Raw genomic sequence first — 144,179 nt, 5'->3', positions numbered from 1 at the left:
TCCAGTCGGCAACTGCCTTCATTCCCTGGTGGAGGTTGGATTTGTCAGTGAGAGGGTCCTTGGTGAGGGAGAGGATCAGCTGCGTGTCGTCAGGGTAGGAGATTATGTTGAGGTCCTGCTGTCAGGCGATGCGTGCTAGTGGTGCCATGTAGACGTTGAACAGTGTCAGGCTGAGGGAAGATCCTTGTGGGACGCCGCAGATGATCTCGGAGTCCTCGGACCGGAACGGGGGAGGCGGACTCTCTTAGTTCTGCCGGAGAGGACGGAGGAGGTCCAGTCCAAGGCCTTCTCCCGGATGCCTGCGTCTTGGAGTCGTGTGCTTAGTGTGCGGTGGCAGAGGGTGTCGAAGGCGGCAGAGAGATCCAGGAGGATGAGGGCCACCGTCTCTCCGTTGTCTAGAAGGATCCTGATGTCGTCTGTGGCGGCAATGAGGGCGGTCTCGGTGCTGTGGTTGCTGTGGAATCTTGATTGGGAGGGGCCCAGGATGTTGTTGTCTTCGAGGCGACGAGTGAGCTGGGTGTTAACTATCTTCTCGATGACCTTTGCTGGGAACGGAAACAGGGAGATGGGTCAGAAGTTCATGAGGTCGCTCAGATCCGCCTTGGGTTTCTTCAGTAGGGCGTTGATCTCTGCGTGCTTCCAGTTCTCAGGGAAGGTGGCGGTCTCGAAGGAGAGGTTGATGATTTTGTGCAGGTGGAGTGCGATGGAATTGCTGGCTTTGTTGAAGATGTGGTGTGGGAGAGGGTCGGACGGGGATCTGGAGTGGATTGTGCCCATGGTCTTGGATGGTCTCGGACTGTGGATGCCATCATTGGGAATATACAAGATTTCCCCCAGTTAATCTGGCACCCCGATAATTTCCCAAATACTATAAACTCCAGAAGGATCGGATTTAGATTGTTATATATACAGCGTGATATCATCTGCGTACAGTCATTTGAGGATTTGTCGCATATTACATCTCAAGGCCTTATCATTGTGGTGTTGCCGTAGCCTCGCCGCCAGAGGCTCCACAGCTATAGCGAAGAGCAAGGGAGAGAGCGGGCATCCCTGTCGGGTACCCATGGTGATAGAGAATGTCTGGGACGTGTTTCCATTAACAAGTACCTTGGCCACTGGCTTATGATATAGCAACCTGATCCATGAAAGAAAGAGAGGGGGGGAAACCCTTTCTCAGCATCACTCCAAATATTTAATCCCATTCAATGGAATCGAAAGCCTTGGTGGCATCTAGAAAAATAGCCGCCATAGGCAGTTTAGGTGAGACATTATTGAGAACAGTAAATAACATCCTTAGATTGTGGGATTTGGCTCTGCCAGGCACAAAGCCCGATTGGTCTGGGAGGATCAAATTTTCCATTTACAGGCTCAGCCTGGTGGCAACTAGTTTAGCCAATATTTTTGCATCGCAGTTTAGGAGGGAAAGTGGTCTGTAGGAGTCACAATGTTGAGGTGACTTCCCAGGTTTCAATGAGGAAATAATCAAAGGCTCCCTCATAGATGCGGGCAAGCTGCCAACATCTAGGGATTCCTCATACACCTCATGTAAGATGGGGGCCATGAGGTCAATATATGTTTTATAAAATTCTATTCGGATACCATCTGTCCCCGTGGCTTTCCCTGACTGCATGCTCATAATGGCTTCCCTGACCTCATCAAGTTCAAATGGGGCACACAAAAAGGTTTGCTGCATGTCACTTAGCCAACCCAGGGCCACGTCTCCCAGGTAACCTGGCAAGTCCATCTTTCCTATTCGTTGTGTAAAGGCGTGGGTAGTGGTGTGTGAAGGCGTTAAGGATATTGGTCTTGTCACGTTATACCGTTCCTTGCCTGGTCTCTCCCCCCGCACCATAACACCTGGCCACCCAATGTTTACCCCGAAATCTCGTATACTCTGTGAGTGTCTCCCTAAGTTTAACTTGGGTAGAGCTGGTCGGTGCCACAGCTATTGCCTCTTCCAGTGATTTTAGTTCTGTATCTAGTTTTTGAATTTGGTTAATTATGTCTTTAAGGACTCCCGACCCTTTTGCTATACAGAATCCACACAGTGTGACCTTGAATGCCTTCCAGATGACTTCTACGCTCTTCACCAATCCTCTATTGCGGGTAAAGAAATCCTGTATTTCCTCCCGCAACTCTTCCTGAAATGCCATATCAAGCAAGCTTGGGCCATAAAGCCTCCACGAGCTTCGTGGTACACCAAAGTCTGATGAGAGTAGAGTAAGCTTAACTGGGGCATGGTCCGAGTACGTCCTGGCTAAGTGTTGCACGTGTTCTATTACAGGGCCCAGTCCACGGGACAATATCCAATAGTCTAACCTCACCCATGATGCCGCCTGCGCCGTGTAATGTGTTCCCTCCCGTGTGATTGGATGGGTGTGCCGCCAGGCATCGAGTAGGTGATAAGCGCTAAGTGTGTCACAAAGGGTTGTGCGCGCTTTGGTGTGGTGATGCGGGCCGGGTTCGATCTATCCAGGCCAGGATTCAGGGTAACGTTGAAATCTCCACCCCAAATAGCATGTTCTGAACCTACTTCAAATATCCTGGCCCACAATGTGGTGAAGAAGTGTGGGTCATCTGTGTTGGCCCCATAACAGCAGGCCAATGTGACAGACGTGGAGCCCAGCCTTCCACATGCTATGCAGTATCGGCCCTGTGAATCCTATGATGCCCCCGCTAGGTGAAACGGTACCTGTTTTTTAATAAGCATCACCGTGCCCCTCGCATAGGAGGAATAAGAGGAGAAGATTCTGTGCGTAGCCCATTTAATCGCGAAAGTATTGGTTCTGTGCGGGGAGAAATGTGTTTCCTGTAGCATAGCTATGTGTGTCCTATGTCTCTCCAGATATGCCAATATATGTATTTTCTTCCGTGCGTCACCCAACCCCCGGACATTCCATGTAATGATATTCAATTTCTCAAGATTCCAATCAGCCATACTCTTGGGCACCCGCCATCCACGTCTTCAGTACCCAACAATGGCAGTTTACTCTACACACCCCTTTGTAGGTTGCGATGGTGATGCTCCTTGGGTGTCCACCCCTCAACTCATAGGCTAACTGTCCTATTCCAAAGGAGAGAGCGGGTATCTTAGTACTGTGCATACAACAAACTAAACAGACCCCTCGGCCCCCCACCCCCTCCCACTGAAGCAGCCCCAACTTGTCAGCAATGTGAACCTACCCAACCCGCCCCCTCCCCTCCCCAACAAGTACAACATTGTAGTCCTTGCAATCAATATGCAGTGGACCATCCAGGGTATTTCCCTTCGGGGGCCATCACCAGGCGGCGACACAACTACCACCCAGCCCATAGAGCTCGCCGCAACCAGAGCCACTAGGCCCAAATGGGCAGGGTGGTGCCCGGTGAGCGATTAAATAAGCATAGTATGGTTCATCAGTCACATAATATAAGCGTCCTCTTGTGGCACTGCCTGCCAGTAATTAACTCACGTGTCTCCAGACATTAGTATGATGTCCATATCTCACAAAAATTCTCTCATTGAGAGCCGTCTTCTGCCTCCTCCGCCAGGGACCGCTGGGAGTTCGCCGCATCGCCATCTGGCCTATTCATTCTTTTCATTTGTTTGAGGAATTCTTCCACTCGCTTTGGTTTGTTGAAAAACCTCTGTCTGCCCTTGTGCGTGATCCTCAAGCGTGCCGGGTATAACAGTGCGTAATCGATCTGTGCTTTCCTCAGCTTACTCTTGACGTCCATGAATTTCCGCCAGTCCTCCTGGACTACGGGCGTTAAGTCTGGATAGATGGAGAATGAGTTACCATCATACGAAAGTGCCTGTTTACTTCTCGCAGCGCCACATCACGGTCCCTATAATTCAAAAGCCTTGCTATTATTGGCCTCCGGTATGGCCGGGTTGGGGCCGTGGGCGCAGAGGTCTATGGGCTCGTTCTACATTGAATTGGTTGGAAAAGGCCTTCGGTCCGATCGCTGCTAGCAACAGTTTCTCCACGTACTCCTCCATCCGCCCAGTATTGGTCAATTCCGGTATACCTAAAATGTGGATATTATGGCGCCTACGGCACGCCTCCAAATCCTCATTCTTCGCAGCTATGACCCTCTATAGGTTATCCATGCAGGCAAGTTGCGTTGTGTGTCCGGAGGTTGTATCCTCTGTGGCAGAGATGCGTCTTTCAGTTTCTTTGATTCTTTCTTCGTGCCCATCCAATTTGTGTGCAATGGCGTCCATCTGGGACAACGTTCTATCAATCTTGTCCACTATGGTGGCCAAGCCTTGCCGAACTTCTCGAAGAATGTCCTGAACATCAGTGGATTGTCCAGCTGCCGCCCCCTGGGTCTCACTGCTCTCGGCCTTGATTGTCTTGTGCGCTTCGGTTAGGCCTCTTGGATGTTTCAAAATTCAGCTTCGGTTGTCTAGTGTCTGGTTTGCCCATTCTGATTCTAGATGCGCACCACATTGCTGTGTACCTTCCCATCTATCACTCCCCGCCTCAGGGGGGCCTCGATCTCGCACCTCCAATGTGTGGAGCTCCACTGGCAGTAGTCCGCTACAGAGAGTGCAGCAGTGCCCAGCTAGTAAGACTCGGCTGATACAGTCTACTAGGCGCCAACGTCACTCACAAGATACAGGTTACAGGCCCCTCGGTGATCTCACCATGTCCCTGCTGATCCGCCTCTTCGCAGGCCACCCAGCACGTTTTCTGCACTGCGCGTTGGTTCTAGCGATTCTATGCCTCCTCCACTCAAGCCAGGCCCTGCAGGCCAATGCAAACCCCACCCTGTGGGGGAGCCCAAAAGTCTGTCCAGCATGTCACCGGGCTATCAGGGGGTTCCTTCGTAGATCCACCTCTGCATGCGCAATCTTTTAGGTGCTGCGCACCTCGGTCTGCATTCCCTTGCCGTTTTTTTTTCGCCTACAAAATAGCGCTCCGCTGGTTCCTTACACTGGTTGGTCTTATTACCCCTTCAAGCAGCCTTAATTCAGGCGGCACCGTTCCACTTCTAGGCCCCGCCTCACAGCTGTGTAGCGACAGATCTCTCCTCCCTCGCGTCACCAGACACGGGCCGCTCACCGCCAACGTTCACCGTCACCTACCGCTCTACCCTTCCCACAACGCGGTCAGCTCCTCCTCACCTTGGGTACTCGCTACTATCATCCGTTCCGATCTCTAATCGGGGGGAACCGGAGCTGTCCCCACGCTTCCGCCTTTCCGTTTCCACCATGAGTCCAGCCGCGGGCTTGCGCATTCACTGCTGCCGACCGCAGCTCACCCAGGGCTCCGCAGTCTCCATCGGCTCCACCCTCAACACGGCAGTGCAGGAGCAAACGACGGTCGATCCCTCCGAGATTTGGCAGAAAGTAGCAGGCATGCTATCTCTCCCCTCTGGCAGTGTCAGATACCGCAAATATAACCATATAGCAGAATACATTCCCGGATTAAATCACCGGACGGCAGGAGCCTCACATGCGTGCGGCCATCTTGCAAGTGCACCACCTAGCGCCCCCCACTGTTTGAGAGCCATCCACGAGTTGAGAGAGAGCCTATGCTGCGCTCCAGCTCTGGGAATGCCGGATTATAATAAATCGTTTTTGCTCTTCTGCTGTGAGAAGGAGGGATGTGCATCAGCGGTCCTTGTACAGACACATGGAGGTGCCCGTAGACCAGTGGCTTACTTTTCAGCTACATTAGATCCAGTAGCTTCTGCGTTTGCTGGATGTCTCAAATCCGATGCTGCAACAGGTGACAGCATTGAGAGATGTGAAAGCATAGTGAATGGTCATCCACTTATTGTTTATGTGCCACATTCCGTCGAACTGTTAATGACAAGAACCAAAACACAGTATCTAACGAATAACTGACTTACAGAGTATAAGTAGGTTATATTGGCTTCTGAAAATGCTACTTTGAAACGCTGTACCATTTTAAATCCTGCCACATTGTTGCCTCTTCCACTAGAAGAAGGAGAGGAGTGTGAAGAGCATGACTGCCTGGATGTTACTGAGCTATCTACCAAACCCAGACCTGATACTGTTGATGAACCTCTACCTGAATCTGATTTGATCCTTTTTGTTGATGGTTCATGCTTAAGATACAATGAAGGGTGTTTGAGAGCAGTGTTTGCTGTGTGCACTATCTTGGGGGTGGTGGAAGCTGCCTGTTTGAAAAGAGTGTTCTCTGCTCAGGTGGCTGAAATTATTGCTCGGATATGTGCCTGTACCAGCTCGAACAGTGGCCGGGTGTCTATCTATACGCACAGCCAATATGTGTTTGGAGTGGTTCATGATTTCGGCCAGTTATGGTCACAGAGGGGATTTTTGACGTCCTCAGTATCCCCAATACGTAATGATGCCTTACAGAAACCCAAAGCGAGGGCTGTGGTAAAATGTGCAACCCATGAGAAGGGAGAAGACTTTGTTACGAAAGGAAATAATTATGCTGATGAAGTAGCACGTTTTTGTGCTAAACATGCTTGTGTTTTCAATGGAGAATATGTAGGAGAGAGCACAGAAGAGACCGAGCTCAGCATGATGTTAGCTGTTGCCGATACTTGGGATGAAGTGAAGCGGTTGCAGGATGAGGTCCCAGAAGAGTAAGCTACAACCTGGGTTAGAGCAGGCTGTGAAAAGAAAGAAGATGGCATTTGGGTGTTGACAGATGACAGAGCAGTACTACCCAACTGTTTGTGGAGCCCAATTGCAAGGCAGATTCAAGGAGCAGTTCATCTTGGGAGAGATGCCATGGTGCCAGTGTTTATGCAAACTTGGTTCAACCCACGATTTCGTATGCATGCGGAAGCAGTGTGTCACAGATGTGTTACGTGTCAACAAATGAATGTTGGAAAGAGAACTGTGGTTGTGATGAGTCACATTGGAAGATCCGGAGGTCCTTTCAGTAAGATACAATTGGACTTTATTGAGACGCCGAGGTGCAATAGGCTAAGATATGTTTTGGTGATGGTGTGTATCTTTTCACGTTGGGTTGAGGCCTATCCACATAGATGACGTGACAGTCTCACAGAGGCAAAACTGCTCTTAAGGGAACTGATACTGCGTGTTGGATTTCCGACCTCAGTGGACACAGATAGAGGAACACACTTCCACAATGAAATCATGAAATTGTTGTGTACAGCTTTGAAAATCGATCAGAGATTGCACTGTAGCCACAGGCCTGAGGCTTCTGGTCTTATAGAGCAGGTAAATGGCAAAATCAAGATGAGGGTGTCAGAGGTGTGTTCGTCAACTTTATTGAAATGGTCAGATGCGTTGCCATTGTTATTGATGAGTCTGCATAAACATCACAGATGATTTGGTTATGGATTTTTGTAGAGGACTGACTGATGTGGTTAAATCTGTGTCCCACCAGGTCGAGGCTGCGACTGCATCCACCCGAGAGACCTGCTACATGATCTTAACCCTGGTGACTAGGTGCTTGTCCGAAAGCACGTGAGGAAGAGCTGCCTTGAAGCTCGCTGGCGAGGACCCTACCAAGTGATTCTGGTCACAAGTACAGCTGTGAAGTGTGGAAGATTGCCAAACTGGATCCACTCTTCGCATACTCGCCGAGTTCCAGAGCCTGTTGAGGAAACAACTTCCTTTGTTCCGAGAAGTGCAAATTAGAATGCAACAGAAACAGAAGGAACGGGTCAGGTCGTGAGAACTCTTGATGAGGCTGAACAATCAATCGAGCAAGAGAGAAGAGATCAAGCTGCTCCAGGGTTAAGTTCAGAGTCTGAGATAGATGACATCGTAGAAGTAAATTTTGAACCAGATCCGAGTGAACACCCTGTTGCAGAAGGGTCAGATCAAGAGGAAGAGGGGAGAGCAGGTGCTGGAGCAGAAAAGTGGCCGGCAAAGAGAGAAAGTCTGAACATAAGGCTCGCATCTGAAAAGAATCTTGCTCCGATTCCTGAAACGTCTGAATCAGCTCAAAGTGAAACCGAAGAAAGACCAGACGGACTAAGACGATCCAGAAGAGAGAGGGTACCGTCTCAAAAGTACGCATCTCCTGAGTGGATGTACCTGGTTGCAGATGCCGGGAACAGGGAGATCCGGGAGGTTGGGGACCGGTACAGTGAGTTACGGAGGCAACACCCTGATGATTGACATTCAGTTGCTGGTCCCTGTAGTTGAAGCCTTTAGAACCCTAACTCTGACAGTCCCCGACGAACGAAGGCTGAGTGGTTTATGATTTTTGATCCTTAACCAGGTTGCTTTCCCTACCTTTGGTCGACAGCCCGCTACACAAGAGCTGGGAGAGATTTGTGCAGAGATTTGCCAGCTTGTTTTCACCATACTTGGATCTAATATCATTAATGATGAAGCTTGAACTGTGAAAGAAGAACTCATTAGCCTTAGAAAGAAGTTAACCTAGCCCTAAGCAGAAGAAGATTTAAATTAGGAACTTTCAATAGAAGAAGAATTGAGGGCTAGGGCTAACAACATCTCTACAATAGGACTGAATATTGCAATAATCGAATGGGAAAAGGGAAAATAAAAAGACTTTGTAAATAAGAGAATCAAGCAAAGAAAAGAATTAAAGAGACTTTGTTGATTTTGTTTGTGCATCAAAACCAAACAGTGGTTCAAAATGAAATCTGGAAATTCAGGACACAAGCAGAAGTGCATAATTGGTACCCTTATTGTTGTGGTGCTTACTGTCTTAACTGTGGTGATTATTAGGTCTTTGGTTGGGTCTCACGATGCTGAAAAGAATGGGGAACAGGCAACCCTTACCCCACCTGCTTCAGATGTAGAAGAGGGTGCAACCACAAAAGAGAGAGATATGATCAGGGAAACTAGTCGGATGTTACAAGTAGATTTGTCAAAAGGTGATTTCACGTTGAATGCATATGGTCGTTTGTTATATGAGTATATTGATACAATAGAAGCGAAAGACTGCTATGTGTGCATGCAGCTGCCAGCATCAGTAAAAGAAGGCATTCGATATCATCATTTACCTTTGAAGAATGGCATCACATGTATTGTGTTGTTTACCATGTTTTATAGGAAGACACATTTTGAGTATTACTTCTCAAATTATGATTTGGTACTCTCAGAAGTTCCAGTTCTTAAATACATGAATACATATGATTACTATAAGGAGGTAGAGAGAAAGTCTCTGTATTTTGTGCCTACTATTACTTTAGATACATCTTATGCCCATAAACACAATTTGACCTGCATGTTATCTGACATCGAAAAGAAGTTTGTGGATCAGATAGAAGATCGACATAGGGAGACTTTATATAGACCAGATCCGAAGCATAAGGTTATTCCATGGACACAGGAAGAATTAGATCAGAAGGCAAAGTGAAGTTCTGGTCCAATAGCTTTGGACTTTCAGCAAAAAGGGAAAATATGCATTAGACACCCGTTAACATATTATGACAAGATAGTTGTGGGTGAGGTGTGGCGCCGCGGCCAGGGCGACTGACGCTGGAGTCTGGGGATCAGGGTTCGATCCCCGGCTCCGGCGGCAGGTTAGCCCAGCACCATGTGACTCTGGGCAATAGCTCGCTTAATCTTCCCGACGGCCCCCAGCGCCTAGAGACCCTTACGGGTGATTGTGCGCTTTACAAATGTGGTTTATTATTATTTATTATTGTGAACACATTTTCTTAATTGAGGAGTCAATAAGAAAGGCGCTATCAGATAAATTAACCATAGTGACAAATGTGTATTTTGTGTGTGGAAAAAGTGCTTATGTGAAACTGCTTTAGAATTGGTATGGCACATGTTATTTGGCTGTGGTATTTCCCAAAACTTTTATGTCGTGGAGAAGTGTGGTTGTAGCAAGAGAGGTTGTACAAAGTTCCCCTAGATTGAAGCCTGTAATAGAGTCTCTCTCTCAGTGGGGGTAGTGGAGGGAAAGGAGGTATGGGAAGCCAACAGGTCCCTTGTCGGAACTAAGAAACCTCATACAACTACTGGACTGGATGACATGTCTCATTCAGCCCTTTGTGATATTGTTTGCATCATCGGCTTCCTGCTCCTGCGTCAAGCCGGCGCTGCAATGCTTGACGGGTAACAACGTGTGTTACTCTCTGACGGAGATCTTTTGTTCCTTGCCGTGATTTTCTGGTGTGTGAGGTACAAAAACAGGTGAAGTAGTGAGCAAAATGTGAGTTTAAAAAAAGTTGGATAGTCCACTAAGAGACCTTTATTCGTGTGGCTAGCCACTTTGTTAAAAAGTGCAAAGAGGGGTATAGAGGCCCAAGGTAACCATTAGTATGGCCTCATTTCAACCCTCAGACATGGTCAACATGTTTCATGCCCTAAAGGCAATTCTTCAGGACTAGAAAGTGCTCATAAACTTGTTAGGTGCCCTAAGGTGAGCTCAGGAGTATGGTTTATACAACCTGGTTGGTCTATGACTGGAGCTAGCCAGAAGTACTGTCACACCGTCAGACCTAAGGATTAAAAACGGAAAACATCAACATTATATGCAATAGCCGCTCATATATTATTCGTCTGGAGTATCCCAAGTTATAATGCAGCACCCAGGCATCAGTGATTCACTCGGTACTGGGACCGTTAATTATGTGTGAATTCGTGCAGGGCGAGAGAGAGAGAGAGAGAGAGACTCTCATTACAATATGGTCCCAAGAATTGTTTGGAACACATGAGAATAAAAATAAACATAAAACTAAAAAAGTCTTAATCTTGGCAAGAGGTATGTTACTTGTTGGTAATAGCGCCTCTAGTGTCAATAAATGGTAACTAACATTGAACAGCCAGTATTCGCCGTGGGGGAAGACATGGGCTTAGAGGGAAGGCTACCAGCAGAGATAACTGCCAGCAGTCGGGGCTTACCATTGCCAGTCCTGTCTCGATCTGCGCGGCTGTTTCAGGTGGGGCGTGCGCTAGAGATAGTACCCTGTGAAGGCAATCGACAGGGGAGAGAGAGACACACAGACAGTCAAGCCCAGCTCATGGACAGGGGGAGCATTAGGAAAACGGGATCGCCAGTAGGTCACATGGGGTCCCGTCACGTCAGGCTGTGCCGTTCGGTAAGGCTGGATCCCAGTCACAGTCCGCGACTCCGCCCGTCGGCGCCCGTCGGCGCCAAGCGAGTGCGCTGGTGGTCGGTAGTGCGACCAGCGGTCTGGTAAGGCCGGGGGTGTGGAAATCAAAGTAGCGGCCCCGGCCGCCAGAGCAAGCAGAGCCGCAGGACCGGGCGGGGGCAGTCACCATTAACCGCAACCCGGCGGAACAACCAGCCCCACGTGGTCTCCTGGGGGGACCGTCACAGATGCAGCGGCGGAGCAGGGATAACGGCCCTGATTGCTTACCTTAGCGACGGAGTGTCTGCGCCATTCGTAACCTACCCCCACTCACTCAGGCGTGTAGTGAAACGCGAACCAGCCGGTAGCGCACTTTCACTCAGTCGCCGTTAAATGCCGGGCTTGCGAGTGTCAGGGGGGGCGTGTCTCATGACGTATGTGCCAGGGCAGCCAATCAGGGGCCTCGCATGTTAGAGCACGGCAAGAGAGAGGTTGGCTGACTGTGAGGGATAGCGTAGGAAGTGTCTTAGCCTATCAAAGCTTTCATGTCTCGTTAGACTGTGTTCTGTGATCTCACGGCAGGACAGCCTGGTGCCGGGAATTACAGTGAACCCTGGGGGAGATCATCAAAGGTGGAGAAAGCGACGTCAGTGAGCGCCCCAACTCTGGTGAGCCCATCCAATTGGTAGGGGAGCGCCCCACAACTAGCGTTGCCATAGAGGAAGGGGGAGGGGTGGGGGAAGGGCGGGGCGCGCTGGGGCCGGGAGCCGGCAAGGGAGTCAGGCAAAATGGTCCGCAGGGCAACTACCAGTGGATGACATGAACCCCCCGTGCAGGTGATGCTATGGAGGGTTATGCGGGCCGAGGGTGATCGAGTCCAACCGGGATGCGTGAGGGCAACATGGTGTGTGTGGGGATTGGTTAAGTCTGTCTACATTGGATGTCCAAACTCAACATCGTCCCTGGCTGGACAGGATGATAGTAATGAAGAAAAGACATAAAAGTTATTTTGCTAGCTGATTCCAAGGGACGGAGTCATTCAATCCGCATGTGTCTAATTGTAATCGATGCACCCACCTCTGTTCCAGTCTATGTAGTGATTGTTGACTGATGGATGGATGGCATTCTAGGACCACCCATTGCATGTTTTCTGCTGAGTGTCCGGCTTCTTTGCAATGTTCATAAAGCCTTGTGTGGGTCTTGGTGCAGCGAATGTTGCTGTTGTGTTCAATTATACGTGTTTTCACAGTGCGCATAGTCATGCCTATATATTTGAGGCCACAGGGGCATTTGAGCATGTATATGCATCTACTGCTGTTGCAGTTGGTATGTTTGTTCATATGCCACGTGAAAGATGGTGATAGAGTAATCTCTTTGCTTTGTATGGACTGTGGACAGACGGTGCAGCTACCACATCTGAAATGGCCCACCACTGGTGGTAAATCCCAGAGTGTGTTCTGGTGGTGAGTACTAGACTTCTTCGGTCGAGTATGGGTCAGGGTATCCTTGAGGTTGGCAGTTCTCTTGAAGGCAAAGCGTGGACGTGGGATGTCCAAGCCAGCAGAGTTCAGAGTACCCCAATGGGAATTGATTATCTTCTTAATGTAGGTGGAATTCTTGGTGTAAGTGGTTACACATGTGATGGCATCATCTACTGGTTTAGTATGTGTCTCCAACAGGGCTTCTCTATTGTTGTTGAGTGCTCGTTTGGCTGATTGTTTCAGAAGTCTGGTAGGGTATCCTCTCTCCTGGAGTTTGTGTTGTAAAGTAGAGGCTTCGCGTTTGTAATCAGTCACTGATATGCAGTTTCTGCGGATCCGAAGGAATTTCCCGAAGGGTAAATTATCCCTCAGGGCCCTGGTATGGTGGCTCTGGTACAAGAGAAGACTGTTCCTGTCGGTCTCTTTCCTGTAGAGGGTGGTGGTGATCTCCGTGGGGTCCAACCTGATTGTTAGGTCAAGGAAGGGGAGTGAAACTTCAGAGATGGTGCCCGTAAATTTGAGAAACGGGTTTTGTAGATTGATCCATGAACAAAAGGCCTCACAACTCGTCCGATCCCCCTTCCAAAGGATCAGGATGTCGTTGATGTAGCGACGCCAAAGGGACAAGTGTTCGAGGAATGGGTTGGTGTCGGCTTGGTAGATGAAATGTTCCTCGAAAGTGGCCATGTAAATACAGGCCAGGCTCGGCGCGAAGGTAGAACCCATGGAAGTGCCACGGATCTGGTGGTACATTTGCGATTCATATCTGAAGAAGTGTGGCTCACTGGTTAGAGGAGGCAGACCTGGAAGCAGAGGTCAGCCCGGGACCAGGGTTCAATTCCCGGCTCGGTGGGGTCTTGAGTCCTAAAATGTCCATGGACTCGACAATTCTCGCTCCGGTGCCTACTCGACTCACGGGTTCACACTCTGCGACTCTGGGCAATAGCTTGCTTAATCTCCACAACGGCCCCTCGCGGCGGGATGCCTGGCTTTCACCTTGCGGATACCCTGCTGGGGTTATCTCACAGGGGAATACCAGGACGGGTTCCCTAAGCAAGTGCTTAGAAACCGCTCGGTGATTTCCGCTATATGAATTCCTGTACATTTACATTTACATTGATGGCCCTTGGAAGGAAAAAGTTCTCACAAAGGAAAACGTGGTGAAAGTGCTGGAGAAATCATTGGAGATATATTTGGAGCTATGATACCTAGCGTGGGTGTGATTTTGAACGATGTGAAAATTAGAAAGTTGGCAACGATAGTGGATAAGCTCTCTGTGAATCAGGCCAAAATTCTATTACTTGATGATGGTGAGATGGTTTCAATAAGGGCTATGGTTGTTCAAAATCGTCTTGCTTTAGATGTGCTATTAGCAAAAGCCAGAGAAGTCTGTAAATTATTGAAAGTTCAACAGTGCTGCATGTATATTCCTGACAATATGACATCGAGATTTAAGGAAGTACATTAGTAACATTTCAGAGATACACCAAGATTTACATGATCTGGCTGCAGATGGACTTTGGGAACGAATTGGCAAGGGATTTGGAAAAATTGGGAGCTGGTTTGGAAGTCTGGTACAATGAATAATGGGATACATTTTGAAACCCATCATAATAGCTGTCATTTGTATAATTATATTATTGGGAACCATCTAGGCTTACAAATGGCAAAAGGCAATACATGAAAATTCTCTGAAAAAGCGAGAGCATCTGTTAGAACGACTACAGGACAGTCATTATCTGCTCCATAAAGGGTTACAAAGATTTAGACAAGGACGGCAAGCTACAACTTCTGTTGAGGTCGGTCCTTTCTACAAGGAGAAAACTGTGAGAGGGTAGAATGTTGGTGTTATGACACTAGTCATAAGAGGGGGAGCTGATAGAGCTCTTACAGCACTCTAAATTGTATGGGTGCACTATACTCATGGTTTAAACGCACTCATGTATTTTTATCGCTTGCTGTGTTTCATGATTATTAAGATGCATTTATTCACATTGTATTAGCACTGAAATGTAGTGTGCACATTCAAGTAGGATTTTACATGTATTAGAGACACTTATAGTTCCTGTATGTGTAATGTGCACAATGAAATTATATTAGTACAATGTAAACTGTGTTTTGTTTAAGTTGCCTGAATTTTAGGTCCAAACTGTAAGTTCTTTTGAGTTTCGTTTCTACTTGGTTGCTCAAGAAATAATTAAATGAATCATTTTTGTACTTGTAAACAGTATGTTCTCATCCTACTGCAGGTGCAGTAATTCGACCTCGTTATTCTTAGATTTAAGGAGATACCCGGAATGTCTTTGAAGACTGGAAGGCGAGAAGGGAGGACGCCTTTCGTGCATGGCCTATCTGAGATCCAAGGCCACTGGAAGACTAAGAAAATTACTTAAAGGTCCTGTGGAAAGCTACTCAAAATGTTGCAATGGAAAAAGTTCACCATGTGACGTATTGTGGGTTGAACATTGTCTTTTTGTATGATGCGCGGGGACAGATTCGAGAGACTTCTGCTAATTTTCGGAGAAGAAGGAGCATCTTTGAGCGAGCTCTATAGCTTTAAGCTATCAGACCCATTTGACGTGAGTACTCTTAGGAAGTCAACAGGTGCTGACACCTTTGGGATATAATATAAGGGAAATAGGTAGCACCCTCTTTAGAGTAGTGTAGGTAAAGATATTTTGGTTCCTTTTTAAATGAAAAGAGAACTGGACTCAGCTTCTATTCTTTACTGCGACTCTTGACCTTCTGGTAGGTCGCTCCCCCTTCCGCTGAAGCGCCACCAACTCCTGTGCCAGCCTTGCCTTGCCACCTCTCCTCTGCTGTCTGCGGCTCCCCTCGCCGCCTCCACTGCCGCCTTCACTCCCTGAGCGCCTGTGCCCTTACCCCATGCTTCCCTGTACCCCATCTGCCTGTGACCCTTTTCTCAGTGTGCCCCATCTGCCTGCCAGCCTTGCCTGCTGCCCCCTGCCGCTGAGCGGGCCTGCCTAGTTCCCTGGTCTCGCTCTTCCTTCGCCGTTTCTTTGCCGTTTTTCCCACAGTTTTCCTTCCCGCCGCTGCCTCCGCTGCGGCCCCACCCCCCGTGCCCATTCGCTGCCCTCTTTCCCGCCTCCCAGCTGACCCTCCCTCCCCACCTCCCCCTTATATGGCGGCAGTCTGTGCCCGTCCGCGCCTGGACCGCGTCCAGCGCCAAAATCCCTGGCCCCCACGCTAGCGACGAAGCAAGATTCCACTACGACGCAAACACCCTCGCCGCACTCAACCATGGACGGCCCTCCAACTGCTACAAAGCCACCCCCAAGCGCACCCACGGCTCTTTCACCTGCCGAAACTGCACCTTCACCTGCACCGACGCCAAAGTACCAACAGCAACGGGATCCAACCAACTGCGATGCATCCTGCTCAACACCCGCTCCGCACGCAAGCACGCCGTCGAGCTCTGGGACCTACTCACCACCACATCACCAGACATCGCCTTCCTGACCGAGACCTGGCTGAACGAAACCTCCGCCCCAGACATCGCAATGGCCATCCCTGATAGATACAAGATCTCCCGCAGAGACCGCGCTAACGGAGTCGGAGGAGGAATGGCCATCATCCGCAAGATTACCATCAAGGTCTCCACTAACACCGACGACACCCTCACCACCGCCGAACACATGCACTTCAAGATCCACACGGACCCCAAGACCACCCTCAGAGGCACCCTCGCCTACAGACCACCTGGCCCACACCCCCAATTCTGCAACTCCATCGCCGACTTCATCAGCATGCACGCAGTGACCTCCGCCAACTACATCCTGCTCGCTGACCTGAACTTCCACCTGGAAAACAACAACGACAGCAACTCCTCCACCCTGGTCGACAACCTCGCCACCCTTGGACTGAAACAGATCGTCACAACCCCGACCCACACCGCCGGCTACACGCTCTATGCCATCTTCTCCTCCAGCCACACGTCGCCTTCGGCCACGCCTCCGAGCTCACCTGGGCCGACCACCACTGCATCCACTTCACCTTCCAGAAACCCGTCACTCACCACCGCATCCCACAGATCCCCCGCCGACGCTGGGGCAAAGTAACCAAGGAATTGCTGGAAGATCACCTCACAATCAATCCACCGACCAGCCCCACCGTCCCAGAGGAGGGGGCCCGCACCCTCAGACTCTGGACGGAAAACTGCGCCAACACCGTAGCACCAGTGCGACTACCCGCCAACAGAGACACCAGCCAGAGAGCCAGCTGGTTCACCCCGGAGCTCCTGGCCTCCAAGCGCACCTGCTGGAAACTCGAAAACATCTGGCTCGACGATAGAACACCCGCCAACCACGCAGCCCACAAAGACGACAGTCGCAACCATCACCGCCTTATCAGGACCACCGAAAGAGCCTCATTCAAAGACCGCCTCGGCAACAACGCACACAACAGCAAAGAGCTCTTCAACATCGTGAAGGAACTCTCCAGTCCCAACTCTTGCACCAACGACATCCCGCCGTCGAAAGCCCTGTGCGACACCCTCGCCGCCTTCTTCCACCACAAAAACACCAACATCCACAACAGCTTCAACCCCCAGATGAACCCAACAAACCCCACTACCACGAACACACCCAACCCCACCGACCACGACCTTCTGACCACATGGACCAACGTGAGCACCGAAGACATAATCAAGACCATGAGCACCATCCACTCAGTCTACCCTTCGGACCCTCTCCCCCACCACATCGCCAACAAAGCCAACAGCCTCATCGCGCCCCACCTGAGTAAACTCATCAACCTCTCCTTCAAAACCGCCACTCTGCCTGAGAGCTGGAAGCACGCCGAGATCAACCTACTAAAGAAGCCCAAGGCGGACCCGAGCGACCTCAAGAATTTCCGGCCCATCTCTCCGCTCCCGTTCCCAGCAAAAGTCAACGAAAAGACCGTCAACACCCAGCTCACCCGCTACCTAGAAGACAACAGCATCCTGGACCCCTCCCGGTCTGGCTTCCGCAGCAACCACAGCACCGGAACCGCCCTCATCGCCGCCACAGACGACATCAGAATCCTCCTCGACAACGGCGAGACAGCAGCCCTCATCCTCTTGGACCTCTCCGCCACCTTCGACACCGTCTGCCACCACACACTCCGCACATGCCTCTTCGACGCAGGGATCCGAGACAAAGCCCTGGATTGGACCACCTCCTTCCTCACCGACAGAACCCACAGAGTCCTCCTCCCCCCGTTCCAATCCGGTACCACCAAAACCATCTGCGGCGTCCTGCAGGGATTCTCCCTCAGCCCGACGCTGTTCAACGTCTACATGGCTCCCCTCGCTCGCATCGCCAGACTACATGACCTTAACATAATCTCCTATGCTGACGACATCCAGCTGATCCTCTCCCTCACCAAAGACCCCCTCATCGCCAAATCCAACCTGCACCAGGGTATGAAGGCCGTCGCCGACTGGATGGAGGCAAGCAGGCTCAAGCTGAACACGGACAAGTCGGAGATCCTCATCCTCGGGCCCAACCCCTTGGCGTGGGACGACTCCTGGTGGCCTCTATCCCTGAGAACCCCCCCAGCACCGACCAATCACGCACGCAACCTAGGAGTCATCCTCAACTCTACGCTCAGCATGACCAACCAAGTCAACGCAGTCTCCTTCTCATGCTTCCACACCTTCCGCATGCTCCGCAAGATCTACAGATGGATCCTGACAAACACACGGAAAACAGTCACCCACGCCCTCATCAGCGGCCGACTCGACTACGGAAACGCCGTCTACGCCGGAGCCCCGTCCAAACTCATCAGCAGACTCCAAAAAATCCAGAACGCCTCCGCACGCCTGGTCCTAGACGTCCCACGCAGAGACCACATCACCCCTCACCTGAGAGACCTACACTGGCTCCCCGTCAACAAAAGAATCACTTTCAAACTCATGATCCACGCACACAAAGCACTCCTCAAGACCGGCCCAGCCTATCTCAACAGCAGACTCTCCTTCTACGTACCCAACAGGATACTCCGCTTCGCCGACCTTTCCCTGACCGCCGTCCCACGCATCCACAAAACCACCTCCGGGGGCAGATCCTTCTCCCACCGCGCCGCCAAGACCTGGAACGCCCTCCCCTTCCTCCTACGACAGACCACAGACCTCCCGGCATTCAGAAGACTGCTCAAGACCTGGCTCTTCGACCACTAGCTGCAGCCCCCCCCCCCCTCCCCACCCAGCGCCTTGAGACCCTAGCGGGTAAGTAGCGCGCTTTACAAATTCCTTGATTGATTGATTGATTGATTGATTGATTACTGCTTTTTGATTTTGGAATTCATCATTTTATGCCTTTTGTGCCAAATGAATTATATTCGTAGACTCGGCTCTGTATTGATTTTTCTGTACCTATATACTCTGATATTGAGGTGTGTTTATATTCAATTATTTTTGGCCTTATAATAAATCCACAAAATCGGAATTCAGAGTCTGTGGTTCCTTACAGCATGACTAAATTGAAAGTATAAACTTAAATTGTTTTACTCCCCTCCACCACTTTTAGCAGGTAAATGAAAGCCCATCTGCCTTGAATTTAGTAGGGAAGGCAGGACGCAAAACTTAGCGTAATCACCAGCATGTGCACAATAGAAGGAACTTTTACAGACTGCGTTCGCATTCATTGAGGTAGTCAGTGCTGGTGACTGTGCTATTGCGCATAGGACTGAGGAGTGGTAAGAAGGCAGAGACCCTCTTGCCTATGGCATTCCAGCTCCGACCCTAGCTAAGGGGTAGGGCCGGCCAGCACAGCATTGGTAGCTGTGAGTTTTGTTTGGGGGAGCTTTGCATTCTGATAAACGTGCCTACAGGTTGCTGGACAACATGCAAAATAACGAGGAAATGAGTGCTTCTACTTACAGGGCATAAATAAATCCTCATTACACTGACATGTGACCTGTATATTGGTCAATGTATATAGCTCACAGCCAACCCTGTATTTAAGACTATATGACATGCCTGCTTTCACTTGCTCATTATTTGGAGCACGTATTTTCATGACATGACTGTATGATGTAAACTCTCATGGAAATATGTGCTTTATAAACTGGGCAAGTTTAAACCTGCATGGTGTGATGAATATATATGCTTTAAATATAGAGCAATATCGAAACTGTCTCTGAGTGTGCTTTACACGTTGAGTGATCTAGAAATCGACACTGTAATTTGTGCATTACGTAAAGAGCAAAGTGGAAACTGTAACTGCAGTGCATGCTTTTCTTAAAGGGGAACTGTGGCAATTCAATGAGTAATTTACATACAGGTGCATGTATGTGGAAAGTACAGGAGCATCATGAGAAATGTAAATTATGTTTGACATACGGGGACGCTCTTCCTCTAAACCAGTAACCAGAGAGTAGTAAGTACCCTACACCTGTCCTTAAGTCATCCTAGGGGCAGACGCCATAGCATCTTCAGCAGTGAGCATTGTGATGCTATTTCTTTTGACACCTTAATTGCCGTTCTTTTCAGTGAGGGAGAGAGTATTAGATAGGCACTGCTTCTCCTGTGGCTACCAATAAATATCCCTGTTGTGCATCCAGTATTTTGTAATGCCAGCACAATCTGCTTCGCATGCCTGACTTACTACTGTATAAACAAGCAATGGCAAAGCCAATCAGCTTTGTTTTATCAATGTTTGTTGGTCGCAGATACTAGCCTGAGAGTGTACGTCATGGTAAGACTGGGCATCCCAGGCACCTCTGTGATGGGCACATAGTTAATGTTTGTTCTATTGTAGCCAAAGCTTGCTTTAGGCACACAGAATAAAATAAAACACTTCTCCTTAATATTTTCTATATTAGAAATCCTGGTTCTACTTCCTACTTTCGATCTCTTCCTGCAGATCCCATTCTCAATCCACATTCCAGTGTTTTGTGTCCTAAAAGGATAGCACCTGAAGAGAGCCACTCTTACCTTAGTTACCTGCAATAAAATGATAGTGTGTCTACAAATGTAACACCGAAAAACTCCAAACTACTAGTTTTTCACTGCAATATTCTAAAAGGAGCAGTGCTCGTAATGAAAATAACAAGGGTACGCTGAAATGCCACAGTTTCGCGAATTCTAACTTCAACTTTAGCAACAAAGAATCTTCTGAAAATGTGTTGGTGCACATTAAAGGCCAGTGCTAACTGGCGCTGTCATATATTGTGCACTGCATATAACATGGTGAAATGCAATCTGGTCTCTGAGGCCCAGAAAAACCTTTCTACAGACACAGTGGGCCCGATTCACAGAACTAATCTGAGAAGAAATCCTAAATTGACTACTTTTGGTATTCACAGAAGGCACTTACTACTTTTGATATTCACAGAATGCACTTTCTACTTTTGATTAAGCTTACTACTTTTGGTATTCACAGAAGGCATTCAGAATTCAGTATTTTACCACACAATCCTATTGTGTGGTAAAATACCGAATTCAGGTGTGCATGCACATCTGTGCTTTCACACCTATGCCATGTGAAAGGGCATGTCTGTGTGCCACAGGGCACACATGCCTGTATTTGGGGTGCTAGAGGGTGTCAAAGTGACACCCCCTGCACCCTTGCTGGAATCGGCATTTACCGAATCTGTAAATACCGATTCGGTAATGCCCATAGATTCCTATGGGCTTCAATGCCCATAGTAATCAATGGGAATTACCGAATCGGTATTTACAGAATCGGTAAATACAGAATCTTAACGATTCGGTATTTACCGATTCTGTGTTACCTACATCACCCCCCCTCCATTTTACCACTTCTTAAATACCGAATCGGTAAAATTCGGTATTTAAGAAGGGGTAAAATGAAATTACCTACATCTAGCCCTAAGTGCCTTCTGTATAGTGCATTCTGTGAATACCAAAAGTAGTAAGTTTAGGATTTTGTCTCTGATTAGTTCTGTGACTCCGGCCCTATGTTTGCACTTTCAATCGGAAGCATAGAGCTGTTTTCCAGACCACAAATCACGCGAAAACTTGTCATCATTAGCGAGAAGCTCCAACGCCCTCTGGTTTATGCGGTTACATATACTAGGAATGGGCTAAAGCTGTTATCTGGAAGTTGATACATTTAGGGAACTTCTACGTAGGCAGCTTTCTTAGACATTCCTGGCCCCGCGTTGCATAACGGCCTCATTTTCAAATCACAATTTCTCTTCGTTTGGATTAAAATCTCTCAGTTTCCGGTTTTGTGCAAAAAGACGCGCGTGGCCACAGTTAACCCGATAACACAGCGAAAGAAGTCAGATTGCGTCAGTTACTGACACCAAACTGACCTCACACCACTGTTCACGAGAACGATCCACATTGCACAAGATTCTGTGTTACAGGATCAGTCAGGAACAGGAGGGTTTCCTGTATGAGCAACCGGGAATTTCTGTGACACTTGAAATGACCCCTTGTAGCAGGTTTTACTACAAGGAGAAAGGACCACCCAATCGGCAAAACGGAAGTGATAGCCAGAGCCCAGTTGAACATGAAACACTGAGCTTACATTAATTTTAGGACTTTAAGAGAGTCCTCCAGAAGGGCCAAATCGAACAGTGTTGAGAGGTGTGGCGCAGCGGCCAAAGCAGCTGACTCCAGAGCGCAGGGATCACGGTTCCATCGCCAGCGTCAGCTCAGCTCAGCCTCAGTTGACTCTGGGCAATAACTCAATTAGTCTCCCCAACGTCCCACAGCGCCTTGAACCCTGAAGGTGGGATATGTTTGCGCTTTACGCATATGGATTATTATTATTATAAATGGAATGCACTGTTTGAGAAAAGGAAACAAGCATTAACAATGCCAATAGGTTGTTTTTTGTATAGTGCATTAATAGTGACGCACATCCCCCGCAGGTGTTTTAGTACAGCTCTTCAAACTCCACTTTCTAATTGCTGTGAATATCAGTGGGTACTACTCCTCAAACCACTGATCTAAGTAGATGGGAGTGTGAGTAGGCCTTGCTATGACTCAAACTCTTGCCCTGCGGCTCATCACAGATATAAGTAGGACATTCACCTCTGTCACCCTGCCGGCATTACACATACATGCAAATATCCAGACAAAGCACACCACCAACAGCTACCCATACACAAAGACCAGCAAACAGACACCTATGTGCAAATACTCTTAGGCACCGATCAGTACTTAATTTGAGCCAGTGGTTGCCACAGAGGGACCACTGGCACTCATTTTTGGGAACCATCACTTAGTTTTGCATATTAGACATATACCGAGAGCAAGAGGGGGAAAATTACACAAATGGGAAAGATGTGAAAAGAGAAAGACAGTAAAAAACATCACAAAGGGAGTAAGCAGGAGCCTTCAAGAGTGAGACATAGGGGCAGAGAGTCTGAGAGTGGATTAAAGAAACATGAGGGGGGATTCAAGCCTACAAAATATTGGAATTAACACACAATATTTATTACCACTGGCCGAGGGCCTCTGAGGGTAGCTTTAGGCACCGACACTCGTTCATTTACAAATTAATTACTCTAGTTACCCATAAGCATCTTGAGATGCGTTCATAAAGAAGCCATGTTAGGTTACAATGGTTGCTTGTATAGCGCTTTATCCTGGTCTTTGCTGTCTCAAAGGGCTGGGTAAGGATGGAGAGCAGAAAGGAGGGAACATGAGAGTAGGAGACTCACCAAACAGTAGGAAACATGGTAGACTGTCAGATGACAAAGCAAGCCAGGGAGAGACAAGAACCTATATCCTTAAACCAACACTGTACAATAGCAGTCATTTGTTTATACTGTGGTTTTGCGCTGTTCTGGTTTTTAAATAGAAAGAGACTTACAGTTATTATTGCTTCCTTACTGTGAGCCCTCTATTCCTTTTTAACTTCACTTTGCTTACACTTTCACTCTTTGCACTGCACTTTGTTCCATTTGGTGATCCCACGCATGGTCAGACAAGCGATTGTGGGCTTGATCCCAGTCCTACCAGGCGGTTCTGGAAGTAGTCTCATTGACTTAGAGACACACCAGCCCGGTCCTGTGGATGACCAGATGAGAAAAATCAGATCACCAACAAGATTTTGATGGTAATCCATCTCTGGATCTTGGGTCTCACCTACTCTTGCTGGTGGTTACATGCGTCGGATTATTAAACTTTATATCAAGACCACTCGGTCATCTAGGTAGAAAATTTACAGACCCGATATAGTGTACGGTCCTTGGAACACATTTGTTTCCTATCAGACACCCAGGTTTTTGTGTATTTACAGATGAAAAAGCAAGCCAGGGAGAGACAAGAACCTATATCCTTAAACCAACACTGTACAATATAGTGTTGGTTTAAGGGCATATATCACTAACAACATCTAAACAAATAGCAACACAAACATACAATGTGTTATTCTTTTACTTAGTTATTTGCATCCAATTAAATGTAAGGCTATAATGCGAAGGAGGGTGTAACACACAGAGCCCTACCTTGAAACGAGTATGCTACCATCAGCAAGCGCGCATTAATATGGTTCACCTTGCTATGACAACAATTGTCTGACTCAAGTGCTCTCCGTACATCTACACTTTGTTCTCACCAGGGACAGTGGGCCATCAAGAAAACCAGAAAAAATGACACTGGTGTATGAGACAGCCAAACTTCCATCCCTGTGCAGTGACGCATGCAGACCTCCATCAAATAATCAAACTAGAATGCCAACTCCCTAGTCTCTATTTGTATATTATCTGCAGTATTTTGCTGTGGGTGGCACAAGTACTATTGTGACATTGGAAACTTGTGGAGGAAGGTACCCCCTAAATGGTTCTCCTAGAAGAAAGACCCAACGTGTGAGATTTTAAGACCATTGGGTACTTATCAGGCGAGGTGGAGACAACTGAATAGAAAGTAATAGGATGAGGAGAAACACAAAGATGTACTGCCCCACTCAAAACATTATTCCTTATATTTCTCCACTTATATTTCACCAATATGAGTACTGGTAGTGATGGTTTGACCCAAACAGGAGCTCTTTAAGACTTAAGCATCTGACAGCAAGGCTCTCCCTTCCCAAACATTGGACACCAACACTACCCCGAAGGTAGTGCAGATCTTACAGGCTCGTACCTTTCACTGTAGCGCCACCAAAAAATTAGAAATCCTTACAGGCTCAGGCTTCTGAAGCAACGCTACTGTTCAGATTATAAATATTTCACAGGCTCAGTCCTATGACAGCATAGCTATCACTCAGAGAAGAGTTCTTAGAGGCTCATATTAACATAACAAAGCTTTCCCTCTGGTTGCATGCATTTTGCTGGCCCTCTCCTATCACCATACAGCTAATTTGGAATACGACCTATACATTAGAATATTTATGCTTCAAATGGTTGTGGAATGCCATTATGATTGTGACTTGTTTTAAAATAAGTAGAAACATATGCAACCGACTAGCTCCTAAAAGACACTAAGAAAAACTGCAAGAGAAACAAAGATTAGTTTCTTGTACCTTTCAAGAGCGGTACACACATTTCGTTTAAGAATTTTTACATTGGAAATAGGGTCATGTGCCGCCTTGACTTTACATAAAAGAAGACCACGAACAGGAAAGTCCAGCATCTTAGTAACCATGTATATCTTTATTTGCTGCCTTGGGCAATGTGTTCAAGAGCAACGAGGACATTTTACTGCAATAATTCTATAGTTCACACACTCTGGACACTGTTTCCAGGCAAGGAAGTTCACAAGTAGAACGGTGCCACCCTGTTTAACATAGTTACCAAATCTGAAAAGTTCCCACTCCTAGCTACAATGTTCCCCATTTGCATGCATTTCCTCTTTAGGTGACTGCCAATATATGTGATGCATATTCCCATATTCTGTTTGAGATCAGCTGAGACTAGTTCTAACTCAAAATGTTTCTTGTTTGCTTTCTCCATCGCTTTTCTACCTCTCCCAATCCTTCTTTTCTTAGCATTTATTTTATTCCATTGAATCTTCCTTTCTGCACCTTTGATATTTGATAATGAGAAAGCCCCCACCTTATGGAACTCTCTGCCTTTATCAGGTGTATCCATGACCATTGGGCCTTCAGAAAGGTCTTGAAGACCTGGCTATTCTCTGTCTAAATTACCTTTCCCCTGCCGGTCTTGCCTTTTCTGAATCTAGCTCTTGGACACCCCGTTAATGGGGCAGCCATGCGCTCTACAAATATTCTTTGCCGTTGCTGTTGTCCCTCGCTGGAGCCCTGAATCACCGCCTGAAGCTACAGGAGTAGCTAATTGACTTTCACCTGCTGTTGCTGGAGCTGCGGGGACGCCGGAAAACACCGCGTGGCCGCAGAGGAGAGAGAGGCGCCGCCCCCGGGACTGCGAGGACCAGCATGCACCATCTCTAGCTGGTCCTCTTCCCGTGAGAGGCGCGCCCCCTCCCAGTGCCACACCCCCACAACTTCTCACTTCCTATAAAACATCTAGGGAACGCGCGCCGCGGGACGCGCGCGGGACATAGCCCGGGGCGAAGACCGGGCAAAGAGCGGGCCGTTTGAGGCCGTTCGAGTACGAGAGAGTCCGGTCCGGCCCACCCCTCTAACGTCACCTCCACGGCCATCCTCTCATAGGTATTTATTACGCTCTGATCCCCCCAAAGTCACCCATTGGAAAATGAATACGCGATCTAACAAACAGAAAAAAGCCAAAAAAAATGGGATAGGAGATAAATTGCTTGGTCCTATGGATGATTTCCTCGCCCAAGCAAACACATTCATCGATCAGAGCATAAGCTTAATTGAGGGGAGAGTTTCAACAGAACTCGCTATTGCACGCCGATCCTCATTGGGACTACTAGCTACCGCAAGAACTCCAGATGCCCAGCCAACACCAACTCCCATGACTGTGTCCGCGAACAGACTTAGTCTCCCTAACAACGTGGACCTTTCTGCCACACAACTCTCAGTAGCTTTCTCGGACAGTGACCTAGAAAAAACCCCAGACATCTTCCCTGACCCAACCCCTGAAGAAATAAGGCAAACGAGAGGGAGGAGGGAGGGAGCAATTAAAAAAAGAAATGTTAGCAAACAACCAGACCATTTCGAAAACATCGAAACGGCTGATCTTATAGTCCTGGTAGGTGACACAAATCCAGTAGCATTTCCCCTTCACTCTGCCCCCCCGCCCAGTAATATAGCAACGATACATCACCTACCACACGATCCTCAAGACTTCCCACTCCCGGAACCTAAAAGCCCACGATATCTAGGCAAAGAAAGAGAATCAGCCAAGTTAATTAAGGAGATAGCTTCTCTGCTGAACTCTTATATTCGTCCCTTAGAATCTAGACTCAGTAACATCGAGAGTCTAATTTCAAAAATTTCCTGCCCTCCCAAAACCACACCCCCACAAGTCCCTTTAAAGCCTCCTTCAGATTCCTCGACCATAACTCACCCAAACAAGAAATCGGTAACGTTGCCTCCTCCACAGACCAAAGAACAACCTACACCAAAGGTCTCAACAGTACCAAACCCTCCCACTGCTCAAAAAACCACTCCCAACTCCTTGACCATCCCTCTACCACCCGTTCCACTTTCCGCACCAATAGTAAATACCCCAAGCACAAATACCCCTTCCTTTAAGATCCCCGCTACGACGAACCCTCCCCCCCCCATAACCCCTGCTATAACCAATATAAAACAAACAATAACAAAAGGAACCCCGAGAGAGAGCACCGACCAAAGACCCCCTGTAAACCTGCCCCCCGGGGCATGCCCATACGTAGTGGTCATGACAGGGGTCCCCGAACTCACTGGGGAGGGGGCTGAACCCAACTGGTCATTGAAGAACAAAGTACAGTATTGGCTGAACACTAACCGCCCTGTTCCCCAACACTGGAAAAGCACAATAGCCTCAGTCTCCCGGACCTCGTGGGTGGGACACAGAAAAAAAACCATCCGGGGTGATTGTGTAGTAATCACGTTCGACGATCCAACCATAGCAGAATATATCTGCTCCCGGGAGTTTAACACCTTTGGGGGAATTGCCACAAGACCCCTGTCATACTTCTACCCAAAACGATATCACAATAATAACTATTCCCGTGATACCGATAGTATTTGGAGGAAACCAATATTACAACCATGGGAGCTAGACGTCGCGGGTCCAAAATTAAGGCCGCAACACAACGAGCTAGACCACCCTTGGTGGCCTTCAAACCAAAACCACCAGCAAAGAGAAGCACCATGGCAGATCATGGGCCCACATAATAGATCCAGAAATTGGGAGCAGTGGGAGAGACCACCGCAGAATCCATATGGCACCAGCTACAGAGAGCCCACTAATGGGCAAAACTGGCAAGGGATACCGTTAATGAATCGTTTTAGCGGCCTGGAAATGGTTGATTGACAAAGAAGTAATTCCCCGGAGTCAGTACTAACAACTCTGGATCTGACTAACCCCACAATAGAACTTCCTCAAATGGAAAAACCACCTCTAGACAATGCACTCTCGTCATTATCCATTACCTTCTGGAATGTGGCAGGCCTCCGAAACAAAATAGAGGATGGTACGGCCGCCGGTTTCTTGAAGGACCCACAAATCATTTGTTTACAAGAGACCTGGACAATGATCCCTTTACATCTTGCGGGCTATAGGACATTTTCATCCCCCGCTCTCCCCAGCATCGCAGGTAGACCGAAAGGGGGTCTGGTAACATACTTGGCCAACACAATTGTTGATTTGAAGATCATTAAGGTAGACTTAACTGCACACTTCCAGATTCTCACACTTACAATTGGGAAAAAACTTTGTTTTACAATAATAAACCTCTATAACAACTTAGAGGATGACATCTTTTTGAATGTTCTTTCACTAATTCAATCAAAAATAACTGATCATTGGCATGCCAAGCAGAAAAAGGAAACACCGCAGATAATCTGGGGAGGAGACTTTAACATTCATCCTTGTCCCTTGAATGACATATGTGGGTTGAAGGACGAAAACGATAACTCATTGGTACACTTTTCCCACTCAGGAGTGGGGGCTGTCATGAACAGAACATTAGCTGATCTGGATCTACAAATTCTGAACCCCATACAACAGCGTTATAGCAAACTAGAACCTACCTATAGGGGAAGGGGCCACGCGACCACCGTAGACTTTGTATTTGTAACAGAAGGCTTAAAAGACCATATTAAAAATTTTAAAATTCTGGAAAATAATCTTAGTGATCATTCTGCCTTAAACCTGACCTTCCATATCTATCAACCAAGATCACTGATGGCATCGATAGCAAACACGCGGGCCCAGAACAGATTGGAACTGGGGAAAAATAATGGTTATACCATAAAATGGGAAAAGGTGGACCCAAACACAATAACAAAGCGGCTAGTAGAATCCTCCTACAACAGCTTTCTGATCTGCCTTGACCCTTACGCAGAGCCAAAACAAATTCTGGAAAACTTCGGCATAATAATAGAGCAAGTTAAAAAACAGCTGACGAAAACCCCTAGCCAAACAAAAACAAATCCCACAGGTTGGTTTAACCAAGATTGCACAAAAGCACAAACCAAATTAAGGAAAGCTCTCGGAAAACCAATTAGAGATGCAATAGAGATCCAAGCCCTCCGACGAGCGTACATCATTTCCAGAAAAGAGAGGAAAAAAGAACTGAAACTATCCTTGTGGAATGCCCTACATAAGAGTGCACTCCTGAAAGACAGTAAGACCTTCTGGAAGATTGTTAAATCACCCGCGCTGGCTGATTCCGCCGGCCCAAAAATAGACGTGGCCATTGACGAGGAGACATGGGTGAATCGTTTCACAGAAATGTTTAAATTGTCACCAAATAGCGAAGAAAATCACTCCAATATCCCTTCAGTCGCCTATCCTATAACCATGGACCTCGATATGCAGGACCTAGCATTGGCACTATCTTCAAGCAAAAGCGGGAAAGCTCCTGGCCCTGATGGGGTTCCAGTTGACTTGTTCAAACATCAGCCGGACTTATGGGTTCCAATACTGACAAGAGTCTGTCTAGCTACAATGGAACTCGGTCTGTTAGAGTCATGGTCCTCTTCAATTATGGTTCCAATTTTTAAGAAGGGGGACCGTCAGGACACAAAGTGCTATCGACCGATCTCGCTTCTAGACTCTTTGGGAAAAGTAGTTGGAAGAGTTCTCCTTGAAAAACTTCAGCAATGGGTAGAAGATAAAACCATTCTTTCGGACTTACAGTTCGGGTTTAGGGAGGGCTTCGGGACGGTTGAGCAGGCCCTAAACCTGAGTCTGCTAACTTCAAAATATACCCATGCTAAACCTGGCTCCATCTACATGGTCTACGTGGACTTGTCCTCCGCATTCGACTGCGTATCGCATGCGAAGCTTTGGTCACTGCTGAGCGTAATGGGGGTCGACCCTCCCCTTTTAAACTTTCTGAGGGAACTATATAGTGAAGCCACGGCGAGAGTAAGATACGGAATTAACGGAGAACTGACAGCACCATTCAGGGTAGAGCGGGGAGTAAGGCAAGGGTGTGTCCTTGCTCCCTTTCTCTTTTCACTGTACACAAACGGCCTAGAAGAGTCTATGCTGCGAGGGGCGAGGGACCTCCCCAGTGTAAAAGGTCGCTTGATCCCCGCGCTCCTATATGCGGACGACGCAGTCATTCTAGCTCGTACCCCCAACGAACTGCAGAAATCACTAACTAAATATGCAGACTTCATGGGGGCTTTGGATCTGCGCATTAACATCAAAAAAACGTTCGTTATGGTGGCTGGTGGATCAAGAAAAGCAACCAAGTCAATCAAGTCGATCTATCTGAATAGTGAAAAAATTGAAAAGACCTCACAATACCCGTATCTGGGCATCATGATCGATAATACCCTAAATTGGAAAGCGGCGGTTGAGACTAGGAGGCATCTCTTCAAAAGAGCAATCATGGCGCTGATAAAATTCTCGAATAAACTGGGAAAAAGAGCACCAGTAGAACTGCTTCAAATCTACGCTGCAAAATGTCAATCTATTGCATTATATGGAGCAGGGATCTGGGGCCATGTTTCCTCCAGCCCAATACAAAAAGAAGAGAACATCTTCATCAGTTTCCTCCTTTCAATTCCTAGAGGCACCTCCACCTATGCCTCACATTTAGAGCTGGGAATCCCCCACATTGAAGACTTAATAAAAATTCAACCTCTCCTGCTCTGGAGGCGAGCCTGGCTGTCGGAAAAAAACACTCTGACTAAAAGCATCCTACAGGACACTATGGATTTGGACCACTCTCATAAAATCGCATGGCTCTCGTATGTTAGACATTTTTTTACTGATTTGGGCCAACAAAAGTACTTTTTTACCCCAGAAACCTTGAGAGAAATTTCCAAAGAAGAATTGAAACGACTTGCGCTGGGCCATTTGGAATCATTGAGGCTGACTACGCAGATCACAAAAAAATCTGTTACGCACGCAATCATGACCCAGCAGTCCTTGAGAATTCAGCCATATCTGACCATGGATCTAACAGTCTACGAGAAAATGCTCATAACAAGATTCAGAATGAATCTTTTTTTCAGGTTAGTGACTTTCCCTGATAAAAACAGCTGGAATGCACAGTTAGATCCATGTCCGTGCGACGACTTTTCCAATCAGTCCACCATACATACAGTACTGTTCTGTAAGTTTTATCATCCCCATCGGAAAATCTGGTTAATTCCTTTACTTAAAAAATGGGGCCACAGACAATGTCGACCAGCCATGCTGGCACTCCAAACCTTGGACTCTGAGTGTACTGTCTATTATGTTTTAAACTTCTTAAAGTGTATTATGAGGCATCGAAACAACTTGTAAAACAGTGGACTAATTTTTATTAATATCTGAAAATGCAACACCTTTTTAAAAAAAACGTTTATTTTAAATTCTACTTTTTAAACAATTCTAATTATTAATTCTGTATTATGTGATATCTTTTATGGTTTTGCAAATGCTAAAAAACCGAATAAAGATTATTATTATTATTATTATTACAAATATTCTACCATAACTTAAAGCCAATGGCAAGTACTGTGGGTTTTAAAAAACCCACCTCACAGGATCTCGATCACACCTGGTAGACAATATCAAGGGCAGGATAAATCAGTTCAATTATCCAGCCAAGTTTCAGCAAAACTGTCTGGTGGTCATCCTGTTGGGTGGAATAAATTTCCCAGTAGTCATAAGTGGTGGTTGTTTGCAATGTCTGGCTGATATTGGCCTGGCAAAATGTGGCTATGCTTTGGCGAGTGGAAACTATACTTACAACTGAACAGTGGAGCATAGTCATGGATTGGTGCATGGGGCGGAAAAAGGTACATATGAGGGATGGGGATGCCCATCAAAGTTTGAAAACATTGGGGGGCATGGAGAGGACACTGGGGACATTGATGATGTTGCTATGTTCTGCTGATTGTTGTTGATCTATTGTGGTGCTGGGTCATGTCTGGCAAATGCGGAAAATTGCATTGTCTCTGTGCATATTTAGGGTGATACCCCCAGGTGACCTTATTGCTATTTGTTGTAAAGATACAATGGAACTGTGTGTGCCTCAAGTCATGTTTCTGATTGTTTGGTCGTTGGCGCAGTAGTAAAATTTGAGAAATGTTTTCTGTATATCTAACAGATATCTATGAGAAAGATTTACATACAAGAATTCTAATGGGGACAATTTGTATATTAGTTGCACATTCTAAACACCTTTGACAGATTGTGCTGTACCTTGACAGTCTTAGCCCTACCAAAGTTAGACATTCTGTTGAACCTGTAATGATATATCAATGTATATGGCACCAATCTCCTTATATCTCTACCATTTTAGGGGATTCCTGCCAGTAGCCAGTAAAGACTCTAACGTCAAAGCTTCAATCTGTTATTGGAGTCTTCCAGTCTACGTAAGGGATAGCAGAATCTATGTTATTCTAGAGACTATTGGAACATCAAGAGGAGGGGGTTAATGCCCTATTGCCTGTTCTGCAAGATCAAGAATAATGTTTATTTTGCATCACAAGAGATTACAAGCTCCTCTGGGCCCTATACACAGACAAAAACCGTCAACACCTGACAGGCCCAACAGCACAAACAATCTTCCTGTGTCATCGAATGACAAAGAAACTGGGATGGCATAACAAAGTGACACAGGCTAGCCCCCTATGGGAGGCCTAGAAGCTGGGGAGACTCGGCTCCTGTGCAGGATTTCACAAATGGGACACCATCAGCATTTCAAGGGTGGGCGACTTGTGGGTCTATGGGAAAAATACTCACATTCACAGCATTGCAAAACGAATATGAAATGTCAGTAACCTAAACATTCAGATACCTGCAAATACAGAATGCGCTGACAGCAGCTATCCCAACTGACGAAGACCTTCCGGAGGCCTCTCCTCTGGAAGACAGACTACTGACGGACCACATGACTCAAACATCCACCTCCATGACATATCAAAATATAATCAATAACTTTTCAGACCCCCTTGTACGACTCTGCTCACAATGGCAAATAGATTTAGGGAACCTAGATGGGGAATGGCAGGAAGCACTTTCTTATCCAGTATTGGGGTATCTTTCATAGATTCAAATGCTTAGAATCATCTCCGCCGATGAGGTGGGAGTCTCGCGGTATAATAAAACATATATATAATATCATAACAACATTATACATTAGGCTACTTTGGACAGAACAGTCACTACATTAGCCTATCTTAGTCCTTTTGCAAAAAGAACCAAATTTGGAACACAGCCAATCAGGCTGCATCACCCACTTAGAACCACAGAGAGGCAAACCCTTAGATTTTCTACAGCACGTTGTGTGACAGGGAGTCTCCCTGAGCTCTGCTCAGTTTTATTCACCTTTGGTTGAACTTTGTGAATAGCTATGTCTAATTCTTCAAAGAAAAGCTTGTTTTTGTCTTGTTCTTCATGTGGGAAGAAGAGACTACATTTTGAGGATCCCCACAAGGAATGTGTTTATTGTCTTTATCCAGCACACAAGGTTAAGGACTGCAGGATTTGTAGAACCTTCCCTGCTAAGACTTTGAAGGAAAGAGAGGGAAGATGGCTGGTTTGGCTGGAGACGTTGAAGGCTACATTTGACGTTGTTTCAGGAGATGATGGCAGTGTTAGTCCTCAGGCGTCCACCCCTCTCGCAAAGAAGAGGGTAGATCTGATGATCCCCCTGAGAGACAGAGTAAGACCTTTAAAAAGCCTAATTCTGAGACTGGTCACTCTTCCTCTCGAAAAGAGAAGCCATCATTCTTTTCTGAGGTGAAATCTGGTGAGAGAGGAAAGATTTCTGTGAAAACTGCCTCAAAACAGCCTGTCAGAATTCCTTCAACGTCAAAAAAAGCACCATCAACGACGAAATCTCCTCAGCGGGTGAGTGCATCCTCTTTGTCCACGAAGAACATCCCGCCGTCGACGACGGCACTGTCGACAATGATATCAGTGTCTGCTTTGTTGCCGTCGACGATCCCTACGATGATTACCCAGTTTACGTCGACGCCTGCCTAATCGTCAATGGGACGCCTACGTCGATGCTTCCACCGTCGACGACCCCATCGACGGGTCCACCATCGACGACGTCGATGACGATTCACATTCCGTCGACGACAGCAGCGGCTTCGACGACGAGTACATCGTCGACGATGGTTTTTCCGTCGACGACGTCGTTGATGACAACATCGACAGTAGCTTCCGTTATGGCTATTTCAACTTGCAAGATATTATTATCAAGATGTCTCTCATATTTCACCCTTGCCTCCTAGTCACTATCTTGGGAGTCAGATGATAATGGGCTCTTTAGTCCGGCACGTAACCCGTCTCATCTCTGGATCAAATATCAGGAGGAGGACAATGAAGAGGAATACTATGAACCTTGTGAGTCTCTGCGAGGTCCTCAAGAGACTTCTTTTCAGCAAGAACCTATGGTGCAAATGCCTATAGCTCTAATGCAAGACCTTGCTGCAATGTTAAGGGCCTATAATACACGTTTTCCACCTGCAGCGCCTGTTCCAACTCAACTTCCTACTCCGCCTGTTATACAGAATGCAGGTCCTTCTGCTCCTATCATTGAACCTCAGGAGTTTTTACCTACCCAACAATTAGTCCAGGATGATGATGATGATACTCTTGCAGAGGATGGGGAATTACCAAATTTGCCTACTACTCTGGATGAATGGGATGAATACCTGATTCCTACGCCGTCTTCACCAGTTCCTCGAGCAGTGGATTACCCTCCTGAAGATATTGGAAGTTTCCACACAATAATGGAGAGAGCAGCAACCCGTTTTCATCTTCCGGTGACTGTAAAGCAAACAGATTGTTTTCTTTATGATTTTAAGGAACAGAGTAGGAGGTCCGTCCGTTCTACCCCCATAATTGATCACATCTGGGAAGAAGGAATAAAATAATGAAGAATCCATTTTCAGTGCCTGCAATTATTCCCGGAATCAATAAGAAATATAAAGCACCAGATAAGGCTCCAGCTTGCCTGGCCGGACATCCAAGACCAGATTCCGTGATTTCTCAGGCTGCTCAACGTAAGTCTATGAACCCTTCTATTCCTGTGACAGCGCCTCCGGATAAGGATGGGAGGCCCCTTGATAACATTGGTAAGCGCTTCACCACCATGGCAGGTGCTTCAGTTCGCGCTACAAACTCTCTGGCGATTCTAGGGAGATATGACCACCAGCTATGGTCGGACATTGCCCCATATCTTAAATACTTACCTGATGACAAAAAGCAAGAGGCAAGAAAGATTCTCCTGGAGGGAGAAAGGGCTGCATCCGAAATAATTGATATTTCTATGGATCTAGCCTCCTTGGGTTTTCGTCAATTGGCTGGAGCCGCAGTCCTCAGATGCCAGGGATGGTTAAAATCTACCACCTTTCGCCCCGAAGTCAGACAAAGATCTTGGACATGCCATTCGATGGGGATATGTTATACGGGAAACATATAGATGAGGCTCTGCAAGACATCAAAAAAGATACTGACGGGGGGCGTGGCTACGAGCCGACAGCGATGGCTGCGTAGCGAGAGAGCTCTCACACCGAGGCAGCTCCTTTGCCATTGATCCGACACAAAATCCGCCTCCAGTGTGCCACAGGCGAAAGATTCGGCGTGAGGCACTGTAGCGACGCCGGCCGGCGCTTCCCCGGTTAAAATTGGACTTAGATTACCGGTGGGACGAGAGTGCTTCGGTGACGGCCCTGCCGGGTGAGAGAGCACCGGCCTGCCGTAGCGCTGCCCCCCGCCCGGAAGTAGCCGCGAGACGGGAGGCTATACCGGAAGGAGGTGCTGGAAGTGCCGATCCTTTACAGAAGTGTCTGCAGCTCCCACATCAGTGCTGTGCCATTGCAAACGAGGGTTCCACGTCGGAGTAGCCCTCCTGCACGTCCGGACTGCCCTGGGGCGTGGAGGCTCCACATGTGCGCTGTGACCGGCTCGGCGGCAGGTACGAGGCCAGGACGGGAGAGCGGGAGCGAAGTGCGCCATTGCCTGTGTGAGCGGTGGGGCTGATAATCAGCGATAATTGAGCGCTTGACCGCCCATACATAACAGACTGCCGGGCGGCGGACAGTGCGTCCTGTGACGGAGGGTGCGATAACCTGGCAGTGCGGGGGAGAGTGAGGTGCCCCTGACCCCCAGGGCTGAGAGTGGCGGTAATTCCTGGCACTGAGCCGGAGTCCCGGACTTTTGGGCGCGAAAGCTGCACCCCCCTGGCCCGCGACGCAAGACTTGGTGAATCTTTGAGGCCTCCGCGCCTGCAGTTGCCTGGCTCTGATTCTGGCCACGAAAGGAAGGAGGCTGTGGGGACGTCAGCCGCCTGGAGCGACACAGGAGCCTGAGTTTCGAGGTCCTTCAAGGGCCCTCGCGCGCCGGAGGAATCCACTCTGACCGCTGCCCCCTGCCCAACAGCACTATCGCGCAGCATACCCGGAGGAGTGGAGCGCTTTCACGTTCAGCGCCATTTTCAGTCACGAGGATCCTCTACAACGGCCCCCCTCGTGCTCACGACCTGTAGTCATGGCTAACAGGGGTCACAGGAGCGCAGCTGCACAGGCGAAGCTGGAAAAATATGCCTTTGAAAAAAGTGCCGCACCTCTCTCCCAGAGTCGTCCCTCGGGGGGCAAGAGTCCGGTAGGTGAGGGGACCAAGAAAGTGACTTTAGAGGACCTGATGAGGATGCTTACGAGCGTGCAGGCGACAGTGGGAGCAATCTCGACTGATGTTGGGCTGCTGAGGGCGGATCTCCACAAAATGACGGAGCGGGTGGCCCAGGTGGAGGTGGTCACTAAATCGCTGGTGGAGGACACCTCTGAACTACAGTTGGCCACTGAACGGTTGGAGGCGATTGCCAAAAAGCTACAAGACCGCCTGGACGATCAGGAAGGGAGGTCGTGACGGAACAACGTCCGCATCCTGGGCATTCCGGAATCCGAAGGCAAACGCTCGATGGATTTATATGTGGAGGAGCTCATCACGACAAAGCTGCAGCCGAAGGGTCTCTCCCGATTCTTCTCAGTCGAAAGGGCGCATAGAGTCCCGGGGGGGACGCCGAAGCCTGGGGCGGCGCCGCGGCCGGTGCTGGCTAGACTCTTTAACTTCAGGGATCGGGACGCCATACTCCAGTCGGCCAGGAATTCCGCCCCAATCAAAGTGCTGAACTCCACTATAGCGTTCTTCCCTGATTACACGGCTGAGGTGGCCCGAAGACGTAAGACTTTTATCGACGTCAAGAAAAGCCTGCGGGACAAGGACATACTATACTCTATGTTATTTCCGGCACGACTGAGGGTCGTGGACAATCACAGGGCATGGTTCTTCGACACACCAGAAGCGGCGAGGGAATGGCTGGACGGATGGAGGCGAGTGGAGGCACCCAGGCGAGATGGTAGATCTCAACGCGACAGAGGCCCCCTGCAACAATCGGGCCAGGAACCATCTCAGGGCCATAGCCAAGACCTGTTTGCAGAGCCGGGTCTGGAGGAGAGAGAGTATTCCGAGGAGTGAGGACCGACGATCGTTTGTCACGCATTGCCTGTGGACACTTGGGCCCTGTGCAGGGCCGGGAGGCTGAGGTAGCTTGGAGCTGCCGTCGGGTTGGAGAGCTTCACACCCCCGACAAGCAAGTACTATGGGTTGTGATGGGACAAAGCGCTCTGCTAAGTTGGGGGAGGCGGGCGGTTTCAGACCCGTACAGCAGGGAGGCAGGGAGGGGGTGGGGGGGTTTGGATGGTTGTCTTAGCTCTAGGTTGTTTGTTTACCTGTTGTATTGTTTGGCACAGCACAAGCTACACGGCACCGAATGAGGGCGACTTGTTCATAGGTGACGTTGCTTCCTTAGATTCATTCCTCCTGGACTCGTATCACACCTTGATCGATGGCGACGCTCTCACAGGCTACACCTGAGTTCCCCATGACACGCCCCTCCCGCTCTCTAACACTGACGGCACTCACATGGAATGTCCGAGGATTGGGTGACAGAGTAAAACGAGGCCTAGTGCTACAATATTTGAAACGCTGTAAACCGGCGATAGTTATGCTGCAGGAGACCCATTTAGTGGGCACGGCCTCTAGAGCGATGGACAGGTGGGGGTACAAATTCGTCGCTCATGCGGACTTTACGTCCGGTTCTAGGGGGACTGGAATCCTTATAAGGAAAAATTTCCCATTGATATGCACACAAACTAAGGTGGACACTCAGGGCCGCTTCGCAGCGGTAACAGTACAGTGGGAAGGCCAGCTCTTTAATTTCGTGTCTGTGTACATCCCGCCTAACCTACACACTGAGGCTCACACTGCACTGGCCTCCTTTCTCCTGGCATTACCGACGGCGACGCTGGTTTTAGGGGGAGATTTCAATGACGTGGTGGACCATGCCCTTGATAGACACCCACAGGCTGCGACGGTACGGGGAGGCGGGCGACTCTCCGGTCTGGTAGACGCCTTAGGACTGACGGACTGCTGGCGATACAAACACCCCCACGACAGACACTACACATACTACTCAGCTACCCATAACTGCCTCTCGCGAATTGACCATGTGTTCATGTCCGGTGAAGGGCTTTGCGGAGTCGAAGAGGTGGCCATCTGCCCCAGAGGTATCTCCGACCACTCCCCTCTCCTGCTCACGTACACGAATCGCCGCGCGCACAGGTGCCGTACGTTTCCGATCCATGCGAGCTATCTGCACCATGCCCCTTTGAAAAAATCGCTCACCGCGACTGCCGAGCGCTATTTTCAGGAGAATGTGGGTTCAGTGGCCTCCCAGAGTACTCTATGGGAGGCGTTTAAAACGGTGCTGCGGGGGCAGGCGATCACGTCGGTAGCAACCCACAGGAGGACGCAACAGCAAGAACTCAGCGCACTGGAGGAGGCCCTTACAGAGGCCATCTCTAGACAGGAATCCAATCCGTCGCTGGGGGCCGCCCAGGCGGTTCGGCTGTGCCGCATAGAATGGATGGCGTACCAGAGGGAATCGGTTAGGACATCACTCCAGGCCACCCGCCATAGAGTGTATGAACTTGGCGATAAAGCAGGAAAGATGCTGGCCTGGCTCGATAAAAAGGAAAGGGCGGGCAGGGTTATTGCTCAACTGACGCTGCCTGACGGACGGGCGACCTCTGACCCCGAGGTCATTGTTGGCCTGCTGGCGGACCATTACGAAGCTATCTACGCCCCTCAGGCAGGGTTCTCGACGGAGGAGGCATATGACTACATCGCGGATCTGTCGATCCCCTGTCTCTCGCCAGAGGCGGCACTCTTGTTAGAGGCCGAGGTTACCGTGCAGGAGGTACGGGACGCGACCGAGGCGTTGGCGTCTGGGAAGGCCCTGGGACCCAACGGCATCCCGGTGGAATTGTACAAACAAACGTCCCAGACGACAGCCCCCCATCTTCTTAACATGCTCACGGACAGCCTAGAAATGGGCATGCTGCCGAGTGACCAGCGCCTGGCCGCCATCATCCCGATCCACAAACCTGGTAAAACGGCAGAGGAATGCACTTCCTACCGCCCCATCTCCCTGCTCAACGCAGAGCCAAAGATCCTAGCCAAGTTACTGGCGTTGCGGTTGACCCCCCATCTTGTCACTCTAATACACCCAGACCAATCCGGCTTCATGCAGACTCGCAATACCTCACATAATTTGCGGCGTTTACAGGCGGTTTTGGCTCGCAGGGAAAGTATACGGGAACCTGCGGTACTGCTCTCACTGGACGCCACTATGGCATTCGACACGGTGGAGTGGCCTTATCTCTTCGCAGTGCTCCGACGCATGGGCTTTGGGCCCCGCTTTTGTGCGTGGGTCCGACTGTTGTACACTGGCCCCCTGGCGCAGGTGGTGGCAAATGGCCATATCTCTAGGACCTTCCCGCTTGGCCGTGGAACGAGACAGGGTTGCCCATTGTCTCCTCTACTGTTCACATTAATCCTCGAGCCGTTGGCAATTTGGGTTAGATGGGAACCATCAATTAAGGGTATCCGGTGGTCACCAACGTGGGAAGATCGGATATCGCTGTACGCCGATGATGTCCTGCTCTACCTCACGGCCCCACGGAAGTCGGTCCCGGAGCTGCTCAATGTCTGCGAGAAGTTCGGGAGGGTATCTGGCTATAGAATTAACTGGTCGAAGTCAGTTCTTTTCGTTCTTGTTGGCCACCCCCCCCCTTCCGAGGGGCTGTCCGTTGGCATACACTGCTGCCCCCTTTAAATATCTGGGGATTTACGTTACTCCTAGTCCGGACGTATTCCATGCTTTGAACCTGAGACCCCCACTGGAGCGGTTTGTTCGTGATGTCAAGGTATGGCGCTCCCTTCCACTCACTCTTCTGGGCAAAGCTGCCCTGTTTAAAATGATGGCTCTGCCTCGTTTTTTGTACCTCCTGGAGAATACGCCGTTTCCGGTGCCCCCTGCCTACTTTAAGGCCATCTCGGCGGCAATTTCTAATCTGCTCTGGGACGGGAAACCGGCCCGCATTGCGCAGAACAAGCTGGTGCGGGACTGGTACGATGGGGGGATAGCACTCCCTAGTATTGAACTGTATTACTGGGCTGCCCACCTTAAACAGATCAACTTCTGGTTGCATGCCCCACACACGGACCCCGCCTACATGGCGGACAGGCAGAATGTCGAACCCAGAGGTCTGCTGAGAAACCTATATGGTCGCACCGTCCCGTCTGAGCTACAGGGCCCGACACGTCATACGATCCAGCTCTGGTATAAGGCACACAGACACCTGCACTGCGCACACACTGTTACACTGATGACTCCCCTATGGGACTCACATAGGTTGGGTTACATGGGCAATACCAAAGGGTTTAAGGCATGGGACGACATTGGAATTTCAGTGGTGGGGGACCTCTGGAAAAATCACAGAATCGTTGATTTTGGGTTTTTACAGTCCAAATATGGTATGGGAGAGTCCGAACGGTACAGATTCATGCAGATACGACACGCACTAGGGGCAGCCATTCCAGCAGGTGCGACTTTGCAGGAGTCTACCCCCCTTGAGGACCGTCTGCTGACTGAACACATGCCCCAAAAAGCCACCTCATACACATACCGGAAGCTGGTTAACAATCTCCCTGACATGTTGTCCAAGTTGCGCTCCAGTTGGGTGGCGGACATAGGTGACCTTGACGACTCGGAGTGGCAGGAAGCTCTCTCGTCCCCGTGCGAGTCGGCGATTCCCTCCAGGCTTAAGCTGGTGCAACTGAAAGTCCTGCACCGTACATACTATACCAGGACGGTTCTGTATAAAATAGGAAAGGCTGATCGGGAGTACTGCCTCCGCGGCTGCGGAGAAAGGGGGACGTTCTACCACACCATCTGGGACTGCGGGAGGCTGGCGGGGTATTGGACAGCGGTGCTCCGCACTATCTCCCAGACTATGAATGTTTCCCTGCGGCCAGACCCACGCTGCTGCCTGCTAAACGTATGGGAGGCCACGGACTTGACCCATCGACAGCGGGACTGGGTGGTGTTGGGCCTGATGGTTGCGAAGCGCAATGTGGCTAAACTGTGGGGGTCACCTGTAGTGCCCCGACTGAGAGATTGGTGCAATGATATGGATGACGCAATGGTGGCGGAGAAGGCGGTGTTTGTCCGGAGGGGTTGCCCCAAGAAATGGGGTCAGATCTGGGGGGCATGGAACGTATACAGAGGAAACATCTGTGAACCACCGAGAGAGGAGTTGGATGAGGGGTTGTCAGATTAAGATTTAGCATGTGGCTGGGGAATGTGTGCTGCTGAGATCTGCAGCCTTGGTGGATGCCTGACTAGAGCAAGGGAGGGTGGAGCCGGGAGGGGCCATGAACTACGTCACTACTGTTATGATGATCTGATGATGGATACAAGTCTGTTTGCCCGCTGGGAACGCTCTGTGGTTTTAATCGACGACTGTGCTCTTGTTGTTTGGTGCTGTTTGGTTCTAAGGTTAAAAAGCAGACCTTTATGTCTACCGACAAAATTGGCGAAGTAATGATGCACGCTAGATATGATTGCCGCCGGGCCTCAGGGATGCCGGCTAAACGGCTGTGTAAACTTCCACATTCCAACTTGGTTGCTGAATTGATTGAGACCGGCCCCAGAGGTTGTAGGCATTCCACTATGTCTTGAATTAAGTGTGCAATAAAGGTCTTATAAAAAAAAGAAAAAAAAAAAAAAAAAGATACTGACACTGCCAGAGCCCTTGGCACCTTGCAATATAGAAAGACTCCTTTTCGGGGTTCTAGAGGCAGATGAACGTATTCCTTTCGTGGTGGATATCAGAGATACCAGAACCAAGGTAATCAGGGAAGATATAATTATCAACAGCAGCAACAGCAGCAGTCCCACAAAAACCCGCCAGCTGACGCTTATAGGCAGCAGAATAGAAGACGACAGTCTCAAGGCAGAGATTCTGCCAGAAAACAGTGACGACTTCTCAGCACCTGCAACAGCCCTGCCACAACTCATTTACAGGATTCCGAATGTATCCAAACACTTCAGCAATTGGAAAAAGCTAACCACAGACAAGTGGGTATTGGACATTCTCAAATTTGGGGATACCCTGGAATTTGTCACTATCCCTCCTCCCCACCCACCTTTAAAGAAACGTACTTCACATCTTGCTCTTCTCAGGAAAGAAGCATAAATCATGCTGTCGAAAGGAGCGATAGAAAGAGTTCCCCGCTCTCAAGCGGGAAAAAGGTTTTTTATTCCCACTTCTTTCTAATAAAGAAAAAGTCAAGGAAATGGAGGCCTATCCTAGATTTAGGAAAGCTGAAAAAATTTCTACAAAAGAAATCCTTTCGTATGGTCACACTTCAAGAGGTTCTTCAGCTTCTGGACCATGCAGATTTCATGACAACTTTGGATCTCCAGGATGCATACTTCCACATCCCCATTCACCCCAAACATCAGAAATTCATTCGTTTTACTGTGGCAGGTGCTCAAATTCAAGGTCCTCCCCTTCGCCTACGTTCTGCACTGAGAGTCTTTACAAAATTCCTGGCCCCAGTGGCAGCTTATCTCAGACTACAAGGAATACAACTTTATCCTTATCTGGACGATTGGCTAATAAAGGCTCCTTCTTTTCGGCAGGCTTCTCGAGCAACGTCCATATGCCTTCATCTGTTTTAGTTTCTGGGGCTGTCCCACAACAGTCAGAAATCAACTTGTTATGCTTCTCAAAGGTTTCAAATTCTGGGAGCAGTCTTTGATAATACCAAAGACAAAGCATTCTGGTCAAAAGAAAGGCAATTGTTTCTGATTTCTCTGGCATCAGACCTCCAAAAAAGACAGTCCGCTTCTGTGAGAGTCATCAAATCATTCTTGGGAATACTATCCTCAGCAATTCTATTGGTACCTCACACCGGTCTAAGAATGAGACCGATTCAACAGGAGCTGGATGATCAATGGCCTCAAATCTCAGGGTCGTTCGACGACATAGTGAGAATAACTCTAACTATGCGGGAAGTACTACTTTGGTGGATGCGCTCCAAGAATGTCTCAATCGGGCTCACTTTTCTACCTTCTGTACCGGAGTTCTTTCTCACCACAGATGCCTCCTTAGAAGGGTGGGGCGCACACGTCCAATATATTTGCATACGAGGAAGGTGGTCAGCTGCAATGGCAAAAATGCATATCAATTTCTTAGAGCTTTGTGTTATTTTCCTGGCATTGCAGTCCTTTCTCCCAGGGCTTCAAGGGTCGACAGTTCTCATCAGAACCGCCAACACCACATGCATGCATTACTTAAACAAGCAAGGAGGTACCCGCTCACACATACTGTCTCAAGAAGCTCAAAGCATTTGGGAATGGCGGCTTTTCTCACAACATCACGATAAAGGTAGAACATTTGCAGGGAATTCACAACACTCTTGCGGACACCCTGAGCAGGACTATAAAGTCGTGCCACGAATGGGAGTTGGATCAATCTGTGGTGGATCACATTTTTCGGATGCGGGGCACACCAAATCTTGATCTCTTTGCCTCCAAAAGCAATCGGAAGTGCTCATTCTTTGCCAGTTGGGAGCCGGAGAAGGGCTCGTGGGGGACCACCTTCATGATGAGATGGACAGGGATCTTTGCGTACGCATTTCCCCCCTTTCCGTTGATCCCAAGACTTTTACACAAGCTCAAGATGGAACCATGTTGCATGATTTTCATTGCTCCGCGGTGGCCGCATCAACATTGGTTCACAGAGCTTCTCCTAATGTCCAAACGCAGACCTTACCGTCTTCCAGCAGTTCCAACCCTGTTATCAATGAGCAAGGGCCAGATTCTTCATTCTCGTACAGTACAATTGCATCTTCCTGCATGGTTTCTGCATTCACGGAATTTAAGGGCATAATTTACCTCAGGATTGCAGAGATATTTGTGCTAGAACAAGGGCTCCTTCTACCTTGAAAACTTATGCTCTGAAATGGAAGCGATTCTGTTCTTGGTGTAGTGACAAGAATATACATACTTTAAGATGTTTTGAGCACAGGTCCTTCACCGCCGTCGCTCCACAGCGTCCCGGGTGCTTAAAGCCAGCGCTGGTGAGACGCTTACGATACAGCCACACAATCCAACCAATTCGGTCGAGAAAAACGGCAAGCACTCCGGTGTAAAGATGTTTCAAAGTCTATTTATTCTCCAAACCCCCTTCACCCCTGATGTTCTCCAGATAAAGTTCTGCCTTATCTTCTATCATTATCTAAGTCTGGTCTTATGTGTTAGGCTCATTAGGAAAATCTCACGGTTCCTCTGTTTTGCAGCTTGAAAACAAGTTGTAGGTGAATTAATACTGACCAGATTGGATTATTACAATGCCTTGTATTTGGGCATTAACAAAGGACAGTTGTGGCGCCTGCAGCTGGTGCAAAACTCAGCTGCAATGCAGGTGATGGACCTGCCTAAACACCACACTGCCTCATCGTCCCTTCTTTCTCTACATTGACTCCCTATGGAGCGCAGAATCATGTTTAAAGCTCTTTACCTCACTCATAATGCCTATTATGGCCTTGGCCCGGTGGGTATTAGGACCTTATTTCAGCATTATGTCCCCACGAGGAATCTCAGGTCAGCAAGAAAGAATCTCCTCATTGTCCCAAGGTTTAAAAGGTTTCAACTGCTGCGGCCAACTTATGGAACTCTCTTCCAGGTGAACTCATGGGTCAAAGATCACATACTCGCTTCCGAAAGTCTTTAAAGATCTGGTTGTTCCCTGAGAGGCTGGTTTGAGTGTTTCCTCATCTACCTGCATATTGTTCTGTATCTAGCTCCTTGATGCCCTTGGGCTAAGTTAGCGCTCTATAAGTTGTATATTCATTCATTCATTCATGTTCACGTTGGGTAAGTTGCATCTAGCGGCCATATCTATCTACAGCATCCCTTTGCTTTAATCGCTTGATTAAACAATTTCTAAAGGGGCTTTTCAGAATTTTTCCACCCGTCAGAGCTCCTCCTCCAGAATGGAGACTTGGGGGCAGATGTATCAAGAATCCATTTTGCGATTCTGAAATAGCGATTTTTTGCGAATCGCTATTTCGGAATCGCAAAATGGGATGTAAGAAGAATTATGCGAGAAATGTGCGATTTCTTAAAAATTGCAGAATTTTTTGCGATAAACTTGCGATTTCTTAAATTGCGATTTTCGCAATTTAAGAAATCGCAAAAACGGGAAACATGCAATGCAGGAACAGCCTGATGACATCACAACCAGGAAGTCCCAGTGATTGCTTGAACCTGCTACACTGAGCCACACCCACTGGCAGTTGGAAGAGTGTGCTGAGGCAGAGCAGACCTGTTTGGTGAGCAATGGAGGCACAGAAGGCACAGGAGGATTTGGCTGTGGAGAAGAGGAAAAGAAAGCAGAAGTTTTCTGAAAAGGAGCAAGAGGTGCTTATAGAAGAAATGGTGTGTAACCATGAGGACCTGTTTGGAAAAAAAGCACTGAAAGTGCCTGACTCCAGGAAAAGAAAAATCTGGCTGGAGATTCAGCAAACAGTTAACTCTGTTGGAATCACCACTCGCTCCATAGATGAAATTAAAAAAAGGTGGTACGATATGAGACTCAGATCCAAGGAGAGACATGCTGAGAGAATAAAAGAGGCAAACAAAACAGGTGGTGGAACTTCTGTTGTGGACCAACCAACACCCCATGAAGAACAGATAGAATCCACCCTGTTACCTGAGAGTGTGAGTGGAGTGGCTACCATTGACAGCTCTGAACCCACAGCAAGTACACAAGGTAAGATGAATGCAAATTGCATCCATGGATGTGTGTATTGAATGTGTGTGTGTGCTGTGCAGAAACTTATAGTCAAATAAATAGTAATCCAGTTACACTGTGAAACCGGAATGTAGCAATGCATTATGGGAGTTGTAGTCCTATTGAGATAGTAACACTCATTATCATAGTAACACATGTCATTTTAACAAATAGTACTTTGGCATGCTAAAGCAGTGTAGTACAAGTTGTAGTCTGCAATGAAATCATTTAATTGTAAAGAAACACAAATTCATATTTCACACTCTACATCCACAGACCTGACCAGAGATTCTGCGTCAGAAAATATCTTAGAAAATCCACCTACTCATGTGACGTCTGACAATGAGGATGAAGACACTGATGCCCCTGTCCCCAATTTGAACACACACAGGAAGCGCAGACGTGTTGTAACTCTAGAACCAATGGGAGTGGAAGAAAATTCTGAGGTTGAATCCGTCCCCCATGAGACAGTTACAGTGTCCTCGCAGGACTCACAACAGCAATCCCAAACTCCAAGGAGGGCCCGCTCATTCCGTCTGGAGGCATCTGTTAGCAACAGAGGAGAAAGTGAAGGAGGCACAGTTTTCGCAGGCCTTGAGCAGGACATGCTTCAGGTGCAGCACCTGCAACACAAGGCACTGCGATCAATCAATAGGCAGCTACTCAAATCGAACAAAAATCAGGAAGGCATGGCTGCTTCTATCGACAAACTCTGCCTGACACTGCTCAAAAACGAAAAAGCACGCAACAGGGCTGCAAAGGCAACGCAAGACAGAATGCACACATACACCAAGGCCATCAACAGGCTTTGTGCAGTCACTAATAATTTTACAAGGCGCAGCATCAACATGCAGCGAGAGTTAAGTGACTGCACACGGGAAATGGCAAAGAGTGTTGACAAAATGACATTTGTTTTGGAAAGCATGCAAACCACCAACTCAGGTGCAAGCGCGCTCCTATGCACTGGAGAAAGTGAGGACAACTCCAGTCGGAGTAGTAGTAACCCTACCCCAACTAACATGTTGGTCCAACGCAGAAGTGGAAGGCGTTCCACTACCGGGCATGAGCCAGAGCCCAGGACTGCACAGGAGCAACATGCTTCCAGCCGCCAGCGAAAAAAATGAGTATGACTAATGACCCATGCAGAAGAAATGCATTGAGGAACTTTTTTCTTTTCTTTACAAAGTATGGATATTTCTGTTCACAAAAATTCTAAGAAATGGTTCAAACAGTATGCATGTTTTGAATTAAAAAAGCAATTGCAAACTTGATTTTGAGTTTAGTGTATTCTTACCTAAAAGTAATTTTGTGTTATCTCTGTCCTCCTTTGACGGCCAGCCATGGCTCCAACACCTGCCACTGCCATTCTTGGTGGAGGGTTTTCATCATCATCAGATGAGTCAGAGTCACTCACTTCAATTTCTGTGCCTTTGTGAATAGCCATGTTGTGCAGTATTGCACATGGAGTCACAATTTTGCAACATGTCTCTGGTTTGTATTGCAATGCACCGCCACTTTTATGTATGCATCTGAAACGGCTTTTCAAAATTCCAAATGTACGTTCTATTACCCCACGTGTGGACCGGTGTGCCCTGTTGTACCGTCTTTCACTTGCATTTGCAGGATTTAAATATGGTGTAAGTATGAAATCACGCACTACGTAGGCACTATCACCTGCAAGTAAGAGAACAAAAAGTAACTGTATGTTCCATTTATTTTTGATGGATGGATGGATAGATGTTTGTATGTGTGTTACTCACCTAGCAGGTATCCATCTCCAAACTGACCAGCATTGAGACGTCTATGAATTGCGCTATGTCTGAAGATGTAAGAGTCATGTGTACTCCCTGGAAACTTGGCTACAATGTCATTGATAATGTTTTTGGCATTGCATATGATCTGGATGTTTAGAGAGTGGTAGCTTTTTCTATTACGGAATACATATTCAATGGCTGCAGGTGGAGTGATGGCAATTTGGGTTCCATCAATGCATCCAATCACATGTGGGAATCTTGCAATTTGATAGAAATCCAACTTAGTTTCCTGTATGGCTTGTTTGTGTTGGAAAAATATATATGATGTTGTAGTCTCCTTAGCATTGCGTCCAGGAACACATGAAAGAAACGTGATAGGGCACTCTGTGACACCCCACCTACCTCTGCAATTACATTTTGAAAAGAGCCAGAAGCCAAAAGGTGCAGTGAGCACAATACCTGAACATGTGTTGGTATTGATTGTGTTCTGCCTGTTGGACGTGCCAAAAAAGGTTCTAATTCATTTATCAGGTCAAGAATTGTCTGAGGATGTAGCCTGTATTTTTCATAGATCTCCTCCTGAGTCTGCTGAAAAAGCGTAATGCGTATTCTGAAGATTCCTGTCTTTGTCTTCTCTGGGCAAGAGCTTGAATGCGCAGCCTCCTGGCAATCAGGTATAGTCCCGCCATTTTGAAAAGTAAGAGGATTCATTCTGGAAGCCTATTTATATATTTTTTTATTACCACCTGCTTCTACTTAGTGTTAATAGCAAATTCTTAAGATGCGAATTTTGAGAATTCGCAATTTGCGATTTTTTCTTACATGCGGTTGCGAATTCTTAATGCAATTTTGGAAAACGCTATTTATTCTGCGAATTAATACTTCTCGCACATTAAGAATTCGCAAAATTGTGAATGTGCAATGCGATTTCTATGATACATGCCAATTGCAATTTTGGATGTCGCAAACGCTGCGAAATAGCGATTCGCAGCATTTGCGACATGCAAAACACTTGATACATCTGCCCCTTAATCTGGTGTTACAGCAGCTCATGAAACATCCACTTGACCCTGTTCACAAAATTGACCTTAAGTACCTCTCCTGGAAAACAGTGCTTTTAGTTGCACTCACCTCTGCTCGGAGAGCCAGTGACATCCAGGCTTTCACTATCAAGCAACCTTATTTGAAATTCACCAATGACTATGTCCTTCTCAGAACTAATCCAACGTTTATTCCAAAGTTTCCCTCTACATTCCATCTTAATGAGCCGGTTATACTGCGTTCTTTCTTTCCCAATTCGTCTTCCTCTGCTGAGAAATCTGCGCATACGGTGGATGTTAAAAGGTGTCTGAAATTCTACATTTCACGTACTGAAAATCTGATCAATTATGTATTTCATATGATGGTCAAAAGCCAGGAACAGCTGTGACAAAATCCACTATCGCAAGGTGGATTGCATCTACTATCCAATTCTGCCATACTAAGTCTGGACAAACTCTAGGCTCACTGTACAAGGGCAGTGTCCTCATCTACTGTTCTTTTTGCTGGAGTACCTTTGGAGAAGATTTGCCGTGCTTCAACTTGGAAAAATGTGCACACTTTTACACGCCACTACTGTCTTGATCTGGCAACAGAAGCTGAATCAGCAGTGGGTCAAGCAGTGTTGCAAAACCTTTTTAAATAAGGTAAGCCTCTGTAAGGAGGTGATTATATCATTACATGTTGACATATTTATGGTTGTTTTTCTATTTTTTTTCAAACTGTGTCTTTCTTTGATATATGAATATGTTTATTTTAATGCATATATATATATATATATATATATATATATGAAACTTTCCCTTATTCGGCGTTCAGATGTTGTACTGCATTACTGTATTGGTTTTTTACGAGGTTTCTATTGTTTTCTTATGATACCCACCATCCACTATGCAACTAAGGATTGTTTACTGCTAACTACTCTGATTCTGAGCATGTGAATCTATGAAAGATACCCCAATACTGGATAAGAAAATGAGCTACTTACCTGTAATACTATTGCATACTTTCTGTCTCTTGTGGTACGAAAATCTGAGGGTTTGCCTCTCTGTGGAAGGTTCTAAGAGGGTGCTGCAGCCTGATTGGCTGTGTTCCGAGTTTTGTTCTTTTTGCAAAAGGGCTAAGATAGGCTAATGTAGTGACTTTTCTGTCCATAGTAGCCTATTGTAAAATGTTGTTATGACTATTATGTATATGTTTTATTATACCGCGAGACTCCCACCTCATCGGCGGGGATGATTCTAAGCATGTGAATCTATGAAAGATACCAATACTGGATAACTGAAGTTACAGGTAAGTAACTTGTTTTCTTCCCCCCCCGAGAAACTGCTATCACCATGCGACTTAGGCTGATGCAGCTCAAAGTAATCCACAGAATGTATTACTGATGTGACACGCTGGTAAAATTGGGAAAAAGAGAAATGCTTACTGTAACCGATTATGTACCCAGGTGGGTATGTTCTATCACATATTATGGGAATGCCCGGGAATCCACCAGTATTAGGAAGCGGTGGTGTCAGAGCTATGACAAGTGTGTGGGGAGGATCTTTCTCTACAGCTCAGACTGTGCCTCCTTAATGTGTGGAAAGCGACAGACATGATCCGCATGGAGCTGGTTTAGGTGACTTTGGGGATGATAATTACAAAGTGTTATATAACCCGCCAATGAGGAGCGGTCCTAGCTGGCAAGGAGGCACAATTGATGAAAATGTTTAGGTAGAAAAAGTTTGGTTCTGATTGTGGGGAGCACTTCGAAATAGAATTCCTTCTTTTCTTTCTTGATTGTCATATGCAATAACTGCCAATTACAATTTCTGTATGCTAACCAAACTTAATAAAAAGATGTAGTAAATTAAAAAAAATCCAGGTTGCATGTTAAAATATTGACAAAAATGACAAAAACGTTAAATGTAGACTATTGTAGACTAAGTGCCTTCCTTAATGTGAAGCTCCTCAACAAAATCAAACCTTTCATCCCGCCCACAGACCTCAAACAAGCCACCCAATCACTGGTGTTATCTAGACTGGACTATGGGAATGCAGTTCTCTCCGGTACAGCTCTCTCCCGCCTAGCCCCACTCAAAACAACTCTCAACGCGACTGCCAGAATGGTCACCGGAGGAAAAAAGTACGACCACCTATCTCCCGCACTCAGAACTAAAATGGCTCCCAGTGGAATTGTGTGCCAGCTTCAGAACTGCCTGCCTTACCCACAAAGCCTTACACACAGGGAAACCAGAATACCTGGCCTCCAAGCTCAAGAAAGACAGCCAGTCAAGAAACGTTAGGAGTTCCAACACCCTCCTACTAATCCCTCTGAAAGCACGCAAGTAAAAAACTGCAGCTCGTTCTTTCGCAGGAAACGCACCCAAAATATGGAACTCCATCCCGGTTGACCTCAGGACTACTCCCTCCTTCATAAAATTCAAAAGACTCCTAAAAGACTTATACCTCAACCGTACCTTCCCAAACTGAAATCCGAAGTGCACAAGCTGACACCCTGCTGCCAACAGACAATTGCTCCAACATTCCCATCCTCATCCACGCCCCTTAACCCCCTACTCTCCTCCACTCCCGGAGGGAGACGGAGCTCAGGACTTTACCCACGGATCGAAACTACCTCGGAACCACTCTACCTCAATGTGCTCCTCGGACGCACAGCACACTGGAACTTTTGATCACTTAAGCTTTCTTGTTCCTCTTTTATGTGTTTTTCTCCCCTACTCGCTGTAAAGCGCTCCGATACCTTCGGGTCTGGCTAGCGCTATATAAAACCTCTTAAATAAAAATAAATAAATAAAAATAAAATATTGACCACTATATCATCAAAGTAAGTATATACAGGCAAGTTAGATTTACTATATTGTCAAAGTACATACATGTGGCATATACATACATTGATCTTGTAGTAGTAGTTGATACGTTGGATTCAAGATTTTTGTAGGTAATGATAGAAAACTCTGTAGGATGGGAGAACATAATTAAGGGAAATTCTCAAATCCAAGAGCAGTAGCCTACCCTGACATACTGCAGATGAAGAAGCTGCACTGTTAACTTAATGCGGACAGTGAACTGACCGTCAATTGAGTTATCCCTAACCCCAAAGCTTTATTTGTTTCCAACAAGTGTGCCCAAAGAGTTGTCTTAACGTGGAACAGTATGTCAATCAATCAATCAAATCTTATTTGTGAAGCGCAGCCTATTGCCCAAGAGGTTATCCAGGCTCTTTATTGAGGCGTATTGTGGATTAAATGCTCGGATGCTGCACACGTTTCTCTGACATTATATTGTTTTGTTGAGTGCAAGTGTTGGTGTGAAAAAAGACCAAGTGCTATAATTTATTTATTTGTCTGTTCGTTTATTTATTCAAGCAACAGAAACCTTTCAAATAGAAATGATGTGCAAAAAGACAACAGCAGTAAGTAGCATAGTTGGTAGATTGGATGGTTAACATTAAGCAAAAGCAAGTGATTGAGGCATTGTACTAATATGTTGTTTTGTGACACATAAATTGCGACTTATTATAAATAATGAAAGGGTCCACACATAGCGTAGTCTTCAGATGTGGTTTATTTCTAAAGAAGGAGAACAGCTTGACAACCACCAACTGCCCACAAGGACAGTCCAGCTCCAACTGACCGGAGCTGAGTGGAATATTCTAAATTCCAGAAGCTCGCGTGCTGGGACGCACGCAAGCAGCATATAACACACCTCCCCCCCTAAACACAAAAAACCCAAAAAAAACTAAGAACAAACATAATCTTTCAATTTTGCAGGTGGACGCGAGACACGTGCACTCCTTCTGAGTACCGCATCTGCAGTTCTTTGCACAAACTCACCTTGAACCGCAGGTTCCAAATCAATGACATCCCCCAAACAATCAGAGTCATTAAGATTCTCCTGCGGACCAAGAGTAGTAACAACAGGCACATCAGAATTGATAGGCAAGGACACCTGTGAGTTTTGCATAGTATTGAACTCATCCAAAAACAATTGTTCATTATCTTCAACATTGGCATGAGAAACACATTTCCTACGATTCATCAACAATTTCTCAGACCTAACCACAGATACACGTCTGAAGTTCCAAATTTTCCCCCCTTCGACACGTACAGCCTTACTAAAAACTTCAATCACTCTGAGAGGATCCGACCACTTAGCCCAATTCCTGGCAGATGAACTTCCAAATTTCACACGCACAAAGTCGCCCACTTTGACCTTGTGACGTGAACCACTTTCCATAGAACCTTTACCCATTTTCTCTTGATAAATCCTGACCCGTTCACCCATTTCCCTGGCATTGAAAGCAGACACAACGGGACCATTGGATTTCAACCACCAAGGTAACAACTTAGAACCAGGTTTGCGACCTCTTAATAATTCGAAAGGGCAACAACCCGTCACCGAATTGGGTGACGTGCGATATGTAAGCAAGGTGGCACTTAAAGCTTTCCTCCAATTCAAATCATTCCTGACCGCTAGCTGAATAGACTCTTTGACCACTCTATTAAAGCGCTCGGTCTGGCCATTGGCTTGAGGATTATAATTGGAAACCCTCTTATGAGATATACCGTGATCTTTAAAAAAAAATTCCATCTCACTGCTGGTAAACTGCGTTCCATTATCTGAAATAACCTCAGAAGGTAAACCCTCCCGACTAAAAACATTGTTAAGGAAATCAATGACCTGCCTGGAGGTGATTCTTTCCACAATTTTGACCTCCGGCCATTTCGAAAAATAGTCTATTAGGACTATACCATATACCTCCTTGCAACCAGGCAAATTTAAAGGACCAATGATATCGATCCCTAACCTCCTCCACGGCCCTTCGGCATACTCAATAGGAGTGATTGAGGAGGACAATGGTTTCACACTTTTGTCACTATTGGAGCAAGACACACAATTCCTGACCCATCTATCCACAAAGGCATCTAAAGAAGGCCACCAATAGTACTCCCTTAACCTCCTCTTGGTGGTGGACATGCCCATGTGACCCTCGTGAGTAATCTTAATCAATTTCTCCCTGACTGACATAGGGGGAATGATCTTGTCACCCCTAGTGATAATGTTATTAGTACACATGAGCTCATCCTTAACCTTAAAAAATGAACTTAAATCACCTGACAACTTCCTTTCTTCAGGCCAACCATATTTAAGATAAGTGTTGACCAAACCTAAAATGTTATCCTCAGACATTGCTTCCACCCAAAGATTTTCACTGATGACCTCTGAATCATCCACATTGATGTCTTTCATGGTGTAAGCTACGTCACACTCATCAGTGTGTTCAACATCGTGATGGGGTAAAGCTAACCTTGACATGCAGTCGGCATGCACATTGAGTCTACCAGGGATATACTCCACTGTACATCGATACTCCTGTAGTTTGGCCGCCAGTCTGGCCAAACGGGCTGTAGGAATCCTTCCACCACCCGCAGCCAACATACTTACTAACGGCTTGTGGTCGGTTCTAAGTACAAATTTTGTACCCCACAAAAACTGTCGGAAATGCTGGGCTGCCCAGGTGCACGCTAATAGCTCTTTTTCAATCGTCGAATAGTTACTCGCAGCACCTTTCAATGTCCTTGAAGCATAAGAAACAATACTTTCTTCACCCATATCTTTCTGCATCAGAACTGCACCCAACCCAGTGTTACATGCATCAACAGAAACAATACATTCTTGACCCACAACAAATGGTTTCAAGAAAGGAGCAGAACAAATTTCCTTTTTTAACACATCAAATTGCAGTTGCTGTTCATTTCCCCATACAAATTTTGCACCTTTCTTTAGTAACAGTCGAAGAGCAGCCACTTTGGAAGCATAGTTCTTCACAAACCTGCTAAAATATTCAGGTAACCCAAGGAAAGAAAACAATTGATCCCTATTGGTAGGAGAAGGAGCCTTTGAAATACTGGAAATTTGATCAAATTTGGGTCTTATTCCTTCCTTGGAAATCTCATGTCCCAAATAATCTACCTTCTCCTGTCTGAATTTGCACTTAGCCAACTTGAGGGTCAAGCCTTTAGATTGTATCCCTCCTAACACAGCTTTGAGATTCTTATCATGTTCCAGAACATTACTGCCAAAAACCAGGATGTCGTCCTGGAATGCAATAGCCCCTTCACATTCATTCAACACCTCCTTCATTAAGCGCTGAAATACTGATGCAGCACTGGCAAGGCCAAACGGCATCCGTAAGTAGCGAAACATACCCTCAGGCGTGACAAAGGCTGTCAGATTCCTAGAATCCTCATGCAAGACCACCTGGTGGTATGCACTAGCAAGATCTAATGTAGAGAATACGCTTGCACCAGAAAGGGTGGAAATAAGCTCATTGATTTTGGGTAGGGGATGCATGTCAGACCAAATCTCTTTATTGAGGCTTCTTAGGTCCACACATAAGCGGAGCTCGCCATTGGCCTTTAGTGATAAAACAATAGGGGAAACCCAAGGAGAAGACTCAATAGGTTCAATGATGTTGGATTTAACTAGATCATCAAGAATCCCTTTCATTTTACTACGGTAGGCTAAAGGTACATTCCTAACCCTATGCCTTACAGGTACCGCATTGTCTTTAAGAATGATCTTATGTTTGAATTGGGCATACTCGCCTAGCTTCTCATTAAATACTTTTGGGAATTCATTCTTGATACTATCTACAAACTCACTGTCATTAGGGGCTACCATGCAAACAGGCCATGGAATGGTTGGATCAATATACACAGGGGGTGAGGCATTAGGATCTAATTTAATGCCCATCTCTTTCTGATGGGGCCATCCTAAAAGCGATTCCCCTTTATTGGCAATATATATTTTAGCTTGAGTGAACCTGTCTTTAAATTCAACCTTTGCCCAAAAGAAACCAATTAATTCAATCTTGTGACCAGAATAGCTGCCGGGTTTGATATCAGGACTTGTAAATTCTCTATTAGGCCACAATTCTTCAAACACATCTTTCCCAATTATGGAATACCAGGCACAGGAATCTACTAGCATGGATATCTCTTTACCGTCTATATGAAATAAAGCAGAAGGAAAACTTTTGCATTCATCAGAGGATACACACGAAATACAGTTGAACTCACTAAATTCTGCATCAAACTCATCTTCATCTACAGAAATACAATTAACTTTTTGTGGTGAACGACACATTTTCCCAAAATGACCAGTCTTTTTACATTTTACACAGATCTTATTTAAAGCAGGACAACTTTTAAAATTCCCCACATGCTCAAAACTTCCACATCTGTAACAGATTATGAAGGAGCGTCTATTGCTGAACCTATTTTCTTTCGAGAAACTTTCATTAAACCTATTATCCCTCGTAAAGGCTTCCCTTTTAAAATTTGAAACAACAGGTTTCTTTTGAAATGCTTGACCTCTGACCACGGAAACTTCAGGTACGGCCTCTTGGATCTTTACTGACATGCCTTGACTCTGACCTCTTATTTCAGACACAAACTTTTCTGACTGTTCGATCCCTTTGGCTATATTGACTACAGCTTTTAGTGAAGTTTCCGTCCCTAGCCACAATCGTTCCTGTATCTTCTTGCTCTTAGTCTTCATCATTATCTGGTCCCTAAGCACCTGTTCATAATTAATTGTTTCGAAGGCACAGGAACCAGCAAGAGCACGTAACGCAGAAATATAGTTCTCAATGGTTTCGTTATCCTTTTGCGCCCTTGAATAAAATTTGAAACGTTCCATCACTGTATTCACCTTTTTCCCAAATCTAATGGTAAGTTGCTTGACTGCAATTTCAAAAACATCTGTTTCAGAGTCAGAATCTTCCAAGGGAGGCAAATCAGATAACTCCTTTAGTCCTTGTCCACCTAAAGACAAGCGTAATAAATCTAACTTTCTTTTGGCCGAACAACCTTCCTCTTCTAAAACACTGACATAGGCCAAAAACATGGGATACCACAAATCCCAATCCATTTTCGGCTCTCCTGCCACTGGTAAGAAATGTGGTGGAACCATAATATTAGACATTGCTTTAGAGTAAATGAGCCAATACAATTAAGTAAATTCCCTTTTTTTTTTTTTTATGTTGATGAATAATTCTTATTAGGCACTACTGCGTTGTGCAACTCGAATATTTTTAATGCATCACTTAAACACCCTTTGACTGTGTTGTTAAACGTTGCACGGTGTGCTCCTCGAACTCTCCCAAACCAAAATGGCCGAAGGAAATCTGAAACGTCACTCCCAGAATGCTCTTTGACAGAGACGATTATCCGGAGAGCTGATGCTGACGTGTAGAGCAGGGAGAGACTGGGGTACTTCAACGTTCTACTGCGCAGTTAAAATATCTATGCGCTCGAACCTTCAAGTGAGTAGCTTTTAAAACGCCAAAATTACTTTTCTTTTTAATTGCGCACTCCCCATGTAGTTGAATTCCCTTTTAGAGTAGTTCACACTCAAATACCAGCCGCGGGTGCCATCACGTGCACAGATTTTAAACAGCCGCCGACCACAAACATGAACACCCGCTTTGATCACGGACGCAGGCGCTCGCTCTATAAATCTGTCACAAGCGATTAAACTGCCGCAGGTGCTATCATTGCACTAATCCCCTCCGTAACCTGCCGCTGGCGCTATCAGTGCACTTTACTAAATTAAACAATTCAACTTCTTACTTTCTGCTGGAACTCCTGTGAACGGTGTTCTCCTTGAAGACTCGTATTTCTTTAAAGGTTGCTCCCAACGTCGCCAGTATATTATAAATGATGAAAGGGTCCACACATAGCGTAGTCTTCAGATGTGGTTTATTTCTAAAGAAGGAGAACAGCTTGACAACCACCAACTGCCCACAAGGACAGTCCAGCTCCAACTGACCGGAGCTGAGTGGAACATTCTAAATTCCAGAAGCTCGCGTACTAGGACGCACGCAAGCAGCATATAACACGACTATAAAATGAAAGCTCACCGCCTTACCCAAAATTCAATTGGACCCATTATCTCCAGTAACCAAGCTCAAAGGAGATTACGAGCAACTCGCCAGGAAGCCTATAGTGCCAAAGCATTTCCAAAATAGAAGACGTTTGTTGCATTTCTCCTGTAACTTTTCCAGTAAGCCCTCATATGTCCTCCTTGTCCCACAGGCTAGTTCAAAACGCTAGTGTTTCTTTTATTTTTATTGTATAAGCCCCCCTCATCCACCACCATACGTGTTCTTTCTCCTGTCCGACATGGCAGTAGGAACGTTGGTATTTACTGTTCCTTGTCTGTTCCTGTTGCTGCCGTTTTAGTTGCGAGGGGCTATGGTGCTGTGAGTTTTCGTTTTTTTTTTTCTTGTGTATTTGACGCAGACCTTACTGGTGGCGTCCACGCTCGGCTCGGTTTACTGAACGCGCTCCCCATGCATGTGCTTGGCTGGGGTGGGGAGCTTTCCTGTGCGTTTGGTTTACAGGTTGTTCCGGTGCTGAGGGTTTCTAGCATCAACCAGCTCCACCAGCTATGTTCTGTGTATATGTGGCTGTGGGGGAGGCAGGGGAGGCAGTGGGGCTGTCCTATTGGTGATTCAAGTATTGTGGGTGTTGAGACTTAGTTGCTGTGAAGTGGTATTTAGGGGGAGTCGCTGGGCACTTCCTTGTTTGCTCTGTGGGTTCCTGTGTGGTGTTTGGAATTTCTGCTTTGGCCATGGGGGATGGGGATTCCTCTCCGGTGCCTGCAAAGTCTCTTTCTAAGAGGAATAATGTACAGGTCCTGCAGGAGGATGACCTGTTGCAAATTTCCAGGTCTGATTTGCAGGAATTGATTAATTCTGCTGTTTAGGCTGCGCTGCTAGATCTTTCTGCCAAAAAATCTAAGGTGGAAGAGAATCAGGACATGGACAATTCCCCTAGGGCAAAATATATCCAGGGGAAAGTTTTTTCAGACATTTTGGCCCATATTCCTGAGGTTCTGGGGTTTGATCCTAAATCCTTGGTGGATGATGGCTTTTACTCCCTGTATAGTACCTCGATAGTGGATGACCTGCCTTTTCATGATGTCATTAAGGACATTCTGGCAAAGGAATGGCTTGAGGCCGATAAGCAGGGGATTCCTCGCTTTTGGGGGGGGGGGGGGGAAGAGGTACAGCTTGGTGGAGTTAGATTCCCAGTTTCCTCAAGTTCCTAAAGTTAATTCTATTTTGTCCTCAATGGCTTCTTCATCTTCTTTGTCTCCCTTGCTGTTCCAGTTGAGCGGAAGGTGGAGTCAGCTTTGAAACATTCTTATGCTGCTCCTCATTTTGGGATTCGGGCTAGCACTTACTCTGCCTATACCTTGCTGGTCCTTATCAAGGATTTCGAGAAGTTGTTTGACTGTCTTCATGATCAAGGGAATCCCACTCCTATCTTGGCGCAGGTGGAGGTCTTGGCGCAATTTCTGTCCGATGTGACTTTTACTACACTGTGGGCCTTCTCCTTGGCTGCCGGGGCAGCAGTGGCTGGTCGGAGATCTCTTTGGACTAAGCCTTGGAATCTTGACGCTACTCAGAAGGCCTTGATTTATAAACTGCCTTTTGATGGTCCCAGGCGTATTGGGTTCGATTCTAACACAATGGAGCAGCGGTCTGCAGAGGAGAAGAAGTTGTTGAAGCCTTTTCAGAGAATGCAGAAGAAGAAGTCCTTTTTCCATAAGCAAGGCTTTCAGGGTGCTCTATCTTCTTATGAAATGTGGAGGAGAGGACACGCACAACCGAGTATCACCAAAATGTTCAAAACCTGGGTGTTGCGTGCTGCTGGGGCTTCACTTTCTGTTCCCACAAGTGTTATCGAAAATCAGTTAGGTGCAACTCCTGCATAGAAGTTGTCCCCAGTGCACAGCGTAGAGCACCAAAGTATTGGTTAAATCCTGTTTGCATAGTACATAAAGGTTGTACTACAATCAAGTTCGTGATCAATTGTTTTTAATGACCACCGTCAGTATCAATGTTCATAGCGTTCTGTTAATCAAAATTGTTCAAAAGTTCACAAAAATCAAATGTAGATCTTAAAGCTTTAAATCAATTTCGTTCCTGTTCACAATCAATCCCAATGCATTTCGGGCATGCGTTTTGCCCTTCGTCAGGGGGACATTCTACAAACGAAAACAACACAGTGTATAAGGTCTTAATAAGGAGATCCTCACGTAGTCTCAAGATGCATTATACAATGAATACATAGCGTGGAATGCATAAACATGCAAGTGGATAATTCATGTTGGGGTAAGCGCACAGATAGAAACAAAAGGTGAGTCTGTGATTAACTGTACATACACAATCTCGTAATAGAGTTATGAGCGTGGGTGTGACGAAAAAGGGCACAACATATTGTGAAATGTGCTGGTGAGCATGAGTAAAAAAATCTACAGAGACCGGGGTGAGCGCAACGTGTTCAAGTTCAAGGATCTATGGTGCCGGAAAATGGTGCACGAACATAATAAGGTGCCTTAGTGTCTGAAGTCAACGAAGAGTGCACAACAGCGAGTGAATCTAAACAAACGTGGCGCCAAAATAAGATCGGAAAAAAACAATTGAAAAATGTCTCACGTAATCCACTGTGAGTTCAAAGACGGTAGTCTCTGCGAAAAATAATAACGGATACGTTGCGGTTAATTAATTCCCCACAACCTTTTGTTTCTATCTGTGTGCTCACCCCAACATGGATTATCCACTTGCATGTTTATGCATTCCACACTATGTATTAATTGTATAATGCTTCTTGAGACTACGTGAGGATCTCCTTATTAAGACCTTATACACTGTGTTGTTTTCATTTGTAGAATGTTCCCCTGACGAAGGGCAGAACGCATGCCTGAAATGCATTGGGATTGATTGTGAACAGGAATGAAATTGATTTAAAGCTTTAAGATCTACATCTGATTTCTGTGAACTTTTGAACAATTTTGATTAACAGAACGCTATGAACATTGATACTGGCGGTGGTCATTAAAAACAATTGATCATAAACTTGATTGTAGTTCAACCTTTATGTACTATGCAAACAGGATTTACCCAATACTTTGGTCCTCTACGCTGTGCACTGGGGGACAACTTCTATGCAGGAGTTGCACCTAACTGCTCTATCTTCTTCTCAGCCCTTTCGTGGATGAGCCCGTGGACGGGGGGCTGCGTTCCATTATAAATCCCGGTCAGCAGCAGCAGTCCCAGGGTGCTGGGCAAAAGAGACTATGCCAAGGTGGGGGCTCAGCTCCATTTGTTCCTGGATAAATGGCCAACACTGGTTTCTGACCATTGGTTCCTGTCGGTCATCAATCAGGGATACCATATTCTGTTCCGGGGCCCTCCCCCTCTGGACTGTTTTCGGGTTACCCCGTTGTCATGACACCTCGTGAAGCGGTCTGCTATGTTGTCAGGTGTGGACATGGTGATAGCAAGGGGCGCTGTTCTCATGTTTCCGGAGGTAGAACGGGGCCTTGATTTCTATTTCACTCTCTTCTTGGTCCTAAAACCTGATGGTTCGTACCGCCCAATTCTGAATCTCAATGCTCTAAACAAATTGGTGCGGATGGATCATTTTCGGATGGTCACCTTGCAGTCCGTCATTCCCCTCATCCAAAGGGCAATTTTATGGCTTCTCTGGACCTAAAAGATGCCTATTTTCACGTTCAATTCCATCCGGGATGCCAGAGGTTCCTGAGGTTTGCAGTGAACAGGGACCATTACCAGTTTCAGGTATTGCCTTTCGGCCTCTCTACTGCTCCCTGAACTTTTACCAAGGTATTGGCTCCTGCTGTGGGGGTTTTGTAGCTTTAGGGTTTCTCTGTCTTACCCTATATTGATGATTGTTTGATCTCTGCTTCCTCCCTTCCTAAGACTCTTCTGGCAGTGGATGCAATGATGGCCAGGGTCTGGGGTTCAATCAGAATCTGGCGAAATCTCATCTGGTCCCTGTTCAGAGACTTCAGTTTATTGGGGGACTTTTTGACACTTTGCTGGGGGCGGTGTATCTCCCGTCTGCTTGAATCTGTACCCTACAGCTTCTTCTGCGGGACCTGCTGAGTCGCCCATCTGCCCCGGCTCGGGTTTGGTTGCGGGTCCAGGGGTTGATGACTGCAAACACTGCTGTGATTCCCTGGGCTTGCCTGCACCTCAAGCCATTGGTGAATCATCTGTTATCTCATTGGGACCCTTCCTGTGCAGGTGACGACTCTCTAGTTCCTCTCTCCCCTGTTCTGGCTTTGCACTCTCAATCTGGAGAACGGGGTGCATTTTCAGCTTCCTCCTCCCCTCTTGTTGACAACAGACACCAGACTTTGTGGCTGGGAGGCCACGTTGGGGTCCTTGGAGGCCAAGGGTCAGTGGTCTCAGGAGGATATTATCTGTTCTTCAAATTGGCGGGAGTTGGCAGCCATTTGCCAAGCAATGCTGTTCTTCCAGGTTTCCCTGCAGGGACAATATCTGTTGGTTCGTACCGACAATCAGAGGGCTCGCTGTTACTTGAACCGCCAGGGGGAGACCCTGTGCGCGTCTCTGAATCTGCTGGCTTCCATAATTTGTGCCTGGGCAGAGTCTCACCTGTTGGCATTGAGGGCTGTTTAAATTCAGGGTCATCTGAACTTTCATGCGAACTGCTTGAGCCGCAACCTTCCGTCTCGGTCCAGTTCCATCTGTCTGTTCCTCTGTTTCGAGTCCGCTGTCTTCGGTTTGGGACACCCTGGATCGATCATTTTGCTTCCTCACATAACTCTCTTCTCCCTCGGTTCTGTTCCGAGATGGTTTGTCCTCAGGTATGGGCGATAGATGCCCTCTCGAATCCTTGGCCACCGTGCCTTCTGTATGCCTTCCCTCCGATTCCCCTCCTTCTGAGGGTGCTGCACAAGATTCGGGGGTAGAAGGTGTCTGTACTCTTGATTGCTCCTTTTTGGGCTTGCTGCTTTTGTTTTCTGCTGTTGATGCAGCTTGCCGGGGGCAGGTTTGTCCGGCTTCCTGTGGTTTTGTCTCCACTTCAGTTTTCTCTTCTGTCTTTGCCTCGTCTTCGCCGGTTAAATCTGACAGTCTGCTCTTCAACGTTTGACGTTGAAGGCTTTGGGTTGTTCTTCTTTGGTGACCTGTGATATCCAGCAGTCCCGTAGGTCTTCTACCCTTTAGAGCTTTGGTAAGCATTGGGAGGTTTTTTGTCTCTTAGTGCTCATCTCATGGTGTGGATCCTTTGGTTGGGGATCGGCCTCTATTCTTGATTTTCTTCAAGATTGGTTTTTGAAAGAACTTTCCTCTTTTACTTTGACTGCTCAGTGGGCTGCGGTTCGGGCATGTAGGGGTCCGAGAGGCTCCTTGGGAGGTATTGCTCCTTTGGTGAGTCAGCTTCTGAAGATTTTCTGGCTTCATTGTCCGATCGCTCCTTTGATTGTGCCTACTTGGGATTTGCTGACTGTTCTGAGGGTTCAGCAGTTGCCCCCTTTTGAGCCTTTGTTGGAGGCCCATTTGTTGTGGTTGTCTGCTAAATTGGCATTGCTGTTGGCCATCACCTCTGCTAGGTGGTTCGGTGAGTTGGGTGCTTTTCTGGTTTTGTTTCCTTATTTGCAGTTCTTGCAGGACAGGGTGATTTTGCGGCTTGACCCGGATTTTCTCCCTAAAGTTTCCTTCACATTCCATTTACAGCAGGAGGTGGTCCTTCATGATTTGCATGGTGAAGGGGATACTCTTGTTCCTTCTACCTTGGATGATCGCAGAGCCCTTCAGGTTTACCTCCAACGTACCCTGGGGTTTTGCCTTTCTCCTACCCTGTTTGTCTCCTGTGGGGTTGTGGCCAAGTGTAAGACGGTGTCTACTACCAACATCAGTCGATGGGTACGTTTGGTGGTTTGCTAAGCCCATAAGTCTGTGGGTTTGCCTCCCCCGGCTCATATTCAGGGGCGTTTGACATGTTCTGTGCCCGCTTCCTGGGCTGAGGTTGATGGGGTTTCTATCCAGGAGATTTTGTAGGGCAGCTACCTGGCAGTCTCATTATATGTTTGTCCCGCATTATCGTCTTAATGTCTTGCATGCCTCTGTGGACAATTTTGCTGTTGGCGTCTTGAACTTGCTGTGTCTTAATCATTTGTTTGATTAAATGTTTTGTACTTTTGAAAGGATCCCTGTTGTCCTGTGTTTTTCTTCATGTTTTTTTTTCTGCTTGTGAGGTCCTCACTTTGGAAGGACTGGGACGAGGAGGACATATGAGGGGGTAATGTTTTGTTACTTACCGGTAATCTTCATTAAGGTCCGCCTCATCCCAGTCCTGTTCCCTTCCTCATTCCCACTGTGTTTGTGTCTTGACTTGTTAATTACAGGCATGGCGGTGGGTGGGAGGGGCTTATATAAAAAAATAAAAGAAATACTAGTGTTTTGAACTTGCCTATCGTGAAGTAGGATTGCCGCTCTTTGTAAGAAGTGGGACAAGGACCTTAATCGGGGTAATGAAGATTACCGGTAAGTAACTAAACAATAGTCAAGTTCTACTTTGACGTTCACACAAATTAATTCAACAACAACCACCTGTTTTTTTCTAGGGTTAGTAACACTAAAGGGATTTTTTTAAATGGTTGCGTGTGACCTACAAGCTCCATCAGTTTACAATTATGGGAACATTGTAGGAACAACAAATATTAACCTATCTTTACAGCTATTGCTTCTGGTCAAGAATATTGGCTGGTACAATTACTTTATATGTTAATGTATCCCACCAACAAACCATAGCAACTTAGAATATTCATGGTAAAGTAGCTTAGGGCATAAGCCCAGCACACTAGGGGCCAGATGTACAAAATTGCATGTCAGCGATTTCCTAATGGAGAGTTTTTGTGATTTGCTATTAGGAAATCGCAAACTACAATGTACAACAGTATGTTTGACACTGTTAGCGATTCGTAGTGGGTCACAAGTGGACCTGCCTCATCAATTTGTGAGGCAGGTCACAATTTGCGACCCATTGTGTATGGTTACAATCATAAGGATGGTAGCATGGTCGGGTCAGCAGACAACCATGTCTGTGATTGCTTTTTTAAATAAAGCAATATTTTTGTTGTTGTAATGCAGCAAGTTTTCCTTAATGGAAAATGGTATGCATTTTCAAAAATAAAAATAAAAAGCTACCTTTTTATTTTTTAAGAGCAGGCAGTGGTCCCTGGTCGTAAAAAATGTTGGCACCCACATTCACAATTGCCGTTTGTGAATGTGTTACCACTAACATTAAATTGATTGCAACTGCAAATGTTTTGTGACCGTATTCCTGGTCGCAAAACATTCATACATTCCAGTGCTACTCGATGTTAGGAAGGGACACCCAAACACTCCCCTTCCTAATACCGAATTGCAAGTGCAAAATGCAATTCGGTAACAAGTTACAGTGTCGCATTTCGCCTTGTCCGCATTTGTAACCTCCCATAACCACTGGACCTTTTATTTGTGGCATTACTTGGTCTACTTTATAAGTTGTGAGCACTATTTTGTGAAATGACTTTCTCATATTGCAGGCACTAAATGCCTTCCTGCAACTATTTTATCATTTAAGGTGCGTGCCCCACTTTAACTTATGTTCTGTTTTTTGATTCAAGAATGGCGGCAGCGCTATTAACTTACCGCTGCTCCAGCCATAATATATTTTCTTTAAAGCACAGTTGTTTTACTTTTCAGACACGCTTTGTGTTATTTTTTCACGCACAAGGCATGCTTTAGTTCCAGGTTGGGGGCAGCACATTTCATTTTGATATACTTGGCTCATCCAAATCAACCAACAGTCACCATTTGTGCTGGCGGTTTGTACCCCCCCCCCCAAAACCCAAGCCCCATCATCGGGCGCCACGCTTTAGGTTTAAGCATTGTGCCCGCTTTTTACTTTATTGAAACAACCCCCCGCTTCACCTCTCTGATAGCGCAGAGCCCTCCAGAACCATTACCAGTCACCTGCATAAACTTCTTAATCCTGCGCGCCCCTGTATTCTCTGCATGCGCCTGCAACACACGTCTCAATGTATGGACTACTTCCTGCTGCTCTTTCCTCATAATACCTACGAATCAACGTTTGTTTCGGTTTCAATATGATGTCAAGGGCGTTACTTTTACCACCCTTGGCTTATCTTTTGAAATATCTTCTAGGCATTAACAATTACTTTGAAACTGACACCTCTCAGTGTCCGAGGCTGTACTTAAGGTATTTGAAAATTTGGATCACGTTGCAAATCTACTACGATACAAATGGGCAGAACAAAGCCAATTTAAATTGATTACACTGGTCGTTTTGCCCCAATATGTGCACTGACAAACACAAATATGACATCGTGCACCAGTACTTGATCTAAATGTTAGTGCAAAACTCCACTGGTACGAGGGCAACCTATGTAATCAAAACTACATTAGTGACTGTGAGCAAGCAGACCCAGGCAGATTCTGGCATCTAAATTTGACCGTATTGTCTGAACGTGCCCAGTCATCTTATTTCTTTATGCCTCCGTTTTTAGATCTCGGCTAGCGTAGGCTCCGCACATGCGCAGTCTCGCTGCCGAGATTTAACGTTTTAGAGTACTTTCACTAGCGAGGGTTAAGCCCGCCCCTCTTTTCCATTGGCTGGCGTCACCGTTCATGCTAAACGGTGGCCAGCCATTGGAAAAGAGGTTACAGTGACGTACTCTTTTCTCTTTTAGAGCCGTCCCATTCGGACGGACTTCCCCGACTTAGTGCTGGCGTAAAAGGTTTCTTATCTTCTTTATGGGGTGAAACAGATGGCCCCATCAAGAAGATAATAAACCTTTTATGCCAGCAGGAAGTCAGGCTGAGTCCGTCCAAGTGGGACGGCTCCAAAAGAGAAGAGTCTCTGCCTAGCAGGCGCTTGTTTTTTTAGTACGCGCATGACCACAAAGCTGCTGCTTCCCACCATCTAGCTTGCTCTCGGCAAAATATCCCCAGGAGGCGGCTTATATTAGCATACCAAGGTTCTCGTTTAGAACCCAGAGCTTCTGTCGCGAGCACGCACGTTTGTTTCCATTGTCGCAGCCGTCAATGGTCACAAGGTGTTGCTGTTTTTGTTTTGTTGGTGGGTTTTTTCAGTTACCTCCCACTACATACACGTTTTATGACATGGTAAAGTGTCCAGCATGGATAGTGGTCTCCTACTCCCTTCAAAGTTGAATTTGAGAATGGATGCCCAGGACGCTGTTGGGCCTTTGAGGGCGGGCGCAGCCGATCGGGTGGAGCATGCCGCGGCAGCGGACCGCTGTGTCCAAGCGTGTGACCCTTCTCATGTGCCCGGCGCGGACGGCGTGGTCCTGTCTGCGGTGGCCCTAGTGGATGACAGGTTAGTGCGGTCATACCACAGTGGTTGTCTATGGCAGAGTGGGGGCGATCGCCGTACTGCGAGGCACCGGGTCAGCGAGTTGTTGCGGGGGCCTTAGCATCCCTCCAGGGGCTTGAGGTCTCCCTTGGCATGCTCTGGGCTCTGCGTCGGGGACACCGTGTCCCTCTTGGCTCTTCGCTGTGGCCCACGCCTTGGTACCTGTGTCTGAGGCCTGGTAGAACATTGGAGGTGGATTTGGGCCTGCTCCAAAAGCCTTTCAGCGGCTGGCCCTGGGGTGGCTCTGCTCCACTCAGGGCACATCTATTGCGGGCGCTCACCTCTGCCCAGCCCCTCCTTACAGTTGGTACGCATTTGCAGTCCTGTTAGCCGGTGCCTGGGTTTCCTGCACTTGCGTTGGGCTGGACTGCGCCACGGATGCCCAGAAGTTGACCTGAGCCGCCAGCGGGCTCTGCTTCCTCACTGGGTGCACTGGCGCTTTTAACGCCCCTCTAAGATGTTCCTCTGCAAAAGACAGCGCCCGTGCTGGTTTCTTTCATTGGGGGGTGCCCACCGCCTTACCTGCTTCCCTGTGTGCGCTCCCCGCTGATGCCTGCCCGCCTGCTGTGTTCTTGGGTCCTCCTGGTTTCTTCTTCACATTCCAGTGCCTTTGGTGCGGCTGGCGCATCCCCCTGAGGTCTGCTGGGCACTTTGTGACTGCTCAGAGGCGCGTTAAATCATCCTGTGGCTCCTGCTGAACAGGGACCACCAACGCCAGCAGTTACACCACCGGCACAGGCAAAGGGGACTGCAAGCCCCTGAACTTATAGTGCCAGGAGGTACTGACAATGTTTTCCCGCAGCTGAGGCACGTTAAATCATCCCATGGCTCCCGCAGTGCAGGACGTGGACATGGGTGCCCGGGCCATGCCCATCTAAGGCAGGGCAGGGTCATACATCTTTCATCAACAGCGGACAATGGGTAAGCGTAAACTCACTGCTAATACATGTTGTGCAACTTTATTTTGGCATGGGCTGCACCGTATTTCCTGAGCATCGCACAAGCCCAATGCAGCATAACACAATTTATCATACTTGGGGCAAATTGTACAGGCGTGGCACAACAAGACGTCCTTTTATTGCACTGCACTTTGAGAACTGATAAAAGTCTGATGCATACTTGTTTCTTATAACCTACAAGATGGCAAGCCAGTAAGACACTACGAGCTAGGAGGTCACTTAGCAACAAGGAGGGGGGACTCAGGAGACTACAGAAAAAGAAAGCTTACCTTGACCTAGAAGGAGGATGAGATTTGATTTCTGAGTTGAAAAAAACAAGAAACATTTCTGGTGGTTATGCAATAGGTCTCGCCTTTTACTAAGTTAAAGCCATTTGCTTTGCTATACAATACCATTAGCAAAGCAAATGGCTTTAACTTAACCAAAGGTGAGACCTGTTGCATTTTTAATGCTTGTTTTATCTACAAACATAAAACTTGCTCCAGAATGAACTAAATGTCAGCTTTAGTTTATAGATAAAGTAGGCCTTTCTTTCGTATTACAATCTACCTAAGCGCTTTATTATCATATCACAGTATTAACCAACTCATTAAATTATCGTGGGCTTCGAAACAGCGTCTCTCCTTTCTGCAGGAAATATAACTTGTAACCTGCAAGTTGCAATCAGATCTCTACAGCAGGCATACAAGCGTGGTAAATTGCGCATTTGTGAGATTTTGAGCTATTGCAATTATAAATGACAATGCCTTTTATTTATGTATTTAAAAAACCTGCAATAACAAAAGGTATTGTCATTTACAATACCTTTACAAATCCTTAGTTTTTAGACCTGGCTAAATAGCACAGCTGTGCTCACACAAGTATTCCATCTCACTTTGTACTGTTGGCTGTTTGGTGTATCATGCTGCCTCCTGTTAAGGATGCGCACTGCAATGCATGAGGGACTATTTTACATCTCATAGTTATATTGTATACATAAAGCAACTGATTTGTTTTTTTCATTGCAGCAGTCCTTTGTAATTTATTGTTTTTGTCAGGACTGCAAATGCAAGCCAGAGATCTCGTTTTTTTCAGCCCTTGTATTTTATTTTACAGAAAAGTACAAAATGTCGTCATTTTTTTTTCTTCTTTGCCCTGATGTCTTGCTCATTTTTAGGTCGAGCCTAGCAGCAGCGCACCTGCAATGCTCGCTCTGCGAGGCATGCTGTAGTCAAGTATGCTGTAGAAGCCTCGCCGACTCTCCTCACATATTTTTCATTGTCTGGTGTCATTTTCCTTGGTAAATGATGGCTTCTGATTCATTATGAGGCTTGTTTGTCCCGCTTTGTTACCGCCTTGTCGCCATTTATAACCGCCGATAAGTACTGGACCTTTTACTTGGCACGTTACTCAGACTGCTTTATCTAGTGAGTGAGCGCTATTTCTTTGTGATTGATACTGATGGAGACAATGGCGGCTGTTTATTTTTGTGTATTTGCAGGTTGAGCTCTGGTTCCCTGAAGCGGGCGCCGCGCTCAGTTTCTTACTCATCAGGTTTCAACATTGCAAGAACAGGAATTTAGTGTCGGATTAACCTTTGCAGCAGATTCCAGGAGACCCTGCTTCCTCCGGGCACTGTCACCGAGCTGCCACCACCGCGCTTAGAACACAAACTCGCTCTCTGAGTCCTCACTTGCTCTTTCCCAAACCACAGACTCTCTGGCAGTTCACAACACTGTCCTCTCAGAGCCCTGATACCGGATCCTCCAAACCATCACTCGCTACGGAGAGCACTCTTCTCCAAGGGCTCACTCCGCGCTCAGGTCAATCTCGCATTCAATGTGAACTTGTGGGAACCGAAAATAATTGCAGTCAGCATGAGCTGAAGCCATCTTGTTTGTGGCATCCATTTTGTTAGCTATGTAATTCTTCCGTCTTCACTGTTGCTTGCCTTTCTATTCTGCTTGTGTCATCAGCTTTAGTTAACTTCTTCTGTACTGAGCCAAAGCAATGTATATACTGAGAAAAGGCCTGTAGCTGCTGGGATGCACCTGGTCCAAGATGTAAATGTCAATCACTCTTTGCTGTTGTAAGCAGTTCTGTTCCCCCTCCCACTTTGCTGACTAAGTGATCTCCGATCTGTCCATGTTTATTGGTAGTTATTCCTGTGTATGCTTGTACCTTCTATTGGTAACTACATGCTTACTCTGCCACAAACTCTGTATAAAAGCACCATGTTCTGTGTATTCAATGTACTACCTCAGGCAGCACTCGAGAGTGCTGTGTGGACGTGGTCCCGCTCATAAGTGATTAATAAACGTGTTCTTTGAATTACAGCTTCAGTGCCAATCTCTATTTTATTGGTCTATGGACCCATGGACAAGAGAAGGGTGAACCCTGCACCGGTGTGCTCACTAAAAGGCCCATTTCCACAGTTGGCCCCCAACACGTGGGTCTTCATTGGAGACGTGGCCATCCAAAGGAGTGGTCTTGATGGAAGAGTGGAATTTTGCTGAGGAGACATCCTGCATGAGGAGACCCTTGTCTTTGCAGTCAAAGTGATTTTTACGGTTTTCTTGATCTGACCTTCCGGGTGGTGGCCGGTCCCGACTGAGGTTTCCTTTGGCGCAAGTATTTGCAGTAACCAACCAAGAGATTGGCAGTTGGAGGTTGGAGACTTTTGTTTGGTAAGGTCGCTGAAGCGGCACTCTTGATTTGCTTGGCCAAGATTCTGGCTTTGTTTGTTTGATTTATCCCTTGCAAAAGATAAAGGCAGGTAATGTGGAGATTTTTCTCTACTTTTGAATATTTTGGAGACATAATATTTTACAAAAACTTGGTAGAAGGCCTGTTCCTAGCACACTCCGTAGGTTGTGTTGCTGTCTTGGAGGTACCAAAATGAATTTAGAAAGAAGTCAGCCGTCTCCCCCAGAGGGGATACCCAATAGACATAAGTACATTAAAGACGGTATTTCTACCATCATGTATAGTACACTGTGGAACAAATATAAGAAAAAGGATCCTGATTTAGGAAGGCCTGTGAATGGGTCATTTGACTTTAAAAAGATTCAAAATTTAGAGCAGTGTTTATTCAAGAAAAGAAGTCGACAAGATATGTTTGATTGTGTATGAATGTGGGGGAAAGAAGTGCAAGAGAGAGTGAGGAAAGAAGAAGCTATAGCAGAAAAAGAACAGTGTAAAACAATATATCAAAAAGCGTTGGAATTAAAAAATAAAGAGATGAAGGCAATAAAAGAAAAAGAGGAAAGGAAGCAATGTTTGGAGGTAACTGGCCAGTACCCTATTAGCGCCCCATTTATCCCATACTTAATAAACCTCAGGATGATTCCATCTCGTTATATCAACCTCCGCCCCCGTATAAGTTTCCCTCTGCCCCTGAGGATGATCTTTCAGACGAAGAACATCTTCTTCAGATGATAAAGACATAGATAAACAAGATGGGCGGCAGACTTGCTCCACTTTAACTGTTGACGAAAAAGCCATTATCAGATCCACTGCTCGCAAAGAAGCTCGTGGAACTACTTCTGCTCCAGATCTTGTAGCGATGGTACAGCAGTGGAAGGATTTAGAGCAGTTATATTTTGCATAGAAGTGTCCCTTGGGAAGTAGTACTTGGTTTTAGAAACGTTTCTAAAAACTTAGAGCCCAAGGATATTAATTTTGATTATAAACAATTAAGTGATGGAACTTTCCTTCTTTCAAATATATCTGATCTAATTAGGTGAGTAGTTAAATTACGACCTGCTTCAATATGTTTAAAAGCGGAGCAAAATTCAGCTAGTAAAGTTAAACTTGCAGAAACATTTTAGACCCCAACGCAAAAAGCAGAAGTTACGGGGAAAAACAATGACCCTAGTGATACTGTAGTTGCTGTGAAACTGATGCATGAAGCTGCGCCTCTGTATGTTCCTCCGAAGAGTGTGGGCACAAATGACGATAAAACTTCAGATGATGCAAAGGGATATTTTGTCTATAATTGGTTCTATACTCTTTGGAGTAGAGCAGACGTTATGGCTCTTAAAGCTGCTTTGTCCGATCCGCCGAAAAATCCTGCTGCTTTCTATGAAGAAGTTTGAAGGAGCCATTAGCTCCTGCCCTATGACCCTGTCAGATATTTATATGTTTTTTGGACTTATTTTGCCCCCTGATATGTGGAGAACAATTCAGAAAATAGATGATAATGCTTTAGGCGGATCGGGCAAAGCAGCTTTAGAGCCATAACGTCTGCTCTACTCCAAGGAGTATAGAACCAATTATAGACAAAATATCCCTTTGCATCATCTGAAGTTTTATCGTCATTTGTCTATAATTGGTTCTATACTCCTTGGAGTAGAACAAACGTTATGGCTCTTAAAGCTGCTTTGCCCGATCCGCCGAAAAATCCTGCTGCTTTCTATGAAGAAGTTTGAAGGGGCCATTAGCTCCTGCCCTATGACCCTGCCAGATATTGATGTTTTTTGGACTTATTTTGCCCCCTGATATTTGGAGAACAATCCGGAAAATAGATGATAATGTACCATATGGTGATACTTGGGTGCATTTAGAAGAAATAGATGCGGCCAGGGAGCCTGCGCAGAAACCACAATAGGAGATATTAGATCTCCCCAAAGCTATTGTGACTAAGTTAAAATCTCTCATACCCCCTAAGAAAATAGATTGGACAACGTTAGCGTCTTGTAAACAGAAAGCAGATGAGTCTGTTTCTGATTTCTTTACACTATTTGAAGAGACATTCCATGATTTTAGTGGGCAGTCATTGACAGATGACATGGGTAAGCATCTGTTTGTCGACAAATGTGTCGCTAACATGGTGCCAGAAATAGCTAGTCGCCTAAAGGCCAGCGAGAGTTTGTGAACTATGTCTTCCCCAGTCACCCTTTTGACTATGGCCCAGTATTATGAGCGTCAGGAATTGGAAGCAAAAGGCAAAGAGGATAAGAAGGTTAAGGATTTAAAGATGAAAGATATGTTGGTTCAAGTATATGGTCCACCATTCAGAGGTAGTGGTAGAGGCGGACGTGCAGTATATACACCTGGTGTACCCCCTTTCTCTCTAGCAACGTTGTCTTATGATCAGTGAGCTTATTATAAAGTGATTGGACATTGGTGTTCTGAGTGCCCCCTTTTGCGAAGTCAGCAGTATCAACGGGGTAGAGGAAGCATAAGAGGATGCCCAGGAATTCAGGACGAAGGGGAGGAAGAGGAAATCGTCAGTTGAACATGGACCAAATTATTCTAATACCTTTGATAGACAAAATCAATATCAAAAAGATTATTCGGCTGATGATCTTCGGGATTCTGATTATGCATAGGAATGCCTGGGATGGGGTAAGGAACCAGTTGAAGTCCCAGTAGATCAGAAAGTTCCTTATGTTGATGCAAATGTTTTGGGCTCTACTGAGCAGTTTCTGGTTGATACAGGAGCTAGTTGTAGTGCTCTGTCTAAAAAATTGGTTCCTAGGGCTCCCCTGTCTGGCGCAATGATAACATCAATAGGATTCGATGGGACACCTACATCTAGCCCACTGTCACAGCCATGCATTTAGTCTTGATAAATTCACTGCAGAATGTCCATTTTTGCTTTCCTCTAACACGCCGGATAACATTGTGGGTATCAATATGCTCAAATATTTTCGTGCTACAATACATTGTTCCCCAGAAGGTGTGCGTGTTATTTTAAATGATAACTATCCAATGGTTGAGAGGTCTTGTCTCATTAAAGAGGATATCGCTCTGGCATCTTTACATAGCACTCTGTGGGCTAAATCAGATGTGGGACAAATGGTTATCACACCAGTACAAATACAAGTCAAGGAAGGTGCTTTATTGCCTCGACTGCCCCAATATAACATTTCTCGGGAAGGCGAAGAAGCATTGACACACATTGTTCAGGATTTGATCAAGGTGAGGTTTTTGGAAGAAGTCCCTTATAATACCTGTAATAGCCCTATCCTTCCTATTTTGAAAAAAGATACTGACACTAAAATGTACAGATTCATTATTGATTTACGAGAGGTTAACAAAATTGTGGTGCCCCAATACCCGGTAGTCTCTGACATCACAACACTTCTTACTATGGTTTCTCCTATTGCCACTACATTTAGTGTCATTGATTTGAAAAATGTATTTTTTTCAATACCTATTCATCCTGACTTTGAATAATAGATCATACAGATTCTGTAGAGCTCCACAAGGGTATACAGAGAGTCCTAGCATTTATAGCCAGGCCTTGAAAAGGCAGCCTGATTCTTTTCCTGTACCGAAAAGGGTGGCTCTTATTCAATATGTCTACGACATCTTGTTGGCTGACGATACCCCTGACCAGTGTAAAGAAGGACCACTGTCCTTGTTACCATTCCTTGCCTCTCATCATCACAAAGTCTCTCGGAAGAAGTTGCAATTTTGTAGACAGCAGGTTACCTATTTAGGTCACCTCCTGTCTAAGGAGGGACGTGCACTCACACCAGATCACATTCAGACCATTTTAGACACTCCTGTGCACCGTACTCAGTAGGCTGTCCTTGCATTGATTGGCCTTACTTCCTTTTGTAGACAGTGGATCCCTAGCTTTTCGTACATTATTAAACCCTTGTTGGTGCTTTTGACTAAAGACACTCCGATGCCTCTCCCATGGACTACTGAATGCCAGAATTCCTTTCAACACCTACGTCAAGCTCTTTGTTCTGCATCAGTATTACTCTATGTACCCGGGAGGGAAGGTTGTGCTCTCTCGGTTTTAACACAGACACACGGTGATAAACAACGTCCTTGTGCATATTTCTCAGCTGTCCTTGATCCAGTTGCCCACGCGCTGCCTGGTTGTTTTCTAGCGGTGGCGACAGCAGCTGTGTCTTTACTTCAGAGTGAGGGAATAGGCTTGTCACATAGATTGCTTGTGTTAGTATCTCATTCAGTCGATACCGTGCTAAATCAAACAAAGACACAGCATCTGACTAGTGCTTGCTTGACAGGATATGAATTGACACTTTTGGCCCCTCAGATCACGTTGAAAAGATGTTTGAATCTGAATCCTGCTACATTATTGCCACTTCCAGCTACTCAGTCACATGACTGTATATCCCTTACTGAAGAACAAACAAAGGGTTGCGTTGACCTACAAGATACATCTCTTTCTAAAGTTGATGAGGAAATGTGGGTTGATGGGTCCTGCCTGAAATTGCCTGATGGTACTACATCTGCTGCTTATGCAATTACAACACTTCAGACAGTAGTTGAGAAAGCTTGTATCCCACAGAAGTCAGCTCCAGCAACCAAGTTGATAGCGCTGACAAGAGCATGTGAGCTTAGTACAGATTTGCTTGTTAACATTTACACTGATAGCCAATACGCCTTTGGCGTGGTACATAGCTTTTCCCAGCTCTGGAAAGAAAGAGGCTTTCTCACTACACATAGGACACAAATAGTGCACAGGGAATTAGTACATAATCTCCATACTGCCTTGACCTATTCTAAGAAAGTGGCAATTGTTAAATGTAGCGCATAAAAGAAGGCGACCGATAAAATAGGAGCAGGCAATGCCTTTGGGGATTGCACAGCTCAGGAGACCGCAATGCAGCGAAGTACCACATCTATGTATGTAGTTAAATCACAGGCTGAATGATGGCATGATGCCAGGCACGAAGTGCTGGACATACAACAATCTGCCTCTGTCGATAAATTAGACAAATGGTCCAAGGAGGGAGCATTGGACGATGAGGGCTGTTGGAGGAATAAAGAAATGACAAAATGGAAGTTACCCACAGCCTATTTACACCCTATGATTCACATGGCACATGGCCGGCACATGTTAGAATATCCTCAATAGCAAAGCAACTTATGCAAGTTAGGGATCATCCAGAGATTGTCGATATGGCTAAGAAAATAGTCCAGTCCTGTTTGAACTGTCTCCAGTGTAATCCTGGAAAGGGAACACGAACTCCAACAGGAGGGTTTGCAATACCGACTGCCCCTTTTGCGGTTCTGCAAATGGATTATATTCAGATTGAACGCTGTAATAATTTGAAGTATGTTCTGGTAGTGGTTTGTGCCTTTAGTAAATGGGTGGAGGCTTACGCTACGAAAGATAATACAGCTCTTACTACAGCGAAGGTGCTCCTAGAGGAGTTTTTTCTCCGATTCAGCATTTGTTGAGTTTTGTGGAGTGACAAACGGACCCCATTTTATTGGGCAAGTTGTTGAGTATCTCATGAAAGAATTGTGAATCAAGCAGAAGTTTCATGGTGATTTTCACCCACAATCAGAAGGGCTAGTGGAGCGTTACAACTCTACCCTAAAATTAAATTTGGCAAAGATACAGGCTTCCACATCTTTGAAATGGCCTGATGCACTGCCTCTCGCACTGCAATCTATTAGATCGATACCACATACATGATCTGGCCTCACACTGTGTGAGGTGGTTTTTGGAAGGCCAATGAATATTTGGGTGATTCCTAAGCCACGCCCAATACATGATGTTCCCTATGTATTAATGAATGACTATTTGTCTCAGTTGACTAACAGTTTGCCTTCTATTTATCAACAGGCTTGGGAGACTCTTCCAGACAGGTCCCAAGGTGAGGGCCACTGTTTGCACCCTGGTAACTACATTGTCACAAAGTCCTTCCAGAGAGCCAGCTCCCTAGCACCCAGATGGCGAGGCCCGGAGCAGGTGCTACTGTCTACCAGGACTGCAGTTCGAGTGACGAACCGGATGAACTGGGTCCACGCGACACACTGCCGGAAAGTATAGCACGACCAAGGGCCTCATTTATGAAAAGTGACGCATCGCTGCGTGAGAACAGAGATGCGTCACTTTTCATTGCGCCCTCCTTGCGACACCAATGATGCGTAATATTTACAGTATGATGCATCATTGCGCAAGGAGTTACAGATACGTCAGTATTTCTGACGTATCTGTATGGCGCAAAAGTGACGCATTGCTGGAGTGTGTCACAAAAGTGACGCAACTCCAGCAATGTATCCTTTCACATGGGGCAAGCCCCATGTGAAAGGGCATGCGTCAGGCTTACGCCTGCTCTGAGGCAGGCGTAAGAAATTGACGCATTTGTGTCCTAGAAGTGGCGCACTGAAATCTTATAGATTTCACTGCGTCACTTCTATGACCTTTTCTTGCGTCAGTATGCCCCCCTGCATACATTATTCCTGGCGCAGGTATAATGTAGCGCAGGGGTTTACAAAGTGACGCATCTACCTAGAAGCGTCACTTTGTAAATATGGTGCAACAAGGCGCATTTTTTACGCGGCTGGTGCGTCACAAAAAGTGACGCACCGGCAGCGTAAAAGTGACGCACGGCCTCATAAATGAGGCCCCTAGTGAGCCAGCTGCATTGGCAGATCACCGGGATATCCTGGCCACAGAGAAAGGACACGCTACGTCACCTGAAGGACCTAAGGAAGTCTTCCTGGACCACACGATCCCTGGTACATCTCTATATCAGCTGCAAACCCGGAAGAAAGACACTTTGTTGCTGAAAAAGACTGTTTGAGCCGCTGTCCTGGGTGGTTAAAGACTGACTTCAAAGGGGGGGTAGCCTTTTAGTGACTACTTGTCTCAATGTTAGTGAAGAAACCAATGTCTGCCCAGGACCTTAGGGCACCATCTGTTATATTGTTCAACGACGAGATGAACATGTCTAAGGAGAAGACGCAAATTTCTGCAAAAGTCTGTGATTGAAAGAGTATGTTCATTATTGGACTCACAACGATTGTTGTTATTATTGCTATAATAACAAGGGTTGTAGAGGGAGTTGCTCCTGCTAAAAATCTACTGACTGCTACTACTCCTGTCCCCATTGAACACCATTACATCACTCTTCCTTATCATGAGCAGAAGCACAGAATGTCCTACCTCAATAACACTTTCATTCAGAAGTTGCACCATACACACAATGTACTACGAACATTACCAATTGCTGGATATGTGGAATGATGCCTGCTCATCAGAACAAGCATTTGCAATGCAATAGGTCTCGCATTAGGAAAGTGTGCGCTATTGGTAATGTAAATTAATTTTTTTTTAGATATGTGTTGGCTTTGAAAATATATAAATTAATAGCATTGTTATTCACAAAGGCAATAGCTTACACTTTCCTAATTCGAGTCCTATTGGCTATGGCAATGCTTGTTGGTAGCAAGCAAGGACAGTGCTGTTGTGGTGCTGAGTGATGCTGTTGTGGTGCTGAGTGATGATGTGGTTGGGCTGAGTGATGTGGTGGTGTATTAGTGATGTGGTGGTGTCCCAGAGTGATGTGGTGGTGTCCCAGAGTGATGTGATGGTGTCCTTGAGTGATGTGGTGGTGTCCCTGAGTGATGTAGTGGTGTCCCTGAGTGATGTGGTGGTGTTCCTGAGTGATGTGGTGGTGTTCCTGAGTGATGTGCTGGTGTCTGTGAGTGATGTGGTGGTGTCTGTGAGTGATGTGGTGGTGTCTGTGAGTGATGTGGTGGTGTCTGTGAGTGATGTGGTGGTGTCTGTGAGTGATGTGGTGGTGTCTGTGAGTTATGTGGTGGTGTCCATGAGTGATGTGGGGGTGCCCCTGAGTGGTGTGGTGGTGTTCCTGAGTGATGTGGTGGTGTCTGTGAGTGATGCCCCTGAGTGATGTGGTGGTGCCCCTGAGTTATGTGGTGGTGTCCCTGAGTGATGTGGTGGTGTCCCAAAGTTATGTTGTGGTGTCCCAAAGTGATGTGGTGGTGTCCTATAGTGATGTGGTGGTGTCCCAGAGTGATATGGTGGTGTCCCTGAGTGATGTGGTGGTGTTGTGAGGCGTGCAGCAGTGTGAGGCGTGCAGCAGTGTGCTGCTTGCAGCAGTGTGAGTAATGCAGCAGTGTGCAGCGTGCAGCAGTGTGAGGTGTGCAGCAGTGTGAGGCATGCAGCAGCGTGCGGCGTGCAGCAGTGTGTGGCGTGCAGCAGTGTGAGGCGTGCAGCAGTGTGCCGTGCAGCAGTGTGCAGCATGCAGCAGTGTGCGGCGTGTAGCAGTGTGAGGCGTGCAGCAGTGTGAGGTGTGCAGCAGTGTGTGGCATGCAGCAGTGTGAGTAATGCAGCAGTGTGCAGCATGCACAAGTGTGAGGTGTGCAGCAGTGTGCGGCGTGCAGCAGTGTGTGGCGTGCAGCAGTGTGTGGCGTGCAGCAGTGTGTGGCGTGCAGCATTGTGAGGCGTGCAGCAGTGTGCGGCGTGCAGCAGTGTGAGTAATGCAGCAGTGTGCAGCGTGCAGCAGTGTGAACCGTGCAGCAGTGTGCGGCGTGCAGCAGTGTGAGGCGTGCAGCAGTGTGAGGCGTGAGGCGTGAAGCAGTGTGAGGCGTGCAGCAGTGCGGGGCGTGCAGCAGTGTGCAGAGTGCAGAAGTGTAAGGCGGGCAGCAGTATATGGCATGCAGCAGTGTGTGGCGTGCAGCAGTGTGTGGCGTGCAGCAGTGTGAGGCATGCAGCAGTGTGTAGCATGCAGCAGTGTGAGGCGTGCAGCAGTGTGAGGAGTGCAGCAGTCTGAGGCGTGCAGCAGTCTGAGGCGTGCAGCAGTTTGTGGCGTGCAGCAGTGTGTGCCGTGCAGCAGTGTGAGGCGTGCAGCAGTGTGAGGCATGCAGCGGTGTGAGGCATGCAGCAGTGTGTGGCATGCAGCAGTGTGTGGCGTGCAGCAGTGTGCGGCGTGCAGCAGTGTGTGGCGTGCAGCAGTGTGTGGCGTGCAGCAGTGTGTGGCGTGCAGCATTGTGAGGCGTGCAGCAGTGTGCGGCGTGCAGCAGTGTGAGTAATGCAGCAGTGTGCAGCGTGCAGCAGTGTGAACCGTGCAGCAGTGTGCGGCGTGCAGCAGTGTGAGGCGTGCAGCAGTGTGAGGCGTGAGGCGTGAAGCAGTGTGAGGCGTGCAGCAGTGCGGGGCGTGCAGCAGTGTGCAGAGTGCAGAAGTGTAAGGCGGGCAGCAGTATATGGCATGCAGCAGTGTGTGGCGTGCAGCAGTGTGTGGCGTGCAGCAGTGTGAGGCATGCAGCAGTGTGTAGCATGCAGCAGTGTGAGGCGTGCAGCAGTGTGAGGAGTGCAGCAGTCTGAGGCGTGCAGCAGTCTGAGGCGTGCAGCAGTTTGTGGCGTGCAGCAGTGTGTGCCGTGCAGCAGTGTGAGGCGTGCAGCAGTGTGAGGCATGCAGCGGTGTGAGGCATGCAGCAGTGTGTGGCATGCAGCAGTGTGTGGCGTGCAGGAGTGTGAGGCATGCAGCAGTGTGTGGCGTGCAGCGTCCAGCAGTGTGAGGCGTGCAGCAGTGTGAGGTGTGCAGCAGTGCGAGGCATGCAGCAGTGTGTAGCGTGCAGCTGTGTGAGGCGTGCAGCAGTGTGTGCCGTGCAGCAGTGTGTGGTGTGGTCTGTGTGCGAGGGAGCCAGTGTGTGTGGTCTGTGTGAAAGGAGGGCAGTGTGAGTGGTCTGTTGGAGAGGGGGTGTAAGCATGTAAAGACAGCCAGAGGCGAGACTGGATAAAAATGCTGTTTGTGGAGAAAGTGTTTTTGTTTTGCATAAAAAAATATAAGAAGGAAAGGATCGGTGGAGGTAGATATGAGTGGGAGGCGAAAACAGGGCTTTGGAAAAGGAAAAGTGCAGCTTATGACAGAGAGAAAGAAAGTGGATGAAAGGACAGCGCGAATCAAGAGGAAGAGAGATAGAAAGAGACAGGGTGAGAGGATGAGGAATGTTAGAAACGGGAGAAGAAATGGGTACATACAATGAAGAAAATGTGAGCTGATAATTGAAACAAGCTACCAGCCAATGGTACAAAATGCAACCTTTTAGCCTAATACAAACAATCATTTGCAATGATGAAAGTGTAGCGCATGCCTGGGGGTGGGACAGCAATGAGGAGCAAGCTGCAACGCTGGCTGAGCAGGAACTGGAGAAACGTGCAAGGGGCTGGTGTTAATGGGATATATGAACAGTTCCTAGCAATGTGAGTAGCTGGTACGGTAGGGCAGAGTCACAAGCGGGCACTTGTGGGCAGTGTGAGGCGCTGTCACTTGAGGTAGAATGAGCAGTTAGCACTGGTGGGCAACGTGAGGAGGTAATATTGCTGGATACCATTAAAATTGGCACTGTAATTATTGTGACAGGCTCGGGGGGGGGGGGGGGAGGCAGCGGGCAGGGCTTCATGCCCCAGTGCTCCCAATCCTTCACATTTCAGGGGCACAAATCCAGTACCTGAACGCCCTTGCGCCCAGAGGAGGTTCGGTTCACAATGGACGCTACAAAAGAAAACGCATCTGCTCATCTAAGCACTATGAAATAACAAGGATTTTTTTTACCTCAAAGGTACGCCTTGGCCAGCAGGGGTCGCTGCCTGACGTACATACGTTCTATCATTGAAACCGATTTATGGGGACCCTCGAATCTCACATTTAAAATAAGTGATCTGGGTATCAGAACAGCTGTGATAGCGCGATAATATGATGCCGACATCTTCATAGCTCTGACGTCACGATGGCCGTGAAAGAAACTACACGGCTACGTGTGAGCGCAGTGTAGTGATCACATTCTCTACACTTCTGGAGTTATACTCCCGTCATAAACCAATATCGCAATGTTTTACAGCAATTAAGCTACACAATCATCAGTACATCCGGTCACACTAGCCAATTTTCGGGCAGCCTGAGCTTTAAGCCTTCAACACAAATGATTAGCTGAATACCTGTGGGAAAAAGTGACTGTACTTTAATGTTGAATATTACTGGAATAAACAATAGTAGTTTTTTGTCTTCACACAACACCTATTTCATTTGCGGAAGTAAAGGGTATTATCATCTACTTATTGGTTGGTCTGGAAGCTGCTATGTGTCCTTTTTGCTTCCAGCTGTGTTTTTGGCACCTGCATCCTACCATAAAGACTATAAACTGTATAATTACATTTCTACGAGCCGATTCAAGAGGACAATAAATAATGATGAGGTGGATCAAACTTATACTGCACTGCAGCAGTATATTGACTTTAACTTGGGACTATTCTTCTTTGTTGGTGTGGCCTTAAGCAGGAGAAAAATCAGACGCTTGACACGTGTTGTAGAGGCTGTAACCAATCAGAAGCCATGGCACTTGGAAATATCACAGAAGAACTGCAAATTCTTGCACTCTCCCTCACCCTCACACACCCCTTCATCCTCACACGATGATGGGTGTGTGTGGTGAGTGGTATACAGTGTGATTTATGGGCTCTGGGGTGTAAAGGCGTGATGCTGTTGGGCACATCATAGGGGGTTAGGTGTCTAATGTGTGGTACGCAATACAGACAATGGGGGTGATACACATGTAATTATGGCATGCCTATTCAGCAGATGCTGTGCTATGGGGGTGTGCGCTAAAGCGTTTGCAGAGGGTTATTGAACTGTGATAAGGCTGTGGTATAGAGATGTTGGGTGTGTGAGGGGATAAGGTGTGATATGTACGTACTGAGAGAAAGGGGTGTGCTGGGATATGTTTTGGCGTGCAGCACATGTGTATCTGTGAGCGTGGCTGCAGATGGGGTGTGTAAGGGTGATGGAGACTGTATAAGCTCTGCTGAAGGTGTGATATTAGGTGCTATGTGTATGTGTAGGGCGTGTCCAAAGGTCAGTCGTGGGTGTGCCAGGTGTTACGTGGCCATGCTGCAGGGATGCTGAGGTCCTGTGTTGGTGTGCTAGAAGCCTGGGTGTGTGTGTAGGCAGCGAGCTCTGTGTCTAGATGTTGTTCGGGGTTTGGTTGATCTGGAGAGTACGACCTGGGTGTGTTCGATAATTGTGCTAGACGGGAGCTGGAGGGAGGTGTTCAGGTGTGGGTACGTATGATGGTAGAAGCTAGGGGGTGGTATAAGATTGAGGCCTGGGGAAGGCGTGACCTGGGTGCTGGGACGGGACACTGCCTATGGCACAGGCAGAAAATGCGTATGCGGCATCTACTGTTTTTAGGTCGAGCCGAGCGGCAGCGCGCATGCCCTGCTCGCTCTGCGAGGCATGCTGTAGTCAAGTATGCTGTAGAAGCCTTGCCCACTCTCCTCTCTTATTTTTCATTGGCTGGTGTCATTGTCCTTGGTAAATGCTGGCTTCCGATTCATTATGAGGCTTGGTACTGCCTTGTTGCTATTTGCCCATAAGGACTGGATCTTTTACTTGGCACGTTACTCGGACTGCTTTATCATGTGAGTGCGCACTATTTTTTTGTGATTGATACTGATGGGGATAATGGTGGCTCCTTTATTTTGTGTATTTGCATGATGATTGCGGTACCTGCTTCAGGGACACCTCATTCTGTTTTTTTATTTTTATTTTACAACTTTAATACCGAGTGCTGCGCCCACTTCAGGAAACAAACTTCTTATGGGGTAACCCAGTATCCCTCAGAACCTGGGCCCACTTCAGGGACACCGCGCTCTGTTTATTTTATGAACCCCTTGTACTACACTCATGCAGTTGAGAGCTATTAATAATAGTCAAGTGTTACCTAATTTAATAGTACCCCGTTAACTGTGCTCTGAAAGATGGGGGCACCCTTCTGTGGTCCCACAAAGGGAGGTTCGGATCGGTGAAGATGTTGGGAGTGGACTTTAACTCACTGAACAATCTGACCTGTTTGTATATTTTAAAAGATGCTTTAAGTCACAGTCATAGTGCTTAATTAGTCCATAATTACATCCACCAGTGAGTGTGCACTGGCACCTGTATCCACCTGTCTGATGAGCTCACCCTTACGGGCGCTCTGCACACCCACAGCCAAGACACTACAAGACCAAGGATGAAAAAGTAAAACAATCATTTGCAATTAAATAAGTCCCATATTTGCAAGAGTTTAAGCTATTAGCATTGTAAATGACTATGCCTTTTATTTATGTTTTAAAAGCCAAAACATATTTAAAAGACATGGCCATTTACAATGCCAATAGCTCAAACTCGTGTAAATGCAAGACCTATTGCATTGCAAATGCTTATTTAAATGCTGCATCGCAGCATTTACAGGTGTGTGCTAGTCTACTGAAACAAACATCTTGACTAATGACAGCTCTAATTGCCTGCCAGAGGATGCAGGTGGTGCCTGTCCGTCCCTCACCGCTGTAATGTAGGAAATATTCAGCTGAAATCCCCAAGGACATGAGAGGTGAAGTGCAGGGAATGCTGCAAAAATCCTGTGAGGGTGCTGGATTCAGCAAGTAAAATAGCTGACTTATGAAACTCCATCTGCATTCTAGGTAAGATTTGTAAGTGTACATCCAGCTGTGGCTGCACTACAGTATTTTTTGTTGTCTCTGTGATATCGCCTGCTCTCAGTGTTTAATTTGTGCCAGTGTTTGCCGGTGCTCAGCAAAGGTACTTATTTCTAAACACCTGCACATATAAGAGTCCACCACGTATTGGCGCTGTGTGTCTTTTTTTGCAGAGTACATCAGTGGAGCATGTAATTATTTGAAACAAATGATATAACTAACACTTCCGGGCTACACCTACAGTGTTAGGGGACCGGAAATAGTAAAACAGAAGTCAAATTTCTTCGAGTGTGGTCATTAGCAGGTAACGCTGGCACAGGCATTCTGCAGCAGTCTAAGAGCTGTGGGTGGTGCCAGCAGTAGTAGACTCCTGTGAAAAACCATGGACTCTGGTACTTCATGTTTACAAGCGCTGCTCCGAGCCTCAGAGTAGTACTTGTTTAAATGGACTGAGTGTGGACCAAGGAGGCATTCACGCTAAAAGTCTTTTCCAGGAAACGGCTAGTGAAGGATCCCTTTCTCTGTGTGAGTGGTTGTGTGCAATGCATGCTCCCAGGCAGCGCCTGGGCACTGGGGAAAGTAGGCTATGAGTGCCCATGCGTGCAGCCTACAGAAAACACTGCTCACAGGTTTTAAAAAAAGATGCACATTGACAGTGGTAGTGCAATTATTATCACAGGTATCAGAGTTGCAGCCCAGCTCGAGCCCTCCCAGCACCAGGCATCCCCCTGGTGTACAGAAAATCAATTAAGAAAATAATGGTGGAAGCACACAATTAATTCAAATGTTCCAAGTATAACAGTAAAGCAAGTCTGTTAAAGTTGATCCTTATAACACATTCTTTTTTAGCTTCTGAGTTAATGTATATCCACAGAAATTCACCGAAGCTTCATGTTAGAGGGTACATCTCACATAACATCATGGCTGTCCCATTAACACACAGCAAGAGCCGACACGTGTTTCGCTTCAGTCATGGTGGTTATAAAAACTCACTAGTAACTGAAATTAATCAATTTTTCAAAGTTTCTATTAATGAATGATATATAGAGTAAAGATAGCCCTTGATTTCAGCTGAGATAGTTTCCATTAATCAAACTAGTCCCATGGTAAGGATGCACCTTTTTCAGTTGACAGAATAACAATGACCCGAGCTTTCAAGGAAGAGAGATGATGAGCTACTTTGCATTGCTGACCATCAAGTGTATCAAGCCACGGTTTAAAGCCCCAAGCCAGTGAAGAGGTGGAGCACTTCAAGAAGACAAGAATGACTCAATCTAATTCGGTTAAGAGTAAGCTTCAGAGAAAGCATTTTACTCTTTCCTTTTCTCAATAGACTAATCGCCAACTACAATGTGCATTCAGGGTAAATGGCTGATTCCAAACCAACTCATTCCACGTGCGGCCCTCTACCCTGAAGCAGCACAGTATTCATTACACAAGGGCATGGGCGTCAATTCACCAAAATATGCCAGGGGCAGCGGAAGTGAAGCCATATGATATTTACTTTAACCCCTTCGACGCTGATGACGAGCTGGGCTCATCATGAGGTAGCCTCCTGCTACGCTGATGACGAGCCCAGCTCGTCACGTAACATGCGCTTTCGCATATCTCAGCGTACGAGCGGAATTCCGCCCGCACGCATGCGGTTAACTCACACACACATTCTATCACATATTAACACATTCACACTCTCGCACACATAAACAGACTCTCACCTGCAAGCATGCATACAACATGCATTCTACAGCATTTTTTTATTACACTAATAGTGAATAATATTATCCACTATTTGTGTTTTAAAAAAATTGACAGAAAACCAGCAAGTGGAGCTCCAACCAGCGTCCATTAGGAAGAGCTGCCTGTGTTCCAGGCACCGATTCTGCAACCTCTGAGGCCAGGGGACGCAAAAGTAGTGCCAGGGGTAGCAAGTGGCAAGACAGGGGTGGCAGCTGCAACCCCTGCCAACCCCTAAGTGACGTCCATGCACAAAGGCAGAATAAAAAGCATGGAGAGACATTTATGAGCCAGCAACACTTAGGGCCAGATGTATGAAGCCGTTTCCGATTCGCAAACGCCGGAATTCGCAGAGCTCCGGCCTTTGCGAATCTCAAACTGTGTTTTGGGATGTATGAGCAAAATCGCAAAATAAGGAATTGCAAAAATTGCGATTCCTTATTTGGCTCAAGCATTTACGGAATCGCAATTTTGCGATTCCTTAAATGCTATGCATCAAGTTTTTTTATTGCGAATCCACATTAAGAAATCGCAAATTACCACCAACTTGTAGTTGGTGGTAATTTGCGAATTCTTTTACAAATGCACTTTTTGGCATTTGTAAAGGTGCCATGTGGCGCTCATACATGCCCTTAGGGCATGTATGTGCGCCATATGCGCACACATGTTAATTTCAGAGGTGCAGCAGGGTGTCCTTAAGACACCCTTGCACCCTTGAAATTATTCTAAATTTACGATTAGCAAATTGCGAATCGCAAATTGAGAATAATTTCCCAATCCTTCCTATGGGCCTCCTGGCCCATAGAAATGAATGGGAAATTATTCCTTAATTGCGATTAGCAATTTGCTAATCGCAATTAATGAATTTTAGGAATCGCAAAAAATTAGCGAATTTCTAGATACATACCATTTTGCAATTCTCAAATAGCGATTCTCAAAAAATCGCTATTTGAGAATCGCAAATGGGTATCTTGATACATCTGACCCCTAGTGACTGCGTACCATTAACTAAAGCCCAACTGCCTGGAAGCAAGTATAGAAATAACAGCGATGAAAGATGCCATGGTCAGACCCAGCGAGGAATCGAAGAGAGATCCAGGAATTCTTTAAAAAGTCATTAAAAAAGACTTTTCAGCCTTGTGAAAGATAGCTAACTGGAGAAACGTCATCCTATTTCAATGATGAAAATATAAATGCGCTCTAGAAGTCAAACTAAGTTTTCACCAACAAGACACAGCTACTACCCACGGTCCCAGCTAAGGAACTTCTTACCTGGCAGAAACTTTCAGAACAGTTGAGTGCAATCTTTTAACCCAAAGTCGAGGGTCACAGGCACCATAAAACCTACGTCATAACATCCGTCTACCTGCTACTCCCAAGGATTTTGTAATGTCAACAAGAACAACAGTGTTTTTGCTACTGTTTATTGTAGGAAGTATGTGGTGTTTTTGGGAGACTTAGTGAGACTATGCCCCCTCTAATAGATAAAGTCCCCACACAATTCCCCCTGTAGAGAGCAACCCGGCCTCTGTCCCTCCAAATGTATACATTTGCACCCCTCATGGTCGGGCTTAGACGGAGGGTATAAATAAAGGGGTAGTGGGCGCACATGACCACTCGCTGAACGGATACATACTGTGTGAGCATCGTTTACTTGCGGAGCGCAGCCAGGCCCACATGCATACCTGGCGCCACTTCCCACAGTGGAGTAGAGGGAGTGACGACCCCTTGCTTCATCCGAAAGCCGTTTTGTTTTATTGCTGCTGGACAGTCGAGCAGGGCCACAGGCCTTGGCGGGGTACATGCCCACCTCCAGGGACTCGGCGCTACAGCCCGCAGCACAGCCAGTTATCTCTGTCCCGTGTGGTTTTACACATCACTAGGGGAGTAGTGTCCCGCTTACGGAGGAAGAATTGGGCGTAGCCCTGGGTAACCTCAATTCGGGCAAGGCACCTGGGCCCAACGGGTTTCCCTTCGAGTTTTTTAAGAATTTCTTTTTGCAGTTAGGACCTCACTATCTTAGGTTAGTGGAACAAGCGGGGTTGCCTTCCTCTGGACTGGAGGCATGCTGAAGTCGTGGTTTTCTATAAACCTGGCAGACCCCCGGATAGGTATGCCTCCTATCGCCCCATCTTGCTCCTCAATGTGGAAGCCCAAATTTTGGCCAATGCATTAGCTAACCGCCTGCAGGCTCATATCACTATGCTTGTTCACCCAGATCAATCTGGATTTATGCCCCAGGGGGCGACCGGACACAACATACCACACGATCAAGTGGCTATCGAGGCCGTCAGGGGTGGTGTGTGCAAGCGGCGCTGCTACTAGCGGATATGGACCGGGCGTTTGACTCCCTTAGCTGGGTGTACCTCTTCGCTCTGCTGTGCCACCTCAAACTAGGCCCGCGCTTCATGTCCTACCTGTCTCTGCTTTATACAGATCTTACTGCATCGGTACGGGTGGCTGTCGCGGTTTCCTCCATTTATTCTTTGGGGCGCTGTCTCCTTATCTGTTTGCGTTGGCGGTCGAACCATTGGCTGCCTGGGTGCGTATGGATGCGCTTAGAGTAGGATCATGGGTTGTTGGACCGCATTGCGCTTTATGCCAATGACGTATTCTTTTTTCTTACAAACATGAATAGAACCCGTCCGCGACTGCTTCGCATTAAGCAGATCTTTGTGGAATCGTCTGGTCTCTATATAAATCCAAGCAAATCCACATTATAGCTACTTGGGAACAGGTCAGGCATGGGCACTTGGGCTGAGTCGGTCCGGGTGGTTACTGATGGTATGCAGTACCTTGGGGTATTCTTATCCGACTCTCTCGCGCTGACTTGGGAGAGGAACCTGGCTCCGGTGTGGGAACGCATCCGGGAGGATTTGAAGGTCTGGTCGCGCATGCCGTTGTCAATCTATGGCCAATCAGCCATATTTAAGATGGTCCCGCTTCCTCGCTTACCTTATCAGTTGCAGAATTATCCCTACCCGATCCCCCCGATGGTTATGACAGGTGAATTTGGCACTGGTGCAGTTTTTGTGGGCAAGAGGTGGTGTGAGAGTCGCCTTGCGGACATGCTTACTATCCACGTATGGCAGTGGCTTGGCGATCTCAGATATCATGTCCTATTATATGACCTCACAGTTACTCATCCTAAATGAGTGGTGGTATGGGAGTCAGGACGACCCAGCTTACACCGTGGAGCGACGCCTCATGGGGGATCTCTCCCTCCACATGATCCTATATTCTTCACCGGACGCAGGGCTCTGCCGTTGGTGACTCTGGAGGTCTTCCGGATCTGGCAGCAGGCATTGCGGCGGATACGGTGGTTGAACATGCTGACCCGGGTGACCCCTCTGTGGAACAATGGTCACCTGCCACAGTTTGCTGCATTACCGGGGTTTCGGGGTTGTGATAACATCGGCATCTCTACCCCTGGAGAATTCATAAGGGGGACCACCTTGAAGTCTTTCCAAGACCTGCAGAGCGACTTTCAGTTGCCTAAGTCCCAATTTTATAAATACCTCCAATTTCGCCACGCTCTTTCTCCTAGTCTGGTGGGTCTGGAGACACTTGCCAAATTCAGCCCGGTGGAAGCCAAGATATTCATGGGGGATTTTCAGGATCACAAAGTTTCCAAGATTTACCAGACATTAGTGACACAGAGCTCCCCCACCCTGAAAAAACGTAGAGAGACTTGGGAGGAGGACCTGGGTTCCTTGGATGAGGAGAATTAGACGGAGGCTCAGGCCTCCCCGCGAGGGGCGGCCTTTGCGGCGGTACGTCTACGTCTTATCCAATTCAAATATCCCCACAGGGTCTACTTTACAAGGGTCCGATTGTGGAGGGCGGGCATGGTGGCTTCCCCGATATGCCTTAGATGTGAACAGGAAGAGGGGACCCTGATACACAGGGTCTGGTATTGTCTTTCCTTGGCGCGGTTTTGGAGAGGGGTGATGTCCTCTCTTTCGGAGGTGTTAGGCTGGGACCTGCCCCGGTCACCGAAGTTGGTATTACTACACGTTATGGAAGGGATTGGGGGTCACATCTATAAACACCATCTTATGTTGTTGGGATTTACGCTGGCAAAGAGGGATGTCGCCAAGGCTTGGAAGGCGCCAGTGCCATCATTAGTGTCCGTATGGATGAGGGGCCTGGACTTTTGTATGGGATTAGAACTCATTATTTCACAGCCAGAGGTTGCCCGCAGAAACATTATAAAATTTGGATGCCTGTGGCAGACTATCGAGGGCTGATGCTGGAGCTGATTGCTGAGGGGGGTCCCCCCTTATGTTTGATGTTACCCTAATAGTGCAAATGGTCTTTGATTGTATGTATAAGTGGGTGGGGGTGGAGGGCGTGGTGCAAGACCTTTTTCTAAATGTGATTAAGAGATTGTTAGTGCGACTGCGGGAGGTGTGGGGGAAATTGGGGGGGTTTCAAGGTTTTTTTCATCTGCATTGCACTTCTACATCCTTGCTGCATTTCTTTTCCTCTTTAAAAAAATCAAAGTCATGATGTAGTCTATTGATTGTGCAGAGGTCTCTGGGGTACAGAGCCCTGCGTTATATGAGTCATTTGATGAATAAAATCTGTTTTTTAAAAAAAAAACTCTTAGGGCTGGTAGGCATAATAAACCTGAGTGATGATATCCGCATATACTCTCAGAGCCTGGAAGAACACCATGTGCAACTGCGTGCCACCTTACAACACCTGGCAGACTGTGGCCTCACCCTTCACCGAAATAAATGTGAATTTTATCAGAACTTTATTGACTTCTTCGGCTACGTGATCTCCAGCGATGGTCTACAAGTCGACACCAGGAAGGCGGAAGCCATCCGCAGTGCCCCAGTGTAGGAAGTTGGCTCTGTTTATACTATACCAAAATGAGGTATAGTGTACACAGAGTCCAATGGAACCCCAAAGGTAGGCAGAGGTAAAAGTAGATAGCACCTTACTCTCTATTTGATGTAGTGTGGGTGAGCAGTAAGGCTTTGACAGAGGGTAGTGTTAAGCATTTGTTGTACACACTCAGGCAAGAAATGATGTCACACACTCAAAGACTGAACTCAGACCAATTTGTTTGTATAACAAATATTATTTAGTTATTTTATTTCTATAACCAAGCCAAGCCTGGTGCAGGTAAGTGAAATAATACTTTGCAAAATCTTATGCATTGATTTACAGTTGAATGCAGATTCACATGCAGTTGGTTAAATTACAGGTAAGTCAACAGTTCAAAATCACTTTTCAGTTACTTTACAGATTACTGTGCATGTTACTTTTTAGATAACATTTGTTAATCAGGGTGATATACTTAGATATCACACTGAGACATTTCTTAGACAAAGGGTAAGTAATTCACTTTTAGTACATTTGCAGTTTTTCAATGTTTCATACAAGCCAACTCCACACTTAGAAGAAGTTTCAAGGAAAAACAGTCAATGCAATCCTATGGAAGGAAATTAAGCAAACAGTTTGCAGATAAGGACTTATTTGTGGGAGTTGATATTTTTTGGTTAGAAACAGGTTTCCCCCAGGGTCAAGGATGCACTCTCAGAACACCCTCAGCGGCACTAGTGCTGCCGGGTGAAGTGCTGAGGCCCAATGTTATCCAATGAGTGTTAGAGGGGCCCCAGCTGGTGGCTCCTCACGGGCAGGCCACAAGGTTGTGGAAGCAAAGCTCCTGGTGTTAGGCTCAGGGCAAAGGGGGATACGAGTTATCACCCAAGGTATACCCGCAGCCGCCCAGGGGTGGCTGGGTGTGGGGTGCTGTTTTGGCAATGGTTATCAACATTCAGAGAATCGCAAATTGCAATTCCCTAAATGCAATACAGGAAACATTTTTAAATTTGTGACTCTGCTTTAAGGAATCACATTTTACCACCAACTTCAAGTTGGTGGTAAATTGCAAATCCTTAGAAAAATGCACAATTTTGCATTTTTCTAAGTGCCATGTGTGCCCCACATGTGCATACATGCATATTTCAGCAGTGCAAAAGGAATGTCCTTTTTGCACCCTTGAAATTGCATGCACAATTTCCGAGTACCTATTGGGTACTCGCAAATTGCGCATGCGATTCACATTCATTCCTATGGGCCTCTAGGCCCATAGAAATCAATGGGATGCCATTCCTTATTTGCTAGTCGCAAATTGCGAGTCGCAAATTAAGGAATGTGTAGGAATCGCTAAATAATAGTTGCAGAAACCTACATAAAATGCATTTTGCGAATCTATAATAGCGAATCAGTAAAATTCGCTATTATAGAGTTGCAAAATCTAATGTTGATACATCTGGCCCTTAATGTGTTAATGGGTTTGAGTATTTTGTCTGTTTAAGAGTTTCTTGATTAAAAGATGGTAGGAATGTAGAGAGCTACCGGGCCTCTCTCCCTCTAAATGTTTCCATGGCCAGGCTCGACCAGAGGGAATCAATAAAAGGACATTAGTCGCACGTGACCACTAGGGTGACCAACCGTCCGTAAATTTCACGGACAGTCCGTAATTTCAGCCGTCTGTCCGTTGTCCGTGAAGGATTCTTTAATGAACGCCATTTGTCCGTAATTTTAACTGGTCACACAGCTGGCACCCACCTCCCTTCTCGACTCAAATGCTGTTGAGGTCGGGAGTAACAGACTCCGATGCTGTATGAAAGCTCAGATACCCAGCAGCACTGGAGAGGCACAGCGGGATGGCAACACTCACACCTTCAGCCCTTGATGAGCTGTTAAGAGGTGCCTGAAGGTGACTGAGAGGGAGGGGGTGGGAGGGCTGCAGCTTCAGGAACAGGGGCGTCTATTCAGATGCAAACAGCCCCGAATGCATCTTGTATCTGCAATTGGTGTGAGACATTCCCCCTTTCTGCCCAGGGCCCCAAACATCCTAGAACCGGCCGAGGCAGCACGTGGTTCTCTTCACAGAGCTTAATTAGTCACTAAATTGTAAACAAACCTCGGTTCTTCAAACATGCAGTCTATATTGTAATGAAATAAAGAAATGGCACAATCGCACCCACACTGATTAACAAAGTATGGAGGACAATTAGTTAAATCAGTTCTCTTGGAGTATCTCCTTTCAGTACTGTACAACAGCGTGGGGGGGAGAGCGGGGGGGGGGGGGGGGCAAAATTAACATTTTGGAAACGCAGCCTGTCTTCTCATTGTCTTGTCCAGGAGGGGGTGAGGAACACTCCCCCACCCTGGAAGAGACCAAGATGATACTAGAATACTGCATGCCCACCCCTGTGCCCACCCTGGTGGATGCTGTTCCCCCCCATGTGGTGGCTCCTGTCCCCCCCCCTGTGATGGATCCTATCTCTGCCCTGGGTGGCTTCTGTCCGAGTCCTGGGATGGCTTCTACAGCGAGGGTGAAGTTCTTGATGGGTGGGCGAGTGAGTAAGTGAAGGGATGGCTGGATGAATTAGTGAAAGGGTGAATGGATGAATGAAAGATTGAATAGATGGATAATGGGAGAGGATGGATGGATTGATGAGTGAGTGGAAGGATGAAAGAGAGAAAAGGGAAATAGCTGGATGTATGGGTGGAAGGGTAGCTGGATGGGTAAAAGGGTGGATGGATGAGTGAAAGGATGGATGAGTGAAAAGGTGGATGATGAGTGGGTGGATGGATGAGTGAAATGATGGATGGATTGATGAATTGATAAGTGCGAGGGCGAATGGATGGACGGATGAGTGAAAGGGTGGATGTAAGGCTGGATGAGTGAGTGAAAGGGAAGTTAGATGGACAACATGATGAAAAGATGAGTGAAGGAGTGAAAGGATAAATGGATAAGAGAGGATGGATGAGTGATAGGGTCAATGGATGGATTCATGAGCGGATGAGCAGATGGATGAATGGGTGGGTGGATGGATGGATGGATGGAACGAAGGATTGCTAAGTGAAAGAGTCGATGGAGAGAGAAAGGGAGGATGATGAATGACTGAAAGGGTGGATGGGTGGAAGAATGAGTGACTGGGTGGATGGATGAGTAAGTGAAAGGATGGCTGGGTGGAAGAATGAGTGACTGGGTGGATGGATGAGTAAGTGAAAGGATGGCTGGATGGGTGAAAGAGTAAATGGCTGGATGGATGAGTGAATGGATGGATGGGTAGAAGAGTGGATGGATGAGGGTACAGATGGATAGGGTGAAAGGGTGGATGGATGGATAATGGTTGGATGAGCGAAAGGATGGATGAAGGGATGGATGAGTGAAATGATAGATGGAAGGATACATGATGGATAGGTTTGCAAATGGCTGAATATGTCTAGATATGGCTGGGCTTACTTATATACTATTGCGCGACCTCTGATGTGTCTGTAAAACGTATCCAATTATCCTGAAGTTTTGTCCTGAATTTTGACCTCCTGTCCTGAATTTGTGTCCTGAATTTTGACCCTTTGTCCTGAATTTTTACACTCACCGTCCTGAATTTGCACCAATGCCAGTTGGTCACCCTAGTGACCACTCGCTGAACAGAGACATACTGTGAGATTGAGCCTTGTGTACTTGCGGAGCGCAGCCAGGCCCACACGCATACCTGGCGCCACTCCCCCCCCTCCACCCCCCCCAGTTCAAGGTAAATGGTATCTCTCATCATGCAGATGTTATATATTCAATAGTATTGTTTGCAGGCCGCTCCATTACCGACCATGTTGTTCATTGAGACACGTGGTGAGTGCCCTGGCCTGCCGCCAGGACCCAATAATCAGTAAAATAAGATTTAATTTGCTTGAAGAGAAATTTTTTAAAAAATTCATGCATTAAATAACTTTAAAAAAACACTTGCAAAGCCAAAGAAAGCATGTTCCTTCCCTTCCGATAATGTTACAGCCTTTTGAAAATGTCACCCAATATTTTCAAAAGTCTCAATACATTTATTGAGCATCTGCATTGGCACTAAACAGAAGGATGCCCACTCCACCCCCCGCAGAGCACACCCACCAAACGATGAGTTACATTGAGAAGGGAAACAGCCCGCCGATCTTACTGGAACCACAACTTTCAGTCCAAGTTCCTAGTTTGACTCAGCAGATTCGCCATTTAACAAACACAACAGAAAAACATGTGCTTGTGAAATATCAAAAAGAAATCGCGTAGAGAAATGTAAAATGCTCCGCTTCCCACAGCAGCCACAACAATTACCTCGTAAGTGTCACTGCCCTGGGTAGAGTCATCCCAGAGAGCGCAGATGAGTAACGCCTCGTACACTGACTGCTCAAACTCTGTGACCTCCACACGCTGCCCTGGATGGGCGGGCAACCGGCACTGCACTGACCTGGGGGAGGAGGGGCTGTGTTTTGCAGTAACTACGATGTAAAAGTGCATGCTGCAAAGTTCTTTGTGCATCCAGCTTTCAGGCAGCAATAAAAATGTCATGATAACTTTTTTTTAAATTTCTTTATTGCAGTTTTATGGTATACTTCACAGGTTTAAACAGTTACATCACATGCACCACCCTGAACAGTAGGCATTACAATCCCTGGTCAGAAGCTATGGGCCCAATGTGGGTTGCCATTGAAGTAGGTACCAAACTGACAATCAGTAAGAACATTAACATTCGTTATCACAGTAACTTATAACTGAACGCCCTCCCTCCTGACCCCCCCCCCCCCACCGGGCCCACCCACCTAGAGGTCCTTCCAACAGCCGTTCAATCAGGGGTATCTTCTCGTCTCTCCTCCTGTCTGGGAGAGGAGAGTCCCCCGCGGCTATACCCTGTCGACACCGTCTGTGTAGAACTAGGGGAGCTACTTCCTATCTCTTGGACCATTAGCCCCCACGCCTGCAATACTTCTGGGAGTTTGGCATCCCTTTTAGTGCTACGTATGTGCCCCTCCTCCGCCAGTGCCCATTCCTTCAGGTCCGCTTTCCAGTTCACTATTAGCGGCCCATGTTGTGCCAGCCAGTGGATCGCTATACGCCGCCTAGCTGTCACAAGCCCCAGTACCAGGAACTTCCTGCTGGTTTTGCGTTTAGAGTCCCAGAGAATCAGACCAAGGAGACAAGTACGCACCTCTGGGGCAACCCTCCATCCCGTTATTCTATGCAGGTCCTCCAGGATGGCTGTCCAGAATACCTGGATAGTCGGACAATATCAAACCATGTGTGGCAAACCTGCCTGTGCACAGTGGCACCTGGGGCACCTCGGGCCCCTTGAACTATCAATAGTGTGTAGGCGCTTGGGTGAAAGATATGTCATGTAAACCATATTCTATTGTATCTGCTTAAATCTATAGGAAACCGCCACCTTGCTTACTCCCTCATGAATTTTTTCCCACTCCCGTGGAGTAATCTCCTGCGGTCTCACCTCCTGCCATCTACCTTCTACTTTGAGAGGTGCGCCTTTTCTGTCTTCCCGTAACACCCTACACAAGTGAGTGACAAGTTTACGCCCTCCCGCCATGGTAATAGTTGTGATCAGGGTACGTTTTTTTTTCCGGGGCTTCCGGGAATGTAGGCCATAGATGTCGTGCCGTTGCCGCTATTTTGGCATATTGCAAGAATTGCCCCGATTCCAACTCAAAAGAGTCCATTGCCTCTTGGTATGTTATGAACCGTTGTTCTGGGTAGAGGTCCGACAGCTTAAGGCAGCCACCCGCCTTCCATTTGTCAGTTGGCATAACTCACCCAATGAGCGCAAAAGGCAGCATTGGCCAAAAGTCCGCCTCCAGGGCAAATGGTCGCGCCTGGATAATTTGTTTAACCACCCTGGCCCAGATGGCAGCCAACAGTCCGCCCATTGGAGGACATTGCTTCTTTGTCATGATAACTCTTGTGATTAATGTTCCTACCAGAGAGAGAGCTCAGAGTTTTGTTTAGTCACAGAAAGCAGTATTGCCGAAAGACTCCACCCCATTACCTAGCACCATAAACAAAACAGAGCCATTCTTAACTATCTAAATCCACACTTCACTGGAATAATCTTGTCACTATGTTGGAGAAGATGTTAAAATCAAGACAGTGGCACAGACAAAGCATAGAGTGTTCATGGTGCTGCCATTGCATACCTGTTAAGCCTGATGGTGGGAATAGTGCAGCCACCACCACTATTTTCTGGATGGTGCCACCTGAAGCCCTGGCTTTCTTCATTCCTTTGTGCCAGGACCCATGTAGAACCTCCTCCAGCACTAGCATCACCATCCTCTCCATCTCTTCTTTTGAGGCCACCATTTGCAGCTGGACATCAACCTGCCCCCTCAAGTCCACACACCAAGCGTGAGGTGTATTTTTCATATTTGCCCTTCTTCTTCTTCTAGCAGCTAGATCAACATAGCGTCCCATGAGCTCTGTATTGCTAGTCTACTGAGTGAGCCTTGTGAGAACCATGAATTATCCTTGGATGGAGCCTAGCTTCTACAGCATCAACAAGGCACAAAGGAGATATGTGCGGGGGGTAGGGTGGCCAAAGTGATCAGTATCATGGGAACTGTAAGCAATGTTGTACTAGTTCCTATCCCTAACCTGGGAAGCCAAATAGTATTTGACCATTCACCAGTCGAGAGCTCTTGCAGGTTAGTTTTTTACGCATACCTAGGTTAGATCCGTCTCCCCCTGCCATGGAGAGCACCCAGACTATTCTGCACGCACTAACCACAAATAACTCTAATCATGTGGATATCTTGAGCTAGAGAAATAGGTAATTGAATGAAGGAAGAAAATGGCCTTAAAAATGGATTGCCTTTTGCAGCTGTGGCCTTTCATTTAAAGAATGAGTAAGCTGGATCACTGTGAATGTAAGGGATGTTTTCACTGCTGCTGAACATGTATCTGTTCCGTGTGTGCTTGTTTTTTCGATAAATTTACACTGCTGATGCTACTCGTCATGGCTCTGTATCACAGACAAGAGCAGAAGACATAGGCAGTGCAAATCAGTTCAAGATATGAAGCTAGCCTTCCTAGTTTGTTAAAGGGCCTCATTTCTTCCTAAAAGCTTATAAAAAAATAGTTATAAGCTATATCTCTCGTAGAAACCCAGAACACTGCTCCGGTCTAAACAGTAAGGCTGACTTTTCATTTTGTAATGGCTTTCATTAACCAATAATAATGTTTTGTCATTTTTGTCATCGATATGTACCGTGGTATACTGCTAAATAATCACTACGTTTTTCTCCCTTATTACTAAAAAACTACTGAACCAATTTATATCAAATTGGAAAAATGACGCTTTCTACACCATACTCCATAGTCCTGCTAAATTTTTAAAAAAACTGTCTAAAAGGTCTCTGGAAAATGCGTTGGCTGAAATATTTTGTTTTTAGGACCCCCCTTAATTTCTTTGCACACTCTTAACTAATCACAATGAAACTTTGCGTCATCAGCCAATGTAGAAACAGGAATAGGCCTGCAAGGTTTCATGGAGATTTGTCTAACAGTAGCAAGGCTATTACTTAGCAATAATTCAAGGAATTCCTATCTCTGGGAATCCTAACTATGACTACAAAGTGGCCACCACCACTGTGTATATATATATATATATATATTTATACCAATTGCCCCAGCTTTGAGAGGGAACACGACCGTGCTCCGCCATCCGGCAGTGGAAATGCAGCCTGCACGCACTCGAGCTGATTGTTGCTTGGCCAACGCGTTTCGAGGTCCTACGCCTCTTCTTCATGGGCCGCTCTTGAGAAAACACACTGAGGCATCACATGGGGAAACATTTCCGCTCTTTTTATTCTTCATGCACGCCCTCTGTTGGCGTTAGCTTGTGAGCAATACATGGTGCATGATGGGTGTCTGAGTTCCTCCTTGCGTGCATAAATTATTTCCTTTCAGTAAGTTCAGTTCTTAATTTTCTTGTTTAAGAGCATTTGTTTTTTTCAATGTTTTACAAACCTTAGTAGGGGTTCGAATGCTCTGCAGGCTTAATTAGCATATATGAGAACGGTGCTTGTGAAGGTCTCGATCCGTTCGAAACCCAAAGCCTCTGTCAGCTGGGATAACGTTTCTTCTCCAACTGGAGATGGTTCCCCTCTCCACGGCAGGACGGCCGTGTAAATGTAGTTATACCAATTGCCCCAGCTTTGAGAGGGAACACGACCGTGCTCCGCCATCCGGCAGTGGAAATGCAGCCTGCACGCACTCGAGCTGATTGTTGCTTGGCCAACGCGTTTCGAGGTCCTACGCCTCTTCTTCATGGGCCGCTCTTGAGAAAACACACTGAGGCATCACATGGGGAAACATTTCCGCTCTTTTTATTCTTCATGCACGCCCTCTGTTGGCGTTAGCTTGTGAGCAATACATGGTGCATGATGGGTGTCTGAGTTCCTCCTTGCGTGCATAAATTATTTCCTTTCAGTAAGTTCAGTTCTTAATTTTCTTGTTTAAGAGCATTTGTTTTTTTCAATGTTTTACAAAGCAACAATCAGCTCGAGTGCGTGCAGGCTGCATTTCCACTGCCGGATGGCGGAGCACGGTCGTGTTCCCTCTCAAAGCTGGGGCAATTGGTATAACTACATTTACACGGCCGTCCTGCCGTGGAGAGGGGAACCATCTCCAGTTGGAGAAGAAACGTTATCCCAGCTGACAGAGGCTTTGGGTTTCGAACGGATCGAGACCTTCACAAGCACCGTTCTCATATATGCTAATTAAGCCTGCAGAGCATTCGAACCCCTACTAAGGTTTGTAAAACATTGAAAAAAACAAATGCTCTTAAACAAGAAAATTAAGAACTGAACTTACTGAAAGGAAATAATTTATGCACGCAAGGAGGAACTCAGACACCCATCATGCACCATGTATTGCTCACAAGCTAACGCCAACAGAGGGCGTGCATGAAGAATAAAAAGAGCGGAAATGTTTCCCCATGTGATGCCTCAGTGTGTTTTCTCAAGAGCGGCCCATGAAGAAGAGGCGTAGGACCTCGAAACGCGTTGGCCAAGCAACAATCAGCTCGAGTGCGTGCAGGCTGCATTTCCACTGCCGGATGGCGGAGCACGGTCGTGTTCCCTCTCAAAGCTGGGGCAATTGGTATAACTACATTTACACGGCCGTCCTGCCGTGGAGAGGGGAACCATCTCCAGTTGGAGAAGAAACGTTATCCCAGCTGACAGAGGCTTTGGGTTTCGAACGGATCGAGACCTTCACAAGCACCGTTCTCATATATGCTAATTAAGCCTGCAGAGCATTCGAACCCCTACTAAGGTTTGTAAAACATTGAAAAAAACAAATGCTCTTAAACAAGAAAATTAAGAACTGAACTTACTGAAAGGAAATAATTTATGCACGCAAGGAGGAACTCAGACACCCATCATGCACCATGTATTGCTCACAAGCTAACGCCAACAGAGGGCGTGCATGAAGAATAAAAAGAGCGGAAATGTTTCCCCATGTGATGCCTCAGTGTGTTTTCTCAAGAGCGGCCCATGAAGAAGAGGCGTAGGACCTCGAAACGCGTTGGCCAAGCAACAATCAGCTCGAGTGCGTGCAGGCTGCATTTCCACTGCCGGATGGCGGAGCACGGTCGTGTTCCCTCTCAAAGCTGGGGCAATTGGTATAACTATATATATATATATATATATATATATATATATATATATATATATATACATATACATATATATATATATATATATATATATATATAATGCCACGCGATGGATTGGATATCTTCCATGAGAATGTGACAATTGAACTAAAAGATCTACACAAAAAAGTATGTAAAGGTCGTTACAGGAACAATCAACTTACAATGGACTATGAACAACTGGTTACCAAAATAAATAAAGATAAGAACGGTAGTGAGACAAAATATCGAAATTAAAATATCGATATACAATAATATCGATGTTTTAATTTCGATAGTAAAGAATATCGATGTCCAAAATATCGACAGACAGAATATCGTTTTTTTAAGGTATGTATGTTACTAATATCGAATTTTACTAATATCGAAATTTTGTTTAGTGTTATGTATTTTATTATGTTGTTTATATGTTTGTTAAACATGTTTGTAATGTATGTTTGAAAATTTGTAAATTTGTTTACATTTTGCGTTTTAGTATCAGAGCGGGTTGTGGGTTTATAGGGGAATAGGGTGGGAAGTAATTTAATAATAATTAATTAATTAATTAATATATGTTCGTAAATATTTTTAATTAATAATTAATTGGTAATTAATTAATATTAATTAGTTAATTAATTAATATAATTTTGTACATATTTTTAATTATTAATTAATTGGTAATTAATTAATATTAATTAGTTAATTAATTAATATAATTTTTTACATATTTTTAATTAATAATTAATTGGTAATAATTAATATTAATTAGTTAATTACATTAATTAGAGTGATTTTTTTATATATATATAATTTTTTGATATTGTTAATTAAATAATGGGGAAAAATAATATTAATTAGTAAATTAAATTAATTATAGCTAATGTGCTAATATATTTACTTTATTGTTATTGTTAATTAATAATTAATTGGTAATTAAATAATGTTAAATAATTTTGGGTAAAGGAGTATTTTTAGGGTTCAGGGTCAGTTTTCAGTTCTTGGGTAAAGGGGTATTTTTAGGGTTCAGGGTCAGTTTTCAGTTTTTGGGTAAAGGGGTATTTTTAGGGTTCAGGGTCAGTTTTCAGTTTTTGGGTAAAGGGGTATTTTTAGGGTTCAGGGTCAGTTTTCAGTTCTTGGGTAAAGGAGTATTTTTAGAGTTCAGGGTCAGTTTTCAGTTTTTGGGTAAAGGGGTATTTTTAGGGTTCAGGGTCAGTTTTTAGTTTTTGGGTAAAGGGGTATTTTTAGGGTTCAGGGTCAGTTTTCAGTTTTTGGGTAAAGGGGTATTTTTAGGGTTCAGGGTCAGTTTTCAGTTCTTGGGTAAAGGGGTATTTTTAGGGTTCAGGGTCAGTTTTCAGTTTTTGGGTAAAGGGGTATTTTTAGGGTTCAGGGTCAGTTTAGGGTTTTTGGGGTACAGGGGTATTTTTAGGGTTCAGGGTCAGTTTTGGGTTTTGGGGTACAGGCGTACAGGGTAAAAATAAAATAAATTAAAATGTAATTTAAATAAATTAAATGAAATTAAAAAAATAAAATTACATTACATTATTACGTTTTTAATTTATTTTAAATGTATATGTATTCGTTTTAATTTTTTAATTATGTTTTAATGTTTTTATTTAATATTTGTTAAATTATATGTATTTTAAAAATATTTTTACATTATTATTAATACATTTAAAAAAACGATATTTTTAATTTCAATATTTTTGTACTACGATATTAATTTTTCGATATTTTTGTACTTACCTTTATGAAGATATGACTCCGATATTTTTGATTTCGATATTTTTGTGTCGATATTTTTGTATGTAGATATTCTGTCTGTCGATAGTATGTCATAGATTCGATAAGAACGTCATAGTACGACCAAGTGACAAAGGTGGTAATGTGGTCTTATTGACAAAGGTACTATATGAAAAGGAAGCATATGCACAGTTAAATGATCATAATCATTATGAAAGGGTAAATGCAACAACAATCAAGGGAATGCAAACTGAATATCATTCACTTTTGGTTAAATGGAAGGGCATGAAATTGCTGTCTGAGTGTGAATATCAATATCTCAAAACAGATCATCCGGTAATGCCCTTTATATATTTTATCCCCAAGGTGCATAAGGACCTCGATAATCCCCCAGGTAGACCTATCATAAGTGCAAGGGGGGATTACTGGAGAATACGTCAGTTTATATTGACTATTTCCTGCAAACCCATGTACAATCCCTGGACTCATACATTCGAGACTCGGGGGATTTTCTGTGTAAATTAAAAAACATCCAGTGGCAGCCAGGTGACTGGATGCTTGCCCTTGATGTTAGTGCCCTGTACACGAGCATCCACCACCAGGATGGAATTAATGCTGTCAGGTATTATTTGGAAATAAGGTCGGATGTTTTTAAAGAACATAATACCATGTTGATTAAGATGCTGACATATTGCCTGGAACATAATGTATTTATGTTTAATAACCTCTTATATAGGCAACGACAAGGAGTGGCGATGGGGGCCAGTTTCTCCCCTAGCTTCGCATGTTTACACATGGGAGCTTGGAGGAACTGGTCCTCAAAACCAACTTCGAGAGAGAGATGAAGGAAAATGTTATTGCGTGGTACCGCTTTATTGATCACTTGTTTGTTGGGTGGAGGGGTGGACGTGAAGAAGCTGAGATATTTATTGAAGCAATCAATGAGAATGTATATAATATCAACTTCACAGTCATGATGAGCCAGGAACGGGTTCCCTTTTTAGACATTGAAGTATATGTCCACAACAACAAATTGGAAAGTAGATTATTCCGAAAAAGCACATCAGGCAACACCATACTGCATGCGAGCAGCACCCACCCAGCTCACCTAATACGGAGCATCCCATATGGGGAGATGCTACGATTAAGAAGATTATGTAGTGAGGATGGGGAGTTAGCAAAAGCTCAGGAATCTAGTACAAATAGATTTTTGGAGAGGGGGTACCACATCAATACAATTAAACAGGCAATACAGAAACCCATGGCTATGGATAGATCAAAGCTGCTTGGTCGATATGATGTCTCGGCTGAGACACAAATCCAGTTGAATATGACAAGCAGCAATGAGGTAATGAAGATTGAACCCTTTCGGACAATCATGGGGTACTGTAACCAGCATAGGGAGATTTGTAAAATCATTGACAGTAATTAGCCAATAGTAAGTAAAGACCCCATTATTGGCCAGGACCTCCCCAAGAAAGCATCCATCACATTTAGTAAAGCTCCCAACATGAAAGAGAGAGTAGTTGTCACATGCCCTGAGATACTAGATACCACATCATGGTTTAAAAATAACCAAGGGTTTTTCAGGTGTAAAACCTGCAAAGCTTGCATCCACGGTATCAATAAACGGGTATATAAGGGTGGCTTTAGTGATCGTGAACATCGAATCACTAAAGTATTAACGTGTAAAACGGAATACGCTATATACATCCTGGAATGCCCATGTAAACTCAGATATGTGGGGAGCACTAAGCTCCCTGTTCGTAGAAGAATACTGCAACATCTCAGGGCAATTACATCACAGGACAACACTTACCCGGTGGCACGCCACTTTAAAACACACCATCAGAGCAACAACAAGGAACTAACATACTATGTGGTGGATGCCATTACGGCAAGCAGGAGGGGAGGCAACAGGGAGGCCAAGTAACGTAGACTGGAAACCAACTATATCTTGAAATTAACAGCAAGCAGCCAGGGGGTTTGAACCTCACTGAAGATTTATACACATGCTTGCATTAAAGTAGACAAAATTAGAAATCAACACAAGTATGGAATTGGGGTAAAAGAGGAATGACCTAAATGTATATATTGATGTACATATATGAAATTATTATAAATATGTATTTAAATATTTATTGGGAAATCTTTTTATGGGTTTTTATGACAGTTATGTTTTTTTTGTAAAAAATCAATCAATGAAATATGTACTCCTCAGACAGAAAGCTGAAGCTAATAGTATAATAGCAGTAATTGTTTAAACATCTAACCTGAATCCATACATTGATACAGTGTATAAGGAAAGGATATAGTTGGACAGATCTACCGCATTGGAGCCCCTCAGCCAATAGTCCATGAGTATAATACGAAATAATAAGGTTTAGTATGATCCAATACAAAAAACCATTGTCTAAAGAGGGAAGTAACCAGTATACAGAAACACCTTACGAACAATCCAAAAATAACCTTACGTTTCCACCTGTATTGAACAAAAAACATATTAAAAAATATATATGGTATATTATATATAATGGGTACAAGGACCATCTGGGAACTACTTGAATATGATAAATGTTAAATGTAGAGGGAGGGGCTGCTAGAAGCAGTCCTGCAGCGAAATTAGTAAAGGTTCTGGGCTCAGTCCTACTCTATCATAATAGTTTACATATTTTTAAATAGCACGGAAATGCCCTTTATAGCCCATTTATATATTTTGTTTTATTATAGTAAGAGAGACTAGGCTGATTAAGTATTAGGAATGAAATTGCTAAGGGATTTAACCCACTATTTTGAATATTCTTAATGTCAAAAACCGTATTGGGATTTAACCTGTTATATTTATGTAAATATAAATACAAATATTAATTTAAGCATGATTTTATAGGAATGCAGAACTTTTATACGTGTAATTGTATCATGCATTAACCTCGGTAAATGACATGCCTTGAAATAACTGTGAGTCTTTCTCCTATATTCATGAAAACGATTACCCAATCATGAAGCAGCACTGTGCACTTTAAATAATCACTGCAAATGTTGTTGCGCTGTCATGTGATCAAGGCTTTGTGCCGAAACTTTATGGCGACAGCTGAATAAAGATTAACAGCATCCAAAATTTCTGGTCCGTGTCTGTGTCTGCAGCCGTGGTCGTGGGAGAACGATTGCGCGATGGAGACGGTGGTTGTTAATATATATATGTATATATATATATATATATATATATATATATATATATATATATATATATATACTATTATAATAAAGAGAGAGCCCAAACCTTTGAGGCGGGTAATCTCAGGAACCACAGCACCAATCACAACACCCAATACAGCGTTGGAATGGGCAGTTGCAGCAGAAGGACATAGGCTATGCAGACGCCCACCATATAAATTTAAAAGGTAAAAGAACCGTGCCAGCAAAGTAGTCCCTTGTGGGCGTGTCTGCGTTGTGCTGTGGGCGTGTGCTGGGGCGTGACAAACGCTGGGGGCGTGTGGTACGTTCCACCCTTCATGCCATGTCTCATATTGTGTGCTAATCCCACCCTGCTCCCTTTAAATACCCCTGCACCCCATAATCATAACCCACTGTTACCCCAACACCCTAAAACAATAACCCATCTTAACCCTATATGTATACCCTGTATCCCAAAACCCAAACCTAGCCCTAAACCCTAAATATACCCCTGTACCCCAAAACCCAAACCTAGCCCTGAACCCTATAAATACCCCTGTACCTCAAAACCCAAACCTACCCCTGAACCCTAAAAATACCCCTGTACCCCTAAACCCAAACCTAGCCCTGAACCCTAAACATACCACTGTACCCTAAAACCACCCCTGAACCCTAAAATACCCCTGTACCCCAAAACCCAAACCTAGCCCTGAACCCTTAAAATACCCCTGTACCCCAAAACCCAAACCTACCCCTGAACCCTAAAATACCCCTGTACGCCAAAACCCAAACCTAGACCTAAAGGCTAAAAAATACCCCTGTACCCCAAAACCCAAACATACCCCTGCACCCTAAAAATACCCCTATACCCCAAAACCCAAACCTAGCCCTGAACCCTAAAAATACCCCTGTACCCCAAAACCTCATACATATCCCTAAACCCTAAAACTACCCCTGTACACCATAACCCAAAACTATATCTGAACCCTTAAAATAATCAAACACCCCAAAACATATACCTCAGTACCCCAAAACATATACACCTATACCCATACTTACCTTATCCAAACATAAAAAAAACATGCTTTTACCCGTCATGCATTTACAACGAATTTCATTGTAAATGTATGCGTGGTAAAAGCATATAAAATGTAATGCCATGCGTTATAATGGCATTGCGGAGTCATGGTACTTTCGTAATGAAAGTATGCGGAGTGATGGTATGCGGAAAGAAATTTGCGGAATAATGGGTGTTTACCCTCCCCCGGTAAGTACATTGGTGGCACGGCGGCCCACATCTCCAGCAACATACTCATATTTTTTCACCACCTATTTGAAAAATGCACAGGTCTCTCTCATTGATGGCCAGCACAGACATACACTTTTAGACACACCTCCAGCCACAAGTTCTAGAATTGCGAACTTTAGAGCTGGGGAGCTACGTTCGAATCTCGGCATCAGCTCAACATCCTGTGATTCCAGGCAAATCGTTTTGTCTCCCTGTGCCTACCACAAATGAATGTGTTCTTCTGTAATGTAAATTGTGCTCATGCCATGTTGTCGAGTTCGCGCTATATAATATTGCAAGGAAAAATAAAGTAGGGAAACACGAGTTCACACACTTCTGAACGCGCACTCTTAAGTGCATCAGCAGTGCACTGTGAATCGGAGCGTTTCACAGGCCTGTCACAGATAAGAAATGCTATCAAAACGAAATCCTACAAAACAATATACTACTGGCCGGCAGCAATTCATACCCGGACAACGTCGGGACGGGCTGCTAGTATATATATATATCACTGCTCCACTCTCCACGCGATTTAAACATGCACAAAGAAAAGCATTTTATTTATTTATTTAAGGACTCACGGTGACCAGACGTGTTTCTGCAGTCGCCTTTATCGATGGCATCACCATCGATAAAGGCGACTGCCGAAACGCGCCTGGTCACCGTGAATCCTTAAATAAATCGTTTGGACTCGCCCCCGGGAATGCTTTTCTTTGTGCATGTTTGAATCGCGTGGAGAGTGGAGCAGTGATTAATGCGGGTGCACCACCCGGGAGAAGCACCCACACGAGAGTGCACGGACGAGCTGGCGGTCGCCAGTAGGTAGTTATAGTTAGGATTGGCTACCATAGGAAATCCGCAACATTCTATTGGGAATAACTTTGGCGCCGATTGAGGGATCTGCCTGTAATTTTCCTTAAAATGGTCTCGCTGCGCTCCGCTCCTTCCCTGAAAGTTTCGGGGGATTAGTGAAGTGAGGGCCGAGAAAAAAGGGGGGTCCCAAAACGTGTTTTCCCCATGTTAATTTCCATAGGACGGTCTGACAAGTCTACAGCCCGAACCGCTGAACGGAATTACGCCAAATTTGGCAAAATTGTAGGGACTGGTACGCAGATGTGCCTTTGCTATATTAGGTGAAAATTGCTCCAGTGTTTTTTTTGAAAATTAACTTCAAAAACACATATATATCTATAGGCGCGCTTCGAGCGCTCACAGGTGCGCGTTCCGGGGAGCGCACCCGGCGCGCTACTGGAGTGCGCGAGCGGAAAGCTGATTGGCTGTCGGGTGTCTGTCAACATTCTAAACAGTCTTGTGTCTCGGTAGAATCGAGACACAAGAGGTGAAAAAGAAAGGGGGAAATAATTAAAAGGGGGCAGAGTAGACACCCCCTGACCGCCTAGGTTTTCTGAGGGGGGCCTAGAAGGACCTTGAAGGGCAAAAAAACTTTTTTTTAAATTTTCGCCGGGTAAGCGCTGGCTGCGCTCACCGGTGCGCTCTCCGGTACGCGCACCCTGAGCGCACCACGGGGAAAACTGTAAAAAAATAGAGTAAAAAAATAAAGTAGAGTGTTTAGAAGAAAGTGATGCATTGCTGGAGTGTGTCACAAAAATGATCCAACTGCAGCAATGCATCCTTTCACATGGGGCCAGTCCTATGTGAAAGGGCCTGCGTCAGTCTTACGGCTGTTGTTAAGCAGGCGCAAGATTTGGACGCAACAGCGTCATAAAAGGGACGCAGTGATATCTCTTAGATGTCACTGCATCACTTCTATGACTCTTCCTTATGTCAATATGTCCCCTTTGCATACATTACAGCTGGCGCAGGTATAATGTGGCGCAGGGGTTTACAAAGTGACGCATCTACCTAGATGCGTCACTTTGTAAATATGACTCAACAAGGTGCATTTTTTACACCACTGATGCGTCACAAAAAGTGACGCATCGGTGGCGTAAAAGTGACGCATGGCCTCATAAATGAGGCCTTCAGTCTTCTACTCATGCGTCATATTTAGTTTATGACGCATTATGTCGCAAGGAGTTACAGATACGTCAGTATTTCTGACGTATCTGTAAGCGCAAAAGTGATGCATTGCTGGAGTGTGTCACAAAAGTGACACAACTCCAGCAATGCATCCTTTCACATGGGGGCAGGCCCATGTTAAAGGACCTGCGTCAGTGTTACGCCTGCTGTGAGGCAGGTGCAAAAATGAGGCCTTCAGTCTTCTACTGTTATTTTTTCTTTCCCTTTCTCTGTTTCTTCACTGCCTTACTTACCTGGTCTCACACTTACTTGTCTTTATCCAGTCTGTATCTCCACTCTTTCCAAAACATCACTGCTCTTTTCTTACCCTTCCACACCCCCGTTCCTTTACTACATTTTCTTCGCATATCCACATTCCCCATGTTCACTCTCCTTCTCCTCACTCTCCTTCCCCACACTCACCTTCTTTCAGTCCCCCTACATCACTTCCCTTCTCCTCTCGTACCTTTTTTTGCTTTCTCACTCATTTTCCTCTCCTCTCTCACTGCACTCCACTTACTCTTTTTCATTTTTCTAAGAACACAGCTCTTTGATGAGAATTGGAGGTAGTTCTGAAAAGAACTTTTTTTTTCTTCTTTTTTCCTTTTTTTAGAACAAAAACAAAAACAGGGAATGGGAAACTGCTCAACAGGAGCAAAAAAACAAAACAAAATTAGGGTTGGGAACGGCAGCGATGGTTCTCCAATGCTCGAGCCATGAGCAGAACACTTTGTTCCCCATAGCAAAGTAGCTGATCGCAATATCTGCATTTAATAACGCCTTTATTAAAAGCAGGCTGAATGTTAGGAATCAGCTCTTGTGATTGCTCCCTCCCTGATGCAGTTTGTCCTCCGGTTGAAGTAGAGGCCCCATCACTGGGAACCTCTCGTGCCAGAGCCCTGACACTTTCCCGGGCAAAATTCTGGGGGTGCCTCCTCTCCACATGGCGAATCATTGTGGAGTTACCAAAAGAATATTTCTTAGTGGGGTCACCCCGTGACAGGACAGTGTGACAAACCCTGCACTCCACTTTTGGAGCATTTACTTTCTTCTGGTCATCAGGAATAGAAAAAAACTTCCAAATAAAGTGTTCTTTTACTTTCGGCTGAGGAGCCTCTTCATCAAGAAACTCATTGGAGTCATCTTCACTGCTGGATGGTCTGGCAGCCATGATAATCCAAGATTTTATTCCCACAAAGATCCGACAGCAAAAAGGCAGGTCTTGCAGTCACAAAAGTGAAAGAAGAAGTGAAGGAAATGGGCTGGGATTTCATTCTTTGTAAAAAAAACTGTTAGCAACCAATGAAAAGAGTTATTTTAGGGTCACATGACTTGACGCGCTTACGCTGCGCGCACCGGAGCGCTTCCGGGGGTGCTTACGCGGCGCGAACGTAGGCGCTTCCGGGGGCGCATACGCGCCGCACCTGAGTGACGTTTTGATAGTTTTACGGAAATGCCAAATCATTTTCATTTCGTAAATCAAAAATACTGCTTTTATAAGTATGGTACTAAATGTCTTGCATTATTATTTACTTTTCATACATATTTTTTTTTACAAACGCAAAAATAGCGCTCTCGGTGCGCTCTCCGGAGAGCTTACCGGTGCGCGCACCGTGAGCGCACCAGGAAAAACTGATTAAAAAAAAAGAAAAATACAGTGAACTAATAATTAAAAAAATATATTTTTACTAGTTATAAAAAACAGCTAATAAAAAAAAATCGTAGGTTACAAAGTCGATATACAAAGGAATTAGCTTTTAAAAAACTTTTGAAATTCACTAAAAAAAACATAGGTTGCACAATCGTTATAGTTAGGAATTAGCATTTAAAAAACCTTTGAAATTCACTGAAAAAACCATAGGTTTCACACTCGTTATAGTTAGGAATTAGCATTTAAAAAACCTTTGAAATTCACTGAAAAAACCATAGGTTTCACACCAGTTATAGTTAGGAATTAGCATTTAAAAACCTTTGAAATTCACTGAAAAAAACATAGGTTTCACACCAGTTATAGTTAGCTGAACATTTTACTCATACAAAACCATTGAAATTCCCACGTTATAGTTAGTTGGACTCACTATAACTCGCGCGCCCGCAATCCACTGCTGATGATGTCACATATTACATCATTCATGACATGGTCAGTGACATCACTGATGACATCACTGATGACATCTCAAATGACATCACTGATGACATCACTTATGACATCTCAAATGACATCACTGATGACATCACTGATGACATCATTCATGTGACAATACGATGCACCTCCTCACACTCTAATCTAACCTTTGATACATCCAGTGTTAAATACAGACTACCATTCCAGAAACCATTGACACACCAATACCAGTTACTACATACGCACTCACTGATTCCTAAGTCTACACACATATCCACTATCCACTCATTCACAAATACAATCACTCATACAGTCAGTCATCAATACAACACTATTATATGCACTCATACACCTATACAGACACTCACACACTGCCACTCATTCATAGAGTTACCCACACACCTAGTCAGTCATGCAAAGAATCAATCACACTCCCATTTCCTCATCTATACAGTTAAACACACAAAACCTTACTTATTCAAACATAGATTAACACATACTTACTCTCTTTTACAATCACTGATAGAACTACACGTTGATCCATACAGTCACTTACGCAATCACAGGCTCTCATGTATAGTCATTTATATATGACAACTCTCACATGCACTGTGTTTTATATATGTACTTACTTGGACATGTAGCACTGAGATATCCATTCACTCACCAACACACCCATGCACACAGTCGACCGCTCATACAGCTCTTTGCACATGCACTCTTGAACCCATATACCAAGTGAATCAACTGCTCACACATCTATGCACAGAGTCACACACCTCCCAGCCACCCATAAACACACTCACCCTGACATACAAATACTTGGGCAACCAATCAATAACCCATATAGCCACTCATATAGCTACTGATCAACACATGCAGCAGCTTACACAACAACAGACATACTGATGCACACATTCAGACAGTTTAGTCACTAATCCATGCATCCAGTAAGACACATTTAATCACTCACTCAGTCAGTCACGTACCTACTAAATCCTTCATCCAGACACTTATACATCCACTCATTCTTCAATATGTAAAACATATTTAAACTTTACAGAAACTCACAGACACTGGATGATGTCATCAGTGATGTCATCAGTGATGTCATTTGAGATGTCATCAGTGATGTCATCAGTGATGTCACTGACCATGTCATGAACGATGTAATATGTGACATCATCAGCAGTGGATTGCGGGCGCGCGAGTTATAGTGAGTCCAACTAACTATAACGTGGGAATTTCAATGGTTTTGTATGAGTAAAATGTACAGCTAACTATAACTGGTGTGAAACCTATGGTTTTTTCAGTGAATTTCAAAGGTTTTTTAAATGCTAATTCCTAACTATAACTGGTGTGAAACCTATGGTTTTTTCAGTGTATATATATATATATATATATATATATATATATATATATATCAAACAAAAGGTTGCCCATGTGAAAACGCTAACACATACGGAAGTTTTCTCCTTTTATTGATGTGGACTGCAGTTAAATCGTGCACACTCCTTCAGTAAATACAGCACCAAATGCGATTCGGGCAGCACTCTACCCTTGATCACTGGCAATGCAACATTTAAATACTGCTTAGACCCGCCCCAGTGGACTTCGCGCCTCAATGCCTCATGGTCAAAGTAGTTCCTTAAGAGTTTGACACAGTGGGTGATGTCAAATCTTTGTATTTTTTTTATTTTATGATTTGTAGAATGCTCGAATGCCCAAGGGCGTCTTGGCGCTGTAAAAGATAGAAACTGCCTGACTGTAGAAATAGTGCACCACCGGACTAAGATGAGAACAGCCAGGTCTTCAAGTTCTTGCGAAACGTCCATAGAGAGGGGCTGTTTTTCAGTTCGACGGGAATCTTGTTCTATATTTTTGCTGTGTTGCCTATGAAGCTTCTCCCCCCACCTAAGCTGTTTGAATCTGGGGGTCACAAGGAGCTTAGCACTACTAGATCTTAAAATCCTGTTCGGTGCATAGGGTTTTAGGCTTTTTTAAAGAAACAAGAGCCTGTACCGTACAGTGATTTGTACGCTAGGCAACCTGATTTAAACTGATTCTTTTACCCACAGTGAGCCAGTGTAAGCCTCTCATTTTTTGAGTTACAGGTTCGAACTTGGGAATATTCAGAACCAACCTGGCTGCCGCGTTCTGGAGACGCTGAAGTTTTTGTAACAGCTGTTTTTGTATCCCTACATAAGAATTGCCATAATCTAGTTTAGATAAAGCTAACAAGGTAACCAGGGTTTTGGTGGTGTCATGTGGGATGTATGGCAGCAGTTTCCTGATGAGTTTCAGCGTATACCATACAGATGAGGAGAGATTATTTATTTGTGCCTCAAAAGTTAGTTTGGAGTCAAATATGACCCCTAAGTTCCTAACTTTGTTCACCGGCGTCGGACATCTGCCGAGGCTATCTGGCCACCAGAGGTTGGACCAGATGTCCGGGTTGGCCCCCAGTACCATAACCACCGATTTGTCACCATTTAGTGTTAAGCAGTTGTGCTGCATCCAGTTGCTGACCTGGTCCATACAGAGTCTGAATCTGTTCGGGGTCTCCGTGGTGTTATTTGAGATAGCCACCACAATTTGGGTGTCGTCCACGTAAGATAGTGGGACGAACCCATAGTTCCTGATAATGTTGGCTAGAGGGGCGGCATATAGATTAAAAAGGGACGGGCTCAGCGACGATCCCTGGGGAACCCCCCATGGCAGATCGAAGGCCCTTGAATTCCCCAAGATCAGCTGAGAAGGTTCTGTTTTCTAGGAAGGATGCCAGCAAATTGGTAGCAGAAGTATGAAGACCTATATCATTTAGCCTACTTATGAGGATATCATGGTTAACAGTGTCGAAGGCCGCCGACAAATCTAACAAAATGAGGGCGGCCTTCCCTCCTGCGTCCAGAATTCTCCTGAGTTCTTCTGCTGCCATCACCAAGGCAGTCTCGGTGCCATGTTCCTCCCGGAACCCATATTGGGAATCATCTAGTGCATGCGTGTTCCTGACAAATCCTGCCAATTGAGAGTTCATTATTTTCTCCAGGATTTTAGCCTGAAAAGGAATTCTTGAAATTGGCCGGAAATTGGCTGGGATTGAGGGGTCCAAGTTAGGTTTTTTAAGTAATGGAAGTACCGAGGCTGCCTTCCATGCTTTAGGAAAACAGCTGGATTGAATTATGTTGCTGAAAAGAAGCTGGAGTTGGGAGCTGAGCAGATCTGGGAACATGTGAAGGACCTTGGGTGGGCACGGGTCCATAGGACCTCCGGATTTGGTGGACAGGACCAGCTGTCTGATTTCTTCGACCGAGGGAACTGAAAACTTGAATTTGGTTATGAGGTCTGGGGTGCTGTTCTGTAAGGGGTGATCAGGTTGACTAGTTCTCCCTTCCTGTGGAACGATGTGCCTCTGAGGGAAAGAATCATATATAAGTCGCACCTTGTCCGTAAAGAACTGTCCTAATTTGTTGCATAGTTCAGTGCTACCATCGACCTGTTTGGTCGCGGGCTTTGTACGTTTTTTAACCGTGTTGAACAGTTCTTTATTCGAATTTTTGGCCTCGTTAATTTTTTTTACAAAGAATGCCGTTTTTTCTTCCACAATCAGTTTTTTATAAGTGGCTAGGGTTTTACAATAATTAACTTTCTCCTTTGTCCCGTAGTCGACCCTCCATCTCCTTTCTGCCCTCCTGCAAGTCTGTTTCTGCAATCTTAGTTTCTCTGAGAACCAAGGTTCAGAGTGTTTACTCCTTTTTTGTTTTATGGTTTTAATGGGGGTGACTGCAAGTACTGCGGCTTTAATCCAGTTCTCTACTTGGTGAGAGGCTATGTCACAGTCCTTGTCTAATTCTAAATAGGACAAACACAGTCGAGCGTGTAGTTCTGCTATATCGATCTTATCCCAGTCCTGGTATGGACGAACCCCCTCCCTCGGTGCCCTGACCTTTTTTGTTAGGTTCAGGTTTAATGAAAAGTGAATTACTTTATGATCTGACCAAGGGACAGCCAGCACTTCCCCAATTCTGATGTTAGGATTCGAAGTGAATATTCCGTCCAGGGTGTGCCCAGCGGAATGAGTTCCCTGGTTAACTAATTGGGACATACCACAGCTGGTCATGGTCTCTAGTAAGGAACTCGTATTGCTATCATCAACCTTTTCCAAGTGGATGTTGAAATTCCCCCAAGATCGTAAAATCTGTCATGGATAAGCTCGACTCTAGTGTGGGCCCCAAAAGTTGCGCCAAGGTGACATTTGTCTTAAGAGGCCTGTACAGTAAAAGGCCAGAGAATGTATAGTTGTCATTGATGTGAATTTTGAAAGGAAGCGTTTCACACTCTGTGGACTTCAGACTCTCAAGACCCTGCACATGGAGTGAATCCTTGCTAATGATGGCTAGGCCACCTCCCCGCTTCCTGATTCTATCAGTGCACAGGAGTGAGTATCCCGTCGGCACTGCAAATGCAAGTTCAATGTCCGACGATTTATCTGCCCAGGTTTCAGTTATAAAGAGCAGCTCCAAGTTGTAGAAGTCAATCATATTTGCCACTTCTATACTATGTTTCACCAGGGATCTCGCATTCACTAGGGCGGCCTTAATTTGTATATTCACTGGCTGACCCAGTAGCTGGCGGCAAGGTGCTGCCAGCCTACAACGCGCGTAGGAGAACTCGAGATGACAGTTGGTACAATATTTGATTTCATCCCCCGGATTGAGGGGAGCACAGGAGAGTTTTGGGCGTAGGTCCTTTAATTGAGAGCTGTTAAAGACCTTCCTAGATCCATTAGTTGGATGTTGAGCAGGACTTACCAATATCTTACCCAAGTGGGTTACTTCGGGGGGAAAAACATAAATTTTACTGGCACTGATGCATCCCACATCACTGGACCTCCGTGTCCATGCATCCCCCAAACGCATTTAGGGCAGCACTCTGCCCTTGATCACTGGTAATGCAACAAAGTCCCGGCAGCCATAAAGGAACATTTAAATACTGCTTACACCCGCCCCAGTGGGCTTCGTGCCTCAATTATTCATGGTTAAGGTAGTTCCTTAAGAGTTCGAAACAGTTGATGCTGTCAAGGCCATGTATATTAGCAATATATTACCCAAGTGTGCCTTATAGCATGTACCTCTCCGGATGATAAATAAATCATCAATATAACGGGGCCACGTTATCAATCCATTTTCCAAAACAATTTGCCCAGGCCACGTGCTTCTACCACCAGCCCATGAATACATTTGCGTAACTGGGGGCGAAGCACATGCCCATAGCAGTTCCTTGTTGCTCTTGATACAGCTGTCCTTGAAATACATTTTTGGGGTATTTAAGCAGAATTATATTAATTCCAGCACCATCACATTATGCTCTTGGTATTTCAGGGCCATCTCATTAGGAAAAATCGTACTGCCGACAATCCTTTCTCATGACAGATATACGTAGGCTGGTGATGTCCAACGTTATGAGCAGCATGTTCTGCTCCCATTGTATGTCCTCAATAATGCGTAAAAAGTATTTTGTATCCCTCACATACAAATTTAGATTTTTTAGAAATGGGGAGAGGAAACAGTCTATATATGTTGAGGTATTTTCCAAGAGACTGTTCCTTGAAGATACAATCGGTCGCACTGGAGGGTCCAGTTGACTCTTATGTACTTTCGGGAAAAAGAAAAAAAAAGATATATAAATATATAGGGCCAGACTCTTAGCAATTCCACAAATGCTGTTATTTATTTTACAATATGCCTCAGAAAGCTCACCGCGTTTCAGCTTTCTGCAAAGTCTTGCTCACAAAAATCATTAAAGTCGCCAGGAGAAAAACACTTTTTACAACCTCACCGACTGCATGTAACAGTTACATCACACATGGAAACAATTATTCTATCAGTCATTAGGTCTCTTCAGTATGGTATTACCATCTTGCACAAATTTAACCCCTTGAATCGCAGTTTTTGTTAAATAACGTTTTGTTAAAATAATCAAACATGAAAAAAGCCAGGACACAAACTATTATAAATGAAGAGGGATACAACATCCAAGTAAGTAAGAGACTTTATTCCAAATCCACAAGAAAGAGTACACACACGAAGAAAACACCACCACAGCCCCTAAGCGCTAAGCCCTAACTGACACAGAACCCATAACTCAATCATATTCTACAAGACATAACAAGGGTTCCCTTCACCAGACAAGCAAGTAGCTACCTGGGGTCATATTACAGAAGTGCCCTGGGGGAAGGGGCAACTGCTGTGTGCGGTCCCGGGGCACTTTGGTATTCCAAAAGGGGCCACACACGCTTGTGCGAACCCTTCTATAATACAGATACGCTGGTGTATATGTTGCGCTAGTTCCATCTCAAGAGGGCATTCCCTTATTTGCATGGGGGCATTGCCACATGCAAATGAGGGAATCTCTTTACCACTGCGCCCTCACCGTGCAGAGGTAAAGAAGCTGTCAGGCACCACGCTGACACTGCGCCACAAAAAGGTGCCACACTGTCAGTGCGCCCCGTGATGGCAGGCCTCTTCAGGTGGTTAATGGGGTCCTTTGGACCCCCCAGACATCCCCTTGCAGATGGGTGCAGTCACTCATTGCACCTGCTCTCTCTCCTCTTTAAAGTGCAGCCGGGTGCTGCCTGCACAGTGTAACAAGGAGTGGCTTTGATGGGGCACAAGTTTGCAGCTGTCCTGAGGACAGCACATTCAACTTAATAGGGCGCACTTTTCCTGTTTGCGCCCGGCACACCTGTTTGAAGGCATGCTGTGACGCAAACAGGGAAAGAGTGCCCTATAATCAATAGGGCTGCAGCTTGCTACCACACAAAAGAAAAGAAAAGAGGATCTATCAACAAAGCACTCAAAAAATACTCACCCAAATCACGAGGAGCAACAAAAACCTAACACCAAACCCACAGCACAAATAGCACACTCACATACACTTTAAAGTCACCACCCAAAAAATATGCACATTACAGTTGAACTACAGTTCATCACACCACAGAACAAAATCGTCCAATGTTTTCGGAACACATTCACAACGTGTACCATGTGAGGATGAGTTTGTCTGCACACCCCCATCTGCACACAGAATAGTAGCATCTGTCCCAGTACTAGATGGACCTGAACTCGACTCCATAACTGTGCAACCAAGGTGGTGAGGGAGTTAGTTTGCCAAGAAAATTCTCTTTAGGTATTATGTTAAGACAGTTTGCGTGAGGCAGCAAGTTGTCACTATGGTAATTGGAAGCAAAGGACACCCATGCACCCGATGTAATGTCATTATCTATAAATGCCAATAAAACTTTATTGAAGAAAAAAAAACTGTCCAACAAAGAAGATCCAGGTGGAAGGTAGATCAGGTCCTGGGAAAAACATTAATTCTGTCCACCTCCTGAGACCCTGTTACTTCACCTTCACCCTAATCTAAAATTCTCCCCATATTCCAAACTTTACCAGCTCCAGTGCTTAATTTGAGCCAGTGGTTTCCGGTGCTCAGCACCGACACTTAATCATCAGCACCAGTGCTTTTCATGAGCACCAGTTAAGGACACATTCATTCAGGAACTTAGGGGGGATTTAGGGATTCAGCCAGAATCACAGGATGTTGAGCCGATGCACAGACTCGAATCTGGTTCTTTAGCTCAGAAGTCCATAGCTCTGGCCATTATACCACATCCTCTTCGTATTTTTATGGTTAGTAGTTGGTTCTGTTTTAGGTGGTGCTAACAGGAGAAAGGGGTTGGTGCAAGCTGCTCCTGACGAGAGCCCTGGCACTGATTTTTTACAAATTAACCACGGCCCAGCTTCCATCCTCACTGCCCTTTTGAAAACTTGTGTAACAACCCATGGAGGACCCCACCTCGAGTCCTTTTACCACTGTCATCTGGCCTCTTGACCCTCACTAACTGCCCAACCTAAATCCTCTGTTTAGAAAACTTTTCTTTGGCCTTATTTATACCACAAAGGAAATCATTTAATACCGGGGACATAACCACACAGTAACTGAAATGGCATACAACTCAGCAAGGTTTACGCTGTGTTCATAGGGGTTGGGATCGGAGGAGAACGACGTGTCCATATTTTAGGGACAACAGTTCCCATACTTTCTGTGAAAAGACGACCGTAGCGGTACAGTTAATTCCGAGAGCTGAAATGCTTCTGCTGTAGTGTAAGGCAGTGAGTCTCTCCTCTGCTGGGAATCCTTGGGAGGGCCAGACAGCTAAACAAGCCTTGCTGCCAGGGTGCCTGCTTGCCTGAAAGAAATGTAAATGTGCACAATGGGTCAATCTGCAAATTTAAAGGGAGCTCGGATGCTGATATTGGCTTTTATTAATGGAATCACTTGACACTTCCTGATGACACAGATTTATTCTTTTTGAATGGTATTGGAAAGGAGTTACCAGCTGAGCGGTGAAGCGTGTGCTTTTTAAAGTGGTGTAACACAGGCCCTTCTAACTATTCTCACTGCTTCAACCAGGAGTCAATTCTGTAGCTGTCTGGTTACAGACACAGACCTCTGCAGTGCATTAACTAATAGAGGTTTCATAAAGTACAATAGCGCATTTCCCTCTGATAAACTTAACTTGCATTTATTTAACACTTAAGCTATGTGTTATTTTATATGTGCATACCAGAAGATGAAAGAGTGAAAACAAATGTTGTTCTTTAGCTACGACTTTGACTCTGACCCCACGCTTACTCGTCTCACCCCCACTGTGCACCGCATCACAGTTCCGTTACTTTGTTTCATACGCTTCGACTGCTGGGTGTATGTCAAGTGATGAGACAACAAGATAGCCTGAAGGCCTTTCCTCAACTTAATCCATCATCCCTTTGTCAGCTATATGGCATCATTAATAACCTTGTTGGATCGCGCACCAGACCCTTTGCTTCATTATCAAATCAGTAGCAGCTGCTACTGGAACCGGTGGTGAGGCAGGAGAGGGGGAGAGATGACGAAAAAAATAAATAAATAAACCACTTACCCATAAAGGCCTGCTGCCGCCTCTCCTGTTTCCTCCGCCATCTTCCTTCTCTTCCTGCAGTCCAGGACGGCAGCAGGAAGTACACAGGCTCCCCTGAGCCAATCACAATACTGCAATGCAGCGTACTGCTTGGTCTGAGTGCCGTGGATCGGCGTTTAGACTGGGATGCTTTGCATGTTCCTCACCAGGCTGTGTGATGCAGCCTGGTGGGGAAGGTACAAAGTGCGCAGGACTGTTTGGCCGGCCCAAGAGGGTCGGCCAAGCAGTCGTGCTCACTTAGAGAGTGTAAAGCACTCCTCACTCTGCTCTGGCCAGCCCCATCCCGCCCCGAGAGCCACCGATGAACAACAGTTATTAACATTCTATTTTAACTTTTGTTCAGTGGGGCGACGCTCCTCCTTCTCAGCGGAGAAGCCACCACTGGATCAAAGACAGAAATACCTAAAAGCTGCAGATAGTCGCCCACACGAGTACTGGTGAATTGGGGACCATTATCTCAAACAAAGCTTTCTAGTAATCCCTCTCTTGAAAGGATATAATCAAGGAATTAAAAAACAGTGTCAACTTTCCCCACCCTTCTGACCTCCATCCATTAAAAAAAAAGAAAATAATCAGCGCTATCACAAATGCCTCCCAGTGTGACAAAAAATAAAACTGCCCCTAATGTCTAATTCCGCCTGCCTCCATTGACCACCAGGTACATCCACAGGTTTCGAGTCAATCCTACAGGGCTTCGCTGTCTGATCACTGTTCATAGAAGCAGCCAGATATATGGCCCAGTAATCAATTAATTCATCCATTCCCGGCCACCAAAAGATTTCCCAAGCAGATCTCTAGGTGGCAGACATGAATGGGTGCCCTTCATGGCACTGCTGAAAAATAGTTTTATTCTAGCTTAAAGGAGGCACAATTTTGTCCGCACTAGTTAACAATTTTTTAACACATTTTATATGCATTTTCCAAATTACATTTGTAGGTGATTTAGTGTGCATTCAAGTACAATGAAGGCATGCTCTGTACACTCTCTGTCATATATGTTGAACAGGAAATGTCCTTCTCGGTGTATGTTGAGCTTTATACAAAAGTAATATCGTCACAGTCGCACTATGCACCATGTCAGCACAGTTACTTATTTCAACAGGGCTATAGTTGTCAGTTCAGCTGCCTAACACTTTAAACCATTAACATTGGGGAGAGGAGCTGGCCTAACGGCTAGGGCGCTCCACCTCGGACCTGGGGATCTGGGTTCGAGCCTCGGTAACGACGCCAAAACCTCCTGTGATTCTGTGCAAATCACTTAATCTCCCCAGTGCCTAAAAAATGAAAGTGTGTCCTCATGTAAAAAAAAAAAAAGACGTAACTTGTGCTATGTAAAGCGCTCTGAAACCTGATTCGGTTCGGGTCTGGTTCGGGTCTAGTTCGCGCTATATAAAACTCTACAAAAAAAACCCCATTCCATTACCCTCTTGCTTGTTCCAAATTGTGCCCAAAGGGCGTGCCTGTGACACATCTAGTTACAATGACATGTTAAATTGTAGAGGGAGAGGCTACTAGTCTAGGCACGCCATGGTAAGCAGACAGGTGCTCATTAGGAAACCTGCGCCCGTCCGCCACCCTGGAGGAGGGACCGTCCGCAGCGGCGGTCCCTCCAGTGCAATGTGACCGCCAGCCTGGCGGTCACATCCTCAATATTTAACATTGCGCCGCCGCAAGGTTAAATATGCATGCTTAACAAAGCGGCAGGCTTCGTGCATGCGGTACCCCCCATGTGCACCCCCCTCACCCCCTCACCCTGGGGGCCCGCAACGGGCCCCGTATGCCTTTACACGGCGGAGAATCCGCGGATTCTCCGCGGAAAGGCATCTGTTTTCCGCCATCCTAATATGGCTGGCGGTGTCTGATAGCCATGTTAGAGCTGGCGGAAAAGCTGCGGACCGATTTTGAGACCCACCGCAATCCTAATTTGGCGGTGGGCCTCCCCAGCGGTTTTCCCGCATCCTCCGGGCCCGCATCCTCCTGGCCGGCGGTGGCTTCCGCCGGCCCGGAGGATGCGGGAAAACCGCGATCCTAATGAGCCCCTTAGTTGGGGCCTGTGAAATAGTATAGCAGTTGTATTTACAAGTTCTGGTTGTCATCGATTAGTGATCCCCTTCCTACCGGATTTCAACCAGTAGTCACTCCCATGCCCAGGCTGGTTCTATTGAGCTCCTCCCTCTCTTGGTGTCCTTTGGAGGTTAATACTGCGAACCAGCTCAGGGTGCTGCTTTGCTATGTGAGACCTTCTAGTGTTTTTCAAGTTAAGCGGGAACGCTTGGCTAGTATTAAGGTCAGGTCAATGAATTTGGCAAGTATTTTATGTTTAGCAGGTCTAGGGTAGTTGTGGGTAAAAGTGGTAAGTTACAGTCGGTTATGTCGTTGGTTATTGTCATCACTTCTGTCTAATACTTAGAAAAGTAAGTGCAGGAGACACCCGAGAGCGCGATCCAAGATGGACACTGCGTGAGAGTCTTCGCATGATTTCGGCCCTTTTATCATATTTTACGACGATTCCTCGTCAGAAACTTACTTTAATGGAGGTCGCTGCGTGTTGTAGGCACTTACCAAGGTTGTGGAGCGTTTTTGGACGATTTTGAGCAGCAGAAGTGGTTCTTCTCATCGCCTGGTTCCAGCCCCCTACACAGCCTTAAGGTACAGCCAAGCGTCTTGTCAGAGGGGGCGGATTGATCATTCAGGAAAGGGCCTGGCTTGGGCCTAGCCACTCCCCCTGTCCATTTTATCTGCTGCACCAGTGTTTTTCTATCTCTTTTCACTGCAGTGCATTGTTCCTGCTTTATTTTGTTCCTGCACTTATAATTTGGCTTCTTTTTCTTCAAAATGGACTCTAAAAGTACAATTAATAATAAAAGGAGGCAACAGCAATTTCTCCTCCTCCTGCAAAATCTAAAGCAGTGGAGTCTTCTGAACCTTCATTGGCTTTAATATTGGAATAAATTCAGGCACTTCGTGTCAACACAAACACTATTGCGCCTGAGATAAAAAATGTGCGTAAAGAAATGACCAGCTTGTCACTGAAAATATCAGACGACTCCATCAAAATACAAGATAATAAAGTCAAATTTGATTCATTGTCTCCTCTTGTGACCAAACATCACCTATGTGCTCAACATTATTGGACTTGGAAAATCGTAATAGGCAATATATCTTCACATTTTTAATTTGCCTGAAGATGTTGAGGGGAATAACTGTAGACTATATCTAGAGAATTTATTACCGAGTCTTTCGCAAATAAAATTCTCTGAAAAATTTGAAATTGATAAAGCTCATAGGATTCCCTCACATAGGAACCCTCGCAATACCAAACCATGACAAATGATGTTTAAGGTCCTTCGACATCACCATTTGGTCCTGATCAGAAAGGCTGCTAGAGAGATACCTTCATTGATGGTAAATGGTCACAAAATATTTATCCACCAAGATTTCTCCAAAGAAACTGTCTCAGTTCCCAAAGACTTTTCTGCTCTTCGCCCTCAGCTGCGCAGCCTTGTCTACAAATATGGCCTCTTTGATCCTTCGACGATGCATATTTGGAAGGATAATTTTTCAAAGTCCTTTCAGCGCCCAGACGATTTGCGACATTTGGATCAACAGTCACAACATTCAATGGATACAAATGACTCTACTGCTTGATTTTTGCCTCAGGTTTTTTTTCTGACGCAGTATTGAATTTTCTTTCTACAGGGCTCCAGCGGTTCCGGTCATGCTTGCACAGCGTGTGTGCATTTCACATTTCACATTTCTGTCATTTGTTTGTCGTTTTTTCTTTGTTTTTTCATTTTTTCCTTTCCTTTGTCCTTTTCTGGAGCTACCTTTCTCTCTTTTTCTTGATCTCCTTTTCTTTTCCTCTTCTTCAACTATTTTCTCCTTTTTTCTCATATGGCTAATCTTCATACTATTAAAATTGTTTCATTAAATGTTAAAGGGTTACGTCATCCAGTTAAACGTACAAAGATTTTAGATTATTTTGGTAGCTGCAAAGCTGATATTTGTTTTATACACGAGTCTCATATTGATGATAAGATCTTAGAGTACATGAAGAAGAAATGGGTTGATACTATTGTATCTTCTCCTGCTATTGGTAGGAAAAATGGTGTTGCTATCTTTTTTGCAAAAAAATTACGTTGTCAAATTTTGAGTAAAGCTTTTGATAAAGAAGGTATATATTAGTTAAAATTAAAGTTTATGACTCAATTCTCTTTTTATTAAATGTTTATGGGCCTACGGCTGATGACCCGTTGTTTTGGAATAATCTCACTACTGAAGTTCTAAAGGTTGGTAATGCTCCTTTAATTGTTGGAGATGATTTTAATGTCATTTTCGACCCTTTACTAGATAGGATGTCTCTTACTAAGTTTCAAACTGCTAAGGTTTATTTTGCTTTTAAATACTTTCTTAAAATTACCAAATTGGTTGATATTTGGAGATTACATTTTCCTATAGAAAAATGTTATACATTTTTTTCCAATCCTCATAATTTTCATTCTAGAATTGATTGTTTTTTGGTTTCTAGGCAACTAATTAATTCAATAACAACACCTAGCATTGGCAACATTGACATTTCATATCATGCTATGATTTATTGGTTTTGAATGTGGAATCCACTTACACTAAGCAATCTAGATGGTGAATGAACACTGGCATAATTTTAAAGGACAGTAACAAAGCTAAACTTGTAACTGCTATTCAAGAATTTTTTGTTCTTAATCCGGAAGGATCCACTTCTATGATTAATAGATGGGATGCTTTCAAAGCGTATATTAGAGGGGTAACAATTTCTATTATAGCTCATGAGAATAAAATTGTTCATGCTAACAGTAAAACCTTACAAAACCAGATTGCGAAATTTGGACAACTTTATATTACATCCAATAACCCTCAATATAAATTTAAATTACAAAAATTACGTTATGAATTCAATTCACATCTCAGTAAAAGAGCTGGTATTCAAATCTCTAATGCCAAAGCAAGATTTAGTTTTCAGGCCAATAGATCCGTCAGAATGTTAGCTAATTATCTACACATTAAAAAGATAAATCCCAAATTACTTCTATTCATGGTTCTCATGGTAAAATTGCTCGCTCTCACAATGATATTGTCAATTAATTTTTGAATTTTTACTCTACATTATATAATAGACCAGAGTACCAAGATGTGTCTGTAATCGATTCCTTTCTAAATTCTTGTGATTTACCCAAAATCTCGCTAACGGATAAGAATAGTCTTGATACTCCTATTACTAAAGAGGAAATCTTATCAGCTATAAAATCCCTTAAAAAGAATAAATCTCCGGGACCTGATTGCATTCCAGCGGAATTTTATAAAGAATCTCAATCCCACCTTTTGCCTTTTTTACACCAACTTTTTACACTCTTTGGATCAACAGGTTCTACTTCTGGATCTTTTACTGAAGCCCTAATTATAGTACTTCCGAAACCAGATAAAGACCCTACTCTTGTGTCTAAATATCTACGTATATCCTTAATTAACCAGGACTGTAAATTGTATGCTAAAATACTTGCTTCCAGGTTGGGGCCTATTTTACATTCTATTATACACCCTGAACAATCGAGATTTATGAAGAATAGATACTATGCTAATAACACTAGATCTCTGCTGCATGTCATTGAACATAGCCCTTCTTTATTGCTTTCATCAGGTATTTTATCCCTAGATGCTGAAAAAGCATTTGATAAAATTCATTGGCAATTTTTATTTCATACATTATCCTCATTTAATTTTGGAGACATTTTTATTCGCATGATTTCAGCTTTATATTGTGCTCCTACTGCCCGTTTATTTTTTTAATGGCCAAATCTCTTCCCAATTTTCACTTTTTAGAGGTACTAGACAAGGATGTCCTCTTTCTCATCTATTATTTTTAATTGGCCTTGAACCCTTTCTTAGTTCAATAAGAAATTGTGATAGTATTAAAGGAATCAACATTAATAATGTTACTATTAAACCCTTGCTTATGCGGATGATGTGCTTTTATTTATCAGTGATCCTGTATTTTCGTTTCCCTTTTTAATGGATATTATAACTAAATATTCTAAAATTTCTGGTTATACATTAAATACCAACAAAACAGAATTTTTTCCATAAATATTTATTGTACTCCTGATATGCTTCCCATCCCAGAAATTATTTGGCAAAAGAACAAGTTAAAATATCTTGGGATTTTATTTGCCTCTTCTGCAAAATCAACTATAACTTTAAATTGTGATTTTATCCTTAATTATATTAAAGAGAAGATGTTTAAATGGTTATCATTGCATTTTTCCTGGTGGGGTAGAATGGATTCGATTAAAATGAATATTGCTCCCAAAATCTTTTATACCCTTGCCATGATTCCTACACAATTTCCACTAAAGTTATATAAAGATATTGATAAATGTTTATCTAAATTTTTATGGAACAACAAACCTCCTCGCATAAGTTACAAAACATTAAAAGTACCTAAACGAAATGCTGGATTTGGTATTCCAGACTTTTTTCTTTATCATAAAGCATTTATCCTCAAACAAAGTTCGTTGTGGTTTAATCATTCCTTTTTATGTAGCCCTCCTGCTTGGCTTAATATTGAAAAATCAATAGTATGTCCATTTCCTTTACCTTCTCTTGTGTCCATGCATAATACTGCTAAATTGTTTCAAAAATCTGTTATTGTTAAATATACTAAAATGTTATTTAATGATCTTGATTGAATTTTTCTTTCTCCTATGAATAATACAAATGAATTATCATTATGGTACAGTAATGTTATTAAATTAGATAAGAATATTAGTTATTGGTATTCTTGGATTAAAGCCGGTATTTTTTATCTCGAAGATGTTTATTATAATACTACTTTTATTCCTTTTGAAATATTGCAAATGAGATTTGGTGTATCTAAGTCTGACTATGTCAAGTATCAGTATTTATGCAATTCCATCTTAGACTCCTTCCCTAATGATATTCCCTCTGATACACCTGCTGATTTATCAATTTATATTCAAACAATTTCTTCCTCGTCTCATGGTGTTTCCATTCTTTATAAAAAGTTATCTGATACTTTAGGTAATAATATGGAGGTAATTGCTACTTTTTGGAACAATGAACTGTCACTTGATTTATCTATGGACATATGGAAAGATATTTGGCTCAGCAACATTTCTGGTTGGTTACCTGTTTCGATTTATCAAACTAATGCCTGTATATTTTATAATCGTTTATGGACTCCTTCACAATTATTCCGAGCTAAACTTATTCCGTCTGAAGATTTTTGGCATTGTAAACTTCACCCAGGTACTTTACAACATATGCTTTTCGATTGTCCATTAATTTTCAAATTTTGGTCTGATGTTTGGAATATCTTACAAAAGATTTTTAATATTCAAATTGATGTTTCTTATTCCTTAATAATATGTAAATCTGAAATCTGCTATTGTTCCTCACCTTATACTTGATTTAGAAGGTAAAATTTTAAATTTCTTAGTTTCTGCAGCTTTAAAATCTATCACTTTTTGTTGGAAAGATGCTTCTCTTTTATCTGTTAATGCTTCGTGGTCTTGGGTTATCTTTTCAAGAAGAGGAGACCAACTATCACTAAAAGGGATTAATCACAATCCTTTGTCTTATGAATCCTTTTGGATACCTATTGATACTTATTTATCTTCTTAATATTGTACTAATTGTATTATTCTTGATTCTTCATATACTGTTTACTCTTAGGTTGTATTTGTGTAGCTCTTTGTCTTGGTTATGCATTCTCGGTTCTATGTAACCCCTTCCTTCCCTTCTCTCTTTTGTTTCTTTTGAGTATTTAATAACTTTTACCTGATGTATTTTTTCTTCTTTTTATTGATATTGCTTATTGTATGAATTTTGCTTTTAGGTATTTTCGCTATATAGTAATGTTTTTTGTTCTGTCTTTGTTGGTTGTATCTATGCAAAAAAATTAATAAAATATTTTGAACAGAGAAAGGTAAGTGCAATTCCACACTATATGGTACATCTCGGCTCTCTCCTCACTGCACCTGGGGCACCGAGCATGCAGGAAAAATGTGTTGAATTTGTCTGGGGTAAGGTTTGCCCTATGTATATAATAAACGTTCATTCATTTGAAGCAAGCTTTTCTGGATGCTCGTGAAATACTGTCCAGGATTGGTATCCAGTCCACGTCTGATATGGGTGTGCCAACGTCTGCTGTCCATTTGCCTCCTAGGTCATGCATAGGGGTATGTGTGTCTGCTCTTAATGTACTATACATGCCTGTAATTGCTTTATGTTCACCTGTGGCGGTACAAAGCATGTAGCATCCCTTTTGTGATCTGGGTTCAATCTGATCACCCTTCTAGTTCTGTCTCAGTGTTGTCGTCATCGGTCTGTAGAGGAGGAACTGTCCTGCTGGTGAGTCACAGGAGCCTGTACTTGCTCAAAGGAGTGTAGTGTTCCAGCATTATATGTCTCCCAATTTCTAAATGCCTAGTGTTGTCCAGTCTAGTAAGTTGTTTCTAGCACCATACTGCAGGAAGATAGTTATTTAGCTCAGTGGGAGATCAGGAGAATAGGGGGCTTCTGTTCTGGTTTTCTGTAGATAATGCAGCCAGCAATGTTTGACCAAGGTTTGTAATATTCGAGGTTCAGTCTTTACTTGTTTGGGTTTTAATTTTGATTCAGCCATTGCAGTGGTGTGGTATCTGCTTCTAACAGGATTCTATTAGTTCTATTAGTCACCCATCTTGTTACCCATTGCAGTTCTGCCACCAGGTAGTATGCTTCAAAGTCTGGTGCCAACATCATGTACCGGATGTTGAATGAATCTTCATGAGTGCCACCTGGCGTCTATCCACAGTCCGTATTAGATCTATGAGTAGTGTATTTTTCTCCCGGAATTTACTTCCAGGGATTATTATGGGTAAAGGGGCAAAACAATATAACATCCTAGGTAAACCTATCTCGTCTCGCCACTGATAGTGGGTGCGTTTTCCAGAATGCTATTCTTGTACTTATTGGCCCACATGCATCAAGCATTTTTGCAGTCGCAGACGGTGCGATTCCTTAAAATCGGCCGTTTGCGAATGCAAAAGTGCTTGTTGGGATGCATCATGCCATTTTAGAAGTCGCATCTTTTTTACGATTTCTAAAATTGCATTAGCATTTAAGAAATCGCAATTGTGCGATTTCTTAAATGCTATGCATCATTGTAGAAAAATATTATTTTTTTAAAATTGGAAGTGCAAATTACCACGAAGTTCAACTTCGTGGTAAATTGCGAAATTGATTAAATATGCACAAAAATGCATTTTTTAAACTGTAAAGTTACACACACACATGTCCTTAGGACATGTGTGTATGTAACTTATGCTGAAAAGTACATTTCAGGGGTGCATGGGGGGGTCCTTTGGACCCCCCCCTGCACCCATGAAATTTTCTAAGTGCCACTCGCAATTTCCATTGACTCCTATGGGCCTTTTGGCCCATAGGAATCAATGGAAATTGCGAAAATTAAGTTAAGAAATCGGTATTTCTTTGGGATTCGGTAAAAAATGCGATTTTTACCGAATCCCACAAGAATACCGAAAATATTGATGCATATCATTTTGCATTTCTTAATTTGCGATTCCTTATTTTTCGCAAATTAAGAAATGCAAAAAGACACAATGATGCATGTGGGCCATTGTCTTATGCCAGTTTACATGTAAACCTGACATTCCCCCGAACTTGTTATGTAGGTGGGTTGCCTTGATTATGTTGCCTCATTTGTCATTGAGGAAGAGTAGCATATCGTCTGCATAGACAGTTCATGTAATATATATATTTTTAAATTATATAAATTATTTAGAATACAAAATGTAAAATTGTAGAAAAATAATCATCATGATATCTTATTTACATATACAGTGTCCTATACAATGATCATTCCTTGGAGTAAATCATAAAAACATTTAACGGATAAGTTATTACTATTCAGACTACAAATAATGGATACATATGACTGAGAATAGAAAACATGAATTCATGAAACATAATTAGTTATCAGTTCATCTCGTGGTGTGAATGGCTGTACACGTGTTTCGGCGGAAGTGCCTTCATCAAGAAGCCGTCACATCTTTCACTGAAAAGGACAAAAAACAGACATTATGCTATTTGCTGTATACGCCTATAACTGATATATTCTAGAAAATCCAAATAGTGTCATTCTCCTTAACCCCTTCGATGCTCATGACGGAACGGTTCCGTCATGAGCTACGGTTGAGCTGTGCTCATGACGGAACCGTTCCGTCATGACCACGCCTGTTTTTATTAGGGCCCAGCACCGGAGGGGGAATCGCGGTCGCGCCGAAGAGGTTAAACTCAGCAGGTGAGTTGAGACCTCAGTGACCAATCGTAGTACCCAAAGATCCATTTTTGATATCAGAATCAGGTGACCTGATATTGGAAATCTCAAGATTGAAAGAAAAGTGAAAAAGAAACACCAGTGATTATTAAGTGTGAAAGAAGCGTATAGTCCTAGAAAGTAATGATTTGGAACTAAGGTAATGAGGAGCTGTATATAAACAATATACTAAGTGTCTATTCATACATGCAATAAGCATGGATAGAACCATAGACATTCATGCAAGGCCCAACCACAAAGGACAACAAGGCCCAAAGTTTCCAGATATCTGTAGTGATACTATAGATCCTTATATGTATATCTCGCCTCAACAACTAAGATGTATCTAACTCACAGGACTAGAGCCATGAGGTTATAGTAAGGGTAAAAGAGGCCACTGGAATCTGGGGTCCTCAATCTAAAGTTTAGTCCATAAAGGGGCACTAGTAGGTGAAAACCAGGGCTCGCAGTATCCCATGGAAGAAGCATTAGAGAGAAAAAGGTAGTTGTTACATCATAATATTGTGAGTATTAGCAAATTTTGGTATAAAGTGGTTTCCCGTCTGGTTATTTGCATGTGTTTTGATGAGGAGTCAGAAGGAGATATTACTAGTCTTGAACATTAACAGCCGTCAATGGCAAGATGATTGAGCTAAAGAGAAAAGTGGACACACAACAAGTGTAAGAGCAATGACAGGTGTTGTCTATCTTGGCAATTAAAATTAATGTGATGTTACTAGCAAGTAGATAAACTGTGAGTAAGCAGAACTACCCACAAATAATTGGTAGCAGGTAAATGTTTTGGGCCTTACGTGTTTTTGAAGGATTTAGCCCTGTGTGATGAATAATGAGCTGTTTTTATCAATCATCGTCTGGGACAAAGGAAAGAGCTCCCTGACAAGTATCACGTGAGTGGAGAGGATGTGGGGCAGTGGCCGGAACTGCTCGGTCAAGAAATGGGGATCCCAGTTCGAGTCCCGGCTGCGGGAAATCCTGTGATTCTGAGCAAATTATTTAATCTCTCCGGATGATAAGTTGCACAATGAAAAAGCAGAAAGAGACAAACGTTTATGAAAAAATAGTTCCACCAAAGCATATATTAACAATATTTCAGCTATGGGAAACTGATAAGAGAATAAGCGATAGAGTGGGAAGGCGACACACCTTCTGTATAAGTTCAACAAGGATCTGCTCGATATGGATAGTAATCATGTCTTTGGGTGCCGAGGAATGAGTCCCTCCTGGCCAGTGGGAACTCCAAATTTCGACAAAAGAACTGGGGGAGTGCAGGACCCACCTACACTACTTCCAATGGCACTCCGAGTGGAGAGGAATTCTCCTTCAAACAAAGTTCAACAAATGTGGCCAATGTAATAAACAAAAAGTATTAGTCATCAATGTTTCATTTAGGTGTGTTTATTTGAGAAGTCACGTATTTAAATCATAGCGGCTTCATTCAAGAAACATGTAATCGAATTGAGATTCAAAAATATCCAATTGCAATCATAGTGTCCCTATGCATTTCGGGACTGTAGCCCTTCCTCAGGGGACACTTCGCAATCTGTAAGTGAAAAGCGCAAAAGTTCAGGAAATTGAAGCGCCTCAACGGTACAAATATGTTAGAAATAGAGTGTGAGTGAGGCTAGACTCTAAATTATATCGAAAAGTGCGGAGATTAGAGAAGTAATCAAACGGAGAGCGTTATAAATGACGATGTGCGATGTGAAAAACGGAGTATGAAAGGGGATACATGCAGACAAGGGTAAACGCGAGAGCGAGGTTAAGATATAAAGGCTTGAGTGAAGTATAGAGATCCCAGAATGAAGGGCACCCATCAAGACGAAGTGAATTGCGGTCGGTGGAAGTTAAAGTGTAATGGTTAAAGAGTCGATAGAGTAAAGGCTGATATGGCGTCAGGTGACGAAATGAAAAAACCAAGAATGAGTGCATTAATCACCAAAGTAACAATTATCAAAGGAACTGTGCGCAGTGTACTTACCGGATAGTCCAAGAGAAAGACGCATCTATTGTGTCTCTAAGCGTGTAAAAATTCCGAGTGAGAACACGGAAGTAAATGTTAGTGACAGACGACGTAGCGTGCGTGATCGAAACAAACGAAGGACACACGTTATACGAAGGTCAACTCAAGAAAACAACGGAAATACAATATAATCATAACTTGATAAGAAGGATAATCTGAAAAGTATACAAAATGAAAAAATTAAAATAATGATAAAAGAAGCAAACGTAACAATACATAAAACGATGAGCGTAAAAATAAAAATGAAAGACAGACGCACAAAGGCGGCCATCTTAGATGAGGAATAGACAATCCAAGAAGAAGATAGTATGAAAAGTAAAACAGATTAAAGAAAACTAGAAAGGTATGTGAATACGGAATGTCAGGGGTAACGTTAAGCAAGTAGAGTGTAGAAAAATGGTGAAACCGAAAATACAAAAAAAGGTAGGAAAAAATTATGTAAAGATTATAAAGTAGACTGGAAAATGACAGCATGTAGATCAACTAGTATGTCAGAGAAAACAGTTATATTCAATTCTGTCGTTGAGGCCTTTCGGCTGGCAGGCATCCAATCTTTTTATCCAAACTGTTTCTCTTTGTAAGAGTCTTTTTTTGTTATCAGTGCCTGGTCTCATCGGTACAATCTCCAAGACAAGGAACTGTAGTTGGCTGACGTTGTGATGGTGTGCAGTAAAGTGAGCCGCAAGGGGTGCTTTAGTGGTCTTATTCCTTATGGTACTCTTGTGTTCGGTCAAACCAACTTATATCTTTCTCTCAGTAATACCTACAAAAGGTAATCCGCATGGGCATTTGAGTAAATACACGACATTTTTGGAGTCGCATGTGGCATTGGTCATAAGTTTAATGGTTTTTCCAGATGATGGATGGTTCACGGTATTTCCGTTGATGATATTGTGGCAGTGACTGTAATTTAAACAGGGTTTAGTGCCTGTGAAACAGGTAGATGAATCAATAGATCGAGACTCCAAAATATTCTTGATGTTTTTAGATCTTTGGTATGCACAAAGTGGTCTGTGGTTAAAGATTCCCTGAAAATCTGGTTCATATTGGATCATGTCCCAATTTTTCAAAATGATGTTTTTAATGGCAAGGCTTCTGGTGGAATATTTTGACACAAAAACCGATCTCTGGTTGCTGGTTTGTACAGTGTGTGAGGTCAAAAGATCCTAGCGATTCTTGGACGAAACACGTGCTTTAGCTGTCTGTAAGATGGATTCCGGATATTTCCGAGCTCTGTATTTCTGAAGGATCTTTTGTTCAGAAAGATCACAAGTTTCGGGTTCTGAACAAATTCTTTTGGCCCTTAACAAACTGAGAGTAAGGTAGGTGTCTCTTCAAAGATGTGGGATGACAACTGGTGAAAAATAGGGCATTGTTTCTATCCGTGGCTTTCACGTACAGGTCGGTGACTAGTTTGTTAACCTGCAATGTAACCTGAACGTCCAGGAAAGGTAGGCTTGTGGTGCTAACGGTGTGAGTGAATCGTATATGATCATCTAGGTTGTTGATGTAAGTAAGGAACTCAGTGATTTCATCTGGTTGACCGATTCAAATTAAAAAAATATCTTCGATATACCGCCACAGCGTGCGGATGTTGTTTGTCCATTTATTGTTGTTCAAGATGTGGTCCAGTTCCATGCAATGCATGAAGAGTTTGACGTAGCTGGGCGCTGCGCAATTACCCATTGAGGTACCAACTAGCTGCAAATAGTACTCATTGTTCCAGGAAAAGTAACTGTGATAGAGTGTAAATTGTATTAGCTCAAGTATTAGATGATAAGAGAAGCAGACGAGAAACAAGCATTGGTAAATGCAGGAAAATATGCTACAGCCAATAGAAATGGAGGAAACGTAAGTGGCAAGCACAGGAAACAATGAAAAGCTAGGAAAGAGAGGGGGCAGGGAGTAAGCCCCTTTTAAGTTTATATTAAAAACCAACAGATTTCACAAACACAGTGCAAGCGTTTTGCCGGCAAAACCTAAAACGTGTCAGGTTGGCTTGAAAGGGTTAACACTTTTGTAGATCTTGGACGTGACTAATCAAGCTGTCATGAAAGTGAGAGGATGAGTGATCGTCTCATCCCATTGTCCACTTTGGGTCCGAGGACCACAAGGCTGTGACGGTTCCATCCACTTATCCACAGACTAAAGTGGGAAGCCTAAATGACCACCCATGGCATTTATGATTTAAAGGGTTTTATTGGGGGTCTGCAAACCCAGAGTACAAGTTTGAAAACTCTGAAATCTTTAGGATTCGAAACATGGCCACAGAGTCAGTGAACCCCACAAATAATTTTAAAACACACAATAAAGGAAAATAAATAGGGGCCATACCCCACTGTAGACGGCTGAAGGGCTTGCTCAGCAGTTGCTGACCATCGGTGGGGTTGCTGGGTGCTAGGCCAATTCAGCTCCTGCTGTGCATAGCTGATAGCTGTGCACAGTGGAGGCAGTCTACTCATGGAGGTTGGGTGCAAGCAGTACTTAATTTTGAGCTGGTGCTTTCCGGTGCTCAGCACCAGCTTTTATGACAGTCTGCCAAATGGTGGGCTGTTTGTCTGATTTAGAGTGAGCACAATAACAGTTGTTTACTAATTCAATTCATGTTAAAAAGGACTATTACCTGCCGCCCAAGTTAATCTTATACCATTGGGGGCCTGGCCTAGTCTGAATAGTCACACTTGTAGGAGTGTGAAGGTTATTAAATGGTTTGTATTGTCATTGGTAACGCTAGCATGGGCAATGGTAGGTGTAGGTTACAGTGGCCTGCTGATGAGGGCCCGGGAACTTAATTTTTTACAACTAAGGCACTGGGTGCAAGGCTTGGCCTAAAGCCAACTTCTACTATGTACACCCAAAGGTTGTGCACTAGGCAGGATGGGTACATGGCAGTACATCATAAAAGGGGCCACAAAATCACTGAAAAAAACACAGTGTTTAAAATTATGGTATTGTGAACGTAAACCTAAAAAGGCCCTGAAATTCCTGTTTTGTTATGCAACACACACCATAGCTCTTGCCACCTGCCATGCTCCGTACAGTACTTTGCCGATGGGGTGTGGGCAAGCAGTGTGACTTATAGTGTGCATTGTGATTTGCATACCATAAGTGGTACATTTCTGGGCTTTTCTGGGTTCATGTTTTTACAAAGCGACCCATGTAAAGTGTGGCAAAAATTCAGTGGAAATCTACTTTCCAACCTTAATATAAAATACAGTGAGATATTTCATGTGTGCCTATTTCCCCAGGCCCCATTTACTCTTTAATCTGGCTTCCTGAATCATACAGGATTGCTCTACAACAGACATTTCCTCATCACCTAGCCCTCCTCCACTTCCTACTTTCTCCTCCTGTAATTTTTCATGACTAAAGTTGTATTCAGCTTCTCTGAACTCTTTTGAAACTCAAGCTATATCCACTGATCTTCTTACTAATGCTGCCTGCAGACGCAATCAGGGGTGGAAAGCCATCAATGCAATGGAGTCTGCAAACATTTCCTATGAAACTCACAAGAAGAGGTGGACTCGACTCACTGTTCACTTTGGGTTACCATTACAGCCTTCATCTGTGCTCGTTATTTACAAAGTACTTTTTAAAAAGAGCTGCTTGTTTCATCATTTATGAGCCCACCAGAGCATTTTGCTAATGTTGTGAACATTTTCAATATTTCCCATTACATTAATACCTGGTTTTACTTGTGTCCCGGGTCTGGTGGCTTCGTGGACTAATGCATCCACTCTGGGAGTCTGTGTTCGGCTTCATAGTCACAGGTTCAAATCCCAATGGGTCCACTCATCCTTCCGAGGTCGACAAAATGTATACCGTTGGGTAACAATAAACAACGGTTATTAAGTGCAAAGATACCCTTATGGGTGAACGCGCACTTTACAAATACACGTTTTTATATGTGTGTTAACCAAGTGCCGCAACAGTTCTACCAGATGGGAGGCATTGACTGGAGATCTGCTCCTAAGAGAAGATATCACAGCCTTGGAAGAACTTTCTCTCATATTGTAACTACTCCGAGTGTGTGCTTTTTGAATGAGCCTCTTCTTTTCATCACTCTTGTATGCAGTCTTTAAGCTCACACATCCAGTAAGAGGAACTCTTGGCTTGCTCTAGAGTTTGGCAGACAAGGTACCCCACCTCAATCGTGCGGAGTACCCTGTCTGCAAACATACATTCCACCTGCTCTATATAGTGTCAGATGCCATGTTACTGTTGGCATTGCCCTTACTGGATGGCCTGACAGACTTTGAGTGGTTGGTGAAAGTCAATCAGACTGTCCGCCCTATGTAAACAAGATCGATTTACTTTTTTTCTCTTTGGTAATGCCAGTAAAAAGCCTGGAGGTCGCAACTATAAAAAAAGAAAAATGACCCCACGCTATGTGAGAAAACGCCCAGGTTGTCATGGTCATCAGGATATTTGTTTTACAGAAACAAATCCCACTTTGGGAGTTTGTTTTTGTAAAACAAAACCGTTTGCTGAGCAGCTGTATGAAACATGGGGGCACTCAACAAACATGTATGACCGTTTTTAGAAGTCGCAAACAGAGAATCAGCCCATTTGCAACTGCTAAAACGGCTTGTACAATGTACCAACCCTATTTTGCGAGTCGGTAACCTATTACCGGTTTGCAAGTTGATATTAGGGAGGGGCATGCCAAGGTTGTGCTTTCCTAATAGCGAATCTCATGTATGATTATTTTGCAACCGGAATGCTTTCGCACAACAATAGCAGTTTACTCACTACTTCAAGTAGGTGGTGAGCCAGTCGCAAACGTGAAGTGAAGGAATCCTTGGGGGATCCCTTCCCCTGTGTAAATGGTAGCCAAAACATTTTTTTAAGTGCCTACCCTTAAAAAATTAAACAGAAACGTTTAATTTTTATTATTTAAACATATCCCGTTTTACTTTAAGGAAAACAGGCTGCATGAAAAAAAAATGCTTTATATAAAAGCAAACCCAGATATGGTGGTCTGCTGTCCCCAATAGGCCACCATCCCTATGTTATTGCCCATTCCCAAAGAGCAGCAAATTGCTACCTGCCTCATGAATATTTGATGAGGCAGGTCAAATGCAACCCTATTGAGAATGGCTAATGTGTCTGAGAACATTTCATTTTGGGAGTCACAAAAAAACGCAATTAGAGACTCGCAATATGAAATGGTCGTGCATCTGGCTCTCAATGTCTTCAGAGGAGCCCATTTGGAGTGTCTCCTCTGAAGACATAAAGGGGCATATTCTCAAGGACGCATTGCCGATTTAGCTGCACTTTTACGCCACGAAAGTGGTGATAGACGCATCACCCTATTCACAAGCCTGCACTAACAGCCGACATTGCGAGTTTACCTGCGATAGCTGCCGCTAAAAACATCGCCAAGGCTGACAGCGAAAACTAAAGCTAATCATATGCAGAGTAGGCGTTCCTGTCCAAAAACTCACGATAACACCACTTCGAGATATTCTCGCCGACCAGCCAGATCGGCGATGCGGGCCAAAAACAGGCGATAGGCACGTTAGCAGCAGGGACTTAAGACCTACTTTTTTCTGGTCTTAAGTAGGACAAGAACCTGCAGTAGAAAGGGAGCCCAGCCCAGAGCCAGATCTAAAGACCAACAGATGCCATGGAGCCACCAATCATGCAGCTTGGAGACCCAAGAGGGCCACAGCACCCACCGCCACCACCCCATAACAACCCCCCCCATCCCCGGGGCAGTGCCGAACAAGATAATCTTTCGCCCTCTCGTACTTGTCCACAATAAGAATAATCAGAGTCACTAAATAAGTTCAAAATGTTTATTTTGACCTTAGTGATTCATGAAACAGTATGCGAGCCACGAGCAGCATCAAAATGCATGAAGCCAGCATCATCAGCATTGTAACAATACCATAGAATACAAAAGAAGTCATCATTTTATAAAAACTATGAAAAAGGCAAAATCGGAGAAAAATGGAAAGTTCGTAGAAAAAGCCAATTGCATATTGAGCTTTTGAAAAAAGAGTCAATAAAGCAGACAGCGGAGTTGTGACGACCTAAGCAGTTAATCCATGAAGGTACGTGTGCAAAGAAATGCAATTCCCTCTAACAGTTCATCCTTGTCGTTGGTAGAAAAAAACGATGACATCCAATTAAATAAGTCGAAGGAACAATCAAGTACCTCATATGCAGGTGCATCCAAACCAGAAATGGGAGACTTGCGTGATATTCAATGAAACTACGTTGTAGGAAAGTCTACGCAGCCGCACTAATATCCCATTGAGCCAAGATTCCAAGTAAGGATGCAAGTGTCATTTGACAATCCACAGAACAAGCCTGGTCATGCGCCTCCAAGGGACCCATCAACCAGCTGAAATCAGGGATTGGACACCATGTGTTCGATAAGCAAAGTTCCATCGCCCAGGAGAAATGGCATCTGCAATTCAGCACAGGTTGCTTGCAAGTATAGTATGCAAATCAAAAGGTCAAGTCGTAACTTACGCCAATCTTTGCTAAGGGCAAGCATCCAAAAGCCTCATACAGGCGAATGCAGTAGAGTTGGAGCTGGGTCGACCTGTGCATAGCCTCAAAGTGAGCAGCCATTACGAAGCACAAAGAGGAGGAGCAGGATACGAGCTTCCAGCGCCAATATGAAGGGACACCCGCCGAAGACGCTGGAATAGATATAATGAATGAAATCTGGTATTACGCCAAATATAGTTTGAACAGAACAGACCATGCCAGATCCTACACATTTAAAAAAAATGTGCAAAGCCTGTCTTCTCAGATGCATTGAATATTTGGTGAATTAATCCCACACAATGAAGTGGGAGGACAGTTGTAAGAAGCGACAGTATCTCACTCGAGGTCCGAAGCACCTGCAACATGAATGTGTCCGTGGCGGGAGTGAGGGCCACCTCCTGTTGGTATAAAAGAGCTTTGTGCCTGCTCAACTTGTTGAACTCTGCTTTCAAGGTCGGAATGGAAGGCCAAAGTGTAGAACCTATACTCCCTTGCGGGGGCGGGGATGAGACATTGATACAGCAGGTTGCGTGCTGGGACACTGTAGTTGCTCCAGCTTCCTCCATTGTGCTTCTCAGTTCTTTGGTTTATTTATTTTGCAGATTTCATGGTGGATTATCCCGTATAACGTGGAAATGGCAAGCCTGGCGCTGCTTATCGCGAATATTTTATTGCTGTTGGGCCCATCGCAACTTTCTTCACGTTCAGGTTTCCTTTTTTATCGGTGTCCCAGTAATTTTACCGCAGACATTTGCTGCGTTATCGGGGAACTATCGCCTGTCGCCGGCGTGTTGAGAATACATCGTTAACACGGTGTTATTTTCCTGTGATAGACGGCGTTATTTAAAATTGGGCTAGCCTAGGTTGGCGATGATTATCGCACTTTCTTGAGAATATTCCCCAAAGATCTCGGCCAGACAATTGAAGACCTCTAAATGGAGTGGGTGGTCGTCCACAGGGTATCACCTCCGCTGTCCTGACAGATGGTGGGCCACCAGCACCACTCTGGATCAGTTTTACACTTGTCCTTGGTGTCAGTGGGTTATAAAGGTTGGCAGATCTTTTGGGAGGAGATGTCAATCCCCTGTCTTCCACGTGGCAGCATGAGGAATCTAGTCAAGGCTGAGGGTGGTAGCAGGTGTGTTGCGCTTTCTGTGAGGGTGGTTTCCCCACTCTCTGTCCCCTCTGTAGGTGGCTGACTTTGTGAGGGGGGGCTGTTTGAAGGGGGTAGGTGCTCTGCATGTGTACATTGAGGTTTGCACAGCGTGTGTGCAGAGTTACCCCTTCTGGATGTCTGACAATTTATTTTGCTCTGCACAAGTTCTGTGTGATTCAGCATCAGATTTCTTGGAGATTAGAGCTGGAAACAGATAACAAAGACGAACACACTGAGAAACATTCGAAAGAGTGTTGCAAAGATTTCATTAAAGGGGTTTTCAGCCCGGCTTCGGAGGAAACAAAACGGATCCGTGAAAGAACACCAGCGCGCTGTATTTTTAGAAGGAAAGGGTGTTAGTTTCATTCAACTAATTTCTCAGCCCGTGTGAAATGTCACGTTACCTTTCCGAAATGTCGATAAATGTCTGGAGTGTCAGCTTTGTTACAAAACAGAAAGAGGGCTGGCCTCTCCGCCCCCGCAGGGATCACCCACAGCCCGGTGACTAGTATTTTGAAAGGAAATACTTGATATTTTTACTGGAAGCAAAACGTTCAGAGTCCTTGTTCACACGTTTGACTCAGCACATTCGCCATTTACCAAATAGAAGCAAGAACCTTTCTTGTGAAATATCAAAAATATGTGACGGAGAAATAAAAAAAAAAGCGTTGAGAAATGAAAAAAAAACGATGCCAAAAATTGGATTCGCTAGAGTGGATGTCCGTTCTTCTGTCGCACTCAGTTGTAATTCTAATTCTATTTATATAGCGCTTACTACCCCTGACGAAGCGATGAAGCGCTTTTTGGCGAGTAGCACGCTACTCCGGGACCTAAAGTCGATTAGTGGTGGATTGGTTTAGGGAAATATAAGTTATTAACTCCAACGGTGGACATGAGTCTGTTGGTTTGATTTAATAGGATAACGGAAGAATCGTTTAGGAATAGTCATAAATTATTGTTGCTAGTGCACTAGCATCGCAGAAGTATGAAGTTGTAATATATTTCACCATTTCAGCTATGCAGTGCACATTCCCATAAGAATTGTGCGCGGATCCTGTAATGTATGTGCTTGAAATGGGTTGCAGACTCCTGGTAAGGTTATGGGTAAGTATTTATTCATCAATTAACAAGCTTAATCTGAGGAGCGCCGGCCAGCGCTGCCGATCGTTATTCTGCCTCGGCGCGCAATGGGGGCTGCGCGCGCAGCGGCTAACATGGCCGCCGCACGTCACGTCTGCGTGACGTGCATAAACTAGACTGCGCACACTACATATCTCCCCTTTTTACCAAACTTTACTGAGTCACTTACAGTTCAGTGTCCAATTCGAAATCTCGGAATCTGGAGGGTCTTACCACCTGCCTTCCACTTCTTGTAACTCTGATAGGGTTCTCCATAGTCTCTTGGTTCTGCACCTCTTGGCCTTCTGCTCCTTCAATCACAGCTCCGTCTCCATTCATGCTTCTCTCCAACCTGTCCATTTCCATACCTTGACTTCCATTCTCTTCTTCCTCTTCACTCTCCGTCCCGGCTCTTGCTCCGCCTTGACGCTCACTGGCCTCCTGTCTCCTCTCCACGTTTGAACCTTCCATGTCTTCCCATTCAGTACCATGTTGCTTCCAGCCCAAAACCTTGTTGCACCTGGCCATGCGGTCCTGGGACCACACGTTCCCGTCACTCAGCAAGGCAGCACGTTCATACACTTCCACGACTTGCATCGGCTTGCTATACTTGCTGTCTCCTTTCTTCTGTAGAGTGGCCAACCTTACTCTCACCCACTCTCCTTTCTCCAAGCCTGTGCCTTTAACATTCCTACGCTTGTTGTAGTGATTGCTGTAAATTGTCTGTGCTCTTTCCAGGTTGGCCCGCACCACTGCAGGGGACCATTCGCTGGTGACGACCTTTTCCTTCCAAATCCTGTTGTCGTGCGTGAACGGTTCACGTCCCCTCAATATTTGGAATGGGCTGTACCCCGTGCCAGTGGGGGTTATTCTGTAGGCCCACACCATGTTCTCTAGCGCCTTCTCCCAATTCTGTGCACTTGATATGGCGGCTTGTATGGCTCCCATCACTACCCTGTTAAACCTCTCTACTAGGCCGTTTCCGGCCGGATGGTAGATTGCCGTGTGTTTGACAGTGATGCCATTTCTTTGCATGAACTTGTTCCACTTTTCCGACGTGAACTGGGGTCCATTGTCACTCAAGATTGATTTGGGTATTCCTTCCCTAGTGAAGGCCTCTGATAGAAATTTGATGATGTTCTCTGTGTCCATAGACTCATCTACTCTCACCTCCGGCCACTTTGAATATCGGTCCATGAGTACACACACATATTTCTGTGTGCCCTGGTCATCTAGAACCGGTTCCAAAATGTCTACTGATAGTTCTTCCCACGGATTTGAAGGAAGGTCAAACTTCCCTATCGCTGGCCTCAAGGGTTTTAAGGTCTTGTCTGCCCGTTGACATTGTGGACATTCCCTGACATGTCTTTCCGCTCTTATGTCCATGCCTGGCCACCAGTAGTTTTGTTTTGCTCTTGCTTTGAGTTTCCCTATGCCCAGGTGTCCCTCATGTAGTAGGTCCAACAGTTTTGAGGTGAGGTTCCTGGGGGGAATCACCTTGTCTCCTCTGTAAATGAATACCCCCTTGTCTCCTACCGACAGCTCTTCCCGCACTTCATAGTACGGTCTGAGGCTCGCCCTCACGTTCCTCTTATCTGGCCATCCTTGTACGATGTGCACCTTTACTTCCTTCATGTCGGTGTCCTCCTCGTATGATTCTGTCCATTCTTGGTGGCCAATTATTTTCTCATGGTCTTCTATGAGAGCTACCAACTCCCCACTGCCTGCAGGGTCTTCCTCTCCAGACTCCATGGCAGCTGCCCTGCTCAGGTAATCCGCTACACGGTTCCGGTTCCCAGGAATGTACTCCACGTCATACACGAACTCGAGTAGCTTTGGAGACATTTTGGATATTCTGGGAGTGGCACTGGCGTGTCCGCTTGATGTTAGCACCTTTACCAACGGCTTGTGATCTGTTTTGAGTAGAAAACGTGTTCCCCACAGAAACTGCCGGAATCTCGCCATGGCCCATACGACTGCTAGCCTCTCCTTCTCAATTACGCTGTATTTGCTCTCCGTGTCCGTCAATGCTCTAGATGCAAAACTGATTGTCTCCATTTCCCCTCTTCCTCTGTCTTGCATGAGTACAGCGCCCAGGCCCTTGTCGCTAGCATCGGTCGTCAGTACGGTGGTGCCTTGTGGGTCGTAACCCTTGAGAGGAACAGCTCCTGTGACATCATTCTTGATAGTTTCGAACTCTGCTTGGGCCTCCGGTGTCCACTGGAACACGGTGCTTTCCCTGGTCAGCAGCCTCATGTTGTGGGTCTTTGAGGCGAAGTGTACCACAAACTTGCTGTAGTACTCCGCCATCCCCAAGAACGACCTGACCTCTTCCTTGTTCTTGGGTGGCGGTGCTTCAGCGATGGCCTTTACGTTTTCCGACTTGGGTGTAACGCCCTGTTGTCCGATCTCGTGTCCCAGGTACGTTACCGATTGTAGGCCCAACCGGCACTTCGTCCACTCTGCTGTAAGACCTTTGTTTTCTAGCGTTTGTAAGACGTTTCCCAGTTTCTGATCGTGATCATGCCTGTCTCGCCCCATCACCAGGATGTCGTCCTGGAAATACTGGACGTCCTTGCAGTCTCTGAATAGTTGGTGCATCATTTTGTGGAAAACTGCAGCCGCCGAGGCCAGCCCAAACGGCATGCGACAGAACTGGTAACAACCAAACGGAGTGATGAAGGATGTGAGACTTTTGCTGTCCGGGTGAAGTGCTATTTGGTGATAGGCCGATGTCAAGTCGATAGTGGAGTACCACCACACTCCTCTGGTCTTGGCCAACATTTCCTCGATTCTTGGGAGAGGGAATTTCTCCACCACGATATTTTTATTCAGTTCTCTCAGGTCCACACAGAGCCGGACCTTCCCATTGGGCTTCATCACGACCACCAGGGGCGCCAACCATTCTGCACAAGTTATCGGTTCTATTATCCCTTTCTTTTCCAACTCCTGTAGTTCTTTCTGGACTGCCTCTCTC

The sequence above is a fragment of the Lissotriton helveticus genome, chromosome 2_2 (genome assembly GCF_964261635.1).
Source record: "Lissotriton helveticus chromosome 2_2, aLisHel1.1, whole genome shotgun sequence".
NCBI lineage: Eukaryota > Metazoa > Chordata > Amphibia > Caudata > Salamandridae > Lissotriton > Lissotriton helveticus.
This window is presented reverse-complemented; position numbering follows the sequence as displayed.